The sequence below is a fragment of the Primulina tabacum genome, chromosome 1 (genome assembly GCF_025594145.1).
Source record: "Primulina tabacum isolate GXHZ01 chromosome 1, ASM2559414v2, whole genome shotgun sequence".
NCBI classification, from domain to species: Eukaryota; Viridiplantae; Streptophyta; class Magnoliopsida; order Lamiales; family Gesneriaceae; genus Primulina; species Primulina tabacum.
The window spans coordinates 8,149,369-8,293,547 of record NC_134550.1 but is presented as its reverse complement, the minus strand read 5'-3'; the positions used below and the strand labels follow the sequence as shown (position 1 = coordinate 8,293,547).

The following is a 144,179-nucleotide window of genomic DNA, read 5'->3' as shown; positions in this document are numbered from 1 at the left end:
CTTCAAACAAGTAGTCGGAACATGTAAGGGACGAAAACCGAAATAAAAAAAATCGATGAACAGTAGCAGGCGCGCGGGTCTGTGCGCAGGTGCGCGCACCTGCCGAGAGCGCTTGGCAGCGCGTGGGCGTGGGCGCCTGCACGCACCCTTTCGGGTTTTTTCGTGTCCCTTCGGATTTTTCTGGTATTTTTTCATTTTCTTGACATTGTTTGATGATTGTGGTCAGTTACAATAGCCAAGGGACACCACTATGAATGAAAGATCATGTCTTTTCACATAAAAAACATTAAATGATTAATTTATTGAAAATCAAAAACACATATACATTATATCATTTTACATATTGTTCTTCTTCCTTCTTCAACAAGAGAGAGTTCCATTCATTTCTTTGTTATAGAACTTGGATATTTGAGTGCTCATTATCCAAGAGTTGTAGTTTTATCTTGGGAGAAGATTGTCACAAATTTTTAGCACATTGTGAGGGCAAATTCTTCTTAAGGAGAAAGTGTTCAACACTTGCATCTACAAACCATTTTCATTGTTTTCTTCTTGTTTTTCCTATCAAATTTGAATAACACACACAACACCTCCATATCAGAGTATGCAATGAGGATATCATCTGCATAGAACAGTAAATACATGATTTCCCCTTAAGATAGATGTTTATAGTACACACACCAATCAAAGTTGTTTATGCTGAACTTGTGGCTCGTCATAAAGTTATCAAACCTTTAATAACATTCCTTTTGTGCTTGTTTAAGGTCATACAAGGATTTCTTTAAGAGACACACCAGTGGTATCTTGGAACTAACTTCAAACATTGGTGGTTGTTGCATATAAATCACCTCGTCAAGATCTCCAAGCAAAAATGCAGTTTTAACATGTTGGAATTTATGAGTCTCGGAGTTTGACAAACAAATTTGCAAGAGAACTGAAAAACCAAACTGATCGAATGTAACTAAGAGATCTTAACTGAAAGAAGACTTATCGGACTTAAATGTATTAAGAACTAGAGTTCTTATAAGTATAAATAAGTCTTAAAACCAATGACTCGAAGCTTAGAAAACAAATTGGAAATCAGAATTGTAGACTTCGCAAAACTGAACTTAAAAGGCCTATATCAACTGAAGTGTTCAAAATTGAAAAGACATCAATAAAAACTGATATTGTCCAGCTGAAGTGATCTGTGGACCAGTTTGACTCCTAAAAGTTAGTTACGTCATCAGTTGTATCAGCCGATAAACTAACATTCCGTACCAAAGTAGAATAGATGAAACAGAACAGTCTGATACTTCGTACAACTGTAAGATAAAATCATCTACATGGACTAAACGACAATTCAACGGATATTAGTCATTAAATGCATTCCAGGTGACTTTTGGAATCGAAGACTATACATAGCTGATCGATTCAGTTGAAGAAAGTTGGTGAAAAAATACTGAACGAACTATCTACGATCATCAATCAATTGCGATACTCTCTCAATCATTCTTCATATTATTAATCGCACACTTCAGCTCTCATTCCATTGTATTTATTCGTAGCATTCAGGCTACTTTTTAGAGCTATTCGGTTATCTACTGTAAAGTGTTGAAAAACTAAGAGTTTCAGCTTGGCAGTGTATAACACTGAAGTGGATTATCACCATCAGTTGTAATGCATCAAAGTCTTTTAGTGAAAAACATATCATTGAGATAAAAAAAAGGGTGACATATGAGCATTTGAAGTCTCTGAACATCCATAAAAACTTATTGCTCTATTTTATTGTTTATTCAATTTAGCAGCACCTCAGCCTAAGTATTCAATCTATATTTCAGTCTAATTCTGCACTATTATTAGTTGACTAATTTACATTGACAAACAAGATTTAAAGATCAGTTCAATCAAAGAACTGATTCATAGTCAAAAGATCTAAAAAGCCAGAATATTTATTCAATCTCCTTTCTATACACTCCAACTGCATTAACCGATCATAAAAAATGGTATCAGAGCGGTTAATCTTGTTTTGAATACTCTTATTTGCTCAAATTGATGACCATATCTTCATTCAAAAAAATCCCCATGTTCTCCAGAGAGAAGTTTGACGGTTGGAAAGTCAGAATGGAGGCTCATTTAGTTGCTCAGGATGATGAGATGTGGTACGTCATAAGCGACGGACCCATGAAGTTCATGAAAGCAAACACAGTTGTTGCTCTTAATGACGGAGCACCACATCGTATAGAAAAGCCACGCGATAAATGAACCTCAGAAGATAAAAAGAAGGCAAACTTGGAGAGTGTTGCCAAAGACATTTTGTACAAGACCCTGGATAAAAACATATTCAACAAAATTGTAATGCCCGAGAATTTTATGATTGTAATCTGAAATGAATTGTTGATAATTGATATGATTATAGACAGAACGGATCGGACCGGAAAAGCCGGAAAGAAGATTGAAAATAGATGCGAGGAATGAGCCCTCGCGCATATGCGCGACCCAGCCGGGTGCATATGCGCGAGGTAGGAAGAGAACCTTGCGCATATGCGCGACCAGGACCCGCGCATATGCGCGAGTATGGCAGAGAACCTCGCGCATATGCGCCAAAAGGGGGTGCGCATATGCGCGAGCTGAGGATTTCAGAATATGCCGAGAAAGTGCCTCGCGCATATGCGCCGAAGGAGGTCGCGCATATGCGCGAGACGTGTTGCACCAAGATGAAGCCATTTGGTCCTTAACATGCATAGTATATATATGTATCAAGCCTTGATTACCCTCAAACGGAAGAAAGAATCGAGAAAGGTTCAGAGAAATTGCCAGAAATCCTTACGCCTTTTATTTTAGGAATTTGAAGTTTGTGCAAGATCCGCTCATCAGAATTTCAATCCGACTTCAGTACTGTGTTCCTATCGACAAAGACTTCAACTGGACGTAAGTTTTACTACGTTTTGTTATGATTTGAAAATATGATATTGAAGGAATCAGATATGATTCATATATGGTGTTCTTGCGATATTAGACATCGTATAATCGAAATCGGATTAACGAACAGATACCGTATGAAATTGTTATGATTTTCAGAATGAAATTCATTGAGATTTGATATCAGATTTGTATTATTATCGATTATGAGTTATGAGAATTGATATCTGTTGATTTGTATTGCTGGGTATATTGAGATTGTGCAGTTATACCGTTAAAACAGAATTAGATTGAATTCTAATTATATCCAGTATTGATTTGAGTGGTATATTGATATTGTATTCCTCGATATTGTCATTTCCAGATTGAGTAATTGACATATTCGAATTCAAGACTTCGACAGAACCAGAAACCGACAAAAGAAAGGTATAAATCAATGTTGAACCGGGATGATACGACTCGAGTTTGATTTGACTCGAGTTTCCCAAAAACCACATATTGTACTTTATTGCATTGATATTTGCAATTCATGAGATTGATATGCTTAGTCTATTGATTTATAGCAAAGCATGTGTCGAGTCATGGGCGTATGTGCCTATTCATTGGCGGAGGTGCCAAGTCTTTAGCGGATGTGCCAAGACACTGGATGCTGGTTTATATCGATGTTTGCTTAGGAGCGGATCAGCTTCTATCGCTGAGATTCGGTATATTGTGCCAATGTCCAGGAATCGGGATCCCTAGATTAGAGATGAGTCGAGTCTGAGATGACGAGTCCAGAGTTTATTTACAGCTTTATATCGATTCATGTCTTTCAGATTTTGATACATGTTATTGATATTTGTTTCATGCTTTTATAACTGTTTATATGATTGCATGTACACATTGTTTATACTGGGATGTATTTCTCGCCGGAGTTATCCGGCTGTTGTTGTGTTTGTATGTGTGCATGACAACATATGGGACATGATCAAGGTCACGAAGAGTATGAGAGATTCAAGATTAGCGTGGAGATCCGGACTTAGAGTAGATGAGTTTTCAGTACTTGATGTAGTGACTGAACATTAGTTTGAAATAAATGTACTTTGTACAGGACTTGTACTTTACTGTTGAGATGTATATTAGACTGACTTCATTATGTTCCGCACTTATGTATTTTTAAAAAAAAATTAGACCCAGATTAATTAAATGATCTTAATGATGATTAAGAAGACGAATTAGGTTCGGGTCCCCACAAAAATAAACATGTGTAAATCACCAAAGAAATTTGCGAGAAGTTGATTCAGTTGTGTGAAGAAAATAAGGATATTAAGGAAAACAAACTTTCAGTTGCTGTTTAGAAGTTCGATAATATTAATATGAAAGCTGTAGAATCAGTGAATGAATTCAATGAAAGAGTAAACTGCATCGTAAACGAACTAAATGCACTATGAAGGGTGCACTCAAACAAAGAGATTGCCTTAAAAATGATGTATGATATTCCCAAAGAATGAGATGTCAAAATTATGGCCATAAGAGAATCAAAAGACTTGAACAAGGTGGAGCTACATGATTTATTTGCATATTTAAAAGCCTATGAATTCGTGATGTAAATCAGAGAAGGAGAGCCAATAACTCCATCAGTTACAACTGCTCTAACTGTGCTGGAGCTGGAACCAACAGTTTCAGTTGAGAAGTCAGCTGAACAACTGAGCAATGACGCAATGTCATTATTTATACAGAAATGCGGGAAATTCATGAGAAAGAATCAATGCTTCTTCAAAAAAAATATCACAGAAATGAATTAACGGAAGAACCAAATGTGTGCTTTAACTATGGAAAGACTGATCACTTCATTGTTGATTGTCCAAAACCGAAAAATGCCAGCAAGAGATCAGTTGAAAAAGGTAAGTTTTTCCGGGAGGAGTTTCTTTTCACCACTTAGTGCCTTGGATACTTTATTTCGCACCAATACCGCATACATCCACCTTCGTCAAGTCCCATTTTCCATTGAAACGATCTACTTCAATTTTCCATGTCATTTCTTCAATTTTAACCAGCGTGGGAACCTGGCTCTAATGTCCATTGTAAAGAATTCAATCTAATGATTTGATCGAACACTTGTTTCATAATTAATAACTTCTTTGACGCATTAACAAACACTCGGAAGGGACTTTCTAAGTTTGTGAACACATTGTGTGAGATGAATTTGGATCACCAAGAACACACCAAGAACTAAGAGGGAACACCAAAATAAAATAAAAAAACAAGAAACAAATAATTCACCACCAAAATTTTACGTGGTTCGACTAAAAAGTTAGCCGTATCAAGTGATATCAGTTTACAAATCATACAACAAAATCAAAGGTATTTACAAGAATTCTCTCTTGATTTTTTCTTTTATTTTCTCAAGAAAATTCACTCTTGAACTCTTACGTGGATCAATGGCTTTCTTAGTGTTCTTTTTTTTCTTTTTCTTTTTTTGGGTGCTACTAACTCCAATTTATTTGTCCAGATTAAGTAAACTTCATCTAATTGAATTTGCCTTGGATTGGTGACACTTAAATCACAATTTCCTTAAATAAAACTGTCTTAATTGTTGGAATGATGGTAGGATACAACTACGCAAAATTGGTTTAGGACCACAACCTTCTTAATTAGGGAAAATGTACAAAACCCTTTCATAAAAGGGATTAATTAGAGGGATAATGATATTTATCAGAATTATGAGTGTTATGATTATCATTACTAAAGAGCTATGATTTTTCCATATGATGACAAACATGTAATCTCTGTAATCAATAAAAAGATATTGGCAAAAATTATAATAATACCATTTTGAAAAAAGAAATCTTTTGTCTTGATTTTGACATCATAACAATTACTACAAAGGGCCGGAAACCTTAATTGTCGTTTACCTCAAATGATAATAATGATAAAAAGAATGCTAATTGCAATTTGCAAGGGTAAAACCAATTGCCTCCTTTATAAAGTTCTCAAATTATATGCATGATTTTTAGAGGTATAAAATTTATTTTTTTCTTCGCTTAATCCTTTGAAGATTATTTCCATCTCCAAAAATGAATGCCACACAAGATCTCATTTTTTTATTTTTCAAAAAATGTGTATTTTTACTTTGTTTTTACATTTTTGTTCCCACGACAACTATATATTTTTTTTTATATAATATCCCAAATTATTATATAACTCCAAATTTTAAATTTTTAATTAATATTTATGCAAACTTGACAATACTCAACACATTTGTACATAACATTTTATTCACTTAGAAAAATATTTAATACAAAAAGTAAATCAACACATAGTAATTTTTACATACAATTTTAAAAATAAAAATTATAGTTTAGTTTTAAATGTTATCAAGTTTTAGTTCTAGTCAAATATTTTTCAATTTTTGACAATTTTAGTCATTACGCATCAGAGCACTTGAAGGAATGAGCGCTTGCCGCTTTACCAAAAGTTATAGCTGGTGGTAATGGTGCAACTCATATCTTTTAAACCGCATAGCAGCACAAGCACAACGGTTCGATCGCTCTACCAAGCAAGGACAATTATTGCACCCAACAGCACTGATATGATATTTTATATGTCAGCGATATGTTAAAGTCGTGTTGGTTTCATGTCAAAAAAAAATAACTAAAATTTCAAATAAAACAAATATATTGGTCTGAAACTGAATTTAACAACATAGATTATCAAAATTACAAAAAAGTAAACATACATAACCAAAAATATAATGTTCTCATTTTTAAAATACATTGATAGTAAACATACATATATCCGAAAATGGAACATAAAAAATAAAAATAGCCATTACTTTTTTCGTGAACAATATTAATTCTATGTTTTTCTAACTAAACATGTTCGCAACTGTAAAATATTAGTAACGTTGGTAACTGTCCAGCCACCAATATTAATTGGCATTAATATTTTATTGGAATAAGGGAATAATTCAGAGCAGGGGGTCATAATTTTAAATCTGCAAATACCCTATATATCAATAAATAAATTAAATAATATCGGCATTATGTAGACAAAATAATTGTAAGAAATTATGATACATTATTAAGGGGGATATTAAATTCTCCGACTGCTTTATCAGTAGTACTTTTGACTTTGGGAAGGTTTAAAAATGATAGCTATTTACTTCGCATCATTAATGTTTTCTATTCATCATAACAAGTTCGCTTTGAAAACATGGCTAAATCGTTGTCAATTTAAGTTTCTTGATTAACAAAAATGTAGACCATATTTAAAATTACAACTAATTTTTTCCCCCGACCGAAATTGCAAGTAGCTAGGGTTTATGATATTGTATAATTTTCCGATAATTGTAATTTGTACGTTGACAAATGTCAAATTTAATCATTTGTGTATTGATGTTTGAAATACTTAATCATGTTTCTTTTATTAAATCGATTATAGTTCTATAATTATGTTTTAATGATCAATTTATAGTCTTTCTCCTCAAAATTATATAATTAAATTGTTAATATTATTCTTAAATTTTTATAATTACATAGTTAAAAAATTTCATTTGGTAATGTGATTATAAAACTTTAACAATGATATTAAAATTTTAATTATATAATTTTTTATAAAAAGATACTAAAATTGATTAATAAAACATAATTACAAGACTACAGTTAATCCAATAAAACATAATATCATGCATCAATATATATATGACTAAAATTGACGTTTTAATTTGTCTCTTATGTCCATCTCATATACTGCGTTTGTCCTAGATATAAAGATGCATTTTTATTTTTCATTTGTCCTGATTAATATATAGTTCATTGTCTATATTTAGTATTATTTTCTCTGTTTTTTTTTTAACAATTACCTCTATAGATTAAATGTATTATCTATTTCCAACATTTTTTTTATATCTTATTAGAAAATTCATTATAAATAAGAATAAAATATAACATTTATTTCCCAGATATATTTTTTCGAATAATTTTCTGAATATGTATGAAAATATAATCAGAGTTCTATATATTGGACGATGAAAATAACTTTTATGTATATTTATGACTAATTCTATATTAAAAAAAACTCAAAATAAATAGTACAATGATTTATAGTTTCATAACTTTACTCAATTATTAGATTTTTAAAAATAAGGGAGTTGATATACACATTTAATTTTGTATTATCTACACTTCTCTTCATATATAAAATATGTGTGAAATTTATTCATAAATAGAATGCAAATAACAATAAATGCAATGTAAATATCAACTTTCAAAAATAAATATGATATATTATGTTTCATTATTTAATTCTTGCAATATATTGCATAAATCGAGTGCAATAATTGCTCAAATACATCTGCTTTTAAATGGAAAAATCAAGGTCATAGAGAACCAAAAAACATGGTATTATATTATGATTGTAGGTAATTAGTTATGTAAATAGTTCATTCATACTTATTTGTATTTTTCGTGACGAGTAACCCACAACCACTACCACCTTTTGGATGTGCACATGGTAAATCATATATATGTATAGTTAGCCTACATTCTACACACAAAGTAAACATGTTGAAGACTTATAGACGACTCAAACATATAAGATTTTTGTAAGATTCGGACCTGAGACCTTAGCCTCAACTTCATATGTTCAGTCAACTTACTTGTCTTTAGGGACATTCATCTCGAGTCATTGCTCTAGTACATCATGTATTGAGTCATGTCCGTGACTTTGATATTAATTATATGACCAATTCTTTGTCGCTTTACAAAAACTATATGATACCCAGGGATGAACCCATCAAGATCCGGCCCAAATTCTCGGCCCATCATTAAGGCCCACAGGTGAATGGCCCATGACAAGCCCAGGTATTCTTCTATAAATACCAGGTTGGAGCGTATGATTATTGGATTCACTATATTGTTTTCAGCAGCGCCCTTAGCTGCTCCCCCCATATATCCTCAGTCTCTGACTTGAGCGTCGGAGGGGCTACGCCAGGATACTCTCCTGGCCCCTCCTAACGGTCTTATTTGTGATTTCAGGCCCAGGGTAATTTTGAAGCCCGTGTCTGGATTAGTGACGCTTGCGTGGATCGGACCCTAAATTTCCCGTGAGTATCACTTGGCGCCGTCTGTGGGAACACTTGAGTTGAGACGTAGAGATGGTAGGCAAGAAATGAAGTAGAAGAGTTACCTCGGCATCATCGCGTCCTCAGAGGGGACCCGAACAATCTCATGTTGAGACAAGACAAGAACAACCGCATCTTGAGACGAGACATGAACAACCTCGTCAAGAGGCCAGAACTGAGCAGCCCATCCACAAGACGAGGGTCGAGCAAACCCATCCCAATGAGAATGTGGGAAACTTGACCCTGGAACAGCTGGGCCAATTTATCACTCGAACAGTGGATGAGGCCATGAAGAGGAATCAAGAGTCTATGTTTGCAGAAGAGCAGGCCGCTCACCAGGAGCGAGAGGAGAATGTGAAGGGCAGTCAGAGTAGGGTGGAGGAGACACGACCCCTCCCAAGTGAGGAGAATCCGGAGATGGAGGAGATGTAGAGGGAGATACAGATGTTGAGGCAGCAGTTGGGAAGCAGAGCACCGGCACCCAAGAGAGGAAGTCCCTTTTCACTAGCCATTTTAGAAGAAGAACTTCCTCCAAATTTTCGACAGTCGAATGTGGGAGAGTACGATGGACATACTGACCCCGAGGAACACTTGGGGAGGTTTGAGAATGCGTCTCTGTTGCACCAATATTCGGATGGAGTCAGGTGCAGGGTGTTTCTGGGCACGCTGGTGAGGTCAGCCCAGCAGTGGTTTAACACTTTGCAACCCAGCTCTATACGTTCTTTTCAGGACTTCTCAGTTGCCTTCTTGCACCGATTTTCTAGCAGCAAGAGGCACCAGAAAAATTATTTGAGCCTGTTCGTGATGAAACAGCAAGAGAATGAAACTTTGCGAGAATTTGTCCAGCGTTTCAACAGTGCAGCGCTGGAAATACAAGCGGCTACCCCTGACATCATGATAAGTGCCTTCACACAAGGACTGAGGGGAGGGGAGTTTTTAAAGTCGCTGGTCAAGAAGCCTCCGTTGAGCTATGATGATCTGTTGGCTCGAGCTGAGAAATATGTAAACTTGGAAGATGCCCAACGGTACAGAAGGATGGAGAGCCGGCCCGGAGGAAGTAGAGTTGAGGGAGCGGAGAAAGGAGGAAGGAAGAGGGGTGCGGGGGAAAGAGAGGAAGACAGAACTAGTAGTAGAAGACAATTCTCATCCCATGTTCCCCTAGATAGGAGTCGGGACGAGGTGATGGAGGTGAGGGAGCCCGCGGGGAGGTGGGAGAAGTCGCGAAGGGTTGGGTACAGTGCTAGATTATCTTCACGGGATAGACGAGAAGGATCCTCATTAAGGAGTCGACAAAGGTCTCGCTCGCCCCCTAGGCGTGGTCAAGGCCCTCCATGGATAAATCAGAGGATGGGTGAGCAGAGAGGGGAAGGTGGATGTCAAGATGTCCCTCAGGAGCTCGTGGAACCGAGGAGGGGAATGAATGAGGATAACCACCCTACGAGAGGAATGATTCATATGATCTCGGGGGGTGCTACTGATGGAGACTCTGGGCGAGCTCGGAAAGCACATGGGAGAAAATTGGAGAACTTTGAGATATATAGTGGTGCAGACTTACCACAAGACCCCGTCATCAGCTTTGGGCCGGAAGACCTCCGAGGCATTGTGACTCCACATAACGATGCCTTGGTGGTGACGGCCACCATTGCCAATTATGATGTGGCAAGGATATTTATTGATAATGGAAACTCCGTGAACGTCTTGTTTAAGAGCACGTTGGATCAAATGAAGATGAGAGGATTTGAGTTTGAGCCGGTATCCACCCCGCTGTATGGGTTTGCAGAACATGTCATCTTGCCTTTGGGTCAGATTGTTCTTCCCCTATCCTTGGGGACTGATCCTCGGCGGGTAACAAAGGTGATAGCCTTCACTGTAGTAGATACCCAGTCATCGTATAGTGGAATTCTAGGACGACCAGCCCTGAAGGATTTTAGAGCAGTAGCTTCCAGTTATCATCAGAAGCTTAAGTTTCCTGTGGGAAGAGGAGTTGGAGTCCTATGCGGGGACCAAAAAGTCGCACGTCGTTGTTATGAAAGAATCGTGAAGGAAGAAGAAAAGAGAAGTCACGAGCATTCGCATGGAAGCTTGAGCTCAGTCTTGCAGTTGTAGAGTCATTCGGAGAAGATTCAAAATGGGTAACTTTGTCCTGTGGAGGTACAAGAGGAGCTGAGAGGAAAGTTGGAGAATGCGCTGGGTAAGGCTCTAAAGAGGCATGAGAACGCTTACCACCTTAGAGAACATCTTCACTTCATTTTTGATGTATTTCGTTCCTGAATTTGTCTTACGTTATCAGTTGATATTTAATAAAGCCAAGTTCTTATATTAAGTTCATGGTTGTTCTTGTATTATGAGGATTATATGAATTTTATTTTACCTGCTTAGGCTGCGCCTAGTAGAGGAGAAGAGTGGGGGGGGGAGAAAAGTTAAATTTTTCCTGCTAAGGCATCGCCTAGCAGAGGAGTAGAGGCTGGGGTGGAGAATATTTATTTTCCTGCTAAGGCATCGCCTAGCAGAGGAGCAGAGTCGGCGATGAGAGGAGCAGAGTGGAAGAGAAGAATTTTTATTTTCCTGCTAAGGTATCTCCTAGCAGAGGAGTTAGAGGGTGGGGGCGTTGAATTTTATTTTCCTGCTAAGGCCCGGCTTAGCAGAGGAGTTAAAGGGTGGAGGTGTTGATTTTATTTTCCTGCTAAGGCCCGGCTTAGCAGAGGAGTTAGGAGATGATGAGGTGAGAGTTTGATTTTTCCTACTAAGGCCCGGCTTAGCAGAGGAGTTAGATGGTGGAGATGTTGATTTTATTTTCCTGCTAAGGCATCGCCTAGCAGAGGAGTTAGAGGGTGGAGGTGTTGAATTTTATTTTCCTGCTAAGGCCCGGCTTAGCAGAGGAGTTAGGAGATGATGAGGTGAGAGTTTGATTTTTCCTGCTAAGGCCCGGCTTAGCAGAGTAGTTAGATGGTGGAGATTTTGATTTTATTTTCCTGCTAAGGCATCGCCTAGCAGAGGAGTTAGAGGGTGGAGGTGTTGATTTTATTTTCCTGCTAAGGCCCGGCTTAGCAGAGGAGTTATGAGATGATGAGGTGAGAGTTTGATTTTTTCTGCTAAGGCCCGGCTTAGCAGAGGAGTTAGAGGGTGGAGGTGTTGATTTTATTTTCCTGCTAAGGTATCACCTAGCAGAGGAGTTAGATGGAGGAGTTGAATTTTATTTTCCTGCTAGGGCCCGGCCTAGCAGAGGAGTTAGAGGGTGAAGGTGTTGAATTTAAATTTTCCTGCTAAGGTATCACCTAGCAGAGGAGTTAGATGGAGGAGTTGAATTTTATTTTCCTGCTAAGACCCGGCTTAGCAGAGGAGCTAGAGGGTGGGGGTAGTGAATTTTTATTTTCCTGCTAAGGCATCACCTAGCAGAGGAGCAGAGTTTGGGAGGAGAAAAATGTTATTTTCCTGCTAAGGCATCGCCTAGCAGAGGAGAAGAGTGGATGAGGAGAATTAAATTTATTTTTCCTGCTAAGGTGTCACCTAGCAGAGGAGTTGGAGGGTGGAGATGTTGAGTTTTTATTTTCCTGCTAAGACATCGCCTAGCAGAGGAGCAAAGTTTGGGAAGAGAAAAATTTATTTGGTTAGTCGATAACAAAAGATGTTTAAGGGGAGCAGAGTTTACGGGGATCGACCTGTTCAAGTCTTTTGATTCTCTTATGGCCATAATTTTTTCAGAAATCACACAATCATAATTTTTTCAGAGCAACGCCCCCATAATTTTTTCAGAAATCACACAATCATTCGCAAGGGAATATATCAAATTTCTCAACGTATTGGACGAGGCGAAGGCGTGGGCGAAGGCGTGGGCGAAGGCGAGCCTGTGGCGCGAGGGCAAGCGAGTGGCGGGCAGACAGGCTCTCGGCAAGCTGGCGTGGCGTGGCGGGGGCGAGCAGGCGCTCGGGCGAGCCGGAGTGGCGGGCGAGCTGCCGGGCGCGGGAGAGCTGGCGTGCGGCGCTCGGGCGCGCGGCGAGCAGACGCTCGGCGGGCGAGGGCGAGAGCGGCAGGCAAGGGGCTAGGGGCGAGCTGGTGCTCGGGCGAGCTGGAGTGGCGGGCGAGCTGCCGGGCGCGGGCGAGCTGGCGTGTGGCGCTCGGGCGCGCGGCGAGCAGACGCTCGGCGGGCGAGGGCGAGAGCGGCAGGCGAGGGGCTAGGGGCGAGCTGGTGCTCGGGCGAGTTGGAGTGGCGGGCGAGCTGCGGGGTGCGGGCGAGCGGGCGTGGCGTGGCGCTGGCGAGCAGGCACTAGGGCAAAGGCATGGCCGAGGGCTTGAGGGCGAGCCTGTGGCACGCGGGCGAGCCGGCGCCCAGGCGAGCAGGCGAGCGTGGTGCGCGAGGGGGCGAGTGCTTCGGCAGGGCGCCGGACGAGCTCGGTGAGGGCGTGGCGCGCGGGAGCTGTGCGGCCGCGCGGGGCGAGGGCGCCGGGCGAGCGCGCACAAGGGCGGACGCACGCTGTTGGGGCTAGCGTGCAGGCGGCGAGGTGATGATGAAGCGGTGCTAGGATTGATATTTGATTTGTTTCCAACTTTTTGGAGACTGACGGAGGCCTGGAAGAAAATGCACAACTCACGTGTTGTAAACCGAGAACAACGCAATCAATCGAACTTTGAACCTACGATTCAGTTCGACTCGGGAGGGGGAGACTGGTGATACCCAGGGATGAACCCATCAAGATCCGGCCCAAATTCCCGGCCCATCATTAAGGCCCACAGGTGAATGGCCCATGACAAGCCCAGGTATTCTTCTATAAATACCAGGTTGGAGCGTATGATTATTGGATTCACTATATTGTTTTCAGCAGCGCCCTTAGCTGCTCCCCCCATATATCCTCAGTCTCTGACTTGAGCGTCGGAGGGGCTACGCCAGGATACTCTCCTGGCCCCCTCCTAACGGTCTTATTTGTGATTTCAGGCCCAGGGTAATTTTGAAGCCCGTGTCTGGATTAGTGACGCTTGCGTGGATCGGACCCTAAATTTCCCGTGAGTATCATTATAGTTGGTGATAACAGTGCAAATATGTGTTGTAGATAAAAATAATGCAATTAGCTAGATGTTAATGATAATGAAGGCCTAGACATTGGAATATATAAAATAGTCTATTAATTACTCGTAATGAAAGTCTACACCTTAGGATATCTAAAACATTAGATTGATTATTTACTACTTACACATAATTTTATTAAAATGACAGTTATATTCATTATTAGCATTTTAAAAATTAAGAACGAAGCTGATAATATATTTAAGTAGGTAAAACTTATGTGAGACGGTCTCACGGGTCGTATTTTGTAAGACGGATATCTTATTTTGGTCATACATGAAAAAATATTACTTTTTATTATTATTTTTTATCATGAATATCGGTAGAGTTGACCCGTCTCACAGATAAATATTCGTGAGACCGTCTCACAAAAGATCTATTAATAAAATTTTGAAAGAACCCGAGGTTGTAGGATTTCATTTTGTTTAGTTAGAAAATCGATAAATTAGTTTTCTTAAAAAATAATATATTAAAATTAATGGGGGGAAGGCATAAATAGGCTGATTTTTTTTTAATAAAAAAATTAAAAATAGGTGAGTAAATGAGAAGGCAAAATAGGTTGGCTAAAAGTACTGATGTAAGACGCAGCGTGAACAACTGAGATTTGTCAAATTTGCAGAGTTCTGAATTATTGAATGAGAATCAAAGAACGCAGTGACGCCGATCAGTAAACATTCAATTAATGATTTTTTTGCTTTCAATTTTTATTTATTTCAAACATAATATATAATTAGTTTTTTTATATAAAATATATTAAATTTTCGGTTACATCTGCATGGAAGGAACTTATGCGTAAGAATTCAAAATTTTGATTTACAAACACTCAGATTGAGTTAGCCACCTACAATCCACACCCTTTAAATGGAGGAGTCGATTAGGAATATATTATTAATTAGCTTTATTTTATTTTAAAAATGACTAAGCAATAAAAATAAATAAAATACCATTTACTAACATCTTTTTTTAAAATAAAATTCATGAATAAAATTTGTTTTAAATCAGCACTTCCAAGAGATATTTTATTTTGTTTCTCATTAAATAGATATATTTTTAACTTTCAAACACGAACTTGTTTATATAATTTTCAAAAGGAAACCAAAAATAAAAATAAAAAACTCTTCAATAAATTAAAACCAAAAAGATATTTAAAAAAAAATACTATTATCCAATATAAATCAAAATCCTTAAGCAATAGCTAACACCATGAATGAACGAACACAAACAAATACCAATGAATCCAATCACCACTTGAAAGTGCTTTAAATGAGATATATATGAGTAGATTTATTGTGAGACAGTCTCATGAATCTTTATTTATAAGACGAGTCAACTCTACCGATATTCACAATAAAAAGTAATACTCTTAGCATAAAAGTAATACTTTTTCATGGATAACCCAAATAAGAGATCCGTCTCATAAAATATGAACCAGTGATACCGTCTGACACTAGTTTTTATCTACATATATATATAGGATGTAAGTAATTGCTTCCTCGTAATTTCTTTATTTAATAGTACGATCAGAAAATCATTAATTTTTTCAAAAAAATCATTAAACTAAAAACTTAATGAGAAATTAGTAATTTTTTTTTAAATTCCTTGAATTTATCATGTTAGGACAATAATAGTTTTTAACCATTAATGGGTGGTGACTGCTATCCACAATAATGAAAATAAATGGTCCAAATCCTACTAATTATACATAATTGGTAATAATTGATTTCAATCTTATTGCTCTTGGTCGTCTTTGAAGTCGAGACTCGATCAACCCTAGCTTCCATTTTATCAAATTTAAAATTTATTTTATGCTATCATAATAATTAATAAGTAGAATATTGTCGACTAAATAGCCAAATATTATCAAGCAACATTTTAAATTTTAATTCAATATCTTTTTTTGGCTAAATAACATATATAAATGTTAAAATAGGATACATAAAAAAAAAGTTATTCATGAACGTACTTCATTGACTTCGACTCTTGCGTAACAGCTGATGAGATGCTTACTAGATATATAGTCTTAGTTGTAAACATATGGATTTCAGTTGATATTATAAGATGATCAAAAGTCGATCATCATTTTTAAAATTATAGTTGTTAGGCGAAATAAAAATTTGTTGGGGATTGATGTGGAGTTTAGAGAGGGTGAATAAACTCTACTCCTTTGACGATATTTTTTACAAAGGGTGCTAGAATCCTGTTAGAGATTGTAGCTGTTCTTGTTCGAGTGTAAGTCCAGCAGATCACAATAATAAGTGCGGAAACGATCCGATGGAGTAAGGTGAAAACAGTAATAACAGTAGTTGTTTCTGGAAGTTCGAAGATAAAATCTTCTACAGTCTCCCATTCTTCTATTTCCAGAAGATATCACTAAAAGACTTTGGATTTTACAGTACACCCTTGTACACACCCACTTCAGCAGGGCTTATCTTTTGCCTACTGAAACTCTTAGTAACTCAACACAAAAGTTAAATACAACAAGGTTCTAGAAAAGACTCTTTTCCAGTTTACAAACTCTTCTTCGAAATATAGTAAAATGTTTTGCTTGAAGAGATGAAGAAATAGCAGTACAAAATGATCTCCAAAGATCATATGTATAATATGAAGCGTGTACTGATTTTCTGCAAGCTTGAGCTTAGAAGATGATGATTGGTTCGCGGTTGCTCAATGTAGCATTGGATAGATAAAGATGATCAGCGTTGTTCTCTAAATGGTTTTGATCCATATATATAGATAACTTGAATCCAACGTCTATAATAAAAAACGGCTCTTTTGATTTCTGATAGAAAAAGATTTATTTCCTAAAGAGGATCCTGCAAAAAGCTTTCAACATAGTCAGTCTTGTTTTATACTAAAACTGGTAAAGCGAATTAAATAATTTAGTACAGCAATTAATGATGCAATTAATGCTAGTACTAGATAAAGTAACGGTAACATTTAAGACTTAAACAATCGAGTGGAGTGCTGTCAAGTACTGATCCAGTAGGACTAAGTGCTACTTCTGTTAAAGCGAGTCAAAAGCTACTGCTTTGCATTATCTTCTGGTTGGTGTTATTCTTACTGGTTTTGATTCTCATCACCACAATAAAATAGGTCTAACAAAATTTATGTATTTATAATTGTAATAGTATAAAACTGTCATGATAACTGACGAATGAACATAATACGATTATATCAACCTGGGTATTAATATGTCTGGTTTTTAGACGCTTTAGTTCGAAGAAAGGTGCGTCTCTCATATGACTTTGAGATCGATTTTATCCTCTACCTGCCGATGGTCATGTTCCCAGCAAAGACAATCTTACCAATTAAGATATGATATTTCTCTTTTACGACGTCACAAACTTAACGTACGAGAACTTTCAGGAGGTTATTCATATTACTTACTCTAATTCATATATACTTAATCCAACTATTATCATATTATCGTTTTTTATAACTTTTTGAGTAGGTTTTTATCTAGTTTTCTTCCTATTTTGTATTAATAAAATTATCTTAAAATAACTATATTATCATAAAATTGAGAGAAATTTGCCCCCCATTTGCACTCCATCACTAAGGTACTAAAACTAAAAAAAAGGAAAAAATATGCGATTAAAACTCAAAATTTATAATATTCGAGAATCAAGAAAATAAATATGTAAAATCAAAATAATAAATTTCACTTATATTAAACTCGCTTGACTGAAAAGTTGAAGAGATGATCCCAAATTTTCATTTATTTTAAGATACAATATTTATTTTATTATTTTTATTGTTATTTTTATTTTTATTTTGAAAAGAGCAATCCTCATCAACTTTGATAAACACTTTCAATTTTTTAAATTAAATTTCAAGAATTTGAGATCTCGGCATACGTACGCATAGTCGCATACATCTTTATATTTAATAATAGTAGGAACGGTCGTATAAAATCTCAATTTTGCCCATAACGACAAAGCACTAAACTGCCGCGATCATAGGGGTAAAAGTGGGAACGAGGGAGGGGGCGAGGGAGGCAGCCAGCCTAGGGGGGTTCGAGCTGCTCTTAGATGGAGTAGGGCCAGTAACTGTGGGGGCCCATTAAGTGGTGGGTGGGGCCCATTAAAGTTTTGTCTCCTTCATTCTCTTCAATGCCCACTCAACAACAAAAAGAAGGCCCACTGTTGATATCTTTTTTCACGTCTTAATCACACGTGCCGTACCAGACTCCACTCGCGTGAAGTGCGTGACCCCACTTTTCACGACACGGACCCCACCATGCGCGTGGAAAGCACTGCGTTCTGTTATCATTCAAGGCATGTAAATGAATATTAAAGTCAGACTTGTAAAACTGTAAAATATATACTCACAAAAGCACAAAATAGGAAGAAAAAAAAAAGGATCAATTAACTATTTTTTTATTGAATTAATTTTTAAATTATTTCATAATTCATGCAAAAAATTCATTTAAATATTGATATATGACACTAAATTTAATGTTCTTAAATATATATTAAAGTTAATTGATTGATTAATTGTTCATTGGGAAATTATTCTTAGGAAGTGATAATTTCTTCTATTTTTCTTTTTTTTTAATACAACCCTCATTTCGTTTATAAGTTTTTTTTACTTGATTTGAATGTTATTTGAGTGATAATTAAATTATATAATTCGAGTCGAATTCGAACCCATTATGTTGCATTTTGAGTTGAATTATTTACTTCATTGAAAAATATTTAATGATATTTAGGTGCGTCCATTAGTTTGCGTCCAAGCCAAGTGATACGAATGACAATGTAATTTTTAATTGATTCGAATAAATATTTTTTGTTTATATCATGATATTTAGACGTACGTCGAGTTCAAACTCACATGGGGTTAAGGTAGGCTGACTCCTTCATATAAGAAAACTCGTTCTCATAATATTAAGAACCCAATAATAATCAAGAATAAACGATCGAACATCGATCTTGTTGGGATGCAACCAAAGTCTCACATTGGAAGATTTAGAGAAAAATCGTGGGTTAATAAAGATTGAATGATATCTCCATTGATATGAGGCCTTTTGGGTGGTTCCAAAAGCAAAACCATGAGTTTTAAAACCCAAAGGCTCCGTTTGGTACGTGTGATAGGATAAGTAAATGATTAATAATTAGAGTGATTAAAAAATGAGATATATGGATTAATAACATGGTGTTTGGTATGATTTTAAAATGATGGATTAACTTTGTAAATTTTATTGTAATGATTAAAATGCCCCAAATACTAATTAAATATATATTCTTAAAATAATTGGATAGATAATTAAATATTTATAATTATAATTTACATTTATTAAAATTAATTTAAATATATTTATTAGAAATAAATTTGTAAATATGCATTTACTTTGATAATTAAAATAACAATAATATTTTGAATGTTAATGTTAAATAAAGTTTTAATAATAATTATAATATTATTGTTTTTTCTTAAAATAATTATAAATATTCTTAAAATAATTTGATAGATAATTAAATATTTATAATTATAATTTACATTTATTAAAATTAATTTAAATCATTAAAAAAATTAAATTAGAATTGAAAAAATATTTATTTTCATAAAAAAAATTAATTAACAAGACTACAAATTTATAAAAATTTAATTTAAGATTGATTTGCATTACAATTTATTTTCTTTAAAATGATTGAAAATAATAAAAATATATGAAATTAATTTATAAAAAAATATAATAAAAATTTAAATATTATATTAATTATTAAATTTTCATTAATTTTAATTTTCATATTATATTGAAGAAAACAATTCAAGGGTATTATGGTCAATATACAATCTTATCATGATCACTATTCAAAAAATATTAATTATCACACCCTTTGAGGATAGATATTTAATCACACAAATAACATGAATAGTGTGGGCTTTCAATCATAATCAAAGGCCTGTAGATTAATAAAAAACGAACCAAACGCGAGATAAGGGAATGATTATTTGTGGACAATATCATACTAATGTGGAGATATCCGGATTCCATTGGTCCTAACAGATCTAAAATAAGAAAATTGCTAATTAGATGAATTTTTTAAAATGTAAGTAAATTATTTAGGTTTTTTTATATATATAATTAAAGGAAAAACAAAAACAAAAAGAATGGGGAAAAAAAAAAAGGAATGTTGAGTTGTGCGTGACAGAGACCCTTCCAAAATCAAAATCAAAGCTTCCCATAATCACTGCAAATAAACAACACAGAATCCTAAAATTTTTAAAAATGTCAATTTTCGAAACGCAGCCCACTTATTGCAAGGGTCGTCGTCAAAATGTTGGAACTTCATTTCTGAAAAAGACACTCGAGTAATATCATTACTTTTTGCAAAAAAATATGAACATACTACCCATTTAAATCTTCAGATCAAAATAATCATGTATTCTTATAAGAGAGTTTTTTCTATTTCATCAAACAATGTATGACACACATGTTCCTGTGTGGTTTAAAAAAGTTGGAGTTCCACCATTATCATCACCAATCATTTTTGCTAAAACGTCAAACGCTCGGTCTTAACAATTTTTATCAAAGACAATGTCATGTGTTCGATTATCATAGATTGCAGTGAATGCAATTATTGGGGAAAGGGAGCTCAAGGGATAGCTGAGTTGGTTAGACAGTTACACACTTATTGAGAGGTCTTATGTTTGAATCCTCTTGTATTTTCCTTCTCATTGTACATGTTGCACACAGCTTGTCCAGTGCAGTTTACTCGATCAACGTGGTTTGCATGCTACTGACATTGACCCTCCGTGAGTTTACTCATAGCGCACCAAAGGTAGCAGGTTGCGTGTTCCCTGGTCTAAAAAAATTATTGGAGAAGAGACTTTTGGATGCAATAATTTTCCATGTTAAGTGAGTAATCGAAGTGAAGTTGGTTGCTATACAATTTAGAAATACTATAAGTGTATCATTGTTATAATTTTTAATAAAACGATAAACACTTGATCATAACATCTGTGTATGAAAAATGAACGTGTTGGGTGTTTTTATTAAGCATATAACACTAGAATTAGTGATTTATGAATTTTGACCGAAGTAAATCAAGATGGAGTATGTATAAAAATAAGCATATTGAGGAAAGCGAATTATGGCAAAAATTTGATCCATTAAGTTAGTTAAGAAATGAAGTCCATTTGTTCAATTCATAAAGGTGTGTTTGGATATGGTAGGAGTGAGCGCCTCTTTGAATTCCACACAGAGGCAATATTTTAAATAGGAACTTTTACTAGTGAAATAATGGCATTTAATTGGGTAAGTGGAGGACATAATTATGATTGTTTGAAGGTGAAGGAATTAAGCATTGGAAGTTCCCATGTTCAAATTCAAAAATTTTACTGTTCTCATCTCTAAAGTAGACTTGATAAATAAATTTAAATGCAATTTGGACTTAGTTAAAGTGAAAATGCTTATTCTTACTTATATATATTTATATCTATATATATATATATATATTAAATTAATTTGATATTAATATGGTGGTTTAATTTTAAAAAATTAAAAGATTTCAAAATTTAAAATCTAAGCCCAAATAGGTTAATAATTTTGGCTTACCCTTATGAACATCTTATTGTTTATTATGCAATTTATAAATTATTTTAGGTAACGCTTAGATTGATGACTTCCGTAGATTTCAATTAGTTTTATTTTTAAAATAAACAATATATCAAATCTTTAAATCTACACTTTACTTTTTTATATATTAGTAATATAAAATATAATGAATTTCAAATGACATCATAATGAACATAAAATATCATATAAATATGTAAAGAGTTGATGTGTAATCTTAATGAATTTATAAATGCTTTAAGCCCATAAATCTCAAGATAGGTCAAGATTTTAATACAAAATTTTATTATTTTGAATATATGTGATTTTTTTCTCAAAATTATTTTTGACCCTTCATTTAAGGAATTTTTTTGTAGTTTACTTCCAACTTGATAAATTGTCAAATCAAATAACGAGGAAAAGAAAAATTGAGACAATTCTAAAACAGGTTTCCGTGTGATTCAATTGTCGTTCTCTATCATTTCGTTGTAAAATAAAGTGGCTTTTATTGTGAATATGAACGTAAATGTCTCATCTCCTCCACTTGTCTTGAAAATTATGTGAAGATATTGATAATATTACAACCATATTATTAATGACTTTCAAAATTAAAGGTGAAGATTTTTGTTTTTTTTAATTTTATTTTTGAAATGATTTTTGTTTTATTTATATAGAATGAATTTGAATATTCTCCCAAATTACCCGATACTTGATAATTCACGGGGTAAAAGTTAATTAGAAAATTGCAATAACAGTTATTCGTCTATTTTATTAGATTTTAATCTTGGTCCGTTATTTTATGGGGTATATTCAATCTAGGAAATTTAATTATTTTTGATGACTTTCATGGATTTTAGAAATCTAGAGGTATTCAACATGGATTTTTGTAGACTCTATAAAAGTTTTGGGGTATCCAAATTAGGATTTGTAGAGTTGTTAAAAATAAAGTGGTATTCAAATTTGATTTTTGAAGACTCTATGAAAATCTATAAGTATCCAAAATTTCCATAGATTTTTCATGATTCTTATAGATTTCTTTATGTACAAAATTTAAAACACTAAGTACAACAATTAGAAATAAAAAATTCTCTTCTACTCACCCTAGAGATTTTGGTAGACTTTTATCAACAAATTTTTGCAGCCCATATCGGCGGCCGCTCTTCTTCCTCCTGCACAATTTCCTTCAAAGGTACCTTCTTCAGTCACAATTTTTTTTTTGTTGTTGTACAAATTCAAGTTGACTTCTCAATTATTATGGTGTTTCATTTTTCTTTTTTCCTTGTCAGCTTGATCATGATTATTTATCATAAATCTATATAATTTCACAATTTTGTCTACACATTCACACAAATTCTATTGAGAATAATTCGATGCACACTAACCTAATTTCACAATTGTATCAAATGTCTCACTACATTAATAATATTGTTATTTAATATCATGTTTTTAATATATGTATATTGCATCGTTTTAGGTTTGTTATGAGTATAATCAATAATTTGCAAGTATTTTATTAATTTGTAAGTATTTTATTATTATTTAAATATCATGTTTTTAGTATATGTATATTGCATAGTTTTAGGTTTGAATGAATATAATTAATAGTCTGAAGTTTTTTTTATTATTTAAATATCATGTTTTCAATATGCGTATATTGCATAGTTTTAGGTTTGTTATGGATTATAGAATGTTAATAAAATTTGTTATGAGTTGTTCTTGAGATTTTATCTTATGCATATTCAAGTAATACTATCAATGGGAGATTCACGAGAAAAATATAATGTGTGGACGATTGAAGAGAGCAATGAATTGCTAAAAATTATGGTTGATGCTGCCATGAGAGGATGGCGTGATAAGAATGGAGTATTTAACAAAAAAACTGTAGAAAAGAAAAAACTTCCCGCTCTGAACGACAATTTTGGGTGTGCAAAAACTATTACACAATATCAAAGTCGTCTAAAGTGGTTCAAAGGAAGATACAACAGTTATTGTAAGCTTATGCGTCATAACTCTGGTTTTGGATGGGATCCTGAGACAAAGAAATTCACGGCTAATGACGAAGTATGGGAAGATTATTTTAAGGTGAGAGTCTTCGAGTTTAAAAAAATAAAATTTATATTTACAATTAGATTTATAACTAGCTTAACACTTGATGTTATTTTTTGCTCTTTACCAGTCTCACCGTAAACATGAACACTATCGGACAGACACTTTTGAGGATTATGAAGACCTGAGAATTGTGGTTGGGACTGGAACTGCTACAGGAAAACACTCAATTGGAGTAGGAGATGACACTGATGCAAGAAAATTTGAGATAGAAGAAAATATGGGAACTAGTTTAATAGACGATTATGTGTTTGATCACAACATTGGTGAATATTTCGTGCAAAGCGACGGACAAGAATCTTCGTATCAACCTCCATTTTTCGAGGACTCTATTTCACCATTACCCTCTCAGCCCATAAGTTCAGAGGTTCCAACAACAACTAGGAAACGGGATAGGACCGAGTTTGAAGCAAAATCAAACACATTCAAAAGTATTGACCCAAATGCTATGCATGAGTTCTCCCATAGTCTTGAGAAGGTGCTTTCTAAGATAGAATCAATAGGGAATGCAGGTGACACTTGTTGGGATGCTATCAAGGAGGTCCCAAATTTGGATAATCGTACTCGATATAAGGTGCTTGATTTATTCAATACCAGATCAAAAAAGATGGATTTCTTGAAAATGACCATTGAAGAGCGTTCGGGATGGATAGATTATAAATTGAATGAATGAGTATGTTTTGAAACACAATTCTTAAATAGTTACCTTATGTTAAAAATTCTATTCGCATTGTTTCGAATTGTTTTTCTAATTATTGATCTAGTAGAAAACTCCTGAATTTTGGATGATTTATATAAGTTTTTTGTTGTTTCTTGAACATATCTTGTTTGATACATGGAATGGTTTTTAATAAATTTATAGAGTTTCTTTTATTTTAATTATCTGTTTGATATCAGATAGTTTATTTAAATGTCAAATATCAATGTCGATGAAGTAGAAGAACAAATGGAAGAAGATGAATTTGAAGAAGAATTACACGAAACTATTAGGTTTTTGTTAGTTGAAGTTCGTGGGAGCCTCTATACTCATATAGCTAACATGAATTGTAAACGTGTCCATCGTCCTTTAAATAGACGACCAATAACTTCAAGGGGATATGATTATATTCATGAAATATTAAAAGAAGATCTAACAAACTTTCGAGAGATTTATAGAATGTACCCCGATGTATTTTTCAAATTGTGCAACATCCTTAGAGAGAAAACACATTTACAAGATACAAGATACATTTGTATTGAAGAAATGCTTGCCGTATTTTTACTCGTTGTTGGTCATAATACCCGATATTGCTTAATTCGTAAAACCTTTGAACGATCACACTACAATACAAGCCAAAACTTCAACAAGGTGTTGAAAGCATTAAATAGCATTGCAGCAGATATGATGGTCAAACCTGGATCTGCAGTGCCCGAAAAAATAAGAGAGAGTACAAGCTTTTATCCTTATTTCAAAGTAAGTAATGAAATTCTTTTTGTTGTTTTTGTTATTGATGTTGTTGTAATTATTATTATTATATTGTTGTTATAGGATTGCATTGGAGCTATTGATGGCACTCATATTCCTGCCACGGTGTTTGGGCATGATACTAATAGTTATCGTAATCGTCATGGGACGATTTCTCAAAATGTTTTAGCAGCATGTAACTTTGATTTAGAATTCATATATGTGCTCAGTGGATGGGAGAGATTTGCACATGATTCAAACGTATTGACAGATGCTTTATCAAGAAATAACGGGCTTAAAGTGACACAAGGTTATTTTTTTAATGCTACTAGCTTATTTAATTTTTTTTTTATTTTTTAGGATTATATATTCTATACATTAGTTACTTGATCCTACAAAATATGGTTTGATAGGTAAATTCTTTTTAGTGGACGGTGGATATCCAAATCGATGTCAATTCTTGGCTCCTTTTCGTGGTGTGCGTTATCATCTCCAAGATTTCACTGGCCAAGGTCGTCACCCTGAAGATGCAAAAGAGTTGTTCAATCTCCGTCATGCTTCTTTGAGGAACGTAATTGAAAGGTTATTTGGCATATTTAAATCACGGTTCAAATTATTCAAAACTGCTCGTCCGTTTAAATATACAACATAGACAGAGATTGTATTGGCTTGTGCTGGATTACACAATTTTCTTCGCAAGGAGTGTCGTTCTGATGAATTTCCAGTTGAAACCGAGATTGAAGTTCCACCATCTTCATCAGAACAAGTTTACGAAGATGACAACTTTGGTGAATTATTCGATACACAAGAACAACAACGGACAAATGCTAATTCATGGAGAGATGCTATAACAAATCAAATGTGGAGCGATGTTGATCATATTATCAATATAAGTTAGATTTTATTTCATAAACTACTGTTGAAATTTTATCAAATTGTCATACTATTTTGATTTTTTAATCTAATATTCACAAAAAGAAATTGTTATATATTCTAAATTTTTTGATTAATTAATAATTTATGTTGAATTGGTTAGGATCGAGAAGTTCAATTTTGAGTTCTAAATTGACTAGTGATTCATTATTTGTTTTCACAAATAAAATCTATTTACATTTTAAATAAATTTTATTTACATTAATAATAATAATAATAATATTTCAAATGAAGAGTCTAGATTGAATATACCCCCATAAAAATATTACAAGAGTCATGGATTTTCATATGAAAAAGTTAATAGAAGTCTACAAAAGTCTTGCAAAAAGTCTACAGGAGTCTATGGAATTCTGTTTAGAAATCTGTGAGATTCTACAAATGTCTGTCAAATCCACAAAAGTCTCTTATTAAAAAAATCATTAAAAGTCGTTAAATCTCTAGGTTGAATACACCCATGTTAGTCATTTTTTCGACGTGAGTTTAACAAGACACCATATGTGGCTATGGCAAGACGTTGATCATGTATGCATTGTCACATCATCACAAAAAAAAAAGTAAAAAATACCAAAACATAAAAGACACATGACTAATATTGAAATTGAATAACATAGAAAACCACAATCGCAAATAAATAAGCATATAATACCAAAAGTACATTTGTATTCGACGATATTATTTTCCCTAAAATATCTCTATTCTTATAGCAATACTCTCAAACACTCGTCTTTATTCGACAGAAGCACCTCAACTACATGATCATCGTTTATTCAGGATTTTTATCTATGGATAAAAATTAAATTTTATAAAATCAGAAAAAATTAAATGTGATTTTTAATTTAATTTCTAATTTTTTAAGTTTTCTTTTTTAGTTAATTAAATATGGAAAATGAGGAAAAATAACAATCTATATAATATATGTGAATTATTCTAAATAGATAATTTGCATGTAATTACAACTTATACACGACTTAACATCTTTTAAATATCTGTCAAAAAATTTACAAGTTTTTCGATAAAATACGCATAGAACACTGATGATCATTCCACGATATTACTATGGAACTGAACAGAAATCGCCACCATGCATGGATATAGCTGAACTAACTAATCCCAGAGCTTCATATATTGGATTCTTGCACAATGATAAATGAAAAAATATCTAGGTTATTGTATCATTTTAACAATGGATTGTATCTCTATATTTCTGATAGAGAAACATACTATTCTTAACCTGCTTTTCGATCGCAACAAGTGATGCAGCAAATATATCAGAAAATGGAGTCACAAAGAAAATGTTGAAAAAGAGGTATAGATTGCAAGAATCCAAAATATTATCTTATTTTTCAGTTCAGGTGAATTTTTATTCAATTTCTTGTAAATACGCGCGCGCGCGCGCACACACCCCATGCATAATAGCTTGATTTGCGGATTCTTTGAACGAAAAACATTCCTACATCTTGAAGGGAAAGACAGAGAGAGGTACAAAAGGAAAGCACTAAGGAGTCCACCCTTTTAAGCAAATTACTCAAATCCCATTATGTTGTTTTAGAAGATTGAAGTCTTTTTTCAACTTAGTGTGACTTTTATTTCTCAATTGGGTACTCGCCAAAGACCCTTTAGTCTTTATCTTTAATCATTAAGCTTATCGTCATTCTCACTTTCTTTCCACATTCACGTTTTAAAAGTTCATAATTAGCCATGATTTTTATTTGTGTAGTTGGTGACTATATCTTACATGGAGGACAACCCATTAGGCCAATATGGAGGAGACCCATTCGTTGGTTTGGTGCCTGCAATGCATAATGTAGATCTAAATCTTAGTTATTAATTAGCTGAGAGTTGGCTATATGACGCATTCCCATTCTAAACTTGATAATTTGCACGACGCTAAAACGCAAACATGCCCCGGCATGTTCTTTTTGGATGTTCCATTCCCTATCAACAAAGTGAATACAGCAGCAGCACATGTATTCCAAGCCGGGGACAAATAAATCCGGTAACTATGAACCTCAGCCTAGTGGCTTTTCGGTGAGGTAGATGCAGAAGAGGTAGCACGGAAGTTAAGATGGATCCAAGGCTTTTACAAAATGGAGTGATTTATGCTGGAGAACAAAAAATATGCATATATACTCAATACTTGATATCTGACTACACACACAGTCAACAACAATTGCTAGTTTCTAGGGCTATATACCGAACGCCACCTTGAGTTTCTTCACATCTAGTGTAACTTCATCATACTGAGTTTTGGGACCCAAAATTTAGACAACGCGTGGATCCATTGGCCAGGTTTGTTATCGACTGGAAATGAATCAAGATCTCAAAAGTTGGAACATAGTATCTTCAACTCGGTTTGATTTCCCAAAGGGTAGACCAAATTTAAGCCTTCTCATGGTCTAATATATAGTCTCATTTAGTTAGTACTAATCAATGGAAAAACATTAGCATAACACTTCCACCTAGAAATGATAATCTACCCTTAGAGCACCACCACATAGGTGCATCTAAAAGTAAACGTTTATCGACATATATGTGGAGTCCATTGATTTTTTAGTTGACCCCACATATATTAATAAATATCAACCCTTAGATGTATGGTAGGGTAGCGTCGTAAAAGTTGCTTGGAATTTCCCCACTTCCACCAAGACAAAAAAGCCATTCAAGTCAGACAGTAGATAAAAAAATTAAAGAGTTCAAAATTATGGAATACAAAGCACGCTCCACAAATAACATTCAAAATTACTATCGCAATCTCAAAATATTCAAGTCTTACTGTCGGAGTACCAAAATAACAAGAAAATCATCGATAACGGCGAAGGGACAATGTTTGGTTCCTCTTCCATGTAGCCCTTCTTGAAGGGCGTGCTTTGTGGTGAAGGTGGCCCTTCCCTCGTAGACCTCTGTATTTCTTTCCTGCTGAGGTAAGTCCCCTCAGTTCTCTGTGTTTGTGAACTGGATTGCAAATCCAGTTAATCCTTGGGTCTTTGCGGATTGTAGTATGGGCAGGATCGATCAAGATAACTTCATAATACTTGTAGGTAGAGTCCTGAAATTTACAAGAGGACAAAGAACATGGTCTTTAAGTAAATGGGAAGATCGGATGTTTCACCAAAGCATGCAAAACCCGACAATTATAACTAATTGATAACAAGTACATTACGCACAAGCTAGCCTTTTCCAATTACAAAATCCACCAGATAGATAGAAATACAGCATGCCCAAGCTGTTCTACATAAGATTGTTCAATCAATGTTTTTTGGTTTCTGAATCTTTTCTTGAAGGGAATTGGAGGAATGTTTCCCGATTAAGTAAACCACGGGACAATTGACAACCTAAGTAATCTAACAGTCATTGAATGGTTAGCTTGTTCACAACTACGGTGTTAAACGAATCGATCCGGGAGGCAAGCTTTCGAGTTGACTCGATAAAATATTTTATTTGTATTCGAACTTATCGAACTCGAGTCAAACCCATGATATAAATTTTTTCAAGCCGAACTCGAGTTAAAATTATTTTATTCGATAACTTGCGAGCTGTTCGCGACCAATAATATTTTATTAACATAATAAATATATATACATTTCAAACCTTCCGGACATTTCGAGTTTTCAACCAAAGTTATCAAACCTTGATATCCGAGCAATAGCTCGAATAGTTCATGAATAAGTTCGACTATTTCGAGCCGAAATAGAACTAGAACTTCATTTCGAGCCGAGTTCGAGCCAAAATATTTGAAATTTTCGAGCTTCTCGAATATACTTAATTCAAGTCAAACTCGAGCCTTAATTGTTTACTATTATTCGGCTCGATTCGGCTCGTTTTCACCCCTATTCACAACCATGGCAGTTAAGTTATCATGGCTACAGCAGGAAGACAAAACAAAAGCTTTATGTAGCTAAAGCAAAGACAATAGTTGAGGTTGAAATGTTCACAAATAAAAGATGCAAACCTCGTTGATCCAATAGGAATTCAAAACCCTCAGCCCACCCAGTTTCCTTCCAGCACGCTCTTCTGCAACTGAACGTTTGCTTCGCTGAAATTTCAGCTGCGTAACACCCTGGTTGGTGGGCTTTCCATACACGATACCCTTAGGAACCGGCCTCTTCCTTCCACCGCGTCTTACACGGACACGGTAGATAACATATCCCTGGTAGATATCATTAATACCACTGATCAGCGAACAAACATGGTGAAGAATAAACATTTACCAGGATATCAAGAAAACAACAATCTTAGCCAAGAAAAAAAAGAGCAGATCCATCGCAATTATCTTATCTTAGCCAAGAAAAAAAAGGGCAGATCTATCACATTTATCAATAGCCCATCAAAACGATAAGAAAATCCTTCATATTTACTAAATCACACAATCATGAAAAGCAACTGCATCACAAAGCTCTTACCATGAATCCTCCGAACCCCCACACCAAAATATACGAAAACAAAGAACGCAATTGAACATAAAAAAATACCAACCACAAAACAACGCCGTCATCATGATTAAACATATTCTCTTAAAAAACCATTATATATGCATGATCCATTTACTTGCTTAGCTTTGTAACCGAGGCGTCGGGCTTTGTCGGGGCGAGTCGAGTGAGTGACTCGAACAACAGACGGAAGCTGACGGTACTCCCAGCAGCGCACCCTCAGCAAGAACCTCATAACATCAGATTGCTTCTTCTTCCACAACTCCGATACGTACGTGTACGCACCTGCAATGCAAATAACCCCACCAAATCAAATCATCAGAAATAAAAGATCAAAACAGCAAATTTCAGATACAATATTATTTAGATGAACCAACAATTAATACGTAAAATGCAATTGCAACGAGAAAATTAGGTTTCGCAAAAGGTCAGCTCAGACGCACCCATAGTTGCTGCTGCAGCGGTGGAAGCAGAGAACCAATCTGGATTTGGAGTCAGGGTTTTGATTTTTTTTAAAAAAAAGTTAATATCGTCAGTTGGGCCTCATTTTGGGCTTGTTTATTGGGCCTCATTTTGGGCTTGTTTATTGGGCCTCAGTTTGGGCTTACTTATTGGGCCTTCCTGATGAGTTTTCATTGTGAGGAACCCAGTACTGCTTTTCAAAATCCAACCTAACTTCACCCAGTTGCAACAGTGTTCTCGTGTATGCGATGAGTGATAATATTAAAAAAAAAAGTATTAAATAATTTTAATAGGAAAAAAATTAGACATTATATTAAAATTAAAATTTTAAAATATTTTTTCTATAAAATAATTATTCTATGCGTAATATAATTGTTTAAAAATTCAAAAGTATGGATCAAGATAAAGAAATATTTTATTAGCATATGATAGTTAAATATAAGATATAATACATTTAAATAAGTTTTTATGATATTTTTTGTCAAACAAAATTGAACTTTCTTTGTACTGTGAGAAGAAATGTATTTTTTGTTTATTAAAACACATACCATGACCCAAAGTTAGAGAATTTAAAAAAAAAAACACTTTTTTCTAAAGCACATTTCTTGTTCTAGTCAGATACTCCTTGCACTATCAATTTATCAGATCACATAAGATATTTTCACCTGTAGGCAAACGGTGAATCCCGACTCCAATAAATTTGCTCTTACTTATTAAAAAAAAAGAGAAAATAATTTTAATCGTATTTCAACATTTTAATAAGGATTCAAGAATCAGTGATTATTTGACATAAGATGTTCATTTTCTAAATTTAATATGTGTAGTACAAAATGTAGCATAATTTATATTAGTGGATGTTATTTCTTATATTGAATTTAAAAAAAAATTAATAACAAATTTTAAAAATCAATAAATATATTTATGATATTTTATTATAATTTAATTGCAGTAGAAGTTAATTTAGTTACAAAATTGATATCTTAAATTTACTTTATGTACGTGTACACATCATATTCATATATATATTTAAAAAAATAATATTATTATAATCTTACAGCTTTTAAATAAAATAAAATAAAATATCTTAAACAAAAATTTCTAATTTCATAGTTTTTATTATATTCAATATTTCATAAATACTAGGGCATTCTAGTATAATAATAAAAGCAAGTAGTGAAAGAAATTTTAGTGGTTAATACGAGTAATAATTAATATATTTAGTTACTAAATAAATTTGAAATATGTAAGACGAAGTGGATAGAATGTAGGAGAGGATCGCGCTTGCTTTTCGAGAGCTTGAAATGTAGGTGATGCGTGTGTTTATCTTGTTTTAAAAAATAGAAATACCACGTTTTTAACATATGGTTTTAAATATAGATACGTTTAATGATCAGTTTTGTGAGACGAGTTTTCTATTTAAGTTATTTTTGAAAAAATATTACTAATTAATGTAAATATAGATAAAGTTGATTTGTTTCACATATAAAGATCCATAAAATGTCTCATAAGATATCTACTACTACATTTTTTATGTTTTTAATTTTGATAGTGATTAATTTGAATGGTAGGATTTTTAGATTTGATGCGAATAGACTTCAATGGCTATCCAATGGTGTGCTTAAATGAATGGATTTTTAGGTTCGGGGGAGGAGAATTTGTAATAATAAATTCAAATGATATCAATATTGGATATATTTGAAATTTATTTCAATTAGAATATGTCTCACGTGTGACAGTCTCGTATGTCTATATTCGTGAATTGGATAGATCAATCCATATTTTGAGCGAATAGTAATAATTTTGGTATAAAAATAATACAAAAACTATTATAAGACCGTTTCATGGCGCAATTATGTGAGACGGATTTCTAAACCGATTTAACTCACGAAAAATTATTTTTTTATGTCAAAAATATTATTTTTCATGGTATAAATGGGCTGGGTCGACCTGTCTCGTGGATATAAACCCGTGAGACGATCTCATAAGAGTGCAACTCGATAAAAAAATAGAGTAGGTCTCATGTGAGACGATATCATAAGTCTATAACCGTGAGACTTGTTGATATGATCCATAATTATTTTGAACAATAATATTTTTGGCATGAAAAATAATAATTTTTCATAAGGCGGGTTTGGTCAGAAATCTGTCGCACAAAATTGACTCGTGATATCGTCTCACATGATTTTTCGTGAAAAAGAATATTTTTTTTATGAATAATTAGGTCGAGTAAGTGATCTGTATTATAAAATTAACTGATGTGACGATCTCGTAAAAAAATTTTATGTTCCAATTAAAACAGGATTGATAGGAGAGTAATTCGATATCCTCTTAGTTAAATTTAAAACAACCCAAACATATTTGAAATCATGGATTAAAACGTATTTATGATTTCAAATTATTCAGTCCAAAAGGAACTAAGACATTTTAAACCGGTAATCATAGAAGCTATTTACATTCCTGTTTCAATTTAAATGCAATCAAAATAAAATGTTGAGTCAAGATCTCATAAAATTTATTATCTTTTATCTAATATCCGACATATTATTATTATCAATATTAATATTGTACATGTTATTAAAAGATATGAATATTTGGATATATACTTTTTGCATCACATTTAAAAAAAAGAAGCCACTTTCTAACAAATTAAACACATATTTGGGAAGGATTTGGATAATTTATTGTGTTGACAAGACATCATTTGATGTTGTGCATTTTTTACACGAGATGGTCACGTGATCATTTTGTGGAAATCATATCATATGAGATAAATTTAAAAAGTTGTCTAATTAAACAGATGATCATGGTGCTGTGTTTTCAACACAGCTAATTATCCAAATCCAGTTGGGAATCATTTGAAATCAGAAGTAGAAATTTATATATCCCTAATTAAATCCTACAGTGTCTTGGACAATTAAAATATGCCATCGAAATGCATACAAAGCTTTGATTTTTACCAAATAAAAATAAAAACCCAACACACCATGCAGCGTCACCTTTCTCAGTTGTGTGAATAGAAAGCCAAGGACAAAAAACGGTATCTATATAGATAAGAACATGCGGAAGTATCTCGGGGGCGGCAGCAATATGGGTGGAGGAAGCGGGATGCTCAGAAGCGTCCACAGAGCTGTCAGGGGCGGCATCGGCGGCGCGCCGCCTGACCCCTTTTCGCCTTCCGCCGGCTCCGGCTTTGTTTCCACTTCCACTTCAAGGAAAACGAAGAGGTCTCGTATAAAGCAACCGTCCTCTCCGAACAGAAACTTAAACCTCTCTAATTCTTCTTCTAATAATAACAATAATGGGTCGTCGGCTTTTTCTTCACTGATAAATCTTCCAATTTCTGCTGCTTCCGGTGCGGCTACACCCGCGTGGGGAGCTTGTTCTTCTCCTACTTGTGACGATTTGGAGTGGGAGTATGTGGAGGGAAGCGGTGGAGATGAAAAGGCGGCGGCGCGTGCGTTTTACGACGATTTTGTGTTTACAACTGTTCCATCTAGAGATGAAGTGAAGCACGCAGTTTCTGCTCTACAACAGTAAGAGTTCTTGAATCTGCCAATTTTTAAGAAGTATTTTATTTCTGTTTAAATTATTATAACTAAATAATTTTATGTTTGTATTTGATTTAGAAGGATTCTATGAATTTTAAAAGTTCTTGAATATACGCTGGTTCATGAATTCTTAATATCGTTAATCGGTGTTGAATGTTGATTCTCATCAATTTATTGTTAAGTAATGGGCAAACTAATGACTGAAAATTTGCATGCACGTTTAGGTTCAGTTAGAGCTTTGGAGTACCAGGAAAATTTTTCTTTGAAAATAGATCTTGGTTTCAAGTGATATGAACGAGTGAAGAAACAAGCTCCACTTGGGGTTAGTTTTGGTTGGGAAAATAACTTTTTTGTTATATGACTTGTTATATTTTGTTTTTTGGCGAGTATTCAAATTTTGGTTTTAGTGCAGTAACTTTGATATTTTTTTTATTTTTAATCATATTTCAATATAGTATTGATTGTTGAGGCGACGCTAAAAATTTCTAAATGTCTAAAATTGTTGATGTGGTGCAGCTTACGACTACCAAAATTTGACAAGTTAACTTACTAAACCCAAAATTGTAGAAGCCAGTGGATTAGTCAAATATATTTAGCCACTCATTCAGTCTTTAGTTGTATATATACTGATAGAGCTTATGTTTTGAGTTATTTATCTCCAGGGTTGCTGGTATACAATGTCCAAATGAAGAACTTGCAGATGATTCAGGCACGAATTTTCCCAGCGGAGATAGAAGTCCGATGGGGGCAACAAAGAGTATATCTTCTGACCAGCTCGAGTTGGATTGGGTCGAGTCCTTTCCGCATCTCTGTGATTATAAAATGTTGCAACCTCAAGGATCACAGAGAGTTTATGATGCCTTCCATTTATTGCAGACCGATCCTTCTGTTGAGGTTCTTCATCAGTACTATCTTGTTTCTGTCTTTTTTATTCGAGCTACCGCAGAAAGTTCTGCTACTTCTTCAACACACACACAACTTTAGCCTTTGGGCGAAAATCGTAATACAAACGTGAGAAGTTTCACTTTTATTGTTTGAGATTTGATTTACTGAACTGTGATACTTGTTTTAGAGGATGGTGATTTCTTTATCATCCGACAAAGCAGTTTGGGAGGCTGTCTTGAACAATGATGATGTTAGGGAGCTCAAAAGTTCGATCACTCAAGGTTTGTCTGAAACGCCTGCGCTAAATCTTGAAAATGTGAAACAATTATGAATTCAGTGTAACACGTGTTTCATTGCTAAACTTCTCGATTAGTTGATGAAGAAGTAAGGGAAAGCGCTGAGGCCTCCCCTGATGATGGATCCAATCCATTGAAGGATATTATGGATTGGGTTTTCAATAACGCTAGTGCGAAAATCATGGAGCTGATTAACAAGATGACGGAGATCGTGCATGACATTTTTCATCCTTCAGACGAAGGCGAGAGAGATTGTATTATGGATCCTGTCGAGAAGAAGCTTAGAACTTCTTTGCTTCTTTCCGTTGTCGTCCTATTGATAGTTGTTATAAGTCGAGTCCAGAGTGCTTGATCATAAATCTGTCGAGTTCATTGATGATTCCTATTGTTGTGCACCTTTAAATCGAGGGATTTCGATCTTGTGTTGTACATTCATGTCGGATGTGTAACTGGTACATGGGGGTTACGTGTAAAATAAACCAATCTTTTTTCAATCAGAACTTGGATATTTAGATTGTTAGTTAATCTAGTGGAGCTGAAATATCAGCTACTAGAACCTATCACAATCCATTTTTAAACTAATAGAATTCTGGGATCTGTTGGAAGTGGATCAAGTAGGATGCTACTTGTGAAGTGTTCAGATATTTTTTTACAATTTTACACTAAATGTATACCTATAGTTGATGTTAATATCAAACTTCATCACCTGGATCATCAAAATGTCACTTTCTACAAATTGTTTCTGAATTTTTCCCTGCTCTCAATGTAGTACCATCTTTTACTCCTACGTCGTTGAAATAATTTTCCTCAGTTTTGAAGCCATGCACAAAACTTGATAGGACCGAATGGCGTTTATCCCAAATTGATTACATTATCCAGCATTGAATCTATATCAGGACTCACAACTGCCCGTTTCATCAGTGCCCCTAATTCACAGCAGTGTCTATCGCTGGTATTAATTGCCACAATATTTTGAGCAAATGTGCATTCAGAGCCAGGAGAAACCTGCAAGATAAGAGGGTTTTGTAATTGCGTTCCACGAAAATGAGAGCAAAATTATTCAAACATCAGGATACTGTCAGAATTATGCAGGGGCAATGTCGGTGGTTGAAATAGACAAACTCGTTACCTTAAAGATATATCTTCACTAATCTTGTGTCATTATTAAACTAATGAAAGAGTAGGCTACTTACATCATACAGGATATCTCCTAGCTTCAATTTAACATTGCCACTTTTGTACACCAGCATCTTGCCCATGTATCCTTTAGGCAACTCCTCCAAACCAATTTTTTTTCTCGAATCATATCCATTCCCAGATATTCCTTTACCCTTTGTGCTGGTGGAAACACTTGGAGCGCTGCCAGCTATCTGTTTCCCTTTAGCAGCAGCAGACAGAGGCGCTGATGGAAAAGAGCTACCATGTATCTCTTTCTGATTTGCATCTGATTTATCGAGTACCTTCAAGCTATGAGCTCTCTCTCCCCGGTTGGTTCTCGAGTCTACCCTGTCTAGAGGTAGATTAGCAGGAAACTGAAATAGAAGCATCTTTGGTGTATCATCTTGTTCCTGTGATGAATATATATTGCATTAATTCACCATCATTATATACATCAGCATGCGTGAGCTGGTAGGTATGGTTTAGGGGTGGAGGGGAGTAGTGTGGAACTGGTGAGGCAGATTACCAACCAGCAAGTCAAGATCTTTAGCTGAACGAAGTGTGTTCTCATCATACTTGGCATTGTCCTCAAATTCAGCTTCATCAAGAAGTTCTGGGAAAAGGAAACAGGAAGATAGCTAAGCTTTCCCTGATACTAATGGTTTCCCAAGATTAAGATCTTGTTTTTCTTTATGAAAGACAAAAATCAGAAAGAGCTATATTGTTGAAGTACGGCATTGCACTTAGGAAATACCTGGATCTCCTGAATAAGGCCTTCTCAAAGGAAGGGTAACAGGATAATTACTGTGTTCATAATCCTGTAAGCATCACAAAATAATAGTTTTATAAAGCACAATTATATTTCGTCGCTTTTTCGGATGGAAAAAATCGGAGTTAAAAAATATCAATATATTACTACCCAGGGTTCCATGTATTCTCTTTTCTTCTTTTTGATAACAGCATCGGTTGAATCTGTACCAGTTTCCGCGATTTCTGTTTTATCAGTTGAGGGTGAGGCAAAACTGATTTGCCTATTATCAAATGCCACCTCTTCAGCATCAGCGGCTTCACTTTTATCCATGGTCCTTTCCCTTGGTTTGCCAAAGGTCCGTAAGGGCATTGTAGCGACTCCATGGGAAAATACAACTTGAACCGAAGCTGTAGTTTCAATGCTCATAGTATGTTATTTATACTCTTAAAGTATCCATACATAAACTAGCAAAGCAGCAGACACTGAATAAAGGAACAAATGCAGAAGCTAATGAGGAGAGCGCAGGAAAGGATATTACATTTTTTCTCGACTTTAGATCCACGCCTTGCTAGATCCTGCAATGGAAAAGTATAGCTGTAAAAAAACTTGCAGCACATTATCATTCTATAAACTTGCTGCCCTATCCCACAGCAGAACAAAAGAAGGTATAGAGACAAAAGAGGTATTGGCAGAGCGTTCATCAGTTTGTCAATCCTTAATCTCCTGTTTTTCGAGTTCCCATGAATTATTTGGAAATACTGGCTCTTTCCCTTGATGGAAAACTTTATTTGATCTTTCTATCAATATACATGACGTAGAGAGAATCCCAAATCAAGGAGAATTTTTATGTGACTTCTTTGGTATGGAAGCTTCCCTCAATTTAAATATCAAGATTTTTGTTTGTTACTGTTGTCTCCACCAAGTCAAAACTCAAAAGTTGCAAATCAAAAATACCAAAAATAAAAAAATAAAACAAAATACATAATTGTAAACAGTAATATTTAAATCCCAATCGAGGTAAACCTTTTGGAATCATATCATAATTAATAACTTACATGACAAGTGAAAGTTAACCAAACTTCTGTTTTGTTGGTGGGATTTTTCCCCAATTTCCCCATATATATATATATATATATATATATAAACTATCGATTAATATTATTAAGAGTGAAATCTTTAGAGTAACTATTTTATATGACATCAAAATATTTAATTTCATAATTATCCTACTTACCATACTAAAATCTTCCCCAAGTCACCCCATATTTTACATTGAAAAATATTTAAACAAAACTTCTCCTTCAAATCGAATAATATTTCTAAATTAATAAATAATTTCATGTTGATTGTTTAGTATTATTTGATCAAATTAAAAATAATAATAAGACATGCAACTCTTGTAAGCCTGATTATCTTTTATTAATATATAAATAAAATGGGAAAGGCAATAAATAATCAGCGAAAGTATAAATAAAAGGTCAAAAGCTCGAATCGGAGAGAGAGAGAGATCACCTCGACTCGGCGAAGAAGAGCTCGCTGTTCAGCTTCGACGTCATCGCTTCCAACATCCTCAGCTACTGTTTCACTACCAATTTTTTCAAATTTTAGAAAAAAAAGTGAGTGTGTGTGTTTTTGTGTGCGGATAAACATCTGAAGGGATAAAATTATCGAGTTGAGCTATACATTTTGTTGGTCGCGGATTTCGCAGGTCTGCGAGGAGGGCCTTTGGGAGCGAATTTCACCTGGGAAAAATGATTTGAATAGATTGAGAAGTTGATGGAGAAAACCAAAAAAAGAAAAGAATGATCAAGTGCGAACCTTTCTTGAACTTTCAGAAGGGGGATCTGGATCCATGAAATGAGCGGGCGATTTTCAAATCACTTAATCCTGTGATGTTGAATGAGAATCAGTTAGCCATGAATCAAACGATGAAAAATCGAAGGTATTTTCTGCAAAATCTAGAGTTTGAGAACGGGGGAGAAGACGAAAAATAGGGGAAAAAAAGGGCTGGAAGGGGTTTCGAACTTGCGAACGCCTGGAAAAGTGTCACGTATGATTGCCAATCTTATCACGTTAGATTTTTGTTCTCGTTTCAGAATTATTTTATTAATATAAAATTAATTTATTTGAACATATATTTTTAGACAATTTTCCTATTAACTTACGTCAGTGAATGAGAGATGAAAATATGTGGCGATCGAATTCTTTTCTACTATAATTGAATATTCTGCTGTAGAGTTTATAATTTTCAAAATTACTCCTAAATATTAATTTTTTTATTAACAATAGAACTTTCAAAAAGATATTTTTCAGTGGGCACTGAATAAACCTTCAAGTTGACATAATAATTTACAAATAACGTTAATAAACTATTTCATGATATTTTACTTTAACTGTCAAGTAAGCTTGATTTATCTTTAAGAAAATATTTGGACTACAAGAGTTCATTTTTAGTACCATTTATGTATAACTATGTGTTTGTAATAATGGACGATGTATAAAAAATTTATGCATGACGAATTTATTTTTTATATTTAAATAACTATCATAAAAAGATTCATATGTTATAAAAAGTTTATTATATAAAATATTTTGATAGATTGGTGAAAAATAAGTTCAAATATTTTTATCAACCTCATTTCTCTTAAAATAGGATTTAAATTTATAGCAAAAAAAGATTTACTAAAAAGATTAAAATAAAAGCTTTTGCATGGGCAATGAGTCTTCCAAGGGAGGAGTAGGGGTGGATACGGTACGGTATATCGTACCGAACTACGGTATCGTATACCGTACCGAAAAGATCGGTATGGAATTTTTTCATACCGATATTGATACCGGAAATTCGGTATACAGCACATTCGGTATACCGAATTTTCGGTATGAAAAAAGTTCATACCGCCGACAATTTTTTTGGTATACCGAACTTAAATTTAAAAAAAATAATAATAAAAAATTATTTTCGGTATTTCGGTATATACCGAAAAAAAATATTCTGTACCGATACCGATACCGAAATTTTCGGTATACCGATTTTTTCGGTAAGTTCGGTATTTTTTCGATACGATTTTTCGATATTTCGGTATTTCAGTATTTTTTCCGGAGGAGAGGACCCTACACGTAGATGTTTCCCCATGCGAGGATGTGGGTGGACCTAACGTGATGAAGATCAAACTGTCCGAGAAATTTGGTCGTCAATTAATTTTTAAATCGAGAACTTGTTGAAGTGAACCCGCATACCTTACTACAAACGGAAAGAAAAAAATCGAGAACTTGTTGATTGGTACAAAAATTATATAAAGATTACTTCGTTGGTAGTCTCGTTTATAATAAAAAAGATTTTTGAAAACGATTCCAAGTGAGAAGACGTTTGTTTTTAGAATTGTCAAAGCTTTAAAAATCGGTGTGTCTTACTTTGTCAAGCTAAGAGACGCGACTGTTAATCTCGGGTTGTCATCACTTCAGAAAGTTGCGGATGCGGCTGCCTGCATATGATGTTACAGATGATGTTGTTGACGAATATTTGAGGATATGTACATTGACAATGTTTATGTGTTTGAGAACATTTTATAAGGTGTTGTACGATATGTTTTCTTAACAATATTTAAGAAAACCAACCTATGCAGATGTTGCTAAGTTAAATGTTGAAAATGTTCAAAGGGGATTTCTTATGATGCTTGGAAGCATTGATTATATGTACTGGACTTGGAAGAATTGTCTGATAGTTTGGACATGACAATATCAAAATAAACACCAAAAAGAACCTTTAATATCATTCCAGGTACGGGAGCTAATGAGGGGTGGTTGAGTGCGACTACCCCCTCAATTTTTTTAATTTTATTGACTAGGGATCTAAAAATAATTATATTTTTTCACTTTCCTTCGTTATATTTGCTATTGTCCCCCTAAATTCTACCCCCAACCTCTATTTTCTGGTTTCGTCCCTGAATCATACACATGCGTTTGATTTATGGATTTGACATGCATATTTCGACGCACCATAATGCAACAACGATATCAACGTATTGGAGATGTCTAACTTGTTTTTAAACCTTGCAAAATGAGAAGCCCCTCTAGTTCGAACTGAGGTGAACTAGAACAAGTATGGCATGCCGAAAATATTTATCCATCATTCTGAAAGAACCGCTATACTTTAATGTCTAGAAGACAAGTGTGTGAAACCATGATTTCAAAAAAGCCCTTCAATTAATTTTCAATTAGGTATTTTAGCATAATTTACGCTTAAATCAAAGAAAGGTCGATATTTGGAGCAAAATGTTTAGAGGCTCAAATAATTTTTTCCCGTATGATTTATGAAGTTACTCTCCATATTTCTACTCTTTAAAATTGTGATTGATAGTAGTTTTAAAAATACATATATATTGTGATTTTTGTCCCCTTCGTGCTTCTTCTCTTTGCGCTTTGTTGGAAAGCATGATAATCGTAAGGATATTTCTTCCCAAAATTTCATAGAAATTACAATTTATTGGTTGAAATAACTAAAATGTCGTGTGCTCTGCCATTCAAATACTAAAGTACAAACTAATTTGGTGAAATGAAGGCGAGAATTCAGTCCATAATTGAACAGAGTTCAAACTTAAAACCGTCACTGATTCCAATTCAACGCTGGGATGTGAAAAGGAACTCAGCTATGGAGGCTATATAATAAACAGAGAGCCACAATGGCTGAGAATTTTGTTAATTCTCAAATGCATTTAATTTATATATATTGAGATAGTCTCGAATCTGATACCTCTCCCTTTTACAAAAGTATTCGTGTGTCATTTGGACTGCAAATCGCTCGTTCATTTAAATTTTTTAAAGAAGCGGCCTTGGGAAATATGGTGTTTTGAGTAGGGTAGACATTCTTTTCTGACCCACGTGGATTTTAAATCAAACTTGGGACTCAACTTGTACATGCAATGCGTGAGCCTGCATACAAATTTTTGCCAATCATCCAAATTTGGCAACTGTGTTTAAGTGAACAGAAGCTGATCCATTTGAAATACGGGGATGAGTGTTTCAAATTTTCAATACGACTATGAAAACAAAGTCCATTAATCTACTATTTTTTTTTATACTCATAAACATATATACAAGAATAAAATTTGCAGCAGACCACAGAAAACTATCTTGGGGTGGGTAACAGCTTCGAGATGATGAGGGTTTCTTGACGATAGCTAACACCAATCTGTGAAAGTAGTGACAAGAAAATAAGGTTCAAACCATTGACTACCGAGTGTCATTCGGAAAACATTCTAGTCGTAAGCATCTACAACATAAATAATTGAAAAATGACCAAGTCCATGAATCCACAGCAAATGAGGGGAAGTTCCTGTTACGTTCTTTGGTTTTGAACCCCTTTAAATGGGAAAAAGATTGTCAAAGTAAAGAATTAAAAATCTATTATTCAAGAATTGTTAAATGGAACTTTTCTGAAACAATTTATTTCGAAGTGAATGGAGAAAGACTGAAAAACCGTCACTCATTCATATTCTCAAAGACAGTAAGGCACCCATTCTTTAAACATGATTCGGTTGAGGAAAGTGCCAAACATGCAGATGCACTGAAGATAGTACAAAATAGCATATGCCAATCTGATTTAAAATGTAAGATTTACTTAACCACGACAATCTGCATATAAAGAGAGAATCATAAGAGAAAGCAATTTTGAGCTGGTCATCAGTGAATTATTAAAAACTTGAATATGGTGAATTCGCTCTCTACTGACAATCTTCCGCGGTTCTACCCCCCAAAAAAATATGGCTTATGTAGGTTGTCAGCCTAACGCAAAACCATAGTTGCTCTTCTAATCAAATTTTCCCAATTTCAGCGAATTAAATGAAAGGTCGTTGCTGAAAAATATGCAAATTTTATACTAACAGAACACCACAAATTAAGTAAAACAAATGGCCCGTGGATTTACCTTGAACTCAGGAGCTGGAGCTACCTAGATCGAAGTCCATCGTGTAATCATATTCTATGGTAGGAATCACAGAAGCCATGAATTTCAAAAACAAGAAGAGGTACCTGTAAGAAATTATATTCACAAATAGCTACAGAATTTAAATGAATCAGGGCAAAAAACGATCAGTCGAAATCAAATAATATAATTCTTGTATCAAGCTCCAATGAAATTTTTGCATTAAAATGAAAACCAAAACAGTGGAAATTAACACATTTAATACAAGTATCCTTTAGGATTTGACAATCATTTTGTTAAAACCTCGGAATTCAGAAAAATCCGCATTTGCAAGGCTTATTTTTCCAATTTACAATTTAACGAGTATTTAAAGAAATCAATTAAAGGGCTGTTTCTCAGTATTTTGAGTTCATATATTCAAGTCTCACAACAGACCAACCTTGATTCTCCACTTTTTCTACCTCCTTGCTTAGCAATCGCTATAAGATTCAATAGTGAATCAATACGTTTTTCAACCAACTTCTGTTTTTTAAGTTTACCGATTTTCTATACTTCAAGAAAAATCTCATCAATATGTAAATCATAATATGGAGACCTGTTCAATAATCTATCTAGCTAACCAAATTTTAGGCTATGAAAACATGTCTTTTATCTAGTTTCTGGTTTGCCACGTGGAGTACATATAGAGAATAACAAACAAAACAAGAAAAATAACAATGGGAATGGGATTTGCATTTCAGACTAGACATGTTGAGCAGTTATTTGGTTATATTTCAGGGATTAATCTTCTCAAGGATGAGGGTAAATCTGACGTGACTTTCTTAAAAGCATAATAAAAACAGTCATATTGACAGTCTTCCCAATTAGGAGTCAAAATAATAGTGATTGTGAGGAAAATGAATGACTCAAGGCAGAACCAATAGGAAAACAATAGCTGGCAAATAAAAGGTAGAAGAAAATAAATACTTGTCAACTTCAGGCTCTACTCCTCGTGACATTAGAACATCGATGATTTTCTTCATCACTGCCCCATGGCGACACGGATGTACAGAAGCATGTTTTCCAGGCAAGTGCGGATGGTCTTCAATGGTGACCTGATAGCAATGTTAAGAAATATTATGCGTTACCTAGTCAGATACTTGGAAGTAATGATCATATAATTTGAGACCTAAAACTCTCAGCCCAGATCTTCCTCTCTTTTTTAGGGTTTTATTGAGGTCTTATAAATCAGCAGAACAGATTAAAACATGACTACAAATAGCCAAAGAAGATCAAATAAAAAAAGTGCCCTATAAATGGACTAGGGCACCAAAATATGCGAAAATAATAACTCACCGTTTTGCGAGCATGGTCTTGACTAACATCTTCAAGAACAAGTTCTGGTTGTAGAAGCATCCTCGACTGCCATTGACCAGTAAAAAATATTGTTATTCCTAATAAATGGAAACATTTCCATAACCGGGCACAAGCATCTCACTAATTGTCTGATTTTGTTAAATAGAAATAAAAAATGAACCATGAAGATTAAAAATTAAGGCAACTGACCTCATCATAACCAGTGAGCCATACACGGGGAGTTTGGTAGTATTTGTCGTATCTGAAGCAGAGAATATCATATAAGGAGCAAGAAACTAAAAGTATTTATGGGTTTCAAGAGCAAAGATGGCCTACGTTATGCTAACATCATATGTTCGTGTTCGTAGAATGTTGTCATCATCAGGTTCATGGGCCACAAGGTATACAGTCTGAAGCATTGCCTGCATTCAATAAAAAGTTCAAAATAGTAATATCATTATCAATCGGCTACATCATTTTCTCATCATCCATATCGAGCATACATAGGTACGGAAAATCCATTTTAGTGGTATCTTTGTTATTTGCTTGTTTCTCAGGTTCACTTTAGCTGGCTGATGTATTATTCTAGTTGCTGTCTTTCCTCAAACCCAGACAGTGAAACAATCCACAAATGTTGAAAAATTCATCACATCAATCCTCATTTAAAAACAAATTCAAGGATTACAGTATGATTGATTCATATGCAAATAAATGAGGATGACTAAAAAGAGTCCAAGAAAAGGAAAAGAGTTCTCCACGAGGAGATTTTGAACTTTAAACATGTGTGTTGCCAGAAGGCCTGAACCGTCTTAGACTCACTTGACTGTGATCAAGGAATCAAGGATAAGCAAAATAATTTTTAAAATTAATAAATAACACCAATATTTTAGCAAGTGGTACTGTCTAACCACTTATCTAAAAGCATAAATAGTCAGCACGCTCAATAAATACTAACTCACAGGATCGTTTTCAACAAGGTTGTCTGCATCATCAAATTCTGCCATATCTGGAATCTCCTCCTCTTCCTCGCCACCAAAATAAGATGGGATTGACTGAATTGTATTCTTTTTGCTGATTTCAAGTGTCTCCATGGATGGTAAGTTTTCATCTTCGTCGTCTATGCTTTCTAATGAGCACAGCAAAATGTCGTTGAGGAAGACTAGTACATAAAATAATAAATATTACATATTCGCAACTCAAGTAATAAAACCACTGATACACCTTTAGGTTTGCCATGAGTTGCCAACCAACCATCATTCTCAAGTAAAACTTCACCTCCAGCAGCCTCATATTCTTCTTCTATAGACGAAGCTCTACGTAGACAGGGAACTGCAAGTAGAAAGCTCGCTAAGTAAGAATAATATGAGAAGAAAAGAAAGAAAGGCAAAGTACATGCATGATATTGTAAAATGATAAATATAGGTGAAACGAGGCTTATTCTCTAAGAAAGCCATGGCATGTGGCATTTGGTGGTAGACATTCTACAGGCCCGTGTGTGTATGATTAACAAAATAAAAAACTGACATAAAAAAGCTTTGGAATGACTTATCTTTGGGTAACATTTGCTCAATAGTATAATAAATGAATATCCTATTGAAGATAAAAACCTCGAGACTAACCAATTACCAGCACACGTAAATTCAGTGATTCGTTATATTATTCATAATTGCACTTTTGAGCAAACGCCAGCATTTGCCAGAATCCTAGGAAACCACTTACCATTTCTAGTTATCAAGAATTGTTTGTCCGTAGGCAAATATGATTTCCTCTTGCTAGGTTCACCTGATTCCCTGAGGATCAAGAAGTAAAACGTGAGCAAAATAATCTCACCGTATCTCACCTGAAATGACGTAAAAATTCCTTTCACGCAAAATCAAACTTTCAATTATGCCATGTAGAGCTCTTACTTGGAGAATCATAGTGTGATTGCAAAATTGACGCTATAACGCGCACAATAAGCACCCCCACCACATTTTAGCACTGAAATTCTAATCTGAATATATGAAAATCAATTTCAAATTCACTGAATAGCAGGAGTCAGCTATGCCTATTGGGTTAAGACCCAACTGCCACATCCCAAGAAACAACCTTTTTGACTCGCAAATTAAATTTCACTTCACCGCCAAAAAAAAAATTCAGTTACCACTTTAGCTCCACGATAATCCATTAGCAAATAAGGTAAACCAAACTAAAAAACCCAGACAAAGATAGAACTGCGAATACACAAGACGGATTGGCAACAATGAAAATAAGGATTTGGGATCAAAGGCAAGAGCCGGAAAATTTACCACGCCCATGTGGGGCACTTGGAAACAAGGTTATCCCCAGCGAGGATGAACTCATTGATGGTAAGAACGCCTTTCTCTTTGAAGGCGGAGACGGTGCGGGGACTCGTAATTCGCTCCACCGTCCCCTTGAAGGCTTCGTGGATTTTCTGGGACAGCACCATCCTCGAAATCCGCCGGAATCGGAATCACTAATCTAGGTTCCCCGCGATTTTGATTGGGGATAGGAGAGAGACGGGCAATCGTGGCAAGCTGATTCTTCTGCTTGTGCAAAAGGAATTTGACTCGCAACTTTCGTGTTATTTAATTTAAACTAGTACTCGAAATACAGTTCGTTTTTCTTTAAATAAAATAAAAAACAAATAAAAAAGGAAAAAAAATAAATGATATAATAAAAAAATACAAAACTGATGTTTTTCAATTAAGTGTATATAAAATAGTAGGAAAATTTAAATCAAACTGAGATATGTAATAAAATACAATATCTTTAAAAAAATATTTATTTTCTCTAATAGATGCTTCGAAAATTGGCTGATGGTTAAACCCTGCATTAACTTGAAATTAATTACTATGCCGACGAACTGAATATGTGAATGAACTTTATAACAAAAGAAAAGTGGTATGACATAATGCAAATGTTTTCCAATTAATTGATGAAACATGAGATGAAATAGGGCAACACAACAATGTCCATGAGGGAGGAGTTTAGAGGCATTATAGTAGCACGGACTTCTTTTTCTTTCTAGGTCATGCGAAGGGGGCCAGTCCAAGATCGTACTGTTCCTCTACAAAAACAACAGATGCTCTCAACGTCGAAGGTGCCACTCTCTTTCTGAGTTATTCCAGCTTCTTTATGATTTCGTGCCGTAGTGAACAAAAAAAGAGGGCCGTCTCGGCGGAAGATGACCAACAAAACCAAAATTATTAGGTAAATTATTCATTTTATATCGTTTCCTCTTTTTTTAGTCATGAGATGATATCTTATTTATCAAAATAAAATACACTTTGTGTCCTTTGATGTTTTTGTACGAAAATGTCATTCACATTTGTAAAATAATAAAATTAACATATATATTGCGTTTTGGTGACATTTTTATGAAAACACTATATATTTTTAATTTTAGCAATTTTTTTTTTTGTTTTAAAAAATAACTATACAAATACGGAACGCAAATATACAAGAAATAGTGAAACACACAAGAGGATTGGCATTCAATGAAAATAAGGATTTGGGATCAAGGGCAAGAGTTGGAACTTCACCACGCCCATGTGAGGCATTTGGAAACAAGGTTATTTCCGTAATTAAATAGACATCAAAAGGCAAACAAAAATGAGGAATTATGGTATTTTTGTAATTAAGTAGACATCAAAAAGCAAACAAACAGAGGAGCGTCGAATCTCATTTGTATAGTTCAATTTTCCGGGATATTGTAATTTGAAGTAGATTGTGTTGTCTATTTTAAATTTGGTGGATCCCAACAGCTTGATTTCGAATTATCAATTTCTTAATAATACTTAATTAACAATTCTTTAATTATCTCTTAATTATTACTTAATTCAAAATAATGATTCAGGTCATTACAATATACTTGTTTATTTCCTAAAAAATTATTGTTTATAAAAATAAATATAGAGTGTGATTCATGTGAGATGATCTCACAGATATTTATTTGTGAGATGACTCTAGCTCGGTCCATGTCTTATGTGAAAAGTAATATTTTTGACATAAAAGTAATATTTTTATTGATTGAGTCGGATAAAAAATCTATATCACAAAATAAACTAAACTGAATGAAATGGTCTCACGTGACTTTTTGTGATAAATATATTATAAGTGTATTTTAAAAAATGATTTGGATATAAAAAATTGAAAATTGGTTTGGATTTAAATATTAGGATACAAGACAACTCGCCAAATACAGCTGAGGGTTGATCAATTTTTCTTAAAAAAAAAACTTATTCAAACTGATCGAATTGAATCGCACCATACTTTTATTTTCAGTTTATTAAATAAAATAGGGATCAAATTTTTTTCCCTATTTACACCACACCGCATAATATATGTTAGGTGTAATAGTTGTCTCTGTAAAAAAACGATTGAATCGTGATGTTTGAGTATCGTTACAATACTAGCCATAACTTTTCTTAAAACGACAAACATTGGGTCCTACAATTGATATCAGAGACAAAATCATGAGTTATATTTCTAATGGAATGCAAAAAATGCAATTATTGAGCGAGAAATTATTGGATGCAATAATTACTTCTAATAGAAAAGCGATCGAACCGCGACATTTGAATTATTGTACATTTCAAAAGATACGATCACATCATTATAACCAACTATAACTATTGGTAATGGATAAATACTCGGTCACACGATATATTGTGAGATAATTTAAATAAAAAGACACCAACCATATCGCATAATTGAAATAAATATATTTTTCCTATTCATGATATAGTTGTATATTACTCTATTTATATTTAACCTTAGCAACTTGTAAACAAAATTTAATTTTATTATATTCGAAAACATTCTTCCCGCGATTTTGACATAATTTTACCCAATTTTTGAAATAAAAGATTCCACACTTTTATGGCATATTAGATTTCAACTGGAAGCGGAAAATCATCTATTCCACTTGATGTTTCAAATTGTATTATATTTTTTTCAAACAAATTCTATTTTACTAATTATTAAAATAAAAAAGAACAATAAATTGTATTTTAAACATAATAAACGATTAAAACAATTAATTTTTGATTTTTTTTCTTAAAAAAGATTACTTAAATGTGTCGTATTTGATTTATTGTATTTTATTTATACATAATGTTTAATGTGTGTATTTTTAATAATTGGTGCAAACAAGATTTGTTTGACCAAAGTGTAATACAATTTAAAACATCAAATAGAACAGATTGTGTGTGTATATATATCTATACTATCTATACTTACTTTATTATTAAGTGTGAGATTATTAGAGTAACTAACTTAGAGGACACCAAAATATTTAATTATATAATTACCCTTCTTACCATACTAAAAACCACTTTAATTCACTCCATATTGTACAGAGAAAAATTATAAACAAAACTTCCTTTTTAAATCGAACAACTCTTCTAAATTGAAAATAATTTCGTGTTAATTGTTTAATATTATTTGATCAAATTATAAATAATAATAACAAATGTAAAGTCATCTTTTACTAGTATATAATTAGATCTATGATTTCGTCGGTTATATAAAAAACTGGACCGTGGTCACCCACGACCCAAACCCCATTTTGACCCGAATTACGTTTATAGTTTAGCATGGGCCTTCAGTTTCACGGTCCAGATTTGTACGGAAAAAGTCACCCTGGAAGTAAGAAAACCTTTCTGGCGTTAACCTTAGCCATATAGGCCACAATTTTTTATTTTTGTTTTTCAATTTCGGTAAAGACGATGTTGCCGACATCCAAGTACACAGAATCCCACATGCACAAAGGTTAGCAAAACCTGCGGCGACTTTAACTTTGTGTGAAAATGGAGGGGACCTTCTCGTGGGATATTTGGGTGGAAGAAGCTCTCTCGAAACTCGAATCTCTCAAGCTTATGCGTTCCCTTAGACCTATTCATCTCCCCAACGTTGTTACCGATCGATGTAGCTTCAACTCTGGCTCAATTGCAAATTCTTCGCTTAATCTTGATCGAGATTTTCAATTTTTTGACGGCCCACAAAAATGGGACAGAGCTTCTGTTGAAGTGAACATTTCTGAAGCCACGTTTCGGAAATGGCTTCATGATGTCCCCAGTGCAGGTTAGATGACTTGTTTTGAGGCTCTTTATTTGGTTTGATTTTGGTTCTTTTTGATTTGGCTGTTGGAAAGATTTCCTCTTGTCGATTTATGGTGCCGTTTTATTGTTTTCTTTGGTGCATGTACTGTACAATTGAGTGTGTTTGTATAGGAAGGTGTCTATTTTTAGTTTAGATGTTTAGCATTACTCGTTCTGGAGATTTTACAAGAATCTAAATTTAAGTTTTATTATTATTGTTGGTAAAAGTTATATTTTTCAAGAAAGATTGAGTTTTTATGCTTTCATTACGCATTTCTACATTGTGTTATAGCAGGTTTTCAATGAATTTGCAATTGTCAACTCTATGTAAGGGAATAAATTATGAAATAAGAGGAAATATATACGTGAAAATGATGAAAAATCTTGATCTATCTATCAACTTCAGTCTAGCATTCTTTCGTTTTTCTTCCTTCTGATTTTCTTAGGGGATGACAATGAAGTTGAAAGTGGAAGAGATGGAAAGCTTAAGAAGCTGATTGTCTTCTCTGGAAATGATTATCTGGGATTGAGTTCGCATCCTACAGTCATTAATGCAGCTAGTAAGGCACGTATAGGTTGGCCAGTCAATTTCATGCAATTTAACTTTACTTTACATGCTACTGATGAATGGTTCTTGTGTATTAATGCTGTAGTTTGCTGATTATGCAGGCAGTTTGGGAGCATGGAATGGGTCCTAGAGGTTCTGCTTTGATATGTGGATATACGAGTTACCATAGGTTATTGGAATCATCATTGGCAGACTTAAAAAGAAAAGAGGTGTCATTTTCACGGCCTTGACGTTAAATCATTAATATTTTTATCTGACTTTTCTTTGGATTGAATTTAGGTCTCTTCCTTGTTCGTCGGGGCTGTTTTATTTCAACTATTTATGGTTTTAGTAGAAGAAAGTCTGTTTTGCATTTCTGCTGAGAGGAAATATTTCATCTTGAATGTTAAAAAGCTAACTCAAACTTCATTTTTTAAATCTGTGTCTCGTCTCTCACCATTGGCTGATTGAAAATGTGAACCTTTACTCCCAAAGTTTTGGAGGTAAATGTTATTTTTTTTGTCGTGGCAGTAGAAAATTATAGACTTGGGAAATTGAAGTGACTTTGAATACAAAAATACATAGTTTTAAAATTTACTTCATGAAATAGAACTTTTCAAATTACTATTTAGTATACTGATTCACTGTTGTTCTAATGTTATATTAGGATTGCCTTCTTTGTCCAACAGGCTTTTCAGCCAACATGGCCTTTATGACAGCAGTTGGAAGTGTTAGTTTGCTCATAGCTGGTACTAAACCTTCAAAAGATGGCAAGATTGCTATATTTTCTGATGCCCTGAACCATGCTTCAATAATTGATGGTATTCGCCTTGCTGAGAAACAAGGAACTGCTGTGGCCTTTGTCTACAGGCATTGTGATATGAGCCATCTCGATGAGTTATTGTAGGCTTTTTGTTTGATTCTGCCATTCCTTTGCCTTATTCTTCTCCTTTCAATATGATTTTACGCTGATGTTGATTTTATGATCCAACAGGTCAAATTGTTCCACGAAGAAAAGAGTTGTTATAACTGATAGGTTCGCTAATTTCCTAAATTTGAAAATACCAGCTGATTGTGTGAATTCTTCTCTAAACTATTGAATGTTAATATCTGTTACAGCTATATTAATTGTCTTTGTTGGATAATACGCTCCAGTTATAAGCATTGCTTCTTCAAAAGATTCCTTACCCTTGCCATGCTTATCAAGCTAGAAGTAATGCAATGATTACATGCAGATATATGCAACTTTTCTGCCACTTTCTGTAACCCATCAACATGATGTAAAATAATGCAAGTGAGAAACTGGTTTTCTTTCATTACCATAGTCCGACATTGATTTATTGGTTTAACCCTGTAATTCTGAGTGATATCAAGAATTTTTTAGCCCCAAAATAACTTTTTTGCACGGAATGGTGGGATTTTATACGGACATCTAAATTGTTTTGTTTTGGAATTTTGTGATGCTAACTTCCTTGTTGTTGCCTGTGGATAAAGTTGACTTTATGACTATTTATTGAGTAACTCTTAGTGGATACAAATTTCATCCATGAATTTTTATTTGAACTAATGTATATTTAGTGAAGTAGAAAGTTATTTTATCCTTTTTCTCCAAACATCAGACTTCTAGGTCCAGAAAAAGTAAAACCTGGAAGGAAAAGATGCTTAATTTAACAGTGCAACTCCCGTAATCCTTGATACGTAAAACACCCCCCCCTCCCCCCTCCCCCCTCCCCTCCCGTGATAACCTTTCTTTGCTTTATAATGCTATCTAACTTGGATTACTTATGTTGTCTAAGCTGCCAGCCTGTTTAGCATGGATGGAGACTTTGCGCCTATGACCGAGCTTGCAAAACTTCGTAAAAAGCATGAATTTCTGCTAGTTATTGATGATGTAAGTTCTAACCTGTTGTCAATTCAAAAATATTTCCCCTGATAAAACATTCCTTCAGGAAAGCAGTGAAACTTCAGTCTCTTGTGATAGCTCTTTTATTGATTAGGTTTTACATCAGAGCTGCTAACTTATTTTCAAACTTCTGGATGCATATGAATCTATTATATTTTAGCTAAACCATCACTTACATGTTTAGGCTCATGCAACATTTGTTTGCGGGAAAACTGGTGGTGGAGCAGCTGAAAAGTTCGATTGTGAAACATGCGTCGACATTTGCATTGGCACTCTGAGTAAAGCCGCGGGTTGCCATGGTGGATTCATAGCATGCAGGTAAGGCGACAGATAAACATTAATAAATTATAAGGATCACTAGATATTATCTGCCAATATTTAGCCTGAATTTTTATCTTATTCTGAGTAATACACGAGAGTTTCCATTTAACATAGACCTGCTTCAAAGTTTTATTTTCTTATATTTTCAACTCTTCTGGTAGCAAGACAATTAGTTCGTTTTGCTGTCTCAACTAAACATGGCTACTTTGTAGTAAATCATTTAAAAATTATTGCCTTGATTTACTCTCTTGATGGCAGCAAAAAATGGAAACTGCTCATTCAATCCCGGGGTCGTTCCTTTATATTTTCAACTTCAGCACCAGTTCCTGTTGCTGCCGCAGCCCATGGTTAGTTTTACTTTCTATAGCTAGAAAATTTTATTTCCACAGTTTATCCATTATGTATTCTTATTCTTGATGAGGGGAGGAAAATCTAGCTTTCAAGAAAAATATTAAATATTTAAATGATCTAATCAAACAAACAGGCATCCATCAGTGTGAATATTTTACTGACAAGAGTGTCCACCAAAGAACAAGTTTATTCTTGTAGTACAGAGGATAATGCATGAAGTAGAAGTTGACTCATAGTGGCTAAAAATTGGGAAATATTGAGAAAGAGTGATATGGGACTTTTTGTACACATGCCTCATCACCTTTTCTTCTTATGTTTTGTCCAACTTATGCAGCCGCTGTTGTTGTGGCAAAAAAGGAGGCTTGGCGTAGGCAAGCTATCCTGAACCGAGTTCAAGAATTTCGTGCTTTGACAGGAATCCCCGTAGTGAGTCACATCATTTCACTTGTTGTCGGAAGTGAAGACAAGGCTCTCCAAGCTAGCAGGTAATTCGCGTCATCTTCCAATCTTTCTTTACATTGTTTGCCATGCGTAAAATTACTGATCAAACATCTTGAATCAGGCATCTTTTAAAACTTGGTTTCCATATAACCGCAATCAGGCCTCCTACAGTGTCCCCGAATTCTTGCAGGTTTGTCATCGAACTGACAATACTGCTATGATGATCTACGATAAATTCGAGATAAGCGCCGATGTCATTGATTCATGATTTTATCTGCTTTCAGGTTAAGGGTAACTCTGAGTGCAGCGCACACCAAGGATGATTTGATAAAGCTCACAAGTGCACTGTCTCAATGCATTAGTTTCAAAGAGGTTGAAGTATGTAGCCCAAGTTGCTACTCCAAACTTTAACTCTCCTATTCTTTTACTCGAATTTAGTGACGCATTCCCAAGTACTAGAAATAATTATCGTGTTTTTTAAGTTTCTTCAATATCATTGTCTTTACAATTTTTTTTATAAAAAAATATGCGAGCCAGTCCTACATATAACACAATAAATAATAATAAAAATCCGAGTTACACAGTTAATATCATTTCTGTTGATAATATATATATACATACATATATATACACATATATTTATACAATTCGTAAAGTACTTATGTGGTTACAAATAAAGGTAAAGACTTGTGTGAGACGGTCTCATGAATTGTATTTTATGAGATAGATCTTTTATTTGGATCATTCATGAAAAAAATATTATTTTTTATGTTAAGAGTATTATTTTTTTATTATGAATATCGATAGGATTGATCCTTGAGATCATCTCATAAGAGACATACCTACAATAAAATATTACATTTTGGGTTTTAAAACTAGTGTTTTTTCAGACAAATATAAACAATAAATTTTTAAAGCAGCAACACTAATTAATATATGTTGATTTAGTTTAAGGTTGAGTTTTTATCGAAGATTTGAGTGAATTTGATTTCAAATCTATGTGAAATCTACTGTATCTATTTGGTTCAAAATTAGTACGAAAAATTTGAAATATCTTATGATATAATTTTTTGCTTCATTTCAAATCAAATTTTATATATTCTTTTTGTGTGCATGTGTTGCGTGCTCAATTGATTTTTTTTATACTACTTTTGTTAGAAAAAGTTGAAATTAAAATTGAAAAATTCAAAATAAAATTTAAGATTTTCTGATTTTTAATAAGTTTTTTATATAAATTTAATTTTTCTTGAAGGAAATAGAAAGAGGGGGACTAAAATAAAATATTTTGAAAATTTAAAAAATTACATCAAAACACTATCAAGTTTTATTATGGTTCATATAGTATAAATATAGTGTAAATTCAAGTATTATATACACCATACGTAGATATGGGGATATTTTTTTTTAACCTTGATCAATTATTTATTTAGGAAAATTACTCTTCGTGTATTCAAGATTATTTTACACATTCTCCCATAGATACAATGTTAAAATATTCCCAATGTTAAAAAATTATCTATAGATATTATTTGTTTTTCTGTTTTTTCAAATTGGGTTTTATCTAAGTTTTCCAGGGTTTTTGCATATATCCAAGTTGGGATAATGAAATTTTATTGATTTAAAATAATAATTTTGCTCTTCGGTATTATTAAAACTTAAAAGAAATATTCATAGTAAATAAAAAAGACAAAAACTTGTGTGACACAATCTCACGGATCGTATTTTGTGAGACATGTATCTTATTTGGGTCATCCTTGAAAAAATATTATTTTTTATGCTAAGAGTATTACTATTTATTGTGAATATCGGTAGAGTTGACCGGCCTCACAGATAAAGATTCGTGAGACCGTCTCACAAGAGGCCTAATCTTAAAAAAAATATAGTTAGTTAGTGCCAAAAATTTAGTCCGACGAGTATGTAGCATATACTATTCATATTCAGATATTATTAGTAAATTACCATATAGAAAAAATCTTTGATTAATACGGTAAAATATGTAAAAGGAAAGAATCTAATAAAGAACTTCAAATTAATAAACAAAGAAAGATGATTAAATTGTGCAGAAAATAATCAACATTAGTGTTCCTTGCTACACGATGAAAATATATCTAAAAAAGTAGATTAATTATAGAATTAAATTAAATATTATATCGATTTAATTTTATAAGATTTTGGATTGTTGTAATTATTTTTAGATGAGTGATGATATGGACATCTTTTTTTGAAAGAAAAGCTGTAAATTTATAAAGCAATATCATTCATTACAAAATCGATTAACAAAGATGAAAATTCGCCGTTCATCCAGACAAAAAATAAGGAGACAGAAGAAGCAAAATTTGCAATTTTATCAGCTAGTTTATTCGCCTCATATGAGATATCAAAGATAACAGATACCCTCAAAAAATGATTGATACGAATATTTTAAACTTAATTAGATAAAATCTGTATAAGATTCACATAGATTTGTGTGAGACATATAATATATATATATTTGCAATATCAAGTGTGAACTTACATTAAAGATATATCTGATATTAAATAAAAAATAATAAATTCTTTTTATTATTTTCACTTAATATTATAAAAGGTAATATTAAGTATCATATACATACCAAAAATAGGATATATGTAGATAATCTGATATCTCGTAGAATTCTAATACCAAACCGATAAGAATTTGAGATCAATTCCGAAGAGGACTCTTTCTGATCTCTATATATATGCATATATTCATACCAAATAGAAATATGAACTCACAAAAATTTAATCACATCACGTAAATCCCAGTTTCAAGAAAGAAAGTTCCTGAAATACAGCCTTACCAGAATTCCAATGGCTAATTTCAACGAAGACATTTTGATGGAAATCTTTTCATGGTTATCAGGAAAGAGTCTGCGTAAATTTTCTCTCGTGTCAGGATCAGTCGATAAGCTACTGTCTGATGATTTTTTCGTCCGAAAACAGTCCAGAAACATGCGATTCCTGGGCGACTCCGATTTCTTCGTGCAGAGTTATGGCTATAATGAAACGCTGCAACTTCATGTGAATTATAGCGGAGTAAGTCAGAGTACTAGTCTCTTGCCATGCAAAGGTGACGAATTTTTGAGTGTATTTGGGAAGATATGGGCCTCCTCCAATGGCTTGATTTGTAGCAGAAAATATGAAGAAGGACCCTTGTTTCTATTCAATCCAGCAACAAGATCCTACATGCAAGTACCTGTGCCTACAGATGGAGGAAGGTTCGACATCGTTCTCGCTGAGGAGGAACGTGGAAGTGTGGACGATTACACGTTGTTATCGGTAGTCCCACCTTCCGAGTGGTGCGGGAAATCCCGATTCAAGGTCTTCTCCCCAAGCGAGAAGATGTGGAAAGATTTGGCAGGAGTGGACTTCGGCGGAAGAAATATACTGTTTGCTCTCACTGTCCAACTTGAAGGAGTTCTCTACTTTGTATCAGATAGTGGACAATACTTTGCGAAAGGGAGTCAATTCTTCTGGCCATATATCGTGGCTTACGACATCAAAGATCGCACCTCCAAATTCTTGAAGATACCGAAGAATGCGAGGAAGAGATCGTGGGATTCGGACCTTGCCATCTTCGAGTGGGGCAGGCCGCGCCATAGCAATGGCAGCAGCACGATCTGCCTGGTCAGGTTCTGGAGGAACATGTTCACCATTTGGGCTTTGTGTACCCGTGTAGACTCGGGTACTTCATATTGGAAAAGGGTCTTTCATATGAGGATCAAAGCAATGGGGTCGAGCAATTTTGATACAACAATGGAGATCACCGGCTACAACATCTTGAATGGAACTACTTTGTTTCTCGCTACGGATAAAAAGTTTTACAGCTACGATCTTCTGGACGGGACGAATGCGAAGATTCAAGAACTGTGTGAGCATGACTTTGGCAGAGCAAAGGTTCACGTTCATTCGTTTCGCAGCACGCTTCGTCGGTGCGGACCCGATCACGCAGTCGTGAAATCATTTGATATGTGAAGATTAGTTTCATTTTCTTACTACTTTTTTTCAGAAAAAATTGTTTGAATATTACCTTCCTAACAAAATTTCAGAATCATGTTTGGATGAATTCGATTATTAATTTTATATTATTATGTAAATATAATCAATCAATTGGATGATTCATAGATCCGTGATTGGCAATCATATATCTATAATTTTACATTTTTTTTTTCCAAAAATCCACGCCGCCAAATTTAATTATCTGTAATAATAGAATCAAAGCATGGACATACATATATATATATATATATATATATATATATATATTAAATTGCAATAATAATATCAAAGTGGAAACTATTTTAAGTATTTCTTCCAAGACATATGAACCATACAAGCCTAATGTGAAGTAAAAGCTAGGTTCTAAATCTAGAGATCACACCCAACGAGACAGATTCATATATCATCGGAATCACAAGTTAGGCTAATCTCTCCTCAAGAAAATAAGCCAAAAATTCAATCGACAAAAAACATAAACCAAGTGCAAAATGATATATTAAGTTCCATGATATGATGAAATGAAATTAAAATCATTAACCATGCATGGTTAGGTGGATTCATCAGATCCAGATTTGGGAGCTGAAAGTGCCAACCAGTTTCCAACTTCAGAAGCCAAACTTGAGGCTGAGGAAGAACAGCATGCATTCTGTTGCCTTTGATTAACAAATTCCATTGCGTTTCTTGCCTCGTACACACAACCCTCCCACACCTTTATATTTGCAACAGTTGACATCTGCAGCACATAATATTATATTATATACAAATCCCAATTTCAAGATTTCATTTTTGTAAAATTTATCATCAATTCATATGATATAAGGTTTAAGGAAAGGTGAAAAAAATTAGATTCACTTACAAGAGGAATGACATGGTTAGGACTATTGGGGACTTTCTTTGGATTGATCACAGTAGCTGTGGAAAAAATATTGGCACCAACATTCTCAATATTTGTGCCTTCAGGTACAGTGGGAAGTGAAACTGCAACTGCACCTCTCTCCGCAAATGGCTTCACCGGCGGTGATGGGTGGAGGAGGTGCTGATAGGGAAGCTGCGGCGGAGCAGAGGCGGTGGAGGATGAAACTGAAGGTGGGGTTGGGACTTCAACCTGGACAAGAACCTGATCGGGCTGAGGGGACATGTTAGCACAAGGAGTGGAGTAATTCTTTACCATATTTGGCCAAAGAAAAGTCCCCTGAGGCTTGCAGATTCTGAACCCACTCTTCAGCCTTTGTATCTTTGCTGCCTTTTGGTCAGCCGATGGTGATGATCTGAAGGCTGGTTTCTCTCCAAAATCTGATATTTCGTCTCCCACCGTTGATATTTCTTGTGCTTGAGGTTGCTTGTTCTTTGTCTTATCTTTTTCAGATTTAAACTGATCTGTTGGAGCCATTAATGGGAAGTCTGTCCTCTCTCTTTCTTCCTCATTTGGTGTCATCAGCTTTCCAAATTTTTTCTGATTGAAAATTTCCATAATCATGCAATGATAAAGTTACAAGTCAAAGGGTTATAAATGCAATAAATGGTTGCATTTAATGCATATATATATAGGTAGGCATACAAGTTTTAAATGGGAAAGCTGGGGTATGCGACTCCCAAGATTGAAATACAAGTCTTTTGCAGTATTTTTGCAATACACAGAATTGAACTATGTAATTCACCTATTATTTATGTGAGATAACTATTTAGGCTTCTAAATTAAAGTATAATAACTAGCTTACATAATTAATATTACGAAAGAAATTAATTTACTCATACATTCATATATTGCTAGGTAAATGCTGTGTAAATGTAGTTATAAAAAGGAAATGTTGTTTTTTTGGAATCATAAACTTGCGGAATGCTACACAACAACAAATGGAAGCAAGCTATTCAGTTCAAAGCATTAATAACTTGCAGTCATTTAAAGCAATAATTGGTTCACAGGCGGTATAAATGAATTGCTAAGTATTTAATACCTTCATTTCTTTCACAAAATAAGAGATGGCCATGAGTTGTTCTTCGAACGTTTCCTGAAAAGCACATCTCATAATGAACATTTAAGACATGATCTAATAACTTTAAAATTTCTAAAATTAATGGAAACTAAATCTTAACTACCATTGAAAGAGGTGACTTGGCTAGATCACATTTTGGTGGTACCAGTTTAACAGCAAGTTGATCCAGCTTTTGATCACTTTTATTCCCAGAACCATTTGATATTAATGCCACTGATTGATTCTCTTCTAGCTTTCTTTTACAAGAAAGTTCATCCAGTTCTCTGTAAACAATAAATAAATTTCAATGTCCAAAAAAGGATGAGCTTTGTTTGGTAAGTAAGTTTAACTAGCATCACCTCTTTAACTTCACGATTTCTTCCTCTAATTGCTTGTTTGTTGCCACTAATTTTAAATGATCTCTGTTCACAAAACAACATAAAAGTTAGCAATTACCTTAAACTAACCAAGGGAGGATGTCCGAAAAATAATAGTTCGTTTATTGACAACAAATGCATATGTAGTTCACAATACATATTTCCTTACCGTTTTATGTTCGAAATATTGTCTTTCAAAAGCTTGATCTCATTTGCACAAATGGGATCCTGGGTTGGGGAATCACCAGGCTTCCAACCAGGTGGTGGAACCCAATAAGGGTCAGTGATCCCAGCATCCCTCCTTACATTAACAAGATCAGCACTTTCCAACCAGTACTCCATTGCTCCATCGGCATTGTGTCGCCTCCGAAATCTTTCTTTTCCACCAGGTGCAAGCTTCCCTGCCATGTGCTTTAAGAGATGATCCAAGAGCCCTGTGTCACCGATCCTCTTCCTTGCTTCGGTCCTCAGTTGAGGCCGAAGAATAGGATTCTCGGCCATTGCTCCTTTCACTTTCATCACCTCCAAAAGATTCTGCTCCGCAAGTTTGTATCTAAACATTTCACACACTTTCAATACACTAGTCAATATCAATCACAAACCGAGTTCACAGAACTTACCTCTCTGCAGACCAACGATCTTTAGGATTTTGAAGAACACGGGCTTCTTTAAATTTGATCCCATTCTTGTTTCTCTTAAACCGATTCTTCTTCTGGTCAACCTGCTTCCAATTTTTGGTCTTGGTCATTTCTTTCTTTCGTTTCTTCGTACTAATGTTTCTTGTGGAATACCTCTTTCTTTTCAAATTCCACTCGGCTTCGGGAATCTTTTCCTCCTCATCCTCCTCATCACCTTCCTCAATATTATCCTCTTCATCATCCTCATCACCTTCCTCAATATTCTCTTCAATATCTTCTTCTTCTCCCATATCTTGATCTTCTTCTTCTTTTATTTTTTCTTCGACTTCAATCACATCCGTATCACTCTCTTCATGTCCCTCCTCTCCTCCTGGGAACTTCCTCTTATCACCAACACCCCTTAATTTCATCCCTATTTCCTCAAATCCAGTCACAAAGCTTGAAGAAGAGTTCTGAGCATCAATTTTCCCACCGTTATCATCGTTTTCATCACTTTTATGCCTTCCCAAATACTTCACTTGCCTCCTAATCCCCCACCTTACCATCCCATTACCTTTCAACTCAGACAAGCAATATCCCTCCTGTTTATCTCTAAACGATCCCACCGAAGAACTAATCAACCAGAAATTCTCAGAACACCTCTTTTCAGCAAATTTTTCCGCAGAAACTAATCGAAAAAGCACCTTTTCAGAAAGAGCCAATCCCATTACAAATTTCTCATCCAATGCAGGGTGCGTTTCCCTTTTGGTATAGCTGAAAAATGCGGTCAATGACTCCATACTTGGGAACCTTACTGCCACATTAAGCTTTGTCTTCTCACATACCTAACCCAACACCATGAAATAAGAACTATTCAAAATTCCAGAAAACAAAAATAAAAAAATATCCGGGGTTTTTATTGATGAAATTTTCTTACCATTGCTACACGTACGGATCTGAGCTGGACCGGAGTTCTTGGGGGTAAATGAATATGATCAATCTCGTAAAGTGCGCCGACTTGAATATGCTTTTGCATGTCGTCTTTATCCTTCTCATCTCCTACTAAAAGATAAGGTTTAGAATGCATTTTTTTCCTCACAAAACTCGATTCCGAATCCCAAACTTCTTGATTAATTTGATTTCTTTAAACAAATATTATGAATACTTTTAAGTTCGTGTAAATACAAGCTGAAAACAATCATGTATAAACACTTTAAACAGTACGTCTACCTTTAAGCAAGAGACTGCAGTGGTGGGATGTTGGTGGCGGTGGTACGAGGTTGTGTCGGCCAAAACAAAGAGACTTTCCAGCGTCGTTTCCACCACCTTGTTCTGCCAGTGGCTCCATCTCCTGCGAAAATCACAGTGAAATTTTGTCTTTTCTACGCAAATAAACTGTTTCTTCCTCTCATATATTATATTATGCAAATATATATATATACTTAGACATGTGTGCGTGTGCTGCGATCACAGAAAACATGCACACACGTTTGGCAAAATATTAGATCCAAAAGGGTTTTTGAAAAATTTTCAAGTCCCTCTCAATCGTGCTGTTCCTTTCGCAAACATCATAACGGATTTAAAGATTTGGGTTTTTTCAACAATGATGAAAATCACGCACTACACATGCATCTGGATTGGAACTCATGGTGAGTGAAAGCGCGTGAGAGATTGATACGGTTGTGTGGGACAAAAATAACAGAAGAAATGGAATTTTTGATGCGAAACCATGCGTGAGTTGACAGGTTGGGGAGAGAGAGGAGAGAGAAACAGCTTACAGTTACAGGGTTGATTTGAAGGGCTTTTCTGGATCGTTTTCTGTAATAGGTTTCCATCACCTTAATCTGCATACAAACATGGATGAATAAACACAATGAATTTTTCCACAAAATCTGATCTTTTTACTACACAAAATTAAGTTTTGGCAAATAATGAATAAAGAAAGGAGAAAAAAGATTGGAGCTGGTTTAGGGTTTTCGAAAAGGGTTGAGATTGTCTGAAAAATCTGAAAATACGATTATTTCCATATATAGTAGAGAAATTAATATTGCGGCTGGGTATCAGAAAGGTTATGTCACAGATATAGAAATCAAAGCAGACAAACAACCTGAATATAAGCACCATAAACAGTGACAGACTCCATGCATTTGCATATGAACAGCAAGAAATAAGGCTGTAAAGTTCTGTGAAATCTGAAGTTCGAAGCAAATTTTGGGCTCTTTTTTTTTTAATTAAGATGAAGGATCGAAGAAATAGACTGAACCCATTTTCCAAAAATGTAGAAAAATTCAACCGGAGCAGATGATTCAAACGAAGTTCTACCGTGCGCGAACTGCTGTTTAGTGCCCAAGAATCCATTTTTCTTTGCAGAAGAGCCATGGGGGTTTCTGATAAAATGGATATTTACAAGAACCCTAATATGTATAATGATTTACAAGCATATCCATGCATGATCACAAAGAAAAATCATGTTCTTGGAGTGGAAAACAGAAGGCGAAAACATTTACTGGGAGCAAAAGATTATACCTTTTTGAGATGCAGATCCAGAAGGAGCTGCGATGGATTTTCTTGAATGAGAATGCGCAGCTGATCATGTGGAAGTATAGAGAAGAAAATGCAAGAAACTCGAGAGAAAATGGATGGAAAAAACTGAAAATATATAATCTTTCCCGTGGAGAAATGGATTTGTGAAACTGGATTACTTAGAAGAATGGGATATTAATTTGTTGGCCAAAAACACTGATTCAAAATTCTGATTTTTTTTTTTTAAAAAGAATTTGAAAATTTTTCACATAAACGGGTACTGCAAACACTTCACACACACGCACTGCAGGCATGGTCCCCTCAGCAGATTTATGAATAATTATGATAACGAATTTGCAAATATACCCCTATTTTTGTATCTATAGCTGGTAGAATCTATAGGTCTATATTGGTCAACTATTATATATATTTCAACTTTCAAATATTAAGGTCAAAAAAAATTTATTAAAAGGGAAGAAACCGATCAAATCATGTGGAATATAGTTTAAATAGGAAAATTACAATTTTGATATATAAATCTCAAGTTTTTGAATTTTGTTATGTTGTGAGCCAATTATGGCCTAGCTTCATTAATTTGTGATTTATTTTATTTTAATCATTTGTCAACCGAGTGCTGACATGATATTAATTTAAAATTACTTCGTATCCGTAAAGTTTTATGAAAATGTCAACCCAAGTTGGTATAGAGTATATTGTAAGCCCTTATAAAACATTTTAAACTTTCATTTTCAATCAACGTGAGACAATGATATCACAATTATTCCTCATTCAGAACACAATGTCATCGTCACACACTACCCCTCGATCTACAAGTACTGAAAATCTAAGGATGGCTCGTACAGTTTCAAGAGTTGGCTCCTATGATGTAGCACTTTTCCACGCAGGTTCAAGAGGTAGATACAACCTACATAACATTTTGTCTTGTATAGCACTTATTACCCGGTGTTTCTGCTGATGATCGTCTCTGATATCATTCTGTAACGCCTAGAGTCCATGCTCGCGTCTGTGCGACTGTACAATAGACCCCTATAGAAACTAGTTTGTATATGTCTTCTCTTTACCAAAATAGTTAACTCAAGTTGTTATAGCTAGATATCTATTGTAAGCCTTTGTAAAGCATTTTAAACTTTTATTTCAATCAATGTGGGACAAAGGTATCACAAGCCAAATAATTTTTTTTACCTCCCGTACCGATGATTCGATAGGAAATAACTTCCTTGAATCATATTAGTCGAATAAAATACATAAAATTATCAGTATAGAGTTGATGCTATTTTTGTTATATAATGATGTTAGGATAAATTGTTTATAATATTTTGTTATATTTTTTCTATAATGTTTAATTTGATAATTTCCATATTTTTTTCTCAATAATTTATAAATATCCATAACTTACCCGAAATAATTCAAATTTGAGAAAATATAATATATGCGGTATTATGATATTTGGATAGGGTATGTATATTCAATCCTACGATGAGTATGAGGATGATGATAAAATTGAATATCCGGGGATGAACATGAAAATAATAAATAAAGATGAGAACGGAGGATACATAATCCTATTCAAACTCAACTCATTGACATCTCTAGTGTGGAGGCCTGTACTCCTGATTAGTGTTTAATATTCAAACAACAGTGATTCATTAGTGTAAACAGAGAAAATGATTAAAAAAAATTCTTTTGGGCCAACATAAATTTCAGCATGACCTCACAGTAAGTATGAAAACGTTCAAATTATCCAGATGGATGAATACCATTGTATCATTTGGTGTATTTAAAGAAGGTGAGATGAGACATAATGTTTTATTTATCTAATTTTTAGGTCACCCATGTCAAGCCTCGGGGTCATGCCCGTGCCTATGCGACTGTAGAATAAGTCTTTATAAAAATTACTTCGTATCCATAAAGTTTTATGAAAATGTCAACCCAAGTTGGTTTAGAGTATATTGTAAGCCCTTATAAAACATTTTAAACTTTCATTTTCAATCAACGTGAGACAATGATATCACAATTATTCCTCATTCAGAACACAATGTCATCGTCACACACTACCCCTCGATCTACAAGTACTGAAAATCTAAGGATGGCTCGTACAGTTTCAAGAGTTGGCTCCTATGATGTAGCACTTTTCCACGCAGGTTCAAGAGGTAGATACAACCTACATAACATTTTGTCTTGTATAGCACTTATTACCCGGTGTTCCTGCTGATGATCGTCTCTGATATCATTCTGTAACGCCTAGAGTCCATGCTCGCGTCTGTGCGACTGTACAATAGACCCCTATAGAAACTAGTTTGTATATGTCTTCTTTTTACCAAAATAGTTAACTCAAGTTGTTATAGCTAGATATCTATTGTAAGCCTTTGTAAAGCATTTTAAACTTTTATTTCAATCAATGTGGGACAAAGGTATCACAAGCCAAATAATTTTTTTTACCTCCCGTACCGATGATTCGATAGGAAATAACTTCCTTGAATCATATTAGTCGAATAAAATACATAAAATTATCAGTATAGAGTTGATGCTATTTTTGTTATATAATGATGTTAGGATAAATTGTTTATAATATTTTGTTATATTTTTTCTATAATGTTTAATTTGATAATTTCCATATTTTTTTCTCAATAATTTATAAATATCCATAACTTACCCGAAATAATTCAAATTTGAGAAAATATAATATATGCGTTATTATGATATTTGGATAGGGTATGTATATTCAATCCTACGATGAGTATGAGGATGATGATAAAATTGAATATCCGGGGATGAACATGAAAATAATAAATAAAGATGAGAACGGAGGATACATAATCCTATTCAAACTCAACTCATTGACATCTCTAGTGTGGAGGCCTGTACTCCTGATTAGTGTTTAATATTCAAACAACAGTGGTTCATTAGTGTAAACAGAGAAAATGATTAAAAAAAATTCTTTTGGGCCAACATAAATTTCAGCATGACCTCACAGTAAGTATGAAAATGTTCAAATTATCCAGATGGATGAATACCATTGTATCATTTGGTGTATTTAAAGAAGGTGAGATGAGACATAATGTTTTATTTATCTAATTTTTAGGTCACCCATGTCAAGCCTCGGGGTCATGCCCGTGCCTATGCGACTGTACAATAAGTCTTTATAAAAATTACTTCGTATCCGTAAAGTTTTATGAAAATGTCAACCCAAGTTGGTATAAAGTATATTGTAAGCCCTTATAAAACATTTTAAACTTTCATTTTCAATCAACGTGAGACAATGATATCACAATTATTCCTCATTCAGAACACAATGTCATCGTCACACACTACCCCTCGATCTACAAGTACTGAAAATCTAAGGATGGCTCGTACAGTTTCAAAAGTTGGCTCCTATGATGTAGCACTTTTCCACGCAGGTTCAAGAGGTAGATACAACCTACATAACATTTTGTCTTGTATAGCACTTATTACCCGGTGTTCCTGCTGATGATCGTCTCTGATATCATTCTGTAACGCCTAGAGTCCATGCTCGCGTCTGTGCGACTGTACAATAGACCCCTATAGAAACTAGTTTGTATATGTCTTCTCTTTACCAAAATAGTTAACTCAAGTTGTTATAGCTAGATATCTATTGTAAGCCTTTGTAAAGCATTTTAAACTTTTATTTCAATCAATGTGGGACAAAGGTATCACAAGCCAAATAATTTTTTTTACCTCCTGTACCGATGATTCGATAAGAAATAACTTCCTTGAATCATATTAGTCGAATAAAATACATAAAATTATCGGTATAGAGTTGATGCTATTTTTGTTATATAATGATGTTAGGATAAATTGTTTATAATATTTTGTTATATTTTTTCTATAATATTTAATTTGATAATTTCCATATTTTTTTCTCAATAATTTATAAATATCCATAACTTACCCGAAATAATTCAAATTTGAGAAAATATAATATATGCGGTATTATGATATTTGGATAGGGTATGTATATTCAATCCTACGATGAGTATGAGGATGATGATAAAATTGAATATCCGGGGATGAACGTGAAAATAATAAATAAATATGAGAACGGAGGATACATAATCCTATTCAAACTCAACTCATTGACATCTCTAGTGTGGGGGCCTGTACTCCTGATTAGTGTTTAATATTCAAACAACAGTGATTCATTAGTGTAAACAGAGAAAATGATTAAAAAAAATTCTTTTGGGCCAACATAAATTTCAGTATGACCTCACAGTAAGTATGACATCCCAAAAATTTTTAAACAACATTTATATACCTGAAATAAAGTCATAACACAAATTCACAAATTTACAGCCGCACTGGCCAAGATTATCACATATAGAGCCAACAAGGCTCGATCACACAATTATCAATCCAAAACATCGTAAAAGTAAAAATACAAAAAAGATGGGCATCCCCTGGCAAATGTATGACTCGATGATATAATACACACACAAAACTATGGGGCACGTGTCACTACCTGACGCTGCACCAGACACGTCAAATCTTCCCGGATAACCTACTATGACATAAAAAAACAACTACAACATAAAAATGAAAGAGGGGCAGTACGACGAACCAGTAAAATTACGACAAATATAATTAACATGAAATAAAATCAAGTAAAATGCAATAAAATGCAAGTTGTATGATCGAGCCTTGCCGGCTCTGCAAATGTTGTTTGTATTGTTTAGAAATTTTTGGGATATCCTACGTACGGGGAGGTCATGCCGAAATTTTTGTTAGTCCCAAAATATTTTTTTAAATCGTTTTCGTTGTTTACATAAATGAATCTTGATTGTTTGGTTATTAAACGTTAATCAGGAGCCATGCCCCCAAACCTAGGAATGATGTATTAATTTGTGAGGTCCAACAAAAAGTTTTTTTCCTGAGTTTATGATTGCGGGGAGAGTTTTACAAAAGTTTAGATTTTCTAACTTTTGATGTGGGAGTGACATGGAGTAATAAGCCGTGCAAAATGTTGGTTTATAGGTTTATGACTGCAAACACCCTAATAGTGCTTGTTTAACTCAATAACTTCGCTCTCCTGGTCAAAATCATAAATAATATTTCAATAGAATTGCAATATTCATTTTAAGTTTTTTTAAAATAAAAATTGTACAAGTGAGATTTAAATATTGAATACACACACACATACACATTCTACGTAATAAACAGTGTATTTTACTATATAATAAAAAGTCGTATGAGATCGTTTCACAAATTAATTTTGTGAGAAGAATGTCTTACACGACCTGATTCGAGAAAAATATTATTTTTGTGTCAAAAATACTATTTTTCAATCCAAATATGATCTGATCAACTCGTCTCATAGATATTAATCCGTGAAACGGTTTCATAGATATCAACTCTTAATATATACATCAAGATGGTTTTCCTCTAATTCTCAAAAAAAAAAAAAAATGGTATTCCTCTAGCCCGGCCATTTTTTCGGTATTGAATTGAGTTCTTTAATTGTTTTATTTTTCAAATAGAAGTAATTTTGTGCTTGGATACTGACACAGAGTAATGAAAACGATTTTTATTTTATTATGATCTTAAAAGATAAGTAGGAACTTAGACTCAAAAGACAACTAAAATCATAAATCATATATATTATATATATATATATATATAGGTAGAGGCGTAAAACTCCGCCACAATTTGAAGGTGTGAAAGACTGTTTATCTGTAATCCATAAGAAGGGTGAAACTTGTCTTTAAATTTCGAACAGAGAACGAAAATCTTGCATAAACCCACAACATGAATAACATAAGTTGTTCTTGTTTACTTTTGTTAATCCGATTTTTCGATGTTGATATAATGAGAAAAAAGTTTCATCTTTAACCGTTGTTGGTTAACCTGTAGGTGGAGTGACCTCTATATGGAGACGTTTCTGAAGAAGTTCTTCTCAAAGGTATACACCAGGATGATAGAGGACACAGAGCATCAGCAACTACTGTAAATTTGACAGCCAATTGCTGACATTATTCACATCCTCACTCTACTTAGCCGGCTTGATCACTTCACTTTTCGCCTCATTTGTCACCAAATGATCCTTTGGACGAAAAACGTCAATGCTTGTTGGAGGCGCAGCGTTTCTTCTTGGTGCAGCACTTAATGGTGCTGCCGCCAATATATGCATCCTGATTTTTGGCCGAGTCCTGCTTCGAGCTGGTGTCGGTTTCACTTAACCAGGTAAATGTAAACCATTTCAAATCTTCTCTTACACTAAATGTTACATTCTTTGACACACTGAGCAGATGTTCACTTTGAAATTCCTCTCAATATATCTGACTGTATAGTATAAAATTTAACATGAGATTATGAAAACAGTGAACACTTCCAAGTTTTTGTCTAGAAAATTTATTATTTGGGATTGTTTTGCAGGCGGTCCCTTTGTATCTTTCGGAAATGGCGCTGCCTAAGTACAGAGGAGCAATCAGTAATGGTTTCCAGTTATGTATATGTATAGGGTTCTTTGCCGCAAGCCTTGTTAACTACAGTACTGAAAAAATCACTGGTGGATGTGGATGGCGAGTTTCACTCGCCATGGCTGCAGCTCCAGCATCAGTTTGAACATTGGGAGCACTCTTTCTACCAGACACACCGAACAGCATCATTCAACGAAGAAACGACCATGAAGAAGCAAAACGTATACTGCAAAGAAGCAACTCGCTATTCCTCCCTCTCAGGCAACAAACGCAAACCCCGTATATCTTTTTTCATGAATAACAAAAGAAGCAACCTGCTACAACTTTTAATGCAAATTACAATATAGTATTATAATTACAAGGTAAATGCATACCCTTGCCGTTTCAGTTGGATTGTTAGTTATTTCAATTTAATGAAAATTTCATAATCACCGACTCTATGAAATTGTCTAACAAATCAATTTTATAAGACGAATCTCCGACCTGACTCGACATAAAAAATATTATTATTTATATCAAAAGTATTACTTTTTTACCATAAACATGAACCATTCGTCTCATATATATATATTATATTCGTAAAATCATATTACAAGAGATCTATTTAATTATAATAATAATAAATGAGTTAATCATTCCTATGTGAAAAAATATATATTCCATGTTTGTCCCTACTTTTTTACCTCGTTTTCCATCCAATACTTCGAACTTCCCAACAAATAATAAGTATTGTCATTTTTCAGATACATAAATTTGTTTATTTTTCATATATATAAAAAAATTTATTGAAAAAACAAAATTTATAAACTAATTTTATATTTTATAGAAATGACTAGAAATTTTTCTTGAATCTAGGTACCGCTTGGTTCGCTGTATTATTTATCCATATTTTTATCCACATTTTTATCCAATCTAATATCATGTTTGATGTACCATATTATTTATCCATCTACCAATCATTTATCTTACATCAATCAAATCATCAATTATTTATCTGACATCATTCAAATCATTGAATTGAAATTATAATATTATCCTTAATAAATAATATTATAAATATTTTATTAATATTTTCAAAATGACAAAACGATAATATCACATTATCTGAAATTAATCAATTAAATCAAATATATATAAACTATGATTTTTATATATTTTATTGTTAACAAAAAATATGAATACATGAAGATATTACTCATGTGGTATTATCGAATGCGACCCATTTTTCCTCTCCTTTATAATTGTTTTCTTTTCTTGAAAATAATGGGACCCGTTCAAATTATAATATAATATAATAATTGTTCATCGTGTTGACCAAGTTGTACAATACAAAAGGGGATACAGATGCATAGGTTTAGTTAAATATGGTTTGTTTTCACACTTAAGTGATCCGATAAAAAAAATTAGAAAAATAAAAACATAGTTAAAAAAACCAACATATCGATAAATATGTAATTCACTTGTCAGAAAATTAACTAAAACTAACAAGAACAAAGACGTATGATTGTAATTCAGAAGGGATTTCTCCCTCAATCAATTTTTTCTTATCCCACTTCTTAATTGGTTGATTCCATCCTACATGTAGGGACTACTACCCCATGATAAAATCAAGTACCCAAATTTAACCACACATACATGAGGTCCACTAATTTTTTTAAAATCATTATGTGTGTGAATCTTGTCCATCCAAATCACGTGGGGCACCCCCACATGTAGCATCGAAGCTACCTGATTTGGTTTAATGAATAATTTTAACAAGGTATTCATTTCATTTTATTTATTTAAAAATGGAAAGCACTTTGTTTTGCTTGCAACTGAGAGGTAAAAAAAATAAATTAGGATAATAGAAACTGAATACAAAATTAGTTGTTAACAAAAGATCATAAACATGGAGAGGGAATCACGGGAAAGTCCTTCCTTCGTTTACCATCCAGATTTACATGGAGAGCAAATAAGGGGGAAGACCGTCCTCTCCCATAATATGTAAGAGAATCCTGAATAGCATACTCATAATAATAATAATAAAAAAATTCATTTAAGTGTATTAAGATTGAGACTTGGATCTAATTCAATCTTGTCTAAGTCTATATATACAATTTCTAAGGATTTTATCCAGCTGATGTGAAACAACTAACACACACCCCTCACGCCCAAGAATGAACACATGGAGCGTGAAATTTAAAGAGCAGAATGGGTCTTGGACAATCTCCCCTCTTGAGCTAACCTTTGAGGTTGAGTTATGTTAAAGTCTCAATCTTAACATGATATCAAAGTTTATGTTCCCACCGTTATGTGTTAGACTGCCTAGAGTTAGGCCATCCATTATGACCATAATTGGGTTATTTGTAAACTTCACGCTACATATATTCCTAAGCATGGTGGTGTGTTAGTTGTCCCAGATCGGTTGGATAAATTCTTTGAAGTTGCATATATGGACTTAGACAATTTTCTCCCATTGAGCTAATTTTTAAGGTTGAGTTACATACAATTCTCAGTCTTAACAAACTCAACTTTACCATTTATGACAAACGGATAACTTTGGTTAAAATTGTAAGCACTTGATGGCTTAATTAGGAACGTTCTTACTATCTTAACCTTGTTGTGATCCACTGAAAAGTCCACGGAGTGCAAGTCAAGACGATAATTCCACAAAAGAATTCCAAAAGCTCGTCGGCAAACTTGGTTGAAATTAATGAGTTTTAGACTTTTTCAATTTCTATATTTGGGCCAGAGGAAGACTCCAAGTCTTCCCTTGGAAATTCCAAAGCTAATTATTAATCCAAATACAATATTGTATTAATTTCAAAACGAAAAACCCAAAGCAAAAACATATATAGATAGACCAAGCACTGCACATATATATTCCGAGTACAAGAAATTAAAGTTCACATAATTAGGCCATCGATCAAACCATGTCCACACCAGCACAGTAAGTTGTCATCTCTTCACTTCAATTCTTCCTAAAAATATAGAACACTCATATTATGCAGATCTTATCAACCAAGCAGTAGCTTAGGTTCATTAAATCCGAGATCGATTGATCGAATTATGTTCTTACCATCAATTTTTTTCTCATACAAAAACAGATATTATAACTCTCTACCTCCGGTGACAAAGACGTATGCCGTGGTCTGTTTCCTGACCACTAGTGCCTATCACCTGCAACTATACGACTATCAAAATATTACTCTTTTGTACTCAGATGTTTTCAAAAGATTTCAGGTAAATTTACTATTTCATTTAGTTATTGTTTTTATTTGTTTACGTCTATATATTATTTTATTTTACTATTTTGCAGATTTGGAGGCTCGTCACGCCCTTTTTCTTTCTTGGGTCATTTTCACTCGCATTTGCTATTCGTCTCTTCACAATGTATGGTCCGAGTATTTTAACGAGCTAGGAACAATTTTTTTTTAACTCGTGATGTATAATTTTGTGCGTAATAAGCTTGGAATTTGAAAATTTGAGGAGTAAAGTTACATTTCTGAAATAATAATTTCAATCTACCACAATATGTAAGATAAGCAAGAACCGTAGTTAGTCTAATATTCAAATATATAACATGGATCGATTCTATGCTACATCGGCGTAGAGTTCGTCGTCGAATCGCATGTCGGACTCATGTATTTTGAAGTCATCCATCGACTATGGGCACCATGTTTAATGCATAGCCTTTCCCTATTATCATTTACAGTGGTTTCGTACTTGTGATTTGCAATACTCTATGAACTGAAAGATTAATTGGGTTCATTTTCAGATTATATTATGGAGTTCAACTAGAAAGGGGACCTTATGACAAAAGGACTGCTGACTTAGTATGGATGTATATATTTGGAGCCCTGTCACTCTTGGTAATCCGATTTATGCATAGAGTCGATATTATTAATTTAAAAATAAATAAACTTAATGGGTTTTTCCTCGTGATATAGGTCATTGCAGCAGTTCCGTATTTTTGGTCTCCGTTTCTGGGTCCGTCCATGGTTTTCGTGATTGTGTATATATGGGGTCGAGAGTTCCCGAATGCTCGAATCAACGTTCACGGTCTATTTGAATTGAAGGTACGCACAATGATGGCACAATTATTAATTTTGTACTAAAATTGATATCAGAGTCGAGATCAACTCGAACCAAAAGACCCAAAAACCCGACCCCGATCAAGTCATGACAACCAACGAAGTCGGTTGTGACACCCGGGGCCGAAGAGGGCGGGGTGATTGTCGGTACGATGAGGTTGAACGAACATTAATGAGGGCTTCTGGTAGGCTTTTAATTGAATGTAATATTAGAAAAAGGGAGGAAAACTCCATTGATGCGGAAAGAACTTTTTCTTATTTTTCTTAAGAAGCTAATTACAGTGGTTAGGTATTTATATATACGACTAAGTCCACTAACGAAAACAATGAAACACATCATCACTTTTCTATCCATTTTCTAACATATATTTAATACTCCCCCTCAAGATGAGACGTGTATATTATGCACGTCCATCTTGGACAAAAGACTATGGAAGCGAGAAGCCAGCAAAGGTTTTGTGAGCAAGTCAGCTAACTGCAGCTGTGAGGAAACATGCATGAGTTTAATCAAGCCTGCTTGGACCTTCTCTCGGACGATATGGCAATCAATATCGATGTGCTTAGTGCGCTCATGGAAGACAGGATTAGAAGCGATGTGCACAGCAGCTTGACTATCACAGAATAACACAGCTGGTCCATCACATATGATGCCAAGATCCTTGATTAAAGATATGATCCACAATATCTCACAAGTGGACGAAGCCATGGAGTGATATTCCGCTTCCGCGGACGATTTAGAAACAGTTTGTTGCTTCTTAGACCTCCATGATACCATGGATTCCCCAAGGAAAACACAGAATCCAGTTACCGATCTCCGTGTGTCCGAGCATGTAGCCCAATCTGCATCAGAGAAGATTCTAAGCTTGAGATCAGAATTGGATTTATACAACAAACCTTGCCCGACTGTTCCTTTGACATATTTAAGCACATTCACTGCAGCTTCCATATGAGGAACTCGTGGCTTTGAAACGTACTGGCTCAGCTTATGCACAACGTAAGCTAAGTCAGGTCGTGTAATTGTGAGATATAACATTCTCCCAATCAAACGCCTATACGAAGCTGGGTCGGAAATCAACTCCCCTTCATCTTGAGACAACTTTTGATTAACATCCATAGGTGTGGACCGTGGCTTACAGCCGAGAAGTCCAGAATCTGTGAGTAATTTGAGAGCGTAGTGTCGTTGACAAATTGATATCCCTTCTCGTGATCTCGCAACTTCTATACCCAAGAAATACTTCAAAACTCCCAAGTCTTTTAGACGAAATTTATTGTCCAAAAACACTTTCAAATCTGATGCTTCTTGCTCGCAATTAGTTGCTATCACTATATCGTCAACATATACCAACAATACCAGAAAAACATTTCCTCGAGTTCTGGTAAAGAGGGAATGATCCGCCTGTGATTGTTTGAACCCAATATTCAGCAAGGTAGATGAAAATTTTTCAAACCATTGCCGAGAAGCTTGCTTAAGCCCATAAAGTGACTTGTGCAGTTTGCAAACAGCACCTTTGGGCAATGTCTCCCCCTCTCTGCAATACCCCGGAGGCAAAGACATATAGACTTCTTCGTGCAAGTCACCGTGTAGGAAAGCATTGTTAACATCAAGTTGAAGTAAAAACCAACCACGAACAGCTGCAATGGCCAACAGGGACCTGACAGAAACTAATTTGGCAACAGGAGAAAAGGTCTCAAGATAATCTCAACCCCCTCTTGTTGCGTATATCCCTTAGCAACAAGACGAGCTTTATAACGCTGTAACGTTCCATCAGCAGAAAATTTTGCCTTATAAACCCACCGACATCCAACTACTGATTTTCCTGGAGGTAATGAAACGATAGACCATGTCCCATTGTTTTCCAGAGCATTAAGCTCTTCGACCATAGCCTGTTTCCATTCAGGGATCACAACAGCTTGGGAAAAACTATCAGGTTCAACAATGGATGAGATATTATTTACAAAGGCATGAAACGAGGGAGATAGTTTTGTTGAACCAAGGACGGAATGGAGAGGATAAGCTGTGGAAGTTGATGGAGAAGGGGCAGCAACAAAGCAGTGATAATCACGGAGATGAGCTGGCTGAGTAACATGGCGTTGAGAACGTGTGAAAACAAGGGGAGAGTCAGAAGACACAAGAGGAGTATGAGATGGCAACACTCTATCAGAAAAGAAATCAGGGACAGTGGGTTCTTGAAGATCCTTGAAAGGAAATATAGTTTCATGAAAAACTACATCCCGAGAAATATATGTATCATTCGTGTCAAGGTCTAAGAGTTTATATCCCTTGAATCCGGGTGGATAACCAAGAAAAACAGATCTTATAGCACGAGGGGAAAACTTATGGCGAGAGGATAGAAGAGTAGACCCATAGCACAAGGAGCCGAAGACCTTCAAATGAGCATACAAAGGGCATTTATGATACAACATCTCAAATGGTGTTTTATGAGAAAGAAGTGAAGATGGTATGCGATTAATAATGTACACAGCAGTAAGAATGGTATCGCTCCAGTAGACCAGTGGCACATTTGATTGGAACAGGAGAGCACGTGCAACATTTAATATATGTTGGTGCTTCCTTTCAACAACTGAGTTCTGCTGGGGGCGTTCAACGCAAGAGTGATAGTGTATAATACCCTTTGACTTAAAGAAATCAGCGAAGTTAAGTTCGAGAGCGTTATCACTTCGAACGGACTTAATAGGGACACCAAATTGGGTAAGAATCAGGTTACAAAATGTTGGAAATATGTTTGACACATCAGATTTGTTCTTTAACAAGTATATCCAAGTAAAACGAGTATGATCATCAACAATGGTCAAGAAATATTTGTATCCTTCAACTGAAATTGGAGTAAAAGGACCCCAAATATCAATATGCAATAAATCGAAAGAACGCTCACTCAGATTATTGTTTGCAGTAAAAGGTAAACGTCGTTGCTTGGAAAGATGACAAACCGAACAATGTGCAGGTTCCTTATGCGCTGTACTGAAAATCAACTGATTGTTTACAATGGAAATTTTTCTGAAATGAGGATGTCCCAATCGAAAATGCCACAGGTCACCATTATTGGAGGACGCATTGCATGAGAGTGAAAAGGATACATCAGAATCTTCAAAGACATATAGGTTGCCAACTCGCTTACCCATCCCAATCGTCTTCGTGTGATGGATATCCTGAATTCGACAAACATTGTTCAGGAAAGAAACTGAACATGGAATTTGACTCGTGAGAGAGCTGATAGAGAGCAAATTGAATTGGAAGTTTGGAACATACAACACATCAGTAAGGTGGAGATTAACTGATAAGTAAACCGTTCCAATGTGTGTGACTGGAATAACAAAATTATTTGGTAAAATGACCTTGGAGTCAATTGCCTTATAAGAATGGAAGGAAGATAAAGTGCAACAAATATGGTGTGTTGCCCCAGTATCTAGCACCCAACTCGTTCGTGATATAGAGTTAAAAGAGTGATATAGAGAGTTGATACCGTTGAAACAAGACACGGTAGGTCCTTGATGATGTTGTGAGTCTTGAATGGATCCAATCCCAGTCTGAAGCTTAGTGCTTAGGAACTCAATAAGTTGTCTGCATTGACCTGTAGTTAGAGAATCAATTGAAGAACTTGCTGTCTCCAGAGTCGCACCCTGACATGCATATACTCTGCCCTTCTTTTGTTGATTGAATTTTGAATGTCCAGGAGGATAGCCATGAAGCTTGTAGCATTTATCAATCGTGTGTCCAGGATAATCACAGTGCGAGCAAACAACTGTATCATTCTTTCCTCCTTTTGCACTCTGAAATTTTTTTTGCATCACAATTGTAGCAGGCGATGCAAGAGACAACGACTGATCCATAGCTGTTTTTGAGGAATTTAAACCAATGGAACGTTGCCTTTCTTCCTGAACAACTAACGCAAACACCTTCGAAATCATAGGAAGTGGATCTAACATCAACACTTGAGCACGAATTTGTGCATATGATTCATTTAGCCCCATCAAAAATTGCATCACACACTCTTGATTATGGTATGACATCAATTCCTTCATAGAACCACAAGTACAAGCTGCCACGGGTTGGTAATCCCTCAGCTCATCCCAGAGAATGCGTAATTTCGTATAATATGTGTTCACATCCATGGATCCTTGATGCAAACCGGTAAGCAATTTCTTAATCTGGAAGATACGTGGAGCATTGCTTTCAAGGAACCGTTCTCTCAGATCTATCCAAACTTCATGTGCAGTAGAAAAATACATCAAACTATCTGCAATCTCTTTACTAACTGAATTCAAAATCCAAGATATCACCACGCTATTGCATCGATTCCATGCTCCAAACAGCAGATCATTAACTTGCGGCCGAATTATATCTCCATTAACAAATTCCAGCTTATTCTTAGCAGTCAACGCCATAGAGAAAGATCGACTCCAAGTATTGTAATTTGAACCTGTTAATTGATGCGAGACAAGCAATAATCCTGGATGATCTCCATTTTGAAGGAAAAATGGACTACTCGAGTCTTCCAGGATGCTGCGATTGGGCTGAGTATTTGCCATATTGTTGCCTTTCACCATTGCAAGCAATTGATGAAAGAAAAGGAAAATGGAGAAGAAGAAGAAGGCGGATCACGGTGAATCAGAATCGCGATACCAACCTGCTCTGATACCATATTAGAAAAAGGGAGGAAAACTCCATTGATGCGGAAAGAACTTTTTCTTATTTTTCTTAAGAAGCTAATTACAGTGGTTAGGTATTTATATATACGACTAAGTCCACTAACGAAAACAATGAAACACGTCATCACTTTTCTATCCATTTTCTAACATATATTTAATATGTAACATGAATGAACCGATCTCGAAGCAAAATGTGATAGAACTGTTTAGATATAAGATTGTACAATTGAGTAGTGCATCTTTTTTTTTAGAGTTCATCACACAAGAATTATAAAGTTAAGTGTGTTTGACTTGTGATAATTCTGGATGGGTGACCGCTTTGAAGTTTCCTAGATGCATGTAAACGAGGACATGAGCACGTTGAAAAAACTCGTCTTAGTATAGTGGGGAAATCGTCAAATCTGATACGTTTCATCGATTAAGCCATAACCAAGCAAACTAAATTCGAACTTGAAATCCTACTACATATCTAGTCACACGCCATACGGGACATCCCTAAGGTAATGTTTATTTTTTAAAACAAAAAAAATTGAAATTTGATATGTATAATTTGTGGTTGCAGGGATTTTACGTTCCATGGTATATGCTAGCAATGGACTTATTGCTGGGAAATTCTTTAAAATTGGGTTTTATGGGAATTGCAGCGGGTCATCTCTATTACTTTGTCACAGTACTTTCATCCACTTTCCAGTGGCAACAACATTTGCAAGACTCCAAAATGGGTGTATCCTTTTGTTCAGATTCCTTGAAAAATTTAAAAAAAAAATCCATTCTCATTTTTTTATAGACTAAAATATATATTATTGCATGTCCTGAAATTAAATAACAAAAAATATAGTTTATTTAATTTCAAGAAATGATTCGTATTGCTCTGAGAAATTATCTTCAAAACATTATTATTCCTTGAACGATATTTTAGTCATAAATTGGTGGCATTTTGGGGTGAGGGCTTTCAAATGAATTCACCATTCAGGAGGAGTGAGCCTTCAGAAGGAGTTATATTCCGTGGCAGGAGTCACAGGCTAAATGGGTCTAGAGCCACCGCAACTCGGCCACGAACCACCTCTTCAGAACCGGTGGAGACAGACACAAACTCCGCAGAGCCACCCAATCGGACCGGTGGTGTGGCTTTTCGTGGCAGGAGCTACCGCCTCGGCGGCCGGTAGTCCACCACTTAAAATTCTTGTAATATTAGTTATGATCTCTTTTCCGTAGTTGATCATATCGTAATCTTATGCTACTTTGATATATATGATCAAATTTAATTTGGACAATTTTTCACTACATTTCTTATTTTAATGTATAAGAAAAGTCCCGGGGGGTGCGGTGGGGTGTGTGGAAGAAAAAAGAGAGGAGGATTTTAATGATGACGTTTGATTCAATTTTCTATGACTTCCAACCAAATAATTTTAAAATTCACTTCGGAAAGTGAATAATTTTGTAACTTTTTATGATTTTTTGGCATTTTGCATGTTGCAATTTTAGTTAGTTTTTGTGAGAGAGAATTATATCCTATAAAAGTACAATTTTTTTAAAAATAAAATAAAATTGCAACCTGCCCCTCAAATATCAACCCTTTCAATTTTCAAATTGATCTGACCCCAAATATTACACACTTAAAAAAAAAAGAAAAATTGATTATTCTAGTCTATTTCAAAGTCATAATTTCAAAAATGGACTTCTTTATTACCCATTTTGCATTATGTCTTATTTAACTAAAAAAAATCTTAAAATACCCTTTTCTATGAATACACATGTTCCATTTTCGTGATTCATTTTTTTAATTATCTATTATTTCTTTTTAAGAGTTGATCTAACATTTGTTCTGTTTTATTTAATTTATAATATATTAATTTTTTAATACTACTTACTTATATCAATAAACATATTTTAATAAAATTATGATTTGTTATTTTGAATTAGTGCATAGAAACCACCAATGTTATAATATTTTAATTACGATTGTTGCTCATTAAAATAATATAAACAAAATCACCAATCACCATGGTTATGAAACGTAATAATTACATCTATTTGAGTTTATACAAATATAAACAAAAAATCTGATGGTCTGAATTAAGTTTCTACTTTATTCTATGCTAACAGTTTATGAATATGCACAACAAACCTTCAAAAAATAAAATGCATAAAAATGATACTCGACAAAAGAATTATATCAAATTATCACCACTTTATGTCAAATGCATGGAATTCATAAGATCATTCGAGAAATTGCGAAAATCAAATGAAGAGTTTGAGATAAAGAAACTGATAGTGAATAGAGTTTAAATGATAGGAGATATCTATGTAATTTGATATGATAAAAAAACTATTTTGATAAATTAATTTAATTGAAGACTAAAATTGATTATAGTAATTGTGTGAAGTCTATTTAAGAAAATCTCCCAAAAAAATGGCTCATAAAATATAATTGAGAGATGTGACAGTAATATTAATTTTTTAAGAGAAAAAATTATGATAACATATTTATATGTTTGTGTGTTGTGTTGGGGAGACCATTTCTAATATTTATATACTTGTTTTAAATTCATTATTGTATTTGTCACTTTATTACTTTTGAAAGTTCATACATTGCACATAACATATCACGAACAATTTCGCAATACTGAAAAATATGTAAATAATTTAGTACGATAATGTCTGAATCTAAAGATAAAACAATGTTAAACAAATAAAATTGATAGATAAACGAAAAAACAAACGTATTACTGGTTTATTTCCAATACTACATCACATGATAGATCAATTTTAAAAAAGCGATCGAATCAATACATTAATCGTCACTTTTAGAAACCAAATCAGATCATAAACAAAGAAAAATTCTCAATTAACAACGAACAATGATAGCTCGTGAAGTTGCCTTAGCACTGGTTTTCCTGCACAACTCCAAGCCCAAACGAATAATCCACCGTGATCTCAAACCAGCAAACATCCTTCTTGACAATAATTCCGTCAGCAAAATCGGGGACGTTGGCCTCTCCACAATGCTTCATCAGGACACTTCGAATGTGACAACCTTGTACAAAGACACGAGCCCTGTTGGAACTCTATGCTACATTGACCCCGAATACCAGAGAACTGGCCTGGTTTCTCCGAAATCTGATGTTTATGCATTTGGAATGGTGGTTTTGCAACTTTTGACAGCAAAACCAGCTATAGCACTCACTCGGACCATGGAAATGGCTGTGGATGAAGATAGTTTGGCCCGGGTACTGGAATCTGAAGCCGGTAACTAGCCTACAGAGGAAACGAAAGAGTTGACTATCTTAGGTTTGAGTTGCACCGAGCATCGACATAAAGACAGGCCCGACTTGAAAAATCAGATCCTCCCAATGTTGGAGAAACTAAAGACTGTTGCTGACAAGGCTCGGGATTTAGCATCGTCTGGTTCTAGTTCTCTTCCACTACATTTCATATGCCTCTTACTCAAGGTACAAATGCCACCGCATCTATACATATATTCCTAGAAAATCAAGCAATATTTTTATCTTTCTTCTTATTTTTTATGTGGGATTTTGAATTTTCGTCCTACGGGATGTGATGAACGATTTGTGTGTGGCTGCGGATGGATACACTTGCGACAGAGAGGCGATAGACGACTGGCTTGAAGAAAATGAGTCATCACCTGTGACAAGTTTGCCTTTGCTGAATAAAATCTTGATACCGAATTATACTTTCTGCTATTGTGGGGATTGGAAATCAGGAAAATAATAGCACCATTATCACTTATATTCATGAGAACTGTCAAGTTTTTTTTTATAGCAATGTTTTAATACATCAGGGACACTTAATTTATTTCTCAAATCTTTTTTTAGGCAACTTAGATAAATCATCAGTGAGATTACATGTGCAATATACTAGTCATCAAACAAAATATTTTATCTGGTTAATAACTCTATGCTAGTCACTCACTTATAATCATTGAGAAAATATATGTGACAACAGGATCGGTTCAGACTTTTAACAAATGTCTGATCACATGTAGCAAGGACATGTCACTGCATGGACCATCCACCCGAACCATCCGCTTCTGAACTCCCATCGTTTTCATATTTTTCACACTTAGTTTGCCTCGTAAATTATACCAAAAACATTTGACAATGTGGGTGCACGATGCTAACTAACATGCTGCTTTTTTTTAATGTCTTAAGGAAGTGCAGGATGCTATAACTAATTGGACATGCTGAATTTTTCTTTAAGAAAGCAACGGCTTGTGTCATGAGCAATCAATTCCTCATACAGTGGATCAGGAATCAATTCACGAGCAACAAATATAATGAATAATCCCTTCATATGCACTCCTAAAGTTTGATACCAATCAAGAATCAGAAGAATGCCTTCTCAGTTTTACATGTACAGGTCTTTCATTATTTCTAACATTCAATCAAGAAGAGTTATTCAAATAAACCTGCCCAATTTCAAGGAATGTGATACATGGGATTTGGGAGCTTGAATGAACGATTTGATGTCGAAGAACCCAATAAATCACTCCATTGATCGCCCGAATTACCCAGTATTCGATAACCATCTTCTATAAGCTCATCCCTCTTCTCTGATTTGTATTGTGTTGCTGTCTTTCCATGATCTTCAGAGGACCTGCACAATTAATTAGTCCCGACATTCTAAGTCCAGTTCATTCAAATGAACATAAGATGGCGAAGTGCTAATCTTCAGAGGGTAAACTTGATTTAACAAGGCTTTTCAAGCAAGATTACTATCCAATTTTAAATAATATAAATGCAATCCGAATGTAGAGGAATACGTCAAAAAAGTAAGTTAAATTGCATCACGAAATTGAGTCCCCATAGGCCAAAAAGAGTTCAAATTATTGTAGCGAAAAACAAGAAGGGCTACTAATAAGCAGTTGCAATCAAGTTCACTAATGCAGCATACAGGTATTTTCTAGCAAACTTCAATGCTCCAGATAGTTAACCAGTGTTGTAATACATAAGAACAAGAATAAAGAACAAAATAAATAATATTGAAAATGATAAAACATATGTTGAATCGATCATATCGAAACTAACTTAATCCTCAATTCTATTTTTGATTCAAAAGCCATTAATCTCAGCAGTTGATGGCAACAGTCATTATTATTATCTGCATGTACACTTTTGATCCCTTGCAACTATATATATAGGGATGTTTCGACTAGCTAGACTAGCCATGTGTACTGATTTCACAAGCCAATGTAGATCATGTACGGCTATTAGAAGCCACTGTGTGTCATATTCGGCTTAATTCAGTTTCTCTGTGATATGTTTGACTTTACTCTCCTTTCGGCGATAGTAGAATTGGTTTATATGTATTAACTGAACTGCAAAGTTAAATTATAAGGATGGAGGAATTTTCATGTATACATCTACTCCTTAATGATCACAATAAGCAAGAATTAGAAGAATTGAATTTTCGTCATTAATTGTGATTGAAAAGTGGTGGTCATGGAGTGTAATAGGAGAATTATACATGACTTGCCAACAAATAAAAGAGTAATGAGGATGGTGAAATTAATATCAACTTAAATTTACATAAATAAGATTGAAGTCTAAAATAAGGTGGTTGATTGGATGCCATATTCAAAGCGAACATAGATATAGCAGCTATGAATTATTAACCGAGGGTAGTCAATCAATCACTTAGTCTCGTAAAATGACCGAAAAAGGAGTACACGACTAGGTTATGATGACTTGAGCCAGGATTCAAAATCCAAAAAACGCTTAACTATAAACTACCACTTGTCTCATGCTCTTTTATCACCCATGCAATTGCCACACGAAATATCTAGCTGCCAATCTTTTGAACTTAAGCTGAAAGTAACAGTGATTGCTAATAATCCAATAAAATGATTAACCAAGCAACAAAAAAAGCCTTTCAGAAATAAAATATCTCTCACACGGGTATAGTGCTAACCTCAATATGAGCTTGTTCCAGTCCTGAAATCCAGCTTTCAACAAATTATGCACTGTTATATTACGATGCCTTTCACTTCGACCAGTCAACAAGAAGGCCTTGATTCCCAAGCTTAAAACTACATCGTATATCTTCAAACTAGACTCTACAGCAGGTGCTGTTCCCATCTCAACCCACTGATCAAATTTCGAGCCTATCAAAAATCTCCAAGCTACAAACCATCAAGAAAATAACACATCATATCGAAACATCGGTTGATAATATAATAATTGGACACATACGATATACATTAACAAATTCCGAAAAAGAATCTTGATATTTAAAAATACTCAAAACAAAACAAAAAAAATCAATACAATTGAATTGTTATATCGTTGTGCTTGGATGAAAGGATTGATTTAGAAAGAGAAATTGATTTGGACACAGAATTGAATTATGAATTTGAAATGACAATCATCTTTGATATATATCAAATTCATCACAATTATCATTACATCTACATAAATCATCAAGCCATGAATTCATCCAAGCAATCAAATGGATTTGAAATACATGACTTTGAATCCTCCAATCCAAACACAACCTCACAATTTTGAACATATAAAGTTATGCCCATGACCTCCTAAAAATGGTATAAAACACAAACCAGGTGTTAGATTTAATAATAGATACCTCCATGATTAAAGAATGGCATATAAAGGTTAAAAAAACTGAATTCTTTATCATTATTTTCCTCAATTATGCAATCAAACCCAATCAAACCCAATCTTACATGACAAATCACAAAATAGCATAAAATACATACGAAAACAAAATAAAAATCAAGGGGAAAAAAGGAAAAACACACGTACCCATAACCATGCTCAGCATAATATGGAAGATTGGACAGTAAAGTCTCATCTATATCAAAAATCCAAGCATCTTTCCCATCTGCACTCAAACTCACACTTCTTGCATAATTTTCAGACTCATTAGAAACCCTTTGAAGATCAAGTTCGTACCCCTTTCCTACCATATATTCCTTCACATAATCAGCACAATCCTTCAGGAATTTTCGTCCATGGACTTAAATTATTAGCCTCCACAGCAACCCTCCAACTGGTACACTTCAATTGAACTTCTATACTTTGACAATCTCTCGACTGGGCATCATTGATTTCAGCGTATTCGATAATCAGAGGCCTCGGAAAGGGGCTACTAGGATCAAAGAATTCTTGACACAGGGAAAAGGGCAAAACGGACAGGAAAAGGAGAATTTTTTTGAAGAAAACCATCGTGGACCAAGCAAAAAATTGGTTTTTCGATTCCAAGATTGATTGAAATACGTGAGGAGACGAACGATTAATCGTTTGTGGTGGACAAAAGAAAGGAATTTATAAAATCTTGGTGATCTTTTTGGGGTTTCAACTTTCCTCAAGAAATACTTTTCTTGATGTGAATGAGAAACCCCTTTTGCAAAGTGTCTGCCTTTTTTTTAATATTATATAGATCGGATTTTGGATCTGGGAGGCGGCGATGGCGTGTGAGCTAAGTACTAAAATTGAGTAAAATGCAGAGATATTGGAGCTGAAGGGAAAAAAACTGTATGTATAGTGTATGTATGCATGCGCACCAATCAAAAGCTTGGAATCTTTGTTGTCCGTTGGCTTGGGCGTGAATCTTATTGGCTTGAATGAACCGATTAATTTAACAAAATTTATATGATTTTAATAGTGATAAAAACAAATATAAATTTATCTGAATAAATCTATAAGATATTATTAAATTTGAGATATTTTGAGCATTAATTTTTTATGTCATAATCTGTTTAATAAATATTATATATATATATAATATATTAATAAAGTGCTAAAATTTTAATGTAAGTCATTTGTAGTTCTGTAAAATTTTTGTTTCCTAAGCATCAAGTTGAGTTTCAATTTTTTATTTTGTTTTCTGTTTTTCTCTTTATTTTTTCTATTGTTTTTTAGTGTAGGTTCCAACTAATTTTAATCTTGATTTAAATATGGATCAAATAAATTATAAAAATATTATACAAACATCTAAAGCGTGTGTCGATGTATTAGTATATATAATGTTTTGTAATGTGTGTGAGTAATACTATTTAAACCAAAAATTATATTCGCTTTATATGAATGCTTTCGGTTGAACCATCAAAACATTAAATATGTTCATATAATCATAATCTTCAAATCCATTAAGTATTTGAAAATCCATAAATTTAGTGTGTTATTATTCTTATAATAATAACTGGTTGAGTATAAATAAATTAATATTTTTTTATTATAATATTTAATAATTGTGTATGATTAATTCATTTTGAAATGAAAAGAAAAATAATATATAAAAATATGTATAGATTCTTGAAAGCACTGATAATATATCACTAATAAAAAAAATCACTCATATTAATTATGATTTATGAAATGTTGAAAGCATTTACAATTCATTAATTTTGAAGGATGTGGTCTTACTTTTTCGAAACAACAAAAAATATATTTAAAATTTATACATTTGTAATTTATCAATCTAAATGAAATCTCAGTATTTTTCTAAAAACGAAAATTTTTTTTTTTTACTAAATCGAAACTGTCAGAATTTTTATTTGAAGCCCAAACAACTAAATCGAATTGAAATAAATTGTTTTGGTTCATGACCGCATTAACCAAATTTGATTTTAACAAAAATATAATAAAATTACTAGATTGATGGATGGACAATTAAACCAAAATGATTGACAAAACCGATTTAATTAGAAATTTTGTTATGGTTAATTAGAAATTTGAATTTTCTTTTTTCATTTTTTGGGAAGACTATATCTCTCGTGACACGGTCTCACGAATCTTTATCTGTGAGACAGTTAACCCTATCGATATTCACAATAAAAAGTAATACTCTTAGCATAAAAAGTAATATATTTTTTTATAGATGACCCAAATAAGAGATCCGTCACACAAAATACGACTTGAGATATTGTCTCATACAAATTTTTGTCTTCAATAGATAGACGATCTTAAAATAGAACTACTCAATATTGAAAGCCATTTTATTATAATATTTTTTCCAAAAATATTTGATATTTTGGGTACAAGCTATTATTATATTTATATATTTAAAAAATCTGTAAACCCAGGAAACCCTAATTTGGTCCTCCAAGGCCCAAGCCTCCAGTGAAGAAAAGATAAAGATTGAAGCTTTTCTTTGATTCATCGAATACAGAAGGGACCAAAGGAACAAAAATGGCAAAATCAATGAGATCGAAGAGGGAGAAGAGGCTGAGGGCCATAAGGAGAGAATTGGTTGAGCCCTTATACGACAAGAAAGAAGCCGCCAAGCTCGCCGCTCAGGAAGCTGCCCTCGCCGCCCCCAAGCTTCCCGTCAAGGCTTCTCCTGCCGTGGAGGCTATGGATGTCACCTCTGAGGCAACCTCTTCCTTTGCTAATGACGACGACGACGGTACAGTTTTTGTTTTATTTTTCTGTTCGTAAGTTTGTGGGTTTTCTATTCGTCTCGTTTTGCATTGAACTCCGTTGTTAATTTTATTTCTTTATCTTAAATACATCTATTTTGATTTATATTTTGTTGATTCTGTATTTTGGATGCGCAACTGCTGTTTTAGAGTTTTACTTACTACTGCTTATGGAGAATTTTGAGCGACAAAGCCTGTTTACCTCACCGTCCTCACTCGGTGTATAGAAGAATTTTGTGTATTTTTCTATGCTAGGTGATATATTTTATCCATTCAGTGTTGGAAGATTTGTGTTTTTTCTAGGCTAGGTGATGTATTTCATCCATTGATTTTCATTGGTTAGTTCTCAAGGGGCTAGTCGTTTGCATTCTATGCTAGGTGATGTATTTGATCCATTGATTTTCATTGGTTAGTTCTCAAGGGGCTAATCGTTTGAATTTTGGAGGTCCACACAATCCTACTGTGATCCCAGCCTCATGTATATCATCAGTAATGGCGATGAAGGACCTTGCAAAATCTAGTGCTGAAATTCGTTTTTATGCAAACATTTAATGTCATCCGTTGGTTGCACACGGGTCTAGAATCGAGTCGTTCATTATACACTAAATTGATTATTAAAATAGAGAAGCTTCATTGTTTGCAATCTTTATCGGCATTCATAAAAAAAGGAAGGTCCTAATCTTTCCTCTGTTGTCTAGCAGATGTGGAGATGGCTAATGGCAATCAAAGCTCAAAATTCTTGAAACCTGTTGGGAAGAAGCTAAAAAGGAAAGCCAAGATTGCCAAAAGGAAACATCATCGAAAGGGCAAGATTAGACGCAAGCATAACGTGTAATTCTGCCCTGTTTTAATTGGGGAGATCTTTCGTCCTGGCTCCTGCAGTTCCTTTTCTGCTAGTAGCATTGTGATCATTTGATGGGATTAATTTAACCTTGTATGTAACCTCAGTGTTGCTTACTCGAAGACATGATATTGTTTATTAGAGCCTTGGTGCTCGCTCATTTTCATATGCTTTTATTACAAGATAATCATCTGCATCCTTTCTAAAAATATTCAGTTTAATAGCGCGCTTATTGGAGGAGATCTACTTGGTTGGTTTCGAAGCCGAGTCATTGATCTTAGCCGGGTAGAATTTGTGTTATCAGTGTCAGCTATATTGCAAAACCACAATCTGCATACCTTTTCAAAATCTTTTTTAGTTGAGTAGCTTGCTTATTCGAGGTCGTCTGCTTGGTTGCATTCAAATATGAAACATTGATATTAGTCGAATTGAATTTTTATAATTATTGTCAGCTCTTTATCTTATGTTCGGTCTTCAAACCCGATAATATAAAAACTTGTTAAAAATTAGAAGATTTTAAATTTGTTTTTGTTTTTATGGAAAGCACTTGCAAAAAATCGATTCGTCCTGCACACGTAGCTGGTATTCAATAATTCTGAGCTTCTAGGTAAGTCGAACTGTCAGGAACACTTGAAAGTAGAAAAAACCTTCTAACAATAAAGTAGAAAAAGCCCTTAAAATTTTTTGGCCCAATAACAGATGCAATGTTCACGTCCAAATGGATAATCGATCGGTTGTATGATACAAGCCGAAACATTTGCTTATGCAGCATTATTTGGATTCACTTAGTATATACTTTGATGAACACTGGAGTCCATCGTTCCCCTTTTGGTCTATTTTCTCACCGCAGCAGCACCAGAACTCTCTTTAAGGATGTAAACATAAAGTTTCCCGACAAAATGGCTTTCTTGTCCGTGGAAAATAATCAAACTTGCTACAATCATTGTGATAAATGAAGTTCACAAAATAACCAGACGTACAAAGTTTCTAAAGAATCAAAAGGGCACAATCCATGTTTCGCACTTCGCGGTTCATGAGTGTTATGCATAAAGCAAACAACAAAGATCGTTAAAATTGTCAAAGCCTTTTGATGATGCAAGAAGCAAAAATCGAGCTAGACTTGAGTCATAAACGCAATCTTCTGGGACGTATTTGCGAGCACGGCTTTTCCTAGTAACCGTTTGTCTTCATTTAACTTCAATATATGGAGCAGTATAATTTTTTTGGTCAGACATTGAGTTATATATCTATCTACCACCAGATTTATATACATTCAGAAATATTCGATGATGTAAATTTACCGTAGAAAAGATGTTTTTTCCGATACATTATAGTTCAGTCCAAGGCCAATTTATCTGGCTATAATATTAGTTCTTTATGACAAGTGATATAGCATAAACTTTTAGAACAAAATTGATTTTGCTCGAGACTAATTTCGAATCAAATTATGATTAAGAGACACTTTGGTTTAACTTTTTTTTCTTTTAAATATAATTTAGATGTGATTAAGACGTGCGATATTCAAACAATATATCATCATTCGTAACAATCGGTTTCCTAATAAGCAAGCCAAGGATGGATACATTTTTCGTTAAAAAAATAGTTTACTTCGATTATCCTTTGCGTGCGTTTGCCTGATTCCAGTGGAACAAGTCCAAGCATGCTGCAGCTTTTTTTTTCTCTTGTATTTTTCTTGGTATATTGATTAATATATTTTTTGAATTGTGTTATACCTTATAAAAATCAATTTTCATCTAATTTGGGTAGGTCTCTTGTGAGACGGTCTCTTGTGTTATCCCACTTTCTTTATAGAGTTGGTCTCTTGTGAGACGGTCTCACGAATCTTTACCTGTGGGATGGGTCAATTCTACCGATATTAACAATAAAAAGTAATACTCTTAGCATAAAAAGTAATACTTTACATGGATAACCCAAACAAAATATCCGTCTCACAAAATATGATCCGTGAGACCGTCTCACACAAGTTTTTGCCTTATTTATGTTATGAAAACTAATATGTGTCATACTTTATAAAAGCAACGCACTTCTCGTCCACCAACGGAGAATAACTTGCGTTTCCAACCCTGCAATTTAAACCAAACCTTCTCTTTAAATGCCATCAAACAACCTTTTGTTTATTTCACCCCGAGAATGCCGGAAGTCCCAAACAAATCTCATGGTTTTCCAACCTAGGCATGCCCAAAGTAGAAAACACCATATCTTTATGACAGAAGTGGTGTTGGGACTAAAGGAGATGCACGATTTCTGAAGGTTTATAATTTGGCCAGGAGCGTCAGCATAGATGATTTTTAGGATCTCGTGAAGTCTTTGACACATATGGCTATCAGTAAGGCTAAAAAAAGAGCTCTATAAAAAAAAAAAAAACGGTTTGCGACGGTTTAAACCGTCGCCAAAAGGGCTAGGCGACGGTTTTAACGACGGTTTATAGGTTCGTAACGGGAGGCCTAACAGTTTTAACGACGGTTTATAGATTCGTAACGGGAGGCCGTGTCGCCTTCTATAACGACGGTTTTTAAATAACCATCGTTAATATAGGGACGGTTTTTTTAAGAATACCGTCGCTTCATTTAGCGACAGTTTACATACAAACCGTCGCCTAAGATAAGAGACGGTTATAAAAGAAACCGTCGCTATAATAAGCGACGGTTTTACCAGAAACCTAAGCGGCGATTTTGTCAAAAACTGTCTCTATAATAAGCGACGGTTTTATCAGAAACCGTCGCTATAATAAGCGACATTATTTTTGAAAAAACCGTAGATCATGAAGCGACGGTTATTAATCAAAATACTACGCAAAATTTCATAAATAAAATACTACGCAAAATTTCATAAATAAAATACTACGCAAAAATTAAAATTAAACATTAAATTTTATATAAAGAAAACGCTTTAAAAACCTGACGTGCGCGAAGATATGCAGATCTACGTAACGTTGGAAGATCACACCGACGAACAAATCTACGAAATTAATACGAAAACATGTTAGTACAAAATAAAAAAAAAAACGAAACTTTGAAAAAATTGATAGATTTTCGCTACTACCAGAGAAAAAAAGGCGAAAATCGCTGAAAAAAATGTTCGCGAACCTTGGTATATATAGAACCATAGCAACGATTTTTGCAAAAACCGTGGCCATTAGCGACGGTTTGGAATTAAACGGTCGCAAATAGCGACGGTTTTTTCTAAACCGTCGCCGATCTAGATCGGCGAGCGACAGGGGAACAAAACCGTCACTACTAGCGACGGTCAATAAAATTGCCGTCGCTAATTTAGCGACAAATATAAACAAACCGTCGCTGTATAGCGACGGTTTTTCTAAAATCGCTTTCTTTTTTTATATATATTTTCCTTAAATACGTAGTGATATAAAAATATATTTTGTCCAGTATAATTGAAAAAATATTAACAACTACATTTGAGAAATGTAATCATATTACTAATCTACAAATAATAATACAAGTGTTTGGTACAAATGTCGTAAAAAAAATCAGAAAAAAACGTGAATACGGTGACTGGGATGCGATCTCTCAGCATGGCGTTCTCCGCCTCTGTAGCCTGCATCCTCTCGCAAAGCTCAACCTTACGACGTAACGATGAGTCTAGAGTCTGTCGCATATCTGCCATCTAGGACTCAGACGACTGACTGACACCCGATTACCCACCACGTCGACCCGGAGCCATCTCATCTGCCCCTTTCTCTTCGACCTCACTGCCCCTCGCCCTTTTCCGGCAACAAGTCTCCAGCGGCGGAGTAATATCCGGTGTGATGTTCACGTTTTCTATTTCAAGTGGGAAATTCAGAATGGCCTTGCTGCCTCTCAACCTGAACGCCGCTCTGTCATACGCTTTCGCCGCCTCCACAGCCGTGTCGAAGGTTCCCAGCCAGACCCGAGTGCCTTTCCTGTTCGGATCGCGTATCTCCGCCGCGAACTTCCCCCAAGGCCGCTGACGGACAAAGAAACCGTCGCTATTAGCGACAGAATTGTTTAGAAAAACCGTCGCTATTAGCGACGGAATTGTTTAGAAAAACCGTCGCAAAAGTTTTGTTTTACAACGATTTTTCAATGCTTTGACAACGGTTTTTCACCGTCGTCTTTAGATGTCCACGACAACGGTTTTTCACCGTTGTCTTTGAGCGCACCCTTTTAACCACAGTGTCTTTAACAACAGTTTTACAAGACCTACGACAACAGTTTTTCACCGTCGTCTTTGATGTATATGACAACGGTTTTTCACCGTTGTCTTTGAGCGCACCATTTAACAACAGTGGCTTTAACAACAATTTTTTTTACCTACGACAACGGTTAAAAACCGTTGTCTTTCGCCTTTTTTCTTATAGTGAATAGATTGAGTTAAGAAAGTTTATTAATCACCTCGACAGAAATGTAATTACTTTCCACCTCAACAAACGAATAAACAAATTAAAGAAATAACATCTTAATTAATCTATACACCCAAAAGTAGTTACTAATCATCTTTTCCTCCCCATAACTTTCTTAAATTGCTGTAACACCCCAATCTTTTTCGTCGGGTGCAATTCTTTCGCTCTTCTCCATAATTCTTTTGCTATATTATATTAATTTTGAAAAATATATAATAAATAGCTAAATTAATATTATGATATACACAACTCATCAACCCTGAAGAGCCAGACTTGGATTGGTAACTAACGGCGACAACGGCGGAACCTCAAAGATACCCTTCTCATCAACCCAATCCCAAACGGCCGTCCAACTTGACGGCGTTAAGGGTAATGCCGCCGTTAACTCGCTCTCGCCGTTAACTTCTTGAATTTCTTCCCTCTTAATTTCCTTCTTCCCTTTCTCTTCGACCTCACTGCCCCTCGCCCTTTTCCGGCAACAAGTCTCCAGCGGCGGAGTAATATCCGGTGTGATGTTCACGTTTTCTATTTCAAGTGGGAAATTCAGAATGGCCTTGCTGCCTCTCAACCTGAACGCCGCTTTGTCATACGCCTTCGCCGCCTCCACAGCCGTGTCGAAGGTTCCCAGCCAAACCCGAGTGCCTTTCCTGTTCGGATCGCGTATCTCCGCCGCGAACTTCCCCCAAGGCCGCTGACGGACAAAGAAACCGTCGCTATTAGCGACTGACAAAAAAAACCGTCGCTATTAGCGACAGAATTATTTAGAAAAACCGTCGCTATTAGCGACGGAATTGTTTCGAAAAACCGTCGCAAAAGTTTTGTTTTACAACGATTTTTCAATGCTTTGACAACGGTTTTTCACCGTCGTCTTTAGATGTCCACGACAACGGTTTTTCACCGTTGTCTTTGAGCGCACCCTTTTAACCACAGTGTCTTTAACAACAGTTTTACAAGACCTACGACAACAGTTTTTCACCGTCGTCTTTGATGTATATGACAACGGTTTTTCACCGTTGTCTTTGAGCGCACCATTTAACAACAGTGGCTTTAACAACAGTTTTTTTTACCTACGACAACGGTTAAAAACCGTTGTCTTTCGCCTTTTTTCTTATAGTGAATAGATTGAGTTAAGAAAGTTTATTAATCACCTCGACAGAAATGTAATTACTTTCCACCTCAACAAACGAATAAACAAATTAAAGAAATAACATCTTAATTAATCTATACACCCAAAAGTAGTTACTAATCATCTTTTCCTCCCCATAACTTTCTTAAATTGCTGTAACACCCCAATCTTTTTCGTCGGGTGCAATTCTTTCGCTCTTCTCCATAATTCTTTTGCTATATTATATTAATTTTGAAAAATATATAATAAATAGCTAAATTAATATTATGATATACACAACTCATCAACCCTGAAGAGCCAGACTTGGATTGGTAACTAACGGCGACAACGGCGGAACCTCAAAGATACCCTTCTCATCAACCCAATCCCAAACGGCCGTCCAACTTGACGGCGTTAAGGGTAATGCCGCCGTTAACTCGCTCTCGCCGTTAACTTCTTGAATTTCTTCCCTCTTAATTTCCTTCTTCCCTTTCTCTTCGACCTCACTGCCCCTCGCCCTTTTCCGGCAACAAGTCTCCAGCGGCGGAGTAATATCCGGTGTGATGTTCACGTTTTCTATTTCAAGTGGGAAATTCAGAATGGCCTTGCTGCCTCTCAACCTGAACGCCGCTCTGTCATACGCCTTCGCCGCCTCCACAGCCGTGTCGAAGGTTCCCAGCCAAACCCGAGTGCCTTTCCTGTTCGGATCGCGTATCTCCGCCGCGAACTTCCCCCAAGGCCGCTGACGGACAAAGAAACCGTCGCTATTAGCGACTGAATTGTTTAGAAAAACCGTCGCTATTAGCGACGGAATTGTTTCGAAAAACCGTCGCAAAAGTTTTGTTTTACAACGATTTTTCAATGCTTTGACAACGGTTTTTCACCGTCGTATTTAGATGTCCACGACAACGGTTTTTCACCGTTGTCTTTGAGCGCACCCTTTTAACCACAGTGTCTTTAACAACAGTTTTACAAGACCTACGACAACAGTTTTTCACCGTCATCTTTGATGTCTATGACAACGGTTTTTCACCGTTGTCTTTGAGCGCACCATTTAACAACAGTGGCTTTAACAACAGTTTTTTTTACCTACGACAACGGTTAAAAACCGTTGTCTTTCGCCTTTTTTCTTATAGTGAATAGATTGAGTTAAGAAAGTTTATTAATCACCTCGACAGAAATGTAATTACTTTCCACCTCAACAAACGAATAAACAAATTAAAGAAATAACATCTTAATTAATCTATACACCCAAAAGTAGTTACTAATCATCTTTTCCTCCCCATAACTTTCTTAAATTGCTGTAACACCCCAATCTTTTTCGTCGGGTGCAATTCTTTCGCTCTTCTCCATAATTCTTTTGCTATATTATATTAATTTTGAAAAATATATAATAAATAGCTAAATTAATATTATGATATACACAACTCATCAACCCTGAAGAGCCAGACTTGGATTGGTAACTAACGGCGACAACGGCGGAACCTCAAAGATACCCTTCTCATCAACCCAATCCCAAACGGCCGTCCAACTTGACGGCGTTAAGGGTAATGCCGCCGTTAACTCGCTCTCGCCGTTAACTTCTTGAATTTCTTCCCTCTTAATTTCCTTCTTCCCTTTCTCTTCGACCTCACTGCCCCTCGCCCTTTTCCGGCAACAAGTCTCCAGCGGCGGAGTAATATCCGGTGTGATGTTCACGTTTTCTATTTCAAGTGGGAAATTCAGAATGGCCTTGCTGCCTCTCAACCTGAACGCCGCTCTGTCATACGCCTTCGCCGCCTCCACAGCCGTGTCGAAGGTTCCCAGCCAAACCCGAGTGCCTTTCCTGTTCGGATCGCGTATCTCCGCCGCGAACTTCCCCCAAGGCCGCTGACGGACAAAGAAACCGTCGCTATTAGCGACTGACAAAAAAACCGTCGCTATTAGCGACTGAATTGTTTAGAAAAACCGTCGCTATTAGCGACGGAATTGTTTCGAAAAACCGTCGCAAAAGTTTTGTTTTACAACGATTTTTCAATGCTTTGACAACGGTTTTTCACCGTCGTCTTTAGATGTCCACGACAACGGTTTTTCACCGTTGTCTTTGAGCGCACCCTTTTAACCACAGTGTCTTTAACAACAGTTTTACAAGACCTACGACAACAGTTTTTCACCGTCGTCTTTGATGTATATGACAACGGTTTTTCACCGTTGTCTTTGAGCGCACCATTTAACAACAGTGGCTTTAACAACAGTTTTTTTTACCTACGACAACAGTTAAAAACCGTTGTCTTTCGCTTTTTTTTCTTATAGTGAATAGATTGAGTTAAGAAAGTTTATTAATCACCTCGACAGAAATGTAATTACTTTCCACCTCAACAAACGAATAAACAAATTAAAGAAATAACATCTTAATTAATCTATACACCCGAAAGTAGTTACTAATCATCTTTTCCTCCCCATAACTTTCTTAAATTGCTGTAACACCCCAATCTTTTTCGTCGGGTGCAATTCTTTCGCTCTTCTCCATAATTCTTTTGCTATATTATATTAATTTTGAAAAATATATAATAAATAGCTAAATTAATATTATGATATACACAACTCATCAACCCTGAAGAGCCAGACTTGGATTGGTAACTAACGGCGACAACGGCGGAACCTCAAAGATACCCTTCTCATCAACCCAATCCCAAACGGCCGTCCAACTTGACGGCGTTAAGGGTAATGCCGCCGTTAACTCGCTCTCGCCGTTAACTTCTTGAATTTCTTCCCTCTTAATTTCCTTCTTCCCTTTCTCTTCGACCTCACTGCCCCTCGCCCTTTTCCGGCAACAAGTCTCCAGCGGCGGAGTAATATCCGGTGTGATGTTCACGTTTTCTATTTCAAGTGGGAAATTCAGAATGGCCTTGCTGCCTCTCAACCTGAACGCCGCTCTGTCATACGCCTTCGCCGCCTCCACAGCCGTGTCGAAGGTTCCCAGCCAAACCCGAGTGCCTTTCCTGTTCGGATCGCGTATCTCCGCCGCGAACTTCCCCCAAGGCCGCTGCCTGACTCCCCTGTAGTGCCGCCCCTCGCCGGGATTCGCCTCAACTTTCTGATCAACCACCTTGAAACCGGTGACCGGATTGTTGACTCGAGGAATAGATATGTTGAGCGAAGGCTTCCTTTCGGTTAAACTTTTACAAAGCTTAGGCTTCGTTTCAAATCCCAAGAACTCGCACTCAGTTTTAGGAGCCAAGAAACTGGAGATATTTCCGCTGTAACTCGTGCTCGAGAAGCTCAAATTTACAGGAGAAAATGCCAAAGATTGATCGATTGAACAAGAAGATGAACAAGAATTGTTCGTGATCTCGGAAACCACAGAATCAGAACTACTTGAAGTTCCTGAAATGTGTGATTCTGATGAAAAACTAGCATCCGGGCAATAATACTCCATGAAAGCAGAGTCATCAAGAAGATGCTGGCGTATCAACTCCAGAGCTGAACTTTCATTGGGTGAAGCCATATTAGGAACAAAAAACCTCGAACAATCTCAGGACAGAAAAGGGTCTTTTGTGTTTTCCCTGTTCTGAAATGAAATTAGTTCTTGATTTGGAATTTGGGGTTTCCTTCCCTTCTTTCTTGTTTATGGCATTGAAGAAGTTGAATATATAAGGAATTGAAATTGTGATAGGGGGCTTCGAGGAAGGCTTGTGTGGAGGAGCGAGGAAGTATCATTTGAGATTGGATTCATCCAAATTACAAAAAATTAGAAAATTAAAATGAAATATGATGGAATTCTTAGGTGTGGGGGCGCACAAAAAGACAAGGATTGTTAGGACAAAAGTTATGAATTTGATTGCGTTTGCATTTTGTTATCAAATATAATATTAGATTGGGTTTTGATCTCAAATATAATAATTTATTATTATTCTACTTGAGTAGTATTATAAATTTCCTTTTTATGTATTCTCTTTTAACGATCTTGTATTGTTGTATTGAGCAATTTAGTGTTTTAGTTAATCATCATTTGATATGGAAAACGAGATTCAATATCGAGTTTTAAGACAATTAAAGTTAAAAAATAACTAATTATCATTATCTTTCATTTTATCTAGCGATGTCAAAATCAGACACGACCCACCAACCCGATACGGTTCAACTCGAAAAAAATCAGGTTTAGATTTGGGATTTTTGGGTTTCGGGTCATATCGAGTTGGACCCGATAGCTGACCCGAAAAAAATGATCGGGCTGGGTTGGGTTCGGGTTTACCAGAAAATTTTATTTTATTTTTTAAAAAAATATAATTAATAAATATTGTCTATATTTTTATATATTGTATTTCTGAAAAAATATTAATTGTATATTTATATCATAAATTTTCATAATTTAATATTTATTTTGAACATTTTTTATTTTTTAAACAATTGTTTGTTTGATTTAGTAAATATGCTTTATTTTTCTACAATTACACTTTTAAATTTAAATTATATATACGAGGGAGATTTTATTATTGTGTTTTTAAATTAAAATATTAGTATTATTTTTTTGAATTTTATTTAATTTTCTTTAAAAAAAATTTATAAAAAATTCAAAATCAGTTTGATCGGGTTGGTTCGGGCGGTGAGTTTTCGAGTTGGCTCGGGTTCTGGTTGGGATCGAGTTGAACAATTTTTGAATAGTACTATTAATCAACTCGACCCAACCAACCCAAATTGACACCTCTAGTTTTATCATCTTATATCTATCATTCCATCCTACCTGTTGAATGAATTAAATCATTGATAACTAGTAGTGTTAAAATAATTAAAATCTAGATTATCTCAATGTATTGGTGACTGCACTTAAAAAAATACTCACTATTTGGTTCGGGTGATAATACATTGATTGATTATTCATCCTTATTTTATTTGATATTTAACTCTAGTTCTACGAAATATTAATATCATGAACAAAATAATGAATTTATCATTCATCATTTCATTCACGACTCAAAGATTGTCTTAATGGAGTAATTAACCAGCATATCATATTTTTCGTTGCACGTGAGAAGACTATTGGACTTGTGTATTGACTTTTTGTTCAAGAAATGGGGAATTTGTTTGGACAAAATATTAATTAATAGAACTTGCGTAACAAATAACAACTTCGGTTGCATGAACTTGCAAGGCATAACTTGTTTCGACTATCGAGTCAGTTTCTATAGCTGGAAAGGGTGTGTCCTTGTTGTTTCTTTTTCTTATTTTTTAATTCACTTTATTATAATTTTAATTTTTTTCTAGGGGTCCAGTGCCCCATAAAAATTGAACCTACCCCAACTTTTAAAAAAAAAAAAAATTAAAAATAATTTATAATCTTATTTATTTTGAAATGAATATATATTATTACAAGATTTATAATCAATATTTTGTTCGAGTCAAAAACTTGTGTGAAACGGTTTCACATGTCGTATTTTGTGAGACAGATCTCTTATTTGAGTTATCCATGAAAAAATATTACTTTTTATGCTAAGAGTATTACTTTTTATTATGAATATCGGCTAGGGTTGACCAGTCTCACAGATAAAGATTCGTGAAACCGTCTCCCAAGAGACCTACTCTTTGTTCCAATAATGTTTATAATAATCATAATCACAAATAATTTAACCGACTTATAAGTCGACATAGATGTGATGGAGCGACAACTCTCATTTTAGATATTTTATTTATAAATTTGAAAATTAAATCGTAATTAAAAATTTACGATAAATATAATATAAAATAACTTAATGTTACGTACGTCGACTTCTATAATTTATTTTGGCAATGTTTTTTAACTTGAAAATAAAAATGAAAGAAAAAAATTAAGTGTATAATATTCAAATTCTTTATTGATTCAACAATGAAATCGTGGCATGGACTTGCTAGTTACTGCCGAAAAATTAGACATTAGTCGTCTAAAAAGCAAATTCAAATTCTTTTATTGATTTAATAATTAAAACACATTCAAAAAAAGTAAGCCAAAACTAATGAGCAAATAATTTCGTACTTGAATTTTTTTTTTTGTTGATATAAAATTATTTTTATTGAGCTACGATATAGATAGACAATAAATTTACTAAAATAAGTTTTTATGAGGTTTTTAAATTAAATGAAGATGAATTATTTCAGGAGAATTTTATCTATTCTCCACAAAGTGTTAATAACACCCCACCATACATATTTAATTAAAAATTAGACAATAATATCCTTTTAATTATTTTTCTAATGTAATATAACATTCGATTTACCTTTAAAAACCTAAATACTATATTTGTGCATGCCAACAACTAATAATTTTAAAATTTTATCGTATTTTTTGTCATATAAAAAATATAAAATAATAACAAAAATCTGAATTTAATCTTGAATATTTTAATTATATGAGGATATTTATTATAAAAATACATAAAATATTTAGGTGTAAAAATTTTGATTGTAGCTTACAAGTTAACTTTTGAAATTAATCATAATATCTTATATGAGAAATATGGGTACTAATTCAAAATTATTATTTTAAATTAAATATTATTTATCAGAGTATATTTAATATTTTTTATTCAAACATTTCTCAAAATAAATAATAAAATAGATACATATTAAATTTAATAGTTTTTTTTATATCTACATAAAATTAATGGAGTTCAAATAATATTTTTATGTTATAAAAATTACGTTAACATTAGCGGATGTAATATATATAATGCAAAAAAAAAAAAATACAAACTAAAAATAATCTTACTTTTAATTTTAGCATTTAGTATATTTCATATCCTATACCAATATTTATTAATTTATCAAACAAATTTACAACTCAATATTTTTCAGTATTTTGTAAAAAAAAATATTTAACCAAAATTGTTGAATAGTCCTATTAAGACCAAAGATGGATATTTTAAAAATACAGGAAACTAAAATCGTAAATTGATCAATTATTAGATAAAAATAGTGGGAACTTTTTGGTAGTTGTCCTCTAATCTTACATATGTATTTGATATTGCTCACGCATACAAATATAAGAAGGAGAAATCGAACTAATGATTTCTAAACACATTCAAAACAAACTACAGTTATTTTTAAAAATTAAATTAAATTAAATATTTATGATTTTTTTATTTCATAAAATAATATTATACCTACCCTTATATTTTATGACCCGGCCCTCATTTCCACGCACGTGATTATTCATCGGGACATAATTTGCGGCTAATTACTGTAAGATTAACTTTACAAATCTTTCGGAGATTACGCTTAAAAAATCTATCATGCTTGACAATTCTATTTTGAATTCTCCGGTAATTTTTTTTTAATATATAACATTTGTCGGCACTCGGCAATCATGAATTAACATACTTAAATAATTCAAACCACCTGAAAAAATAGGAGACTGAAATTTAATATTAGATTGCCGGTGATTAGCATGAGATAATACTATTAATTCTAATTCTTCAGGTGTTTACTTACAAAAATTAAGAGCTTCTTAAATTTAAAGACATGTTAATAATTGAATTTGAGCGTGATTTTTAATCCTTAATTTCAATAAAAAAATAATAGGCAAAAACTTGTGTGAGACGGTCTCACGGGTCGTATTTTGTGAGATATATCTCTTATTTGGGTCATCTATGAAAAATTATTACTTTTTATGCTAAGAGAGCGTTTGGTACGCGTGATTAGGCGAGATTATTTTTTTTATCATGCCTAGTCAGCTGTTTGGTACGCGTGATTATTTAACCAAGTCAATCCCTCCTATGAATGATTAGGTTATATTAGGTAGGTTAAAATAATAACTCCTCACCCCCTAGGATTATTTATCCAACTCTTAATACCTCCTATTTTTACAATTTTACCCTTCTCTTATATTCAAACTCACCACCACTTCCCGCCACCGACCGCCGCCGCCACGACCACCGGCCGACCGCCGACGGACCGCCGGCCGACCACCGGCGCCGGCGCCGGCCGATTTTTCCGGCCGCCGCCCCCGTCAGCCGTTTCCGTCCGACCATTTCCGGCCGACCGGCCGCCGCGACTGTCGCCGTCGCCGTGTAGGGAAAGGGCAATTTTGTCTTTTCATCAAAAAATTCAAAATTATCCTACACTTAAAAATCTTACCAAACATAATATTATTTTACACCATATATTACAATCCTACCACAATCATTTTCTTTATCATTTACATACTAATCATTAGTTTATCTTATCCTTTCAACCAAACGTAGCATAAGAGTACTACTTTTGATTGTGAATATCGGTAGGGTTGACCCGTCTCACAAATAAAGATTTGTGAAACAGTCTCACAAGAGAACTATTCAAAATAATAATATTGTTATGATAAAAAGATTGAATTAACACCTAATAAAGTTCAAAATTTTCTCTAAATTGTGTCGAATTAACAATGATAAATTTGTATCTCTATCGTATAAATATCAACAAGCTAGCAACAAATTTGTTACACGGAAAATAGCCCACTGAGATTCAAGTGTTGATATTTCAACAATTCTCAAATCAATAACTTGGACTGTTCTTAATTAAAGTTTACGCATGATTTGTCTATGAAAGTTCGAACATAACGTAATACTTCTATTTCTCTCATTTTGCTGTTTCTAGAAGGATAAAACTAGAATACTTTGATAATTACGATCAACTTCAGCATAGTGTAGAGTTCTTGACTTTCGAGGTTTGGTCTATTTATAGAGTACATGAAACTAAACATATTATTATTTATTCCTAATCACTCTACATCTTATCTAATTATTTTAATAATTACCCGCCCTATAAATGATCTCTACGCATCCTGTCTTCGAAAATAAATGTAAACTTGAAAAAATAAATTGATATAGCAAAAGCAAATATTGTCAAATGCATTGCAAAACTTTAAAACTAAGCGTAAAATAATGAAATTAATGCAAATAAATACACTAGATTTATATAAATTTGAAGATGGTTAGACTTAATTTAATTGTGGTGATGAGAGCCAAAACCAGTAGGTAGCGATAGCTAAAACCAGAAGACTATATAAAAGCAGAAGCTCTCGTATCGCGTTAACAAAAGCAGTACTCTTCGAGTACTTATCAGCTTAGAAAAACCAGAAGCCGAACGTAGCTTTATAAGCAGAACTTAGCTCAAGCAGAAGTAACTTAACGTCTTTTGCTTGATCGTTACAATCTTAAATGTTATCGTTACTTTACCTAGTACTAGCATTAATTGTACCATTAATGCTTTACAAAGTCATTTATTACACTTTACCAGTTTTGGTATAAAGCAAATATTGATTATTCTGAAGGCTTTCTGCAGGACCCTTTTTAGGTGATAAAGCTGATTATATCAGAAGTCAAAAGAAGCCGTTTTTGTTTACGTTGGACTCAAGCTTTCTATAGATAAGAAGATCAATCCTTTATAGAAAAACGTTATTATCATTATCAACGCAATGATTATTCCAACGTGAGTTTTGAGCTTTCATCAACTAGTTATCTTCTAGCTCAATATACAGAAAAGTAGCACACGCTTTATTATCATATCCGATCTTCTAAGATCACTTTGTGCTGCTGCTATTTCGAAAATCTCTTCAAGCTAAATATTTTAATATCATTGAGAAGAGTTTGTAAAATGGAAAAAGTCTTTTCCAGAACTTTGTTGTATTCGTTTTTACGGAGTTGTGTAACTAAGAGTTTCAGTATGCTAAGGGTAAGCACTACTGAAGTGGGTGTGTACAAGTGTTTTACTGTAATATCCAAAGTCTTTTAGTGATACCTTCTGGAAACAGAAGAAGGGGAGACGTAGAATATTTTATTTTCCAACTTCCAGAAACAACCACTGTTCTACTGCCTACTGTTTTATTATTTCTCATCGTACTCCATTGAATTGTTTCCGCACTTATTGTGATCTGCTGGATTTACATTCGAACAAGACCAGCTATAATCTCTAACAGGATTCTAGCAACATTTGCAAAATTGTCAAACAAAGGAAATAGTTTATTCACCCCTTCTAAACTCTTTATCGATCCCCAACAAATATAGTATTATCCTTCTTCATCTTCTCTTTTCTACCTGGAAAGGAATCAGCTAAAAATTATATTACACTGTACATAGTAAGTGTAATAGCACCAAATAATTTACAATGATATCAATTTATGTACAGAATAATAATATCATCAACTTATTGGCGAAGCAATTGCAATTTGGAATATTTTATGTATATAATTCAGGTTACACTTTGAAATGTGCTGTCTTGCTTTACTAGTGATTTTATTCTATACAATTGGTTGTTAATCAAATAAACAATAAAATAAGGAGCACAAGAACACTAGAATTGTAACATAGTTCAGCCAAAAAACCTACGTCTACGGGGTCACGTTATGATATCAAATTAATCCAGTAATATAAAATGTTATCATACAAGGACTTAGCACCACTCATCTTCGCAATCCGTTTCAATCGAACTCCCTTCGATAACACCGACAATTCTCTCCCGAGAACATCACATCATCTCTCGATGAATGAATAACAATGTGTTGAATATATTTGCACCACTAGTAACTGAAAAACTTTTAATCAGAATGATAACAATGGAGATATATTCACTTTGTCGTAGCAACTGTCGTGACACATTGAATTCAGTTAGATCTCTTTTATTTATTTTATTCTATATTACCCTTGAAAAGAAAAAAAATGTCATAATGTGTGTCAATATAAAAATACATCCACCATGACTCATAAGTTAGTCTTTGTTTCACATTTGATCATTTTTATAAGAGTGTTGCCATGACTTTGATATATCACCAATGTTTGGTGTCATGACACTAGTTTCTTGTGTCAAATTGTCAGCATTATTTGACATGATACTAGCATTCCGTCAAAGAAAAAACTGAAAGTGAAAACAAAGCGTTGGTTGTAATAATTGTATCTATTAGTTATAACAATCAAAATATGGTAATTGGGTTTTTTTACGATTTAAAAGATTTGAGTTACATTATTACCAACCGCTATAGTTTTGGTAAAACAGCAAACGTTCGGTCCTATCAGAGCTAATTAAGAGTTACAAATCCGATTCTCATTCATTGCAAGAAGTGTAATTAATAGGAGAAAAATTTTTAGATGCAATAATTGTCTCTGTCAATCGAAATGTGGTGCTTGAGCTGTTGTTGATTTTAAAAGATTTGAATTGTACATTTATCACCAGCTATCTCTAGGCAAACGACAAACGCTCGTTACTATACAAAGACAAATTATTGGATTAACATTGAACTTCGACGACCTAAAAACACACGAAAAAATAAACCTAATATATCAAAATTATAATTCTTTGTACTATTTAGTGTCTGTATATCCAGAATTCAAATTGGTGGTGCTCGTGCATTTCTTAGAAGCAACAGAAGGATAAGAGAAAATTAAAAGTATACAAAATTGCTGCGTTGTCATGTTGACTGAGACCGTAACCAAGCAGTGGATGAATTGTTTTACCTACTGACCTTTAAATAAAAGGTACTGCTGATCAACGTCAAATGTGATGGAATTTTCAACTTTTGAATGTTGAAAATCGTCATTATTTATTATTGTAGAATATTTAATTTTCTATTTGTTGGAATTTGGGGAATATGCACGTGTGTACACAGAATAACAAAAAATTCCATATAATATATTTAATTTTTTTATTATTATTATACGCAGCATATTTAATAATATTCGAAATTGCATTCAGGGCTTAAAATTTTTAGCTTCTGATTGAAGACAAAAATTTATGTGAGACGATCTCACGAGTCGTAGTCATCCATGAAAAGTATTATTTTTTTATTCTAAGAGCATTACTTTATATTGTGAATATCGGTAGGATTGACCCGTCTCACAGATAAAGATTCGTGAGACCGTCTCACAAGAGACCTACTCATAATTCAAATCTCGAGTCATAAATTTATATATTTTGATTTTCATTTGAAATAATACAAAAATTAAATCCAAACATTAATATTTGATTTTTTAATGTCAACAAAAACCTCAGCCACTAGACATCGATGCACACTGAGGCTTCTACTCCAACGGAGGCTGCGCCATTTCTCCAAAATGAAAATGGCGCAGCCTCCCTCCTCTGCGCCAAATTTGGCGCAGAGGAGAAGCCCAGCGCCATTTTGGCGCTGGGTTTGGGCCTTTTTTTTATTTTTTTAAATTTTTTTATTATTTTTTAATTAATATAAATATATATTAAACATTTTTAATAATAATATTATATAATTCATAATAAAAACTAAAACAGAAAAAAAATTAATTATAATTATATTAGAAAATTTATAAAAATATTTCAAGTTTTTTATTATTTTTGACATTTTGAACTCTCGTAAATATATAATTGATAAATTATCAGAAAAACCAACAGCAAAATTTTGAAATTAAAATTACAATACCCAATTGAAATACAAAATATAAAGATACTACATAATTGAAATACAAATTCGAAGATAATACATAATTAAAAATTACAAAGATAACAATGCGAATAAAAACATTAAAATGACAAACAATGTAGATGATCAATAATCTCCTAAATTAGATCCCGATCCTCCAAAATCACCAAAATATTTCCCAAATGTGTCATTTTCGTGTTGTCCATGTTCTTCATTTCTTTTTTTTCAAAATTTTGGTTCGTTCCTTTCGAACAATTTCGCGCATTTCAGGATCACCTATCGTGCTTAGATCCATGTACAAAACTTTATTCTCCTCTTGAAGGGTTGCTAATGCTATTTGTTGTTGTCTAGTTTCAATTTTTTTTGTTGATTTGCTAATTTGAGCTGCTCATTTTGCAATGCTAGGAGTTTCATCTCATAACTTTGTTGAAGTTCAGTGGATCCTTTTTGTAATACATTTATAAGATCGCGATGCCCTTCTTTCATTGTAGATATCAATTCCAACATATTGTCGTCCCTTTTTTTCTTTAGTTTAGATTTTTTAACACCAAGAGGTCGCTGGGATGAAGGTGCCGCCTGCATTTTCATCACTACTTAAATTAATTGAAAACGGAGGTAATCCAAGAGAACCTGATATTGGAGTATTTGGTGTTTGGCTATCTGACTGTGACGAGTCCAAACTTGTGACATGCATTCTTGCTGGTGCGCTCATTGGATTGATGTCACTCGAGACTTTCTCCATATCTTTCATAATATACCACACATGATCATATTTGAAGCCTTTACTAAAATCAGCATCTTGCATGAACAAATCTTTTGCTCGATTTAACTGTACGAAAATATCCAACTATTATCTTATAAGAAATTAAACTTGTAATTTAATAAATAGTTGAATAAGAAATACTTACAATATCCTCTTCTGATGCGCCACTTGGGCGAAGAGTTTCAATTTGACGAATGCATCCCCTTAGTTTTCCAACTTCACGGAGTATATTTCTCATGCGACACTGCAATGATCTTTTGTTACGTACTTGTAGATTGTTTGGTTTGCTGATGTTGTAAGTTTCTTCGATACGAGTCCAAAACTGATCTTTGGATTGATTGATACCTATTATAGGATTTTGGGATATATCAAGATACATATGACATAAGACTCTGTCTTCTTCGACATTGTATGAAGCAGTTCTAGAATTTGAAGCCGTTGAATTGCTTGGAATAAAGATTTGATTGGAATGAAAATTAAAGATGTGATGATCTCATGAATCAGATATATTTTACTTATAGTAGAAAAAAGATAAGATTGTAATCTCATCCAACGGGAAAGATCAGATGTAATCTCATCCAACGGTCATAATACTGATAAGGTTGTAGATAGCACAATCCAATCCAACGGCCAGATTGTAGATAAGGCAATCTCATCCAACGGTCAAGATGATGATAAGATTGTAATCTCATCCAACGGGCAAGATCAGATGTAATCTCATCCAACGGTCATAATACTGATAAGGTTGTAGATAGCACAATCCAATCCAACGGCCAGATTGTAGATAAGGCAATCTCATCCAACGATCAAGATGATGATAAGATTGTAATCTCATCCAACGGGCAAAATTAGATGTAATCTCATCCAACGGTCATAATACTGATAAGGCAATCTCATCCAACGGTGATATTTTTTGATAAATTATTATATAATGCGACGCAATATCCAACTCTCTCACAAACTTGAAAATGAATTCTCATTTCCAATTTAACGCATCATCCTCTAGTTCATCTTCATTGTCTGATAATGAAGATGAAACACCTATTAATTGGATGGATGATTTTGAGAATTTGGATAATACACGAAATGCAATATTGAATATTGTAGCAGAAGATCAACAGTTGGTTGCTACCTACATTATCCACCAAGAGCAAAAAGTCACACACGGAGGTTCAATACCAGGTCATATAGTAATTCACCGTGATCGGGAAATTGCCGACCGTAATCTGTTCAACGATTACTTTGCCGATAACCCAAGATATAACGAAGCAATGTTCCGACGGAGATTTCGAATGTCTCGAAATCTTTTTCTTCGTATAGTTGATGAAGTAAAGAATCATGATATTTACTTCACACAAAGAAGTGATAATGTGGGGCGTCTCGGGCTATCGACTATTCAAAAAACAACTGCTGCTTTGCGAATTTTAGCTTATGCATTACCTGCGGATGCTACGGATGAATATATCAAAATTGGAGAGTCCACTGCAATTCAATGCATGCAACACTTTTGTCGAGCCGTGGTGGAAGTTTTTGCTGAGCGATACTTGAGATCTCCTACTGCCCATGATGTTGCCATGTTACTTTATATTGGTAAACAACGCGGATTCCCTGGAATGTTGAGAAGTCTTGATTACATGCATTGGAAGTGGAAAAATTGTCCAACGGCTTGGGCGGGTCAATATGCAGGTCGTAGTGGTTCTCCAACAATAATTTTAGAAGCAGTAGCTGACTACGACCTTTGGATATGGACATGCATATTTTGGTATGCCCGGATCCAATAATGACATAAATGTTTTGGGATCGTCCAATCTATTTTCCAACATCGCACAAGGTATTGCCCCTCGAGCTCATTATACAATTGGAGGAAAATAATATGATACAGGATATTACTTGGCTGATGATATTTATCCTAAATGGTCAACTATTATACAATCTATCCACGATCCACACGGTCCAAAAAAGAAATATTTTGCAATGAAACAAGAATCCTGTATAAAAGACGTGGAGCGTGCATTTGGTGTTCTCCAATCTCGATTTGCGATTGTGGCATCTCCAGCACGTGCTTGGAAGAAACATCATTTACATGATATAATTACAGCATGTATTATAATGCATAATATGATTATCGAATATGAACGTGATCTTAGCGCACCCATTGAATATATGAGAGAAGCACCAACTCCGGATGTAGAAATGGTTGTCGATGAGAATATCAGATTTCAAGAATTTCTCGCTCGATATAAAAGGATAAAAGACAAAGATGCTCACTATAAACTACGAAATGCTTTAATTGATCATTTGTGAGAAGAATATAGTTGTTCAGATGTTTGAATTTGGATTCATATTAAGTTCTAAAAATAAATTATTTGTATTAAAATTATGTCAAGTTTAATAATGAAGCATTTGTATTAATTCGTATTATAAATATTAGAGTTAATATATATAAGAATCAAATAAATAAATTTAGCTATTAATAAAAATAAAATTATAATTATAATACTAATGTTAACATTAATTATAATTATATTGTTAAATTTATAAATAAATAGTAAACAAAAAGAATATCCTAGTAATATACTTTTTAGTGTAAGATTTGAAGTAAATGGGTTGGAGATGAATGTTATATTTGGTGCAGAAACTGCACCAAAATAGATTTATGGGTTGAAGATGGACTGAGTAAACAACATAAATATTTGATATTTTCGTTGATTGATCTTAAGGTAATTATCATTTCTTGAATTTATTTTTAGCCAAGTTAATTAAATTTGATATAGAAAAGGATATTGTCTGTTCCAGGTAAATCCAAATCTTTAGAATTGAAAATGGAAGAAAAAAATAGTCAAGAGTACGCATATCTCCATGTTCAGCAATAACAATGAAATAATAGCAGATGTTTTTATTTTATTAGTTCTTGTTGTGGTTACCCTTCTCCTTCTTCCATTTATCATACTTACATTAATTCCACAAGCATATTTAGTTTTGTCCAATTTTCTTTCATTTTTCTTATCATCATCTATGAATTGTATACAATTTCTTTTTTGCGAACGAATATATAAAATATTTTGATCTTTAATTTAAGAAAAATTATGGGCGGGCCCTTGGGGATAAATATCAAATATCATTCCACAATTTAAATATATTAATTCGATTATTTTGTAACATAAGAGTACGCAATAAAATTAAGTTCAAAGAAGTTATCAAATAATAGAAGATTGAAAATACTACAAAATTTTAGATATTGATAGTTCATGATTATTTAATAGATATATATTTACACAAAAATAATTCTATTAGACCGTCTCACGAGTCGATTTTATGAAAAACAGATCTAATACCTGACCCCATTAATTTTTTTTTTCATTTCAAAGTATTGATTTCATTTTATATATGGAGCATATGAACATGTCTATGGATATGTATGCGGGAGACTGTATCACAAAAAACCTACCAATTTATTTATTATGCTAGTATCAAGAGTAATTAGTTGTGAACAAAAGTGACCATTCATATGGGGGTATTAAGTGCTAAATATAATCACAAACTTTAATATTGAGATCAGAACAAAATTTTGAGAGATGAATAAACTTTTTTAAAATATTCGCTAAAACCAAGCTTGCTTTAACAGTTTTTAGGTTGTTAAGATACATTATTGAACAAATAAAATTTAATTTTTGGACCACTAAAGTGAATAAGTGCGAAAACGATCTGACTAGACTAATGATGTTTTATACCTTCAAAGCAAGCAGCAGCTACCAACACTCGGCAAGATACGGAAATAGATAATATAAAGTATGTACAGTAAAGAAGACAAACTTTATGAATATTCGAAGATGAATACTTATATGTTACTCATTCTTCCACTTATGAAAGTATTCATTAAAAAATTTTGCTTTTACAATACTTTGTAACAACCACTAGATTAGGACTTATTACTGCCTAGATCGAAACTCTTAGTGGTTACACAACAATTTTTGGTTGTTTAAGAACCTTCGGTTCACCATAAATCAATACTAACACCAGCGGTTATCTTTGACAACTTAACTTGGTAGGGTAGCACAAAATGATCATTAGAATATCTATAATAGTATGATAAGTGTGTGCTAAGTTGATCATCTTGATATATGATCGAATGAAAGTGTTTCAGATATTAGATATTGCATATTAAAATGCGCGTAGTTCGGTTGATTATCGATTTTGTTATGTCATTTCTACACTTCTAAATTTACATATTTATAATTGAAATGCTCCAACGGTCGAAAATATTTTTTGACGATCATCAGTACTAAATTCTGATAGAATGACCTTGTCTCTCTTTACTAATTCCTGATAGAATGACATTGTCTCTATCAATCATCGTACACTTCACTAAAAGCCATTTAATGTCTATTAGATTTTTTCGGCTTTAGATTTTTTAACCTCTAAAACTTTGATTCGCTTTTGATACTTTGAGAAATATTCTGTCAATCGGGAGTTGGTATGATACTGTGCTTTGATTACTTTAATTAGTAGTAATTGATCGGCTCGAGTTACAGTATCCATCTTGATATGCTAAAGTATGATTGGTTATACTTGAACGTTTAGATATTTTGATCATTTAAGTTGTCTGGTTTGAAGCAGATTCTTGAGATGATCTTATGATGTTTTGCAGCATGAAATCTTGATGCTATATATGCTTAGCGGCTTGAGTTGTCCAACAACTAGTAACATGTAAAAACATGAAAATACTTGGCATTTGGACTCTAAGTATTTCGATGTTGTAATTTGTCATTATCAAAACTTATGGTATACCATTTCTTAACAGGTTAACGTTGTGTAATATTTGATATTATTAATTCTATTAAAGTAACATTTTATTTTATCTAATGTCGGCAAATAGTATATATATAAAAAATTATATTTTTAGTCATCTAATTTGTATGTTTCAATATTATGTTTTGTCATCGATCAATTTACCATCTTAGGCTATTAATTCACATTTTTTTCCGATTTTAATGAGTATTTTTCATCGAAGTACTGAGGTGAAAATGAAAAATGGTGTTGTGTCACAAAAAATTGTTGACATATTTAGGTGGAAATATATTAAAATTAATTTAGTGGAGTCCGAACATAAATGGACAAATTAAACATAAAAAAACATACAAATTACATAATAAAAAATATAATAAAATAGGATCCTTCGTTTGGCTTCTACCCCCAAAACAATTTTTAAACACCGTGAAAAGTGTATTTAAACAAGTAAGCATAGAGTAAATGTTAAATATAGCAAATGATACAAAAAAGAGATAAATGTTTGCATAATAGTGGAAAATAACCACACTTATTTTTGTTTATTTATTTATTTTTTTTAGAGTAACGACACTTATTGTTAAGTTGTATTTACATAATCATTTGATATAAATGGAAGGATGTTTCTACTCTCTTTCGACCACTTGCCTTTTTGTTGTTTATTTGTGGAGTACACAACAGGGACTCCACCAAAAAACCACCTTTATTTTATTCAACTGTATCTATTTCCATTGTGTATTAAAATTTTTACGTAATGAGGAGGTAAGAAAAAATAAAATATTTTTTGTTGATATTGGAAGAGTTTTATAAATATAATGACAAATAATAAATAAGCCCTTTTTATTATTATTTTTATACCTCGAGAACCTGCATTCGCTACTTTTTTATACACTCTAAATTAAACCCAAAAAGATAATTCGGTAATATGCAAACGACGAAATATAAACACTTTTTATGCTACATTGTTATATACTAATATAGCATCATTCCACTACCGTTGAGTATTTCTTTTGTGAGATGATCTCACGAATTTTTATCTGTGAGACGAGTCAATCCTACCGATATTCACTATAAAAAATAATACTCTTAGTATAAAAAGTAATACTTTTTCATGGATGATCCAAATATAAGAGATCCATCTCACAAAATATGACCCGTGAGACCGTCACACAAGTTTTTGAAAAAATTAAATTAATAATCTAGTCATATATAAATTGGACATTATCATTTTATTCTTACTTATGATATAATATGTTAAATTATTATTATCTTAAAAAACTCCAAGTTGCTTTCAATAACCACGTGATCTTCTCCTCCCACTTTGCAACTTTCACTGGAACCAACCTTCGTACATTTAAATGATCATATCATATATAAATTTGATAAATATATTTTATATTAGCACGGGTGCATGCACCTTCCTGTGCCGTTCTTGTCTCTTCGATCCTATATATACAGCAACATTTTTTTCATTCGGAATTCAGAATTTCTTGAAATAAATCTTCAATCCAAATTCCAACCATTACTTGATTTAAGAAAAATCCAAGATTTTGAAAAGTAATACATTTGTTGGATTGATTCAAATCGTCATGTTCAAGCCAAGAATGACGGAGTTGACGCCGGTGGCTTTTCCGGCGGAAGCGCAGCCATTGTATTTCCGGAGCTCGAGTTTCAGCAGTCTCATTCCGTGTTTAACTGAGACCTGGGGTGACCTGCCGTTGAAGGTTGACGACTCTGAGGACATGGTTATTTACGGGGTTCTGCGTGACGCCATTAGCGATGGATGGACGCCGTTTAACGACGTTAAACCCGAGCCGAGGTTTGAATCGGAGCCTGAGATGAGCACCGCTGCGTCGAATACGGAATTTTCAGCTGCGTCCGTGACGGTGCCGTCGAAAGGGAGGCACTATAGGGGAGTGAGGCAGCGGCCGTGGGGTAAATTCGCGGCGGAGATAAGGGATCCGGCTAAAAACGGCGCGCGCGTATGGCTCGGGACGTACGAGACGGCTGAGGAAGCGGCTTTGGCTTACGACAGAGCGGCTTTCAGAATGCGCGGCGCGAAGGCGTTGCTTAATTTCCCGCACAAGATCGGCTTGAATGAGCTGGAGCCGGTGACAATCACGGCTAAGCGGAGATCACCGGAGCCAGCGGCTCCAACAATTTCAGCCAGCTTGGATTTTGGCTCGTCTAAGAGAACGAAGGTTACAGTCAATACAGTGGCTGATCAAGCCGCGCCGGAGATTGAGAGCCTATCTATTAATGTTTATAAACTAGGGTTCCAAATGATCAGCTGCCACCTGGCGAGCAGTTATTGGCGGCCTGAGCAAGCACAAAGGTTGGGACTTGTTTGGCGTAGATGAAAAATGTGTACAAAACAAGTGTTGTGTGTGTGTGTGCACAAATCGAACCTTTGCTTGATGAACAATGAGGTTTTGGCCTAAATTTTAGTTTGAGAAAAGGGAGAAATAAAAAAAATGAAAGAAAAATCGGGCCTTGTTTGTATACACGAATTTAATGTCAATATATTTAAAATATCAATAATTTTCAATATGAATTATCAAATATATAAATGTTTAAAAAAAGCCTACAAAATAGAGCTTACTCGAGGAAATGAAAGTACCAAACTATACATTAAGCAATATCTAAAGCGAAAGGGATGGAACTTATAAAGATTAGTATATTACGAATGACTAACAAGTAACTTAATATCGAAAATTCTACGATTTGAAGATTGTTGATCCTCATAAAAAAAGTCATTCAATTTCTAGTCCTTGAGATGAGTCATGTCAATAACTTATAGTTCATCTAATATCAAGTTCTCAAGTTTACGACGATACGTCAGTTTCAAGATTTAATTGTAACAAATTCTTTACTGAACCAAAAAAAAAAAGATCGTAGAGGATGAGGTAGCATGCCTGTTGCTAGAGATAAGAGACGATCCATTAAACTCTTTCTAAAACTAATTTAAAGCAACCTACGTTGAAAACTAGTTGAACTACTAAGCCAGACTCCGATGGTCATCCACAGAGTTGAATGAAGTGTAGAGATAGTAAAATAAGGAGAGATTTCATCAGGGACGTTCGTCTGCTTCTTCTAACCCTTGAAAAATTAATACAAATCAAATTTGAATGTACACTACAATCTTTAAAGTTAATATGTGGAACTTTTGTTCTCTCTTTGAAAATAACATTTTTGGGCATCGACGGGTTGTGAGAAAATAAACACCCGCCGCCCGGATGGAATTTTTTGGAAAATAATTTTTCTACGTATTGGGGGTTTGGTCCACACACAACTCACATTTAAAAGTAAGGATATTTTAAATTAAAATGCCATTTTCTTAATTTGTAATAAAATGGGATGAAACCATGGGTTTTGCTGTGTGCATAAATATAGGTATAATTAGTTTTATATATCTTTTATTTTTTGATATTACCACAAGCATAAATATTTATTTATGAAGATGTAAGTGTCTAGCTAGCTATCAACATCTTGATTAATTGACTAAAGATTAACTCTAATTATAAGTTTAAAGGGAAATTGTAATTTCCAGTTTTTGCAATTTTAGTTATCTAATTTTATATTTTTATATTTTCACAATTCTAATCATTTATGCCTTATATACAAGTGTTATGTCAGAAAAAAATTGCAATTTTACCAGGAAAAAAACTGCTCAAAACTCAAAGATAGTGAAATAAGATTGAAATTTTACCAGACAGACAATTATATAAAAAATAAAAATATATATTTGACAAAAAATACAATTTTACCTAAATTTAATTATGTTAAACTATAGATTAGTGCTATTCTGTATCCCCAAAGGTATAATAATGATAATAATTAATTGTGGTTGATTCTATTTGTCTTGTCCTCTATAATAAGGTTGGATATAATGATATAAATTAATGTCATGATTTATTTTTCTGAATTCCCGAAATACAATCTATTCTTTTTTATTTTTAGCATGGAAATTAATTTTATGCAACTTTTTTAATAAAACCTTATTAAAAATCAGGAAAATTTAAAATTTTCAAATTAATTTTATCATATTTTTATAAATAATAGACAAAATAAATTTATTTTTTGTTTTCTTAAAAAAATGGAAATAAAAAAAATGATGTGTGTGTATAAAAACCTCTGTCACTTGCATGCATGTTGACTCTCCGCCACGTAAAGCCGGGCTTCCGCCACGCACTCTCCCCTCTGCCCTATTTAAATCCCTTTTCTTCCCATCAACAAATTCACATAAAATACCCATAGCTGCGTAAAATTACTGTAAACAATTTTCAGGGTTTCGAGCTTCTTCCAAGCTAGCTAAACAATGGCCGATCGATACCCGTACGACCCGCAGCACCCAGGCAGGTACCCGATGATGCATCAACAGAAGCAGCCGGTTAGCCACCAGGTGGTAAAGGCCGCAACAGCTGTCACTGCCGGTGGCTCTCTCCTCCTCCTATCCGGCCTGACCGTGGCGGCCACGGTTATAGCCCTGACGCTGGCGACGCCTCTGCTGGTGATATTCAGCCCCGTTTTGGTGCCGGCGGTGATCACGATCTTCCTGCTGTGTTCAGGTTTCTTGGCCTCCGGCGGGTTCGGGGTGGCGGCGGTGAGTGTTCTGACTTGGATCTACAGGTACGTGACGGGGAAACAACCGCCGGGGGCGGATCAGGTGGACGAAGCGAAATCGAAATTGGCAACAAAGGCGAGGGAGATGAAGGATAAGGCGGAGCAACACGGGCAGTAGAATGACTGTTTCTTTGATATATGTATGTGTGTGTTTCATTAATTGTGGTAGAGTTCATTTTGGGTTCGATTCACATAATAAATAATAATTAATTTAGGTCTTGAATCGATTTCACTTTATAAATAAGGTCTCTTTAATGTTAAATAATGGGATATAATAAGTTTCTTTATCTATTTATTTGTTATATTATTTTTGGATATTTTTCAACGGTTAGTTTGGATGTCATATTTTGTGACAATTGAGTTTGCATGGAAATCAAATTTAACCGATCTATTTTGTGAACAGTGTGCCTTGGAAAAGAAAAAGGAAAACCACAAGATCTTGTTCGTATTGGAGTAGTGGTTATACTAAAATCATTCCAGAACTTTGCGAAATTTGGTTTGCTCTAGCTATAGACCAATTAATTATTCAATGAATATTTGATTTAATGATGCATCTTGAGTATTTCTGTACAAATAGTGTATATAAATATAAATTTATATTTTTAACTAATATTTTTTACAATTTTAAATAAATTGAATTATTTTTATTACGATGTAGATATGTTGAAAAAATTAACTAAAATATAATCATCAAAACAAAATTTTATTGAAATCGATTTGTTTGTGTCTAAAACGTAGCGGGAGTTGTAAAAAAATTTATTTGACATTTAAATAAATTTATATAAAGTGATTATGAATATATTATGAATAAATTAATTGACATGAACAAAAATAAATATTTATAAAGTGATTATGAATATATTATGAATAAATTAATTGACATGAACAAAAATAAATATTTATAAAGTGATTATGAATATATTATGAATAAATTAATTGACATGAACAAAAATAAATATTTATAAAGTGATTATGAATATATTATGAATAGATTAATTGACATGAACAAAAATAAATATTTATAAAGTGATTATGAATATATTATGAATAAATTAATTGACATTAAAATTTTGATATTGACTGGATAGTTTTTGTAGTATTTTTTACGAACCATCTTCTTGAAACTTTTCTTCCATATCCAATCAAGTTCATATCTAATCGGATTCATGATTGGAATATTTGTTCTTTTTTAAATTGAACGATCTTTCTTGGGACTTTTCTTCGATTTTCAATCAAATCCACAACTGAAATACTTTTTTCTTTTTTTAAATTGTTCTTGAAACTTTTTTTCAATCTCCAATCAAATCTACTACTGGAATATTTGTTGTTCTTTTAAATTGCTTGATGATTCAAATCCTAATTTTTCTTTTTAAAATTCAAATCCTAATTTTTCTTTTTAAAATTGGCCAAATTTTTCAGAGAATTTTTCGAAAATCAAATGTTTGGAGGCTAGGGTTTGTGGCTTTTTTAAAATATGAGTCATTAATTAACCTAGTTTCCTTAGTTATAGGTTTAGGGTTCTTTAAATAAACAAAATATTAATGAGTTTTACTTCATTTCCTTAATTATAGGTTTAAGGTTCCTTAATTAAACAAAACATTAATATGCTTAGTTAATTAATTGACTAATCCAATTTTTTAATTAATTAATATTTCAAAATCCATTAAGAAGTTTAATTAATTAGTATGTTGGACTTATACTCCTACCAGCTCTGCTCATTATATTTACTCTCATTACATTTAATTTAATATTTCAAAACTCAACCTTTGAGTTTAATATTTTAAACTCTCAATTTTTCATAAATTCCATAAATTCAACTCTTTAAATTTATTCTCTTCCAATTTTAATTATCATAAATTCAACTACTTGAATTTACTATTTCATAATTTGATCATTTTTTGATTAAACTCATTGAATGATGGTAAGAGCGTCTAGTAGGATTGCCCCATGATTCCCTAGGTATCACTGATAGTGTCTGCAAGAACCAATCGATAATGATTAACGTACAATGCAGTCTCTTCATCTCATATATTCCGATCGAATCTGCAACCATTGGTTCATCGAGGTTTTCATATTAGATTCGATAGTTATGTGATACATTCACGAAATATTCATAGTGTCGTCGCATGCACAACTAGAGAACTCTTGTCTCTAATATACATCTTACACTCTGGCCAGAGATTTCATGCACTACTATTTCGTTAGATCACATAAGATATGCACACCCTTAGGTTGAGCGGTAAATTTTCGACTACAATACATGCACTAGCTTCTACAAATGTCGCAATTGCACACAATTTCGCCACCTTGTGACCCTCGCGAAGTCGGTAAACGAGTCAAAACACAATTCTAGTATGTAGAGCTTCAGTGTTATCCCGGGCAGTAAGGACTAATGATGTACAATCGTAACCACATATTTTTTCTTTCGATAAACGATAACCACTTGGCAAGTCCGATGGAGGGTTGTTTGGTACAATTATCATATGATTACCCATCTGCATGATTGAATATCTCTATGTCTTTATCATGAAGCACGGTACACAACATCACAGATGCTCGTCTCAAGCTCAAGCGACTTTTATCCTTGTTTTTAGGCGGCCGAATCAACTAGGAACGAATTTAGAATATACAGTGTTTAAAAATGAGTTTCATTCATTTGTATTAAAGTATAATCAAGGTCTTTATAAATGATTTTTAGATGAGTATATAGATAAAGTAAAATGAAACCATGAAATATAAATTATATTAAAATAAAAACTGTTTATTATATCTGAATTAATAAATTCATTAACCAACCGTTGACTTACATGACATCTATTCTAACAATTTTTTCTTTAATTTCGTTGCAACTCAATTTTCAAAACTAAAATAAATAAGTGTAATTCCGTGCAGAGGAAACTCAAAATCGGATGTATACAATTCAAAAAGAAAATGGAAGTTTACAAATCGTGCGTAAATCGTGATTGTACAAACAAATAAGTTACAACGTTTGGGGACGGGGTGCCATACGATGCAAGACAGAAAAAGTTCAAAAATTAAAAATCTTAATGAGTAACACAAATTATTTTTTATATGGTATGTATGAAAAATATAACACTACAAAATTGAAAGATTCATAAGTAAAAATGAAATATTCTAAGAATCAACACATATGTAACTCTCATAATAAATACTAGGGATCGAGCGTATTAACGATGTTGTATGTATAATATGATATATGAATATTATGTATCACATATTTTTTAGTTATGATATTTATAAAAAATTAAATATATACAAGAGGAAGAATAAGATGATTTTTAATTATTGTGAAAAATGAAAATTTAATTACATTTTATTATATCAAATAAAAAATAATTTAATATATAATCATTCTTCGTTTCAAAGAGTCAAATTCAAAAGTAAAATTACATCCACATTAAAGTCATTCATCGTTTTCAAAGAGTCGAATTCAAAACAAAAAATTATATAAACATTAAAGCCAAATTAATGTGTACGGGGATTTTGGAAATCTCGTTCTTAATTAATTATTATAGATAGATAGACAGAGTACTCAAATGAAAATGAGATATAATTTACATATAATTTTTTATAATACGGCAATAAATATCTTTGTATTATTGAATTATATTTTCATCTCAATTTGCATGTATTGCAATCTAGCTATCTAGTACCACGGGTAACTAGTTTCTTGCCGGAGTTCTTGCACCGAGTGTGCAAAGAAGCACACCCTCCTAGTACAAAAAGCACGCGCATTGCACATACGAGTACGGTACTTATCAGGATGGAGCCAATGCTCGAAAGCACCATGCGCGAAAACACAAGAATCGCCTCTCAGACACATCCCCCCGTCCTTGTAGTCGGGACACAGGATGCCAACGTAGTAGTATAATCGCGGGTCACGACGACGTGCCTTCTCCCCAAAATGCACGAATGGGCACGACATCCAGTTATGTCTGCACCTACTAGGGCACCTTGTGACCTTGTACCCATACATCCGAAAGTCATCGGACTCATAGAGAGCCTCATCTAACAGATCATGGAAGTTGTCATGGATCGACCCGAGGCCACTCGATTCTTTCGACGCTAAAGAAGGTGCACTGCGTTGGTCCTCGTTTCCATTCATTGGCAAAAACATGTTAAATATGGGAAAGGAGATGAGGATTATATATACCCGAACAAACAGCCTTTTGGAGATTTAAAGCTTAAAATACAATGGAGTTATTAAATGCTTGTGTAATAGTAACTGACATTTTGGTGGATTATGGACATCTACATGATTTATTATCATTGGAAATCTGAGTTGGTCGACAGCTCAAATGAAATTTATTTTATTTTGATGCGTGATTTTAGTAATAAGAAAAAAGAATTAAGAATGTACAACATATTTCGGGGAATAATAACGAAAATTAATAACAACATTTTAGTTTAAATGCAAAACCCATCAATAAAAAAATAATAATAATCGCAGATTATCTCAATTTAAACGTGAACATAAACCACGATATAACATAATACTTGTAACAAAAGAAATTGTGCCAAATTCTTGTTCTACTACATGTTTGCAAAAGCTACAACACTGTTATAAGGAGGGGTGCTAAGGTTACCAATAGCCAACAAACAAATATATTACTAGAGAAAGCAGTTGAACATAATTTTAAAGGGCTATGAGAAACCAAATATATTTGAAAACAATAGAACTGCTATGACGCACAGCACGATAAAGTAGACGTGACGGTGTTGTGATGGAGCTTTTGTGGAAGACCGTTACGAAGAACAGCAGCCACTGTTCTGGGCAACTGGTTGACCTCGAATTTGCACGGTAGGTGGCCTTGCATTGCTTGATGCTGGCTGACTTGCCATCCTGTGATCAAATTAAAACGAGAAATGTTAAAGAAAAAGATTAATACAGTAAATACAGATTCAACGGTCTAGACTACACATTCGATGCCCGACTGTTCTAAATTAAAAACCTGTGCATTAAAAAAAAAAAGACCTGTTTTTAATGTCAGCAGCCATCGCCATGAAAGCTTGTTCAACATTTGTCGCATTTTTTGCACTTGTCTCCATGAATGGGATACCCATTTCATCCGCAAATGCCTGATTAAACAAAAGTAGTTTAGCTGACTGAGTCAGCTTCAGATTGCATGATTGCATGATGATAAAATCCATACCTTGGCTGTTTCAAATGGCACGGCTCTGTTATCAGCGAGGTCACACTTGTTTCCTACTAAAAGCTTGTTTACATTATCACTAGCATAACGATCAATTTCACTCAACCATTGCTTCACATTGTTGAAGCTTTCTTGGTCAGTAACATCATACACTATCTGCAACAAAATTCCAAGCAGACTGAGGACACATTTAAAAGCATGCAGGAATTGCCTGCAAGAGATTGGGCAACCTGAAATAAACTTACTATAATGCCATGTGCCCCACGGTAGTAGCTACTAGTTATGGTTCTGAATCGCTCTTGTCCAGCTGTATCCCACTGAAAAATGCAAACCGAAAAGAAAACGTGAGTGAGGCTCCGCGAAGAAAAAAAGAGTATCAGGTAGAACAAAAAAACATTTGAGCAAAAAATTGCTCAAAATAAACCACTCAAATATTCATGAATAAAACATTTTAAGAAATAGTTGAAAACTCAAAAGTAAAATCATAGCAAATCATTGTGCTGTAAACACCATGCTAGAAGCTGAAAGTGTGGAATCATTTCTTTGAGGGAGGTCATGTGATAACTTCGTCTAGGAATCAAAACTTTACTTGGAAGAAAAGAACTAGTGAATAATTTGCCGAAAGGTAAAAATGTTTCAAGTACAATAAATCTCCCTAGCAGCTAAAAAATTACAAATCATTTTCCTCGATACATTTTCCCTTTACAACCAAATAATAAAAGATTAAGTTGTTGTGAATAGCACAGGACAGATTAGTAAATCACTTGAGACCTTAACAACATGCCCAATTAATTTACTGAAGGATAAAAAATATTTCACCATCGATACTACCTAACAAAAGGAGCAAATCTTGCAACAATTATAAATCTTTAAATAACATAAAGATTTATCCAAAATATTCAATAACTATCTACAAGTGACTGCCAAGTCTTTTGATTAGACTTATAATCACGGCAACTTACAATCTGAAGTTTAATGGTCTTCCCATCTTGCTCCACGGTGCGTATTTTCTGTAAAAGTAAAAACAGAATAAGATTTCTGATTGTGCCATGTAAATCAACCAACCCATTCACACACCCATGACCCACCCGCAACAATCAAGAAAAAGAACACAGCGAGTTCTTACAAAATCAACACCAATTGTGCTGATGTAACTGTCCAGGTACGAATCATCCTGTATGAATTGAACAACAATGATCAATCACTAGCCTAGATCCACAAGTAAATAGTTAGAAAGAAAACGATGAATTCATGATGCAATAGGCACCAGTTTTCAGTACAATTTCGGAATGTAATTAATCCACTTACCTATTACAAGTAAGGAAAATTTTCACTCTGTAGGTTAGTCAAATTGGCAGCACTCTCAGCAGTTATATTACTTTCATGGGAAACTTAATTTTGTATGTTCTCCAAAGATATTAATAAAACGCTTCAACGTAAGATTTCCAACGACCAGTCATGTTTTTATTTTTTGCTAACAGAGAAAAGTTGGAAGAAATCAGCGGAGACATAGAGCATCATCAACATAGCATATTAGCATTACTTATTCTATACAAGCACCAACAGTTCACAACTCTAGAATTTCGTAAAGTCACTGTCAACTTGCAACATATAAAACATTTACTGCGTACCCTTATCAATCTATTGTTCAATATAAAAAGTCAATAAAATGCAAAGTACTCTCACTTGGCTAAAAACTTTTAGCAATGCCATACTATTGTTAAAGTCAAAATCCCCTGCCGTACCAAATATAAACTAATTATCTCGTTCTACCATTTAAATAATCGCATTACACTTCTTAGTGCATTAAAAATCAATCACCCTATTATCCTATCACCCCGACTACATGCACACGTAGAGTCTTACAGAAAATCTCAGGAGGAGACATGACTTGCCAACTCCGGAATCTCCAATTAAAAGAAGCTTGAACAGGTAGTCACTGCAAGACATACAATCACATGTTAATGACTCTCCATATTATTTATAATACCAAATCGGAGCCCCCCACACATTTGTACAAAGCATAAAAATTAAAAATTCCACCTTATCATTCTGTGATTCAGAACAAATTAAAAGCCTACTTAGCCTAAAATCAAAATGATCATTTATTTAAAATATTATGAGAGTCATTGAAAAAAGCACCGGTCTGGATAATGTTTCGAAAAACAGACAAGAATTATCTCCAAAAATTACCGCAAGCAGCGGGTCGATTTTACCTTAACTATTTTTTTTTTTAAAATTTAATTTACCTTAACTATTTTGACAATTCTACGCTACAAGTATTTCAATCATTTTAATTTCTGGAAACAGAAGTTAGATGCCATAATTAAGCGCTGTCCGGAATCTATTTGAGTGATTTGTACCCAAAACCATAACCATGGATCTACTAATATCATGACATCAGGGGGAAACGCAAAATGAAATTCACACTGTTTACAAATAAGACTCACATGAAACCAATCAAAATAGAATTTTAAATAAAAATTGAATCCCTAGGAAGATTTTAGGTCCTCAGATTTTATCTGAAATACAAAAAGAAAAGAGATATTTACTATTCAGGGGTCATGATTGGATACGGTGGTCCGACTGTGGAGATACCGGAATATTCTCCTCCAAACAGGCGGAGGCCGCGATAGAGATCCGATGCCGGCGGAGTTTGACTGGGTCCAGGTGGTGGTCGCAAAAACGTTCGCGCTTGTGTAATTAAATTAATCGAATTTAAATCTGGAAATTAAGGTGGTCCTTTATATTGAGTCCAATTGGAACCGTTCCATTAGTTTTGGTGTACATGTGTAATAAACTACGGTCGCAAAATCATTCATAAATTATAATGTCTAATTGTAAAAAAAAAAAAACAATCCAATGTTGTGTGGAAAAAGTGGCAATAGGGATGACAATAGTACTAAACTGGGGTTGGGTCTGTTTGTCTTCATACTCATTCTGATCCCATTTTTCAGGTTCGAATAATCCTGCAAGAAACAAATCTTCATTCCCGCCTCATCTTCATTAAAAAAATATTAATGAGACGAGATGAGAGTGTGCTCGGAGAATCTCCGAACACGAACATATTATTATACTGTTAGTATTAATCATAATATCAAAATTAATATTAATATCAATAATAATAATAATAATTTTAATTTTTTCAAAAACTTTAGAACTAATATTAATATAAATAATAATAATAATTATTTATAAAATAATAATATAATTAATATAATAATATTATTAGCGGGTTCGAGATGGGGATGATATCCCCGTACCCGTCCCAAACTATTTCGAATATTTAAAAAATTCTTCGAATCCGAAAATATCGAGAGTCCCCGTCTCTATTTTGGGTTTTCTCAGCGGGACCTCGAACATGTGAGAAAAATTATCATCCCTAAATGGCACTATTGTTTTGGTTTCCACGGGTTTGTGATGGAATCGAAAGAAATGAATTTTCAAAAAATTCAAGATTGATATCTTCGATTCTCAAAATCTATCTACTATGCTAATAACACCCTCAATGTTCAAAAGTTGTGAACTTCGATGCATCGACAACTTTATCCCCTCAAAAAAATATGTAGGCGAGTCTCAATGAGGTATATGGATAAAAATAAATCGAATCGAAAACCCGGTCCCGTAATAAAACCACCCCGACGAGGTGGGTTTAGACCTAAATGGTCCCAAGCAGGTCTCGAGTTTAGCCAGACCCTACTGCAAAATATTTAACACATGACACACATACATCCATGTTATACACATTTTATAATGATATTTTTTTACTTAGTGTATGCATAATACATTTTATAATGATTTTTTTTTAAAAAAATATGGCGTTAATTTCTTAACAAATTACGCAACATCTTACAATTAACAATACACACCCATTATGTCTATTCTCATGAGAATTTTAAAAATTAATTAATTCTTATAACCAGTGTTAAATGATATATATGATCTAATTATCTAGTAGCATATAAAGTTATATATATATATAATTGTTGGTTTGTGGCTGATTTCGCGTCGACTCATTAATTAGGTACAATTTCCATTAATTGTAAGAGAAATGAGTAATTATTGAAGTGATTTTCTTGGACTTTTTAATCCCCGATGAGACGCCAATGACTATTTACTTCAAGTCATGATCAATCTAGCTAGCACAAAGTCCCTAGAAAATCTTTATTTCACAAAAAAATAAAATAAAATCAAAGTGTCCAATCAAAAGGAACTAGTTTCATGCAAAACAAAATCTCAAAATACTTCCTAAAAAAGCCTAGCTAAAACATAGTGGAACAAATTAGACTAATCCGTCCAACGATGTTTCAGTCGTAGACCCTCGTCCTGCAGCAATTCTTGTTTCTGTACCATCATGTATGCCACTTCAGAATACTCACGTTCATGGAAGCAGTTCTGGGTCATGAACCCATCAGAAACTTCAATCTCTATCTCCAAATAAAGTGTCACATTCTTCGTAACATGTCCGGACAGTGGCAAATCCACAGGGGTTCATCCACATTTTACGATAAACTGTTACAATCGTGTGTCCCGTTTTTTATGATTCATTTTCAGATTTCGAATTGCTTCATTTTCCAAGAATATCGTGCCCCTCATTGCAATGTCAAATGAAAACACTTCCTTTATATTTGGAAGCATGTCGACAAACGTTTTTATGTATTTAGTCCTCTTGTAGGAATCATATGCTAGAAGTTTCTCCAAACGAGAAAAAGTTGTTTTACCTCTATCCGCCGATTCATGACTTGAATGGTGGAATAAACTCCACCATCATCAGCAACGCACTTCTCGACACGAAGGATGACGAGATCATTTGAGTCGTGTTTCCACCTCACCGATGGGGAGTCGGTGGGGAGATCATTATCTTGAAAAGAGAATTGAAAGATGACATTCTCGAGCCAAGAAAATTGGCTTAGAAAGACGAGAAGCCCCGCTGGCCATACAGGAAGCACGGACACCAAATCAGCGTTGGAAGGCAAGGTGCATGGGAGTTCTATGGAGATGGAGCGGGTTTTAGTGACGAGGCTGGAAAAAGTTTTGGAGACGAAAGAAATATGTCATATGGATTTGGCGATCAACACTTTCTCGAATATGTTGATGATGACATCGTTGGGGAGATTTGTGAATTTTGAGGCCATAAGAGGATCGAGAAAAGGGTTCTTGAGAGCGTGACAAGGTTTTTGGAAATGAGAATGGTTTTCTTTGGGAGGAAACAGAAGATCGCGCAACTGCTTTTATCCAGTGTGAGGCGGAAGCCTACCGTGATTTCAATCACCCCGTACGATTTCTTCGTCACTCTTTTCGACTTATTAATCATATAGCTTCTAGAAAAACATTTTTTAAGTGCTTTTTCTTATAACTTTTATAACCAAACAATACACATTTTAAGGAAATTTTTTATTTTTAAAAAAAGTATAAGTTCTCCTTTTTACTACTCTATGAATTTTGACTAAATTTTCTTATAATAATTTCTAACCCAATCATATTCAATAATTCAATTTTCTTAAATTTAAGTTTTTTAAATATCTAATCTTGAGATAATAATATTTATCACATGATTTCTTTTAATTAATACTAACAGGTAGGTGCTTTTACAAGGATGGATTTTTCAGACATAATGCATTTTGTTGTTGGGATTCTCTGTTGCTATAATTTTTTTTTTCCTTTTATATATGCTACAAATGAAATTGGTTATAAGTAAGATTTGATTATTTTATAATATCCAAATAAATTAAATGCATTGTATATAATAACTACAACATCTAAAGGATACTTTAATAAATAAATTAATTACATCAAAATTTAAGATATGATTATTTAAAATCTCATATGGGATTTTTTAAAAAAAACATTTTTGCAATAACCATAATGATTTTTACCTTAAAAATTCATTTATTTATCAAAGTAATATTTAAATTATTTTTCTCTATTCCATTCAGTTCCTTAAACACGGTAAAATTCATTAATGTATATATCCTTAAACCCCCCCTCCCCGACGATCTTACATCGCTTTTCGTACTATCGATGTCTTCTTCCCAAGACAAAACTCCCCTGCTCCAAAGATTCAACTACTGAAACCTTCTTTAGATTAGGAAGAACATGAAGAAGCTATTTTATATGAAGACCCCTCATTGTGATCACATTATATATAATTGCAGAATAATATACATTTTAATCACCTTATATATAATTGCAGAATAATATACATTGCAATCACCTTATATATAATTGTTGAATAATCTTTAATCATAATCAGAAATACACATTGTAATCACCTTATATATAATTGTAGAATAATCTTATGTTCGATCAATGAAATTCAATTTCAATATATATAAATACACAAATAAAAGCACAAATTCTATCATAAAAGAAAAGAAAAGCACAATCGACCTAAATTGGCAATCTCCAATAAAATTATTGGATATATAATATGAATAAAAAAAATCACACATGTTAAATTGAAATATATTGGTGGCTGGTGCAATCGTGCTTCTCCTAATGCTTTATTTCCAATTTCGCAAATTCGAAGACTTTGATTTGAATTCAGCCGTGTGGAATTGTTAGATGAATACATAATTCTAAAATTTGAATTTTTATGGTAATTTCTAATAAGCTTTTAAGTCTTATATTTGTACTCTATGAAAATCTAGGGTTATTCAAAATGTCACTAAAGTTTTAAGGAAAATTGATTATTCTAATCTATTTCAAAGTCATAATTTTAAAAATGGTCTTCTTTATTACAAATTTTGCATTATGCCTTATTTAATTAAAAAATCTTAAAATACTTTTTTTTCTATGAACATACATGTTCCATTTTCGTGATTCATTTGTTTAATTATCTATTATTTCTCTTTAAGAATTGATTTAACATTTGTTCTGTTTTATTTAATTTATAATATATTAATTTTTTTAATACTACTTACTTATATCAATAAACATATTTTAATAAAATTATGAATTGTTAGTTTGAATTAATGCATACGAACCCACCAAGGTTATAATATTTTAATTACAATTGTTGCTCATCTAAAATAATATAAATAAAATCATCAATCACCATGGTTATGAAACGTAATAATTACATCAATGTGAGTTTATACAAATATAAACAAAAAATCCGATGTTTTCAATTAAGTCTCTACTTTGTTCCATGCTAACAGTTTATGAATATGCACAACAAACCTTCAAAAAAATAAAATACATAAAAATGATACTCGACAAAAGAATTATCTCAAATTATCATCACTCTATGTCCAAATGCATGTAATTCATAAGATTATTCGAGAAATTGCGAAAATCAAATAAAGAGTTTGAGATAAAGAAATTGATGGTGAATAGAGTTTAAATGATAGGAGATATCTATGTAATTTGATATGATAAAAAGACTATTTTGGTAAATTATTTTAACTGAAGTCTAAAATAGATTTTAATAATTGTGTGAAGTCTATTTAAGAAAATCTCCCTTTTTACAATAGTTTGAAATCAAAACAAAAATTACTAATGTTGAAGAAATTTTTGAATTAATTTTTTTATTTTATTCTATGGCTTAAATCAATTATTGTAATATTCAATAATAATTAAAGATAATCCAAAAAATTATAGCGCGACTTTAATTATTAAGTGTAGGTTTTTATGAGACAATTTCATGTATCTATATCTGTGATAAGGGTTAACTCAATCCATAGGTCATACTTGGAGCAAAAATAATACTTTTGCCATAAAAAATAAGAATTTTTTATTATTCGAATCGAATAAAATATTCATCTCACAAAGTTGACCCGTAAAACGGTCTCATTGAAGTTTCTTTGAATTCTTAAATACTTGAACAATCGCTCATCAAACATGAGAAAAAAAAATAAAAATTAAGATTTTACTCTACATTTTCTAAAGAAATTTTATGATACAATTGATAAAATAATTAACTTCTTTTTTGTTTTAAAAATTAAATTTTATTATATTTATTCATACTTTTAAACGCTTATAATTAGGCCAAAAATTATGTGTGTTAGCCAAGAAGCGACTTTATTTCCTTATATTTGTGACAGAATAGAAATTAAATATTGATTCGAATTTAAATATTTTGTTTTATTTTTCTCTACGTGGAAGTTCGTAACACGTGAGTCTTGATTTGCAATCCAAATAATAATCCTCAGTCATGGCATGCACTCTCACTTGGGGAGGAACTTGGGCACTCTGACCACCCGGTCCTCGATATCGTGGGACACTTGACTGCTGAAAAGATGGAACAGGAACAGCAGGTCTCATCATAGTACTAGGGCCACCTCTAAATCCTGGCTGGGGTTGAGCAGAAGTTGTACCCCTGTTCGGACATACTCGAGAGAAATGGCCTTCCTGCCCACACTGATAACAAGTACCAAACATACCTCGACACTGCTCGATAGTACGTTTACCTCCACAATAACTACAGTAGGGAGCAATCACAGGACTCCCTCGCTGTGATCCACTCGAGCTCAAAGAAGACGAAGAAACAGAGCCAGTATTCTTGAACTTCTTACCTCTCGGCCTCAAAGTAGGCTGCTGAGCTGACACCGGAGGTGGAGGAGTATACTGTGGACCTCCTCTCCTAAGTCCAGCCTCGGCTCCACCGCCGACCGCCGCCGCGCTTCCGGCCGATCGCCGACGCTTCCGACCGACCGGCCGCCCACCGCCGACGCACAAATGGAAGGGCAATTTTGTCAATTCATCAAAAAATTATTAATTATCACATTCTTATCCATCATACCAAACATAATATTATTTTATCATTATATATTATATTTCTACTTTAATCATTTTTTTTATCATTTTTCTCTTAATCATTTCATTATTTTATCCTCCAAACCAAACGCAGCCTTATAGTGGAAAGTAATGTTTTTGATATAAAAAGTAATTTAGTTTTGTATGGGTCGATTGTCGAGTCAGAGATACGTCTCATAGAATTAAATCGTGAGATGAAAGGATAAGATTTGTGTTTTTATTAACACTAGTTTCAGATCATTTTATAAATATCCGTGTTCTAGCTACTCATTACACAAATAGATGACTCAAAGAATGTAAGAAGTATGGGATCGGAATTCAACCCATTAATTAAGTTTCTACAAAGTGTGGCCCAACATGGGGACGAGCACTTGGTAGGATCCGACCACTATGGAATCGCATTACCGAAAAAATAAATTTTTTTGTTAAAAAAAATTCTCATGAAATCGATTGATTTTTACTCCACGATCAAATTGTCCGAAGATTTAACATTTTCATCAATAAATTCTTAAGTTGTATTTCAACTGAATGATTTAAATGATTTCAAATCCATAACAACGGAAAGGAAACATATATTGGTATGCAAGGCATAATTTATTTTTAATTTATATTTTCTTTCTTAATAATAGTACGCTTCAAAATATTTAAATAGCAGAGTTTTGTTTTTTATCTTAAAAGATTATATATATCGAAGAATATATGTTGCAGAGTGAAGGCGAAGAAGCAAGAAAGGAAAAACAAAAAAATTGCTTGTTGCTCTTGAGAAATCAGATGGTTGAATCTTACAGTGTTGTCGTGAAGTGTTGAAGGTTTTCAAATACAACACTTAACCAAATTGTTGCAAGAGTGCTGTTCATTAAACTCGATTTCGGTTTAGATGGTTTTGTGTCCAGTGTTATTTGTTATTTTTGTTGATATAAACACTCTTACTGTGTCAAGGGAGGTAGTGTTTAATCCTTCATTAATATTCATTTTGTGTCTAAACTGAATACATCTTATAGTGAATATTTAGCCTACTTAGCCTAAAATCAAAATGATCATTTATTTAAAATATTATGAGAGTCATTGAAAAAAGCACCGGTCTGGATAATGTTTCGAAAAACAGACAAGAATTATCTCCAAAAATTACCGCAAGCAGCGGGTCGATTTTACCTTAACTATTTTTTTTTTAAATTTAATTTACCTTAACTATTTTGACAATTCTACGCTACAAGTATTTCACTCATTTTAATTTCTGGAAACAGAAGTTAGATGCCATAATTAAGCGCTGTCCGGAATCTATTTGAGTGATTTGTACCCAAAACCATAACCATGGATCTACTAATATCATGACATCAGGGGGAAACGCAAAATGAAATTCACACTGTTTACAAATAAGACTCACATGAAACCAATCAAAATAGAATTTTAAATAAAAATTGAAGCCCTAGGAAGATTTTAGGTCCTCAGATTTTATCTGAAATACAAAAAGAAAAGAGATATTTACTATTCAGGGGTCATGATTGGATACGGTGGTCCGACTGTGGAGATACCGGAATATTCTCCTCCAAACAGGCGGAGGCCGCGATAGAGATCCGATGCCGGCGGAGTTTGACTGGGTCCAGGTGGTGGTCGCAAAAACGTTCGCGCTTGTGTAATTAAAAATTACCGTATGATGGAATCGAAAGAAATGAATTTTCAAAAAATTAAAGATTGATATCCTCGATTCTCAAAAATCCATCTACTATGCTAATAACACCCTCAATGTTCAAAAGTTGTGAACCTCGATGCATCGACAACTTTATCCCCTCAAAAAAATATGTAGGCGAGTCTCAATGAGGTATATGGATAAAAATAAATCGAATCGAAAACCCGGTCCCGTAATAAAACCACCCCGACGAGGTGGGTTTAGACCTAAATGGTCCCAAGCAGGTCTCGAGTTTAGCCAGACCCTATTGCAAAATATTTAACACATGACACACATACATCCATGTTATACACATTTTATAATGATATTTTTTTACTTAGTGTATGCATAATACATTTTATAATGATTTTTTTAAAAAAAAATATGGCGTTAATTTCTTAACAAATTACGCAACATCTTACAATTAACAATACACACCCATTATGTCTATTCTCATGAGAATTTTAAAAATTAATTAATTCTTATAACCAGTGTTAAATGATATATATGATCTAATTATCTAGTAGCATATAAAGTTATATATATATATATATATATATATATATATATATATATATAATTGTTGGTTTGTGGCTGATTTCGCGTCGACTCATTAATTAGGTACAATTTCCATTAATTGTAAGAGAAATGAGTAATTATTGAAGTGATTTTCTTGGACTTTTTAATCCCCGATGAGACGCCAATGACTATTTACTTCAAGTCATGATCAATCTAGCTAGCACAAAGTCCCTAGAAAATCTTTATTTCACAAAAAAATAAAATAAAATCAAAGTGTCCAATCAAAAGGAACTAGTTTCATGCAAAACAAAATCTCAAAATACTTCCTAAAAAAGCCTAGCTAAAACATAGTGGAACAAATTAGACTAATCCGTCAAACGATGTTTCAGTCGTAGACCCTCGTCCTGCAGCAATTCTTGTTTCTGCACCATCATGTATGCCACTTCAGAATACTCACGTTCATGGAAGCAGTTCTGGGTCATGAACCCGTCAGAAACTTCAATCTCTATCTCCAAATAAAGTGTCACATTCTTCGTAACATGTCCGGACAGTGGCAAAACCACAGGGGTTCATCCACATTTTACGATAAACTGTTACAATCGTGTGTCCCGTTTTTTATGATTCATTTTCAGATTCCGAATTGCTTCATTTTCCAAGAATATCGTGCCCCTCATTGCAATGTCAAATGAAAACACTTCCTTTATATTTGGAAGCATGTCGACAAACGTTTTTATGTATTTAGTCCTCTTGTAGGAATCATATGCTAGAAGTTTCTCCAAACGAGAAAAAGTTGTTTTACCTCTATCCGCCGATTCATGACTTGAATGGTGGAATAAACTCCACCATCATCAGCAACGCACTTCTCGACACGAAGGATGACGAGATCATTTGAGTCGTGTTTCCACCTCACCGATGGGGAGTCGGTGGGGAGATCATTATCTTGAAAAGAGAATTGAAAGATGACATTCTCGAGCCAAGAAAATTGGCTTAGAAAGACGAGAAGCCCCGCTGGCCATACAGGAAGCACGGACACCAAATCAGCGTTGGAAGGCAAGGTGCATGGGAGTTCTATGGAGATGGAGCGGGTTTTAGTGACGAGGCTGGCAAAAGTTTTGGAGACGAAAGAAATATGTCATATGGATTTGGCGATCAACACTTTCTCGAATATGTTGATGATGACATCGTTGGGGAGATTTGTGAATTTTGAGGCCATAAGAGGATCGAGAAAAGGGTTCTTGAGAGCGTGACAAGGTTTTTGGAAATGAGAATGGTTTTCTTTGGGAGGAAACAGAAGATCGCGTAACTGCTTTTATCCGGTGTGAGGCGGAAGCCTACCGTGATTTCAATCACCCCGTACGATTTTTTCGTCACTCTTTTCGACTTATTAATCATATAGCTTCTAGAAAAACATTTTTTAAGTGCTTTTTCTTATAATTTTTATATCCAAACAATACACATTTTAAGGAAATTTTTTATTTTTAAAAAAAGTATAAGTTCTCCTTTTTACTACTCTATGAATTTTGACTAAATTTTCTTATAATAATTTCTAACCCAATCATATTCAATAATTCAATTTTCTTAAATTTAAGTTTTTTAAATATCTAATCTTGAGATAATAATATTTTTATCACATGATTTCTTTTAATTAATACTAACAGGTAGGTGCTTTTACAAGGATGGATTTTTCAGACATAATGCATTTTGTTGTTGGGATTCTCTGTTGCTATAATTTTTTTTTCCTTTTATATATGCTACAAATGAAATTGGTTATAAGTAAGATTTGATTATTTTATAATATCCAAATAAATTAAATGCATTGTATATAATAACTACAACATCTAAAGGATACTTTAATAAATAAATTAATTACATCAAAATTTAAGATATGATTATTTAAAATCTCATATGGGATTTTTTAAAAAAAAACATTTTTGCAATAACCATAATGATTTTTACCTTAAAAATTCATTTATTTATCAAAGTAATATTTAAATTATTTTTCTCTATTCCATTCAGTTCCTTAAACACGGTAAAATTCATTAATGTATATATCCTTAAACCCCCCCTTCCCGACGATCTTACATCGCTTTTCGTACTATCGATGTCTTCTTCCCAAGACAAAACTCCCCTGCTCCAAAGATTCAACTACTGAAACCTTCTTTAGATTAGGAAGAACATGAAGAAGCTATTTTATATGAAGACCCCTCATTGTGATCACATTATATATAATTGCAGAATAATATACATTTTAATCACCTCATATATAATTGCAGAATAATATACATTGCAATCACCTTATATATAATTGTTGAATAATCTTTAATCATAATCAGAAATACACATTGTAATCACCTTATATATAATTGTAGAATAATCTTATGTTCGATCAATGAAATTCAATTTCAATATATATAAATACACAAATAAAAGCACAAATTCTATCATAAAAGAAAAGAAAAGCACAATCGACCTAAATTGGCAATCTCCAATAAAATTATTGGATATATAATATGAATAAAAAAAATCACACATGTTAAATTGAAATATATTGGTGGCTGGTGCAATCGTGCTTCTCCTAATGCTTTATTTCCAATTTCGCAAATTCGAAGACTTTGATTTGAATTCAGCCGTGTGGAATTGTTAGATGAATACATAATTCTAAAATTTGAATTTTTATGGTAATTTCTAATAAGCTTTTAAGTCTTATATTTGTACTCTATGAAAATCTAGGGTTATTCAAAATGTCACTAAAGTTTTAAGGAAAATTGATTATTCTAATCTATTTCAAAGTCATAATTTTAAAAATGGTCTTCTTTATTACAAATTTTGCATTATGCCTTATTTAATTAAAAAATCTTAAAATACTTTTTTTTCTATGAACATACATGTTCCATTTTCGTGATTCATTTGTTTAATTATCTATTATTTCTCTTTAAGAATTGATTTAACATTTGTTCTGTTTTATTTAATTTATAATATATTAATTTTTTTAATACTACTTACTTATATCAATAAACATATTTTAATAAAATTATGAATTGTTAGTTTGAATTAATGCATACGAACCCACCAAGGTTATAATATTTTAATTACAATTGTTGCTCATCTAAAATAATATAAATAAAATCACCAATCACCATGGTTATGAAACGTAATAATTACATCAATGTGAGTTTATACAAATATAAACAAAAAATCCGATGTTTTCAATTAAGTCTCTACTTTGTTCCATGCTAACAGTTTATGAATATGCACAACAAACCTTCAAAAAAATAAAATACATAAAAATGATACTCGACAAAAGAATTATCTCAAATTATCATCACTCTATGTCCAAATGCATGTAATTCATAAGATTATTCGAGAAATTGCGAAAATCAAATAAAGAGTTTGAGATAAAGAAATTGATGGTGAATAGAGTTTAAATGATAGGAGATATCTATGTAATTTGATATGATAAAAAGACTATTTTGGTAAATTATTTTAACTGAAGTCTAAAATAGATTTTAATAATTGTGTGAAGTCTATTTAAGAAAATCTCCCTTTTTACAATAGTTTGAAATCAAAACAAAAATTACTAATGTTGAAGAAATTTTTGAATTAATTTTTTTATTTTATTCTATGGCTTAAATCAATTATTGTAATATTCAATAATAATTAAAGATAATCCAAAAAATTATAGCGCGACTTTAATTATTAAGTGTAGGTTTTTATGAGACAATTTCATGTATCTATATCTGTGATAAGGGTTAACTCAATCCATAGGTCATACTTGGAGCAAAAATAATACTTTTGCCATAAAAAATAAGAATTTTTTATTATTCGAATCGAATAAAATATTCATCTCACAAAGTTGACCCGTAAAACGGTCTCATTGAAGTTTCTTTGAATTCTTAAATACTTGAACAATCGCTCATCAAACATGAGAAAAAAAAATAAAAATTAAGATTTTACTCTACATTTTCTAAAGAAATTTTATGATACAATTGATAAAATAATTAACTTCTTTTTTGTTTTAAAAATTAAATTTTATTATATTTATTCATACTTTTAAACGCTTATAATTAGGCCAAAAATTATGTGTGTTAGCCAAGAAGCGACTTTATTTCCTTATATTTGTGACAGAATAGAAATTAAATATTGATTCGAATTTAAATATTTTGTTTTATTTTTCTCTACGTGGAAGTTCGTAACACGTGAGTCTTGATTTGCAATCCAAATAATAATCCTCAGTCATGGCATGCACTCTCACTTGGGGAGGAACTTGGGCACTCTGACCACCCGGTCCTCGATATCGTGGGACACTTGACTGCTGAAAAGATGGAACAGGAACAGCAGGTCTCATCATAGTACTAGGGCCACCTCTAAATCCTGGCTGGGGTTGAGCAGAAGTTGTACCCCTGTTCGGACATACTCGAGAGAAATGGCCTTCCTGCCCACACTGATAACAAGTACCAAACATACCTCGACACTGCTCGATAGTACGTTTACCTCCACAATAACTACAGTAGGGAGCAATCACAGGACTCCCTCGCTGTGATCCACTCGAGCTCAAAGAAGACGAAGAAACAGAGCCAGTATTCTTGAACTTCTTACCTCTCGGCCTCAAAGTAGGCTGCTGAGCTGACACCGGAGGTGGAGGAGTATACTGTGGACCTCCTCTCCTAAGTCCAGCCTCGGCTCCACCGCCGACCGCCGCCGCGCTTCCGGCCGATCGCCGACGCTTCCGACCGACCGGCCGCCCACCGCCGACGCACAAATGGAAGGGCAATTTTGTCAATTCATCAAAAAATTATTAATTATCACATTCTTATCCATCATACCAAACATAATATTATTTTATCATTATATATTATATTTCTACTTTAATCATTTTTTTTATCATTTTTCTCTTAATCATTTCATTATTTTATCCTCCAAACCAAACGCAGCCTTATAGTAGAAAGTAATGTTTTTGATATAAAAAGTAATTTAGTTTTGTATGGGTCGATTGTCGAGTCAGAGATACGTCTCATAGAATTAAATCGTGAGATGAAAGGATAAGATTTGTGTTTTTATTAACACTAGTTTCAGATCATTTTATAAATATCCGTGTTCTAGCTACTCATTACACAAATAGATGACTCAAAGAATGTAAGAAGTATGGGATCGGAATTCAACCCATTAATTAAGTTTCTACAAAGTGTGGCCCAACATGGGGACGAGCACTTGGTAGGATCCGACCACTATGGAATCGCATTACCGAAAAAATAAATTTTTTTGTTTAAAAAAAATTCTCATGAAATCGATTGATTTTTACTCCACGATCAAATTGTCCGAAGATTTAACATTTTCATCAATAAATTCTTAAGTTGTATTTCAACTGAATGATTTAAATGATTTCAAATCCATAACAACGGAAAGGAAACATATATTGGTATGCAAGGCATAATTTATTTTTAATTTATATTTTCTTTCTTAATAATAGTACGCTTCAAAATATTTAAATAGCAGAGTTTTGTTTTTTTATCTTAAAAGATTATATATATCGAAGAATATATGTTGCAGAGTGAAGGCGAAGAAGCAAGAAAGGAAAAACAAAAAAATTGCTTGTTGCTCTTGAGAAATCAGATGGTTGAATCTTACAGTGTTGTCGTGAAGTGTTGAAGGTTTTCAAATACAACACTTAACCAAATTGTTGCAAGAGTGCTGTTCATTAAACTCGATTTCGGTTTAGATGGTTTTGTGTCCAGTGTTATTTGTTATTTTTGTTGATATAAACACTCTTACTGTGTCAAGGGAGGTAGTGTTTAATCCTTCATTAATATTCATTTTGTGTCTAAACTGAATACATCTTATAGTGAATATTTAGCCTACTTAGCCTAAAATCAAAATGATCATTTATTTAAAATATTATGAGAGTCATTGAAAAAAGCACCGGTCTGGATAATGTTTCGAAAAACAGACAAGAATTATCTCCAAAAATTACCGCAAGCAGCGGGTCGATTTTACCTTAACTATTTTTTTTTTAAATTTAATTTACCTTAACTATTTTGACAATTCTACGCTACAAGTATTTCACTCATTTTAATTTCTGGAAACAGAAGTTAGATGCCATAATTAAGCGCTGTCCGGAATCTATTTGAGTGATTTGTACCCAAAACCATAACCATGGATCTACTAATATCATGACATCAGGGGGAAACGCAAAATGAAATTCACACTGTTTACAAATAAGACTCACATGAAACCAATCAAAATAGAATTTTAAATAAAAATTGAAGCCCTAGGAAGATTTTAGGTCCTCAGATTTTATCTGAAATACAAAAAGAAAAGAGATATTTACTATTCAGGGGTCATGATTGGATACGGTGGTCCGACTGTGGAGATACCGGAATATTCTCCTCCAAACAGGCGGAGGCCGCGATAGAGATCCGATGCCGGCGGAGTTTGACTGGGTCCAGGTGGTGGTCGCAAAAACGTTCGCGCTTGTGTAATTAAAAATTACCGTATGATGGAATCGAAAGAAATGAATTTTCAAAAAATTAAAGATTGATATCCTCGATTCTCAAAAATCCATCTACTATGCTAATAACACCCTCAATGTTCAAAAGTTGTGAACCTCGATGCATCGACAACTTTATCCCCTCAAAAAAATATGTAGGCGAGTCTCAATGAGGTATATGGATAAAATAAATCGAATCGAAAACCCGGTCCCGTAATAAAACCACCCCGACGAGGTGGGTTTAGACCTAAATGGTCCCAAGCAGGTCTCGAGTTTAGCCAGACCCTATTGCAAAATATTTAACACATGACACACATACATCCATGTTATACACATTTTATAATGATATTTTTTTACTTAGTGTATGCATAATACATTTTATAATGATTTTTTTTAAAAAAAATATGGCGTTAATTTCTTAACAAATTACGCAACATCTTACAATTAACAATACACACCCATTATGTCTATTCTCATGAGAATTTTAAAAATTAATTAATTCTTATAACCAGTGTTAAATGATATATATGATCTAATTATCTAGTAGCATATAAAGTTATATATATATATATATATATATATATATATATATAATTGTTGGTTTGTGGCTGATTTCGCGTCGACTCATTAATTAGGTACAATTTCCATTAATTGTAAGAGAAATGAGTAATTATTGAAGTGATTTTCTTGGACTTTTTAATCCCCGATGAGACGCCAATGACTATTTACTTCAAGTCATGATCAATCTAGCTAGCACAAAGTCCCTAGAAAATCTTTATTTCACAAAAAAATAAAATAAAATCAAAGTGTCCAATCAAAAGGAACTAGTTTCATGCAAAACAAAATCTCAAAATACTTCCTAAAAAAGCCTAGCTAAAACATAGTGGAACAAATTAGACTAATCCGTCAAACGATGTTTCAGTCGTAGACCCTCGTCCTGCAGCAATTCTTGTTTCTGCACCATCATGTATGCCACTTCAGAATACTCACGTTCATGGAAGCAGTTCTGGGTCATGAACCCGTCAGAAACTTCAATCTCTATCTCCAAATAAAGTGTCACATTCTTCGTAACATGTCCGGACAGTGGCAAAACCACAGGGGTTCATCCACATTTTACGATAAACTGTTACAATCGTGTGTCCCGTTTTTTATGATTCATTTTCAGATTCCGAATTGCTTCATTTTCCAAGAATATCGTGCCCCTCATTGCAATGTCAAATGAAAACACTTCCTTTATATTTGGAAGCATGTCGACAAACGTTTTTATGTATTTAGTCCTCTTGTAGGAATCATATGCTAGAAGTTTCTCCAAACGAGAAAAAGTTGTTTTACCTCTATCCGCCGATTCATGACTTGAATGGTGGAATAAACTCCACCATCATCAGCAACGCACTTCTCGACACGAAGGATGACGAGATCATTTGAGTCGTGTTTCCACCTCACCGATGGGGAGTCGGTGGGGAGATCATTATCTTGAAAAGAGAATTGAAAGATGACATTCTCGAGCCAAGAAAATTGGCTTAGAAAGACGAGAAGCCCCGCTGGCCATACAGGAAGCACGGACACCAAATCAGCGTTGGAAGGCAAGGTGCATGGGAGTTCTATGGAGATGGAGCGGGTTTTAGTGACGAGGCTGGCAAAAGTTTTGGAGACGAAAGAAATATGTCATATGGATTTGGCGATCAACACTTTCTCGAATATGTTGATGATGACATCGTTGGGGAGATTTGTGAATTTTGAGGCCATAAGAGGATCGAGAAAAGGGTTCTTGAGAGCGTGACAAGGTTTTTGGAAATGAGAATGGTTTTCTTTGGGAGGAAACAGAAGATCGCGTAACTGCTTTTATCCGGTGTGAGGCGGAAGCCTACCGTGATTTCAATCACCCCGTACGATTTTTTCGTCACTCTTTTCGACTTATTAATCATATAGCTTCTAGAAAAACATTTTTTAAGTGCTTTTTCTTATAATTTTTATATCCAAACAATACACATTTTAAGGAAATTTTTTATTTTTAAAAAAAGTATAAGTTCTCCTTTTTACTACTCTATGAATTTTGACTAAATTTTCTTATAATAATTTCTAACCCAATCATATTCAATAATTCAATTTTCTTAAATTTAAGTTTTTTAAATATCTAATCTTGAGATAATAATATTTTTATCACATGATTTCTTTTAATTAATACTAACAGGTAGGTGCTTTTACAAGGATGGATTTTTCAGACATAATGCATTTTGTTGTTGGGATTCTCTGTTGCTATAATTTTTTTTTCCTTTTATATATGCTACAAATGAAATTGGTTATAAGTAAGATTTGATTATTTTATAATATCCAAATAAATTAAATGCATTGTATATAATAACTACAACATCTAAAGGATACTTTAATAAATAAATTAATTACATCAAAATTTAAGATATGATTATTTAAAATCTCATATGGGATTTTTTAAAAAAAACATTTTTGCAATAACCATAATGATTTTTACCTTAAAAATTCATTTATTTATCAAAGTAATATTTAAATTATTTTTCTCTATTCCATTCAGTTCCTTAAACACGGTAAAATTCATTAATGTATATATCCTTAAACCCCCCCTTCCCGACGATCTTACATCGCTTTTCGTACTATCGATGTCTTCTTCCCAAGACAAAACTCCCCTGCTCCAAAGATTCAACTACTGAAACCTTCTTTAGATTAGGAAGAACATGAAGAAGCTATTTTATATGAAGACCCCTCATTGTGATCACATTATATATAATTGCAGAATAATATACATTTTAATCACCTCATATATAATTGCAGAATAATATACATTGCAATCACCTTATATATAATTGTTGAATAATCTTTAATCATAATCAGAAATACACATTGTAATCACCTTATATATAATTGTAGAATAATCTTATGTTCGATCAATGAAATTCAATTTCAATATATATAAATACACAAATAAAAGCACAAATTCTATCATAAAAGAAAAGAAAAGCACAATCGACCTAAATTGGCAATCTCCAATAAAATTATTGGATATATAATATGAATAAAAAAAATCACACATGTTAAATTGAAATATATTGGTGGCTGGTGCAATCGTGCTTCTCCTAATGCTTTATTTCCAATTTCGCAAATTCGAAGACTTTGATTTGAATTCAGCCGTGTGGAATTGTTAGATGAATACATAATTCTAAAATTTGAATTTTTATGGTAATTTCTAATAAGCTTTTAAGTCTTATATTTGTACTCTATGAAAATCTAGGGTTATTCAAAATGTCACTAAAGTTTTAAGGAAAATTGATTATTCTAATCTATTTCAAAGTCATAATTTTAAAAATGGTCTTCTTTATTACAAATTTTGCATTATGCCTTATTTAATTAAAAAATCTTAAAATACTTTTTTTTCTATGAACATACATGTTCCATTTTCGTGATTCATTTGTTTAATTATCTATTATTTCTCTTTAAGAATTGATTTAACATTTGTTCTGTTTTATTTAATTTATAATATATTAATTTTTTTAATACTACTTACTTATATCAATAAACATATTTTAATAAAATTATGAATTGTTAGTTTGAATTAATGCATACGAACCCACCAAGGTTATAATATTTTAATTACAATTGTTGCTCATCTAAAATAATATAAATAAAATCACCAATCACCATGGTTATGAAACGTAATAATTACATCAATGTGAGTTTATACAAATATAAAAAAAAAATCCGATGTTTTCAATTAAGTCTCTACTTTGTTCCATGCTAACAGTTTATGAGTATGCACAACAAACCTTCAAAAAAATAAAATACATAAAAATGATACTCGACAAAAGAATTATCTCAAATTATCATCACTCTATGTCCAAATGCATGTAATTCATAAGATTATTCGAGAAATTGCGAAAATCAAATAAAGAGTTTGAGATAAAGAAATTGATGGTGAATAGAGTTTAAATGATAGGAGATATCTATGTAATTTGATATGATAAAAAGACTATTTTGGTAAATTATTTTAACTGAAGTCTAAAATAGAT

At 33.8% G+C, this 144,179-nt stretch overlaps 14 protein-coding genes and 2 pseudogenes across 21 annotated transcripts; 7 read left to right on the top strand and 9 right to left on the bottom strand.

Moving 5' to 3' along the window:
* Positions 1-23,373: 23,373 nt before the first annotated feature.
* Positions 23,374-23,903, top strand: LOC142556964 (uncharacterized protein At2g29880-like). Its single transcript, XM_075668447.1, has 2 exons — positions 23,374-23,700; positions 23,883-23,903. Exons 1-2 carry the CDS (start codon positions 23,374-23,376, stop codon positions 23,901-23,903), a joined length of 348 nt encoding a protein of 115 aa, XP_075524562.1.
* A 4,856-nt stretch (positions 23,904-28,759) lies between these two features.
* On the bottom strand, positions 28,760-117,174 carry LOC142539388 (large ribosomal subunit protein eL15-like). 2 transcript variants are annotated; one of them, XM_075644828.1, is made up of 4 exons: positions 117,171-117,174; positions 30,647-30,813; positions 30,051-30,248; positions 28,760-29,147 (listed from the first exon to the last, which is right to left on the bottom strand). In XM_075644828.1, the coding sequence occupies exons 1-4, from the start codon at positions 117,172-117,174 to the stop codon at positions 28,902-28,904; spliced, it is 615 nt and encodes a 204-aa protein (XP_075500943.1). In that variant the 3' UTR covers positions 28,760-28,901. The 2 variants fall into 2 exon arrangements, with proteins under 2 accessions (XP_075500943.1, XP_075500935.1); XM_075644820.1 differs by lacking the exon at positions 117,171-117,174 and adding an exon at positions 30,972-31,078.
* LOC142539381 (uncharacterized) lies at positions 33,965-36,220 on the top strand. Its single transcript, XM_075644809.1, has 4 exons — positions 33,965-34,523; positions 35,201-35,432; positions 35,611-35,704; positions 35,797-36,220. The coding sequence occupies exons 1-4, from the start codon at positions 34,048-34,050 to the stop codon at positions 36,069-36,071; spliced, it is 1,077 nt and encodes a 358-aa protein (XP_075500924.1). The 5' UTR covers positions 33,965-34,047; the 3' UTR covers positions 36,072-36,220.
* LOC142539373 (uncharacterized) lies at positions 36,371-39,694 on the bottom strand. 2 transcript variants are annotated; one of them, XM_075644795.1, is made up of 10 exons: positions 39,654-39,694; positions 39,447-39,515; positions 39,312-39,370; positions 39,141-39,213; positions 38,167-38,203; positions 37,797-38,035; positions 37,632-37,695; positions 37,408-37,490; positions 36,913-37,287; positions 36,371-36,724 (listed from the first exon to the last, which is right to left on the bottom strand). In XM_075644795.1, the coding sequence occupies exons 2-10, from the start codon at positions 39,480-39,482 to the stop codon at positions 36,572-36,574; spliced, it is 1,119 nt and encodes a 372-aa protein (XP_075500910.1). In that variant the 5' UTR covers positions 39,483-39,515; positions 39,654-39,694; the 3' UTR covers positions 36,371-36,571. The 2 variants fall into 2 exon arrangements, with proteins under 2 accessions (XP_075500910.1, XP_075500905.1); XM_075644790.1 differs by having other exon boundaries at positions 39,447-39,659.
* On the bottom strand, positions 42,710-47,464 carry LOC142539349 (autophagy-related protein 3). 4 transcript variants are annotated; one of them, XM_075644780.1, is made up of 10 exons: positions 47,172-47,464; positions 46,603-46,673; positions 46,105-46,212; positions 45,843-46,009; positions 45,220-45,305; positions 45,094-45,145; positions 44,884-44,949; positions 44,515-44,642; positions 43,552-43,655; positions 42,710-42,986 (listed from the first exon to the last, which is right to left on the bottom strand). In XM_075644780.1, the coding sequence occupies exons 1-9, from the start codon at positions 47,330-47,332 to the stop codon at positions 43,559-43,561; spliced, it is 936 nt and encodes a 311-aa protein (XP_075500895.1). In that variant the 5' UTR covers positions 47,333-47,464; the 3' UTR covers positions 42,710-42,986; positions 43,552-43,558. The 4 variants fall into 4 exon arrangements, with proteins under 4 accessions (XP_075500895.1, XP_075500874.1, XP_075500881.1 ...); XM_075644759.1 differs by having other exon boundaries at positions 42,710-42,816; XM_075644766.1 differs by lacking the exon at positions 42,710-42,986 and adding an exon at positions 43,097-43,259.
* Positions 50,595-55,048, top strand: LOC142539333 (8-amino-7-oxononanoate synthase). Of its 2 annotated transcripts, XM_075644738.1 has the most exons (11): positions 50,595-50,970; positions 51,434-51,556; positions 51,661-51,764; positions 52,202-52,437; positions 52,529-52,570; positions 53,338-53,425; positions 53,622-53,755; positions 54,017-54,105; positions 54,444-54,594; positions 54,672-54,740; positions 54,835-55,048. In XM_075644738.1, the coding sequence occupies exons 1-11, from the start codon at positions 50,697-50,699 to the stop codon at positions 54,959-54,961; spliced, it is 1,437 nt and encodes a 478-aa protein (XP_075500853.1). In that variant the 5' UTR covers positions 50,595-50,696; the 3' UTR covers positions 54,962-55,048. The 2 variants fall into 2 exon arrangements, with proteins under 2 accessions (XP_075500853.1, XP_075500861.1); XM_075644746.1 differs by lacking the exon at positions 50,595-50,970 and having other exon boundaries at positions 51,434-51,562; positions 51,657-51,764.
* Positions 59,118-63,680, bottom strand: LOC142520774 (protein DYAD-like). The gene is made up of 11 exons (XM_075623900.1): positions 63,645-63,680; positions 63,316-63,381; positions 62,768-62,888; positions 62,475-62,596; positions 61,541-62,382; positions 61,090-61,473; positions 60,903-60,965; positions 60,668-60,827; positions 60,526-60,579; positions 59,427-60,023; positions 59,118-59,303 (listed from the first exon to the last, which is right to left on the bottom strand). Exons 1-11 carry the CDS (start codon positions 63,678-63,680, stop codon positions 59,118-59,120), a joined length of 2,631 nt encoding a protein of 876 aa, XP_075480015.1.
* LOC142517649 (derlin-1.1-like) lies at positions 73,283-80,574 on the top strand (annotated as a pseudogene).
* Positions 83,569-86,782, bottom strand: LOC142539326 (acid phosphatase 1-like). Its single transcript, XM_075644729.1, is given in 5 exon segments — positions 83,569-83,870; positions 85,185-85,378; positions 85,380-85,395; positions 86,036-86,226; positions 86,228-86,782. Coding segments are annotated over 5 exon segments (810 nt in total). The 5' UTR covers positions 86,459-86,782; the 3' UTR covers positions 83,569-83,692.
* Positions 88,296-89,660, top strand: LOC142539316 (uncharacterized). 2 transcript variants are annotated; one of them, XM_075644708.1, is made up of 2 exons: positions 88,296-88,640; positions 89,352-89,660. In XM_075644708.1, exons 1-2 carry the CDS (start codon positions 88,424-88,426, stop codon positions 89,486-89,488), a joined length of 354 nt encoding a protein of 117 aa, XP_075500823.1. In that variant the 5' UTR covers positions 88,296-88,423; the 3' UTR covers positions 89,489-89,660. The 2 variants fall into 2 exon arrangements, with proteins under 2 accessions (XP_075500823.1, XP_075500833.1); XM_075644718.1 differs by having other exon boundaries at positions 88,304-88,640; positions 89,355-89,660.
* On the bottom strand, positions 96,142-97,510 carry LOC142520765 (ethylene-responsive transcription factor 5-like). Its single transcript, XM_075623889.1, has 2 exons — positions 97,468-97,510; positions 96,142-96,902 (listed from the first exon to the last, which is right to left on the bottom strand). Exons 1-2 carry the CDS (start codon positions 97,508-97,510, stop codon positions 96,433-96,435), a joined length of 513 nt encoding a protein of 170 aa, XP_075480004.1. The 3' UTR covers positions 96,142-96,432.
* On the bottom strand, positions 97,302-98,634 carry LOC142539311 (ethylene-responsive transcription factor 5-like). The gene has a single exon (XM_075644696.1). It carries the CDS (start codon positions 98,486-98,488, stop codon positions 97,589-97,591), a length of 900 nt encoding a protein of 299 aa, XP_075500811.1. The 5' UTR covers positions 98,489-98,634; the 3' UTR covers positions 97,302-97,588.
* Positions 114,348-115,400, top strand: LOC142517646 (ethylene-responsive transcription factor 2-like; annotated as a pseudogene).
* Positions 117,172-117,920, top strand: LOC142539401 (oleosin L-like). Its single transcript, XM_075644839.1, has one exon. It carries the CDS (start codon positions 117,238-117,240, stop codon positions 117,658-117,660), a length of 423 nt encoding a protein of 140 aa, XP_075500954.1. The 5' UTR covers positions 117,172-117,237; the 3' UTR covers positions 117,661-117,920.
* A 3,289-nt stretch (positions 117,921-121,209) lies between these two features.
* LOC142556959 (zinc finger CCCH domain-containing protein 54) lies at positions 121,210-121,668 on the bottom strand. The gene has a single exon (XM_075668442.1). The coding sequence runs from the start codon at positions 121,666-121,668 to the stop codon at positions 121,210-121,212; it is 459 nt and encodes a 152-aa protein (XP_075524557.1).
* Positions 121,669-122,031: 363 nt separating this feature from the next.
* LOC142539299 (ras-related protein RABD2a) lies at positions 122,032-125,438 on the bottom strand. The gene is made up of 8 exons (XM_075644671.1): positions 125,269-125,438; positions 124,583-124,655; positions 123,843-123,890; positions 123,679-123,726; positions 122,962-123,033; positions 122,717-122,872; positions 122,539-122,642; positions 122,032-122,406 (listed from the first exon to the last, which is right to left on the bottom strand). Exons 1-8 carry the CDS (start codon positions 125,280-125,282, stop codon positions 122,310-122,312), a joined length of 612 nt encoding a protein of 203 aa, XP_075500786.1. The 5' UTR covers positions 125,283-125,438; the 3' UTR covers positions 122,032-122,309.
* Between the last annotated feature and the right edge of the window lie 18,741 nt (positions 125,439-144,179).

What these genes read in the sequence shown, in the direction of transcription:
- LOC142556964 (XM_075668447.1), top strand. Translation starts at nt 23,374, where the DNA reads ATGGGAGATTCACGAGAAAAATATAATGTGTGGACGATTGAAGAGAGC. An exon ending in TATGGGAAGATTATTTTAAG is followed by an intron (nt 23,701 to 23,882) that starts GTGAGAGTCTTC and finishes GAACTGCTACAG; the next exon opens with GAAAACACTCAATTGGAGTA.
- LOC142539381 (XM_075644809.1), top strand. Translation starts at nt 34,048, where the DNA reads ATGCGGAAGTATCTCGGGGGCGGCAGCAATATGGGTGGAGGAAGCGGG. An exon ending in GCAGTTTCTGCTCTACAACA is followed by an intron (nt 34,524 to 35,200) that starts GTAAGAGTTCTT and finishes ATTTATCTCCAG; the next exon opens with GGTTGCTGGTATACAATGTC. An exon ending in CAAAAGTTCGATCACTCAAG is followed by an intron (nt 35,705 to 35,796) that starts GTTTGTCTGAAA and finishes CTTCTCGATTAG; the next exon opens with TTGATGAAGAAGTAAGGGAA.
- LOC142539373 (XM_075644795.1), bottom strand. Translation starts at nt 39,482, where the DNA reads ATGGATCCAGATCCCCCTTCTGAAAGTTCAAGAAAG. An exon ending in CTTCTGAAAGTTCAAGAAAG is followed by an intron (nt 39,371 to 39,446) that starts GTTCGCACTTGA and finishes CATTTTTCCCAG; the next exon opens with GTGAAATTCGCTCCCAAAGG. An exon ending in CTAAAGATCTTGACTTGCTG is followed by an intron (nt 37,288 to 37,407) that starts GTTGGTAATCTG and finishes TATTCATCACAG; the next exon opens with GAACAAGATGATACACCAAA.
- LOC142539349 (XM_075644780.1), bottom strand. Translation starts at nt 47,332, where the DNA reads ATGGTGCTGTCCCAGAAAATCCACGAAGCCTTCAAGGGGACGGTGGAG. An exon ending in ACCTTGTTGAAAACGATCCT is followed by an intron (nt 45,306 to 45,842) that starts GTGAGTTAGTAT and finishes TATTGAATGCAG; the next exon opens with GCAATGCTTCAGACTGTATA. An exon ending in GTAGAGCCTGAAGTTGACAA is followed by an intron (nt 43,656 to 44,514) that starts GTATTTATTTTC and finishes AATTTCTTACAG; the next exon opens with GTACCTCTTCTTGTTTTTGA.
- LOC142539333 (XM_075644738.1), top strand. Translation starts at nt 50,697, where the DNA reads ATGGAGGGGACCTTCTCGTGGGATATTTGGGTGGAAGAAGCTCTCTCG. An exon ending in TCATGATGTCCCCAGTGCAG is followed by an intron (nt 50,971 to 51,433) that starts GTTAGATGACTT and finishes TGATTTTCTTAG; the next exon opens with GGGATGACAATGAAGTTGAA. An exon ending in TGTTGCTGCCGCAGCCCATG is followed by an intron (nt 54,106 to 54,443) that starts GTTAGTTTTACT and finishes CAACTTATGCAG; the next exon opens with CCGCTGTTGTTGTGGCAAAA.
- LOC142520774 (XM_075623900.1), bottom strand. Translation starts at nt 63,680, where the DNA reads ATGGAGTCTGTCACTGTTTATGGTGCTTATATTCAG. An exon ending in TTCAAATCAACCCTGTAACT is followed by an intron (nt 62,889 to 63,315) that starts GTAAGCTGTTTC and finishes TGATTTTCGCAG; the next exon opens with GAGATGGAGCCACTGGCAGA. An exon ending in CTGCAGTCTCTTGCTTAAAG is followed by an intron (nt 62,597 to 62,767) that starts GTAGACGTACTG and finishes ATCTTTTAGTAG; the next exon opens with GAGATGAGAAGGATAAAGAC.
- LOC142539316 (XM_075644708.1), top strand. Translation starts at nt 88,424, where the DNA reads ATGGCAAAATCAATGAGATCGAAGAGGGAGAAGAGGCTGAGGGCCATA. An exon ending in TGCTAATGACGACGACGACG is followed by an intron (nt 88,641 to 89,351) that starts GTACAGTTTTTG and finishes TCTGTTGTCTAG; the next exon opens with CAGATGTGGAGATGGCTAAT.
- LOC142520765 (XM_075623889.1), bottom strand. Translation starts at nt 97,510, where the DNA reads ATGGAGAAGAGCGAAAGAATTGCACCCGACGAAAAAGATTGGG. An exon ending in ACCCGACGAAAAAGATTGGG is followed by an intron (nt 96,903 to 97,467) that starts GTGTTACAGCAA and finishes TTTTTTTGTCAG; the next exon opens with TCGCTAATAGCGACGGTTTC.
- LOC142539311 (XM_075644696.1), bottom strand. Translation starts at nt 98,488, where the DNA reads ATGGCTTCACCCAATGAAAGTTCAGCTCTGGAGTTGATACGCCAGCAT.
- LOC142539388 (XM_075644828.1), bottom strand. An exon ending in TCGGTTACAAAGCTAAGCAA is followed by an intron (nt 30,249 to 30,646) that starts GTAAATGGATCA and finishes GATATCTACCAG; the next exon opens with GGATATGTTATCTACCGTGT. An exon ending in ATTCCTATTGGATCAACGAG is followed by an intron (nt 29,148 to 30,050) that starts GTTTGCATCTTT and finishes TGTAAATTTCAG; the next exon opens with GACTCTACCTACAAGTATTA.
- LOC142539401 (XM_075644839.1), top strand. Translation starts at nt 117,238, where the DNA reads ATGGCCGATCGATACCCGTACGACCCGCAGCACCCAGGCAGGTACCCG.
- LOC142556959 (XM_075668442.1), bottom strand. Translation starts at nt 121,668, where the DNA reads ATGAATGGAAACGAGGACCAACGCAGTGCACCTTCTTTAGCGTCGAAA.
- LOC142539299 (XM_075644671.1), bottom strand. An exon ending in GTGGGGCACATGGCATTATA is followed by an intron (nt 122,873 to 122,961) that starts GTAAGTTTATTT and finishes ATTTTGTTGCAG; the next exon opens with ATAGTGTATGATGTTACTGA. An exon ending in TGCCATTTGAAACAGCCAAG is followed by an intron (nt 122,643 to 122,716) that starts GTATGGATTTTA and finishes TTGTTTAATCAG; the next exon opens with GCATTTGCGGATGAAATGGG.